General features: G+C 48.3%; 22 protein-coding genes across 22 annotated transcripts; 14 read left to right on the forward strand and 8 right to left on the reverse strand.

The window, feature by feature from the left end:
* Positions 1-484: 484 nt before the first annotated feature.
* LAJ45_09024 (uncharacterized protein) lies at positions 485-2,187 on the reverse strand (the record flags this gene model as incomplete). The annotated part of the gene is made up of 4 exons (XM_046118571.1): positions 485-1,331; positions 1,385-1,604; positions 1,665-1,944; positions 2,008-2,187. 4 exons carry the CDS (start codon positions 2,185-2,187, stop codon positions 485-487), a joined length of 1,527 nt encoding a protein of 508 aa, XP_045968248.1.
* Positions 2,188-4,530: 2,343 nt separating this feature from the next.
* LAJ45_09025 (uncharacterized protein) lies at positions 4,531-5,122 on the forward strand (the record flags this gene model as incomplete). The annotated part of the gene is made up of 3 exons (XM_046118572.1): positions 4,531-4,727; positions 4,797-5,003; positions 5,080-5,122. 3 exons carry the CDS (start codon positions 4,531-4,533, stop codon positions 5,120-5,122), a joined length of 447 nt encoding a protein of 148 aa, XP_045968249.1.
* A 657-nt stretch (positions 5,123-5,779) lies between these two features.
* Positions 5,780-16,085, forward strand: LAJ45_09026 (uncharacterized protein; the record flags this gene model as incomplete). Its single annotated transcript, XM_046118573.1, has 9 exons — positions 5,780-5,817; positions 5,889-6,450; positions 6,521-6,605; positions 6,676-10,062; positions 10,115-11,327; positions 11,436-12,859; positions 12,914-15,528; positions 15,585-15,798; positions 15,871-16,085. The coding sequence occupies 9 exons, from the start codon at positions 5,780-5,782 to the stop codon at positions 16,083-16,085; spliced, it is 9,753 nt and encodes a 3,250-aa protein (XP_045968250.1).
* Positions 16,086-16,485: 400 nt separating this feature from the next.
* Positions 16,486-20,063, reverse strand: LAJ45_09027 (uncharacterized protein; the record flags this gene model as incomplete). Its single annotated transcript, XM_046118574.1, has 6 exons — positions 16,486-16,513; positions 16,576-16,579; positions 16,738-17,030; positions 17,101-17,686; positions 17,742-17,777; positions 18,431-20,063. The coding sequence occupies 6 exons, from the start codon at positions 20,061-20,063 to the stop codon at positions 16,486-16,488; spliced, it is 2,580 nt and encodes an 859-aa protein (XP_045968251.1).
* A 592-nt stretch (positions 20,064-20,655) lies between these two features.
* On the forward strand, positions 20,656-21,403 carry LAJ45_09028 (uncharacterized protein; the record flags this gene model as incomplete). Its single annotated transcript, XM_046118575.1, has 2 exons — positions 20,656-21,201; positions 21,272-21,403. The coding sequence occupies 2 exons, from the start codon at positions 20,656-20,658 to the stop codon at positions 21,401-21,403; spliced, it is 678 nt and encodes a 225-aa protein (XP_045968252.1).
* A 1,694-nt stretch (positions 21,404-23,097) lies between these two features.
* Positions 23,098-24,639, reverse strand: LAJ45_09029 (uncharacterized protein; the record flags this gene model as incomplete). The annotated part of the gene is made up of 5 exons (XM_046118576.1): positions 23,098-24,138; positions 24,208-24,285; positions 24,395-24,396; positions 24,453-24,476; positions 24,621-24,639. 5 exons carry the CDS (start codon positions 24,637-24,639, stop codon positions 23,098-23,100), a joined length of 1,164 nt encoding a protein of 387 aa, XP_045968253.1.
* A 297-nt stretch (positions 24,640-24,936) lies between these two features.
* Positions 24,937-25,779, reverse strand: LAJ45_09030 (uncharacterized protein; the record flags this gene model as incomplete). Its single annotated transcript, XM_046118577.1, has 4 exons — positions 24,937-25,094; positions 25,310-25,437; positions 25,501-25,631; positions 25,732-25,779. The coding sequence occupies 4 exons, from the start codon at positions 25,777-25,779 to the stop codon at positions 24,937-24,939; spliced, it is 465 nt and encodes a 154-aa protein (XP_045968254.1).
* A 2,279-nt stretch (positions 25,780-28,058) lies between these two features.
* LAJ45_09031 (uncharacterized protein) lies at positions 28,059-29,981 on the reverse strand (the record flags this gene model as incomplete). The annotated part of the gene is made up of 4 exons (XM_046118578.1): positions 28,059-29,182; positions 29,240-29,412; positions 29,499-29,696; positions 29,782-29,981. The coding sequence occupies 4 exons, from the start codon at positions 29,979-29,981 to the stop codon at positions 28,059-28,061; spliced, it is 1,695 nt and encodes a 564-aa protein (XP_045968255.1).
* Positions 29,982-34,252: 4,271 nt separating this feature from the next.
* LAJ45_09032 (uncharacterized protein) lies at positions 34,253-36,277 on the reverse strand (the record flags this gene model as incomplete). The annotated part of the gene is made up of 5 exons (XM_046118579.1): positions 34,253-35,052; positions 35,111-35,684; positions 35,739-35,883; positions 35,941-36,028; positions 36,091-36,277. 5 exons carry the CDS (start codon positions 36,275-36,277, stop codon positions 34,253-34,255), a joined length of 1,794 nt encoding a protein of 597 aa, XP_045968256.1.
* Positions 36,278-41,269: 4,992 nt separating this feature from the next.
* Positions 41,270-42,686, forward strand: LAJ45_09033 (uncharacterized protein; the record flags this gene model as incomplete). The annotated part of the gene is made up of 4 exons (XM_046118580.1): positions 41,270-41,443; positions 41,512-41,548; positions 41,626-41,927; positions 42,024-42,686. The coding sequence occupies 4 exons, from the start codon at positions 41,270-41,272 to the stop codon at positions 42,684-42,686; spliced, it is 1,176 nt and encodes a 391-aa protein (XP_045968257.1).
* A 3,121-nt stretch (positions 42,687-45,807) lies between these two features.
* On the forward strand, positions 45,808-46,149 carry LAJ45_09034 (uncharacterized protein; the record flags this gene model as incomplete). Its single annotated transcript, XM_046118581.1, has 2 exons — positions 45,808-45,991; positions 46,103-46,149. The coding sequence occupies 2 exons, from the start codon at positions 45,808-45,810 to the stop codon at positions 46,147-46,149; spliced, it is 231 nt and encodes a 76-aa protein (XP_045968258.1).
* A 1,128-nt stretch (positions 46,150-47,277) lies between these two features.
* On the reverse strand, positions 47,278-52,813 carry LAJ45_09035 (uncharacterized protein; the record flags this gene model as incomplete). The annotated part of the gene is made up of 5 exons (XM_046118582.1): positions 47,278-51,498; positions 51,553-52,046; positions 52,404-52,410; positions 52,497-52,509; positions 52,662-52,813. 5 exons carry the CDS (start codon positions 52,811-52,813, stop codon positions 47,278-47,280), a joined length of 4,887 nt encoding a protein of 1,628 aa, XP_045968259.1.
* A 1,183-nt stretch (positions 52,814-53,996) lies between these two features.
* Positions 53,997-57,318, forward strand: LAJ45_09036 (uncharacterized protein; the record flags this gene model as incomplete). The annotated part of the gene is made up of 4 exons (XM_046118583.1): positions 53,997-54,705; positions 54,778-54,848; positions 54,908-55,188; positions 55,272-57,318. The coding sequence occupies 4 exons, from the start codon at positions 53,997-53,999 to the stop codon at positions 57,316-57,318; spliced, it is 3,108 nt and encodes a 1,035-aa protein (XP_045968260.1).
* Positions 57,319-61,075: 3,757 nt separating this feature from the next.
* Positions 61,076-62,892, reverse strand: LAJ45_09037 (uncharacterized protein; the record flags this gene model as incomplete). The annotated part of the gene is made up of 2 exons (XM_046118584.1): positions 61,076-62,140; positions 62,284-62,892. The coding sequence occupies 2 exons, from the start codon at positions 62,890-62,892 to the stop codon at positions 61,076-61,078; spliced, it is 1,674 nt and encodes a 557-aa protein (XP_045968261.1).
* Positions 62,893-70,827: 7,935 nt separating this feature from the next.
* Positions 70,828-72,277, forward strand: LAJ45_09038 (uncharacterized protein; the record flags this gene model as incomplete). Its single annotated transcript, XM_046118585.1, has 4 exons — positions 70,828-70,850; positions 70,942-70,961; positions 71,041-71,512; positions 71,569-72,277. 4 exons carry the CDS (start codon positions 70,828-70,830, stop codon positions 72,275-72,277), a joined length of 1,224 nt encoding a protein of 407 aa, XP_045968262.1.
* Positions 72,278-75,218: 2,941 nt separating this feature from the next.
* On the forward strand, positions 75,219-75,603 carry LAJ45_09039 (uncharacterized protein; the record flags this gene model as incomplete). Its single annotated transcript, XM_046118586.1, has 2 exons — positions 75,219-75,221; positions 75,283-75,603. The coding sequence occupies 2 exons, from the start codon at positions 75,219-75,221 to the stop codon at positions 75,601-75,603; spliced, it is 324 nt and encodes a 107-aa protein (XP_045968263.1).
* Positions 75,604-77,536: 1,933 nt separating this feature from the next.
* On the forward strand, positions 77,537-78,011 carry LAJ45_09040 (uncharacterized protein; the record flags this gene model as incomplete). The annotated part of the gene is made up of 5 exons (XM_046118587.1): positions 77,537-77,571; positions 77,638-77,705; positions 77,773-77,788; positions 77,874-77,942; positions 77,996-78,011. The coding sequence occupies 5 exons, from the start codon at positions 77,537-77,539 to the stop codon at positions 78,009-78,011; spliced, it is 204 nt and encodes a 67-aa protein (XP_045968264.1).
* An 11,665-nt stretch (positions 78,012-89,676) lies between these two features.
* On the forward strand, positions 89,677-90,319 carry LAJ45_09042 (uncharacterized protein; the record flags this gene model as incomplete). Its single annotated transcript, XM_046118588.1, has 2 exons — positions 89,677-89,939; positions 90,247-90,319. 2 exons carry the CDS (start codon positions 89,677-89,679, stop codon positions 90,317-90,319), a joined length of 336 nt encoding a protein of 111 aa, XP_045968265.1.
* A 56-nt stretch (positions 90,320-90,375) lies between these two features.
* Positions 90,376-91,574, forward strand: LAJ45_09043 (uncharacterized protein; the record flags this gene model as incomplete). Its single annotated transcript, XM_046118589.1, has 5 exons — positions 90,376-90,383; positions 90,534-90,673; positions 90,736-90,868; positions 90,929-91,314; positions 91,405-91,574. 5 exons carry the CDS (start codon positions 90,376-90,378, stop codon positions 91,572-91,574), a joined length of 837 nt encoding a protein of 278 aa, XP_045968266.1.
* Positions 91,575-92,573: 999 nt separating this feature from the next.
* On the forward strand, positions 92,574-93,764 carry LAJ45_09044 (uncharacterized protein; the record flags this gene model as incomplete). Its single annotated transcript, XM_046118590.1, has 2 exons — positions 92,574-92,940; positions 93,034-93,764. The coding sequence occupies 2 exons, from the start codon at positions 92,574-92,576 to the stop codon at positions 93,762-93,764; spliced, it is 1,098 nt and encodes a 365-aa protein (XP_045968267.1).
* A 3,694-nt stretch (positions 93,765-97,458) lies between these two features.
* LAJ45_09045 (uncharacterized protein) lies at positions 97,459-98,551 on the forward strand (the record flags this gene model as incomplete). Its single annotated transcript, XM_046118591.1, has 4 exons — positions 97,459-97,728; positions 97,794-97,838; positions 97,910-97,997; positions 98,067-98,551. 4 exons carry the CDS (start codon positions 97,459-97,461, stop codon positions 98,549-98,551), a joined length of 888 nt encoding a protein of 295 aa, XP_045968268.1.
* Positions 98,552-104,355: 5,804 nt separating this feature from the next.
* LAJ45_09046 (uncharacterized protein) lies at positions 104,356-106,016 on the forward strand (the record flags this gene model as incomplete). Its single annotated transcript, XM_046118592.1, has 5 exons — positions 104,356-104,654; positions 105,006-105,073; positions 105,159-105,228; positions 105,331-105,640; positions 105,717-106,016. The coding sequence occupies 5 exons, from the start codon at positions 104,356-104,358 to the stop codon at positions 106,014-106,016; spliced, it is 1,047 nt and encodes a 348-aa protein (XP_045968269.1).
* Positions 106,017-107,469: the final 1,453 nt, after the last annotated feature.

Below are 107,469 nucleotides of genomic sequence, written 5' to 3' on the forward strand. Positions count from 1 at the left end.
CCATTTTTTATCAGTTGAAATAGAGAGGATACCTTGCTAGCGCGAAAAATAGTACTAAAAGATGGCTTAATGGTGCTTGGTTTGTTTATGAACCGATTAGATCTTTAGGAACGTATAGCATTCATATATTTATGGGAACCTGGTCTATTCGAGGGCCATCCTCTATTGCAACAGGGCACTTTCTATCGCTTACGGGGTCTAGTGTCGCGGTAATACAGAATGTTAAATTGCACATTATTTCGAAAAAGTATTTTTGAAATGCGACATTATCACCTAGACATAGATGTACGCCGGTTGAAATCAATCATTGACTCGTTTACATGAAGATCTCGCCGTTTTCAGAGAAAGTAGAATAGAATGGCATTAAGGCAACAAAAAGAAAGGAAAACCCATATCCCGCTTCCAACGTACATCATTAAGAGTAGAAACACAGTGACAGAATGTACTTCATCCCCATCCTCGCAAACCCACTATATACCTCGCTCTAAGCAAGACTTCCCATTGGATCCCAGATCGGCAATACAACTGGATGTTGTTTGAGTACGTCTAGAATCTCCTTACTAACAAATGCAGGGTCCACCACCGCTTGGTAGCAATACTCAGTCATCCAATCATCGCTCATGACCAAGTAGCCCTTCTCGCCAGAATCTGCACCCCAAGAGTTTTCGATACGCCATTTCACGGGCTTGCCGTCGACGATATGCACACCAGTGAGGGTCATGGCATGGGTCATAGAAGACTCGTGGGTGAGGAGGCGTTGGGCTTTGCTCATACCCAACGTGACATTGAATCCAAGCTCGTAATCGAAAAGATTTGTATCCAAAATGCCTTTTTGGGTATCTGCGAATTTTCCAACATCACAACCAAAAAAGACAGGGCGCTGGGACTTGATCATGGCAATACAGGCGGCCTTCATGACATCCATATCAACGTTGACATATGTCACACCTCGAGCGCCAACAATGTTTCCAAGGCGCTCAACGGTCATGAGCCTATTGTAAGGATTTCTGGGGTCGTTGACAAGGGAGAAACGTTCGCCGATACCCTTGTCACTGCTGCTGAGAACTCCACTGACGGTATCCAACATTCCAGAAGCTCCCATAGAGCAGGCACCCATGTTGTCTTTATAGAAGGCGATTGGAGTGGTCGTAAGGGTATTGCACTTCCCGTCCTTTTCATAGTAGGTCCATGTAAACGTATCTTCTGGCTTCGGTGGGGCGCCAAGTGCTAGCACGAGGATCCCGTAGACTTGTTGGACAATCTTAGCTTTATAGGATTGCAGCTCGTCAGACTTTTTAGTGCCAGCGGTCGAGGAGCCGGCGATATCACGGCTGTGCAAACATTAGCCTTGCATCGTACAAAAAAACAAAGTATTTACACTTACAGCACTAATGTTGCCTCACGCAGCTTTGCAGTTATAAGCCAGTTGATACGGGCCGATGCTTTGGCATTGAAAGAATCGGGATACAAAGCTTGAGGGACCAAGCCGTATTTCTCGACCAAGTTGACCACCATGTCCCATTGGCCACCGTCGCCAACAGGGCTCGTCAACAGGTACTGCATGAGTCTGCCATCGAGTGGCTCATCAAGAGTATCAATAACCTCTACATAAACGTTTTAGCTAGTAATAAAGTTAAGGGGGCCCTGAAGGAATATAAACTTACGCTCGAGGAAGAAGTTTGCCTTCTCGAGTTTGTCCCAGAAAAATAGGTAGCTCTGTGAAAGCTCAAAGCTTGAGAGTTTATACTTCTTGATCAATCCAATACGAAAGACATTGGTCGAAGCAAACAACCAGCATCTGCCGGACGAACGTTGATTTGTGACTGGTGTCCCCTCTAACTCAATCTTATCACTGAATATGTGTGTATCGCTTAACAGAACGGATGGATTTTGGAGAATCGATGTGGCTGCATGTGTACTGAGAGCGGCGAGAGCAAGCCGATTCTAGAGAAGCGTAAACGGCATGAGCAATGGTTTTATCACCGGAGAATATTAAGGGATGTTCACCTTGGGGTCTGAAAGGAGTCGCTCCTCCCACTTGACCACACTTTCTATCCGCACTGAAAGCGAAGGCTCCGCATCAACCTCTTGATCGTTTAGTGTGAGGTCACTAAGTCTTGAATGTAGCTTGGGTTTTTCGGGGTTAGGGTAGGTGGCAGAACGCGACTTGGAATTTGAATTGCCCATTTTGTTTCTATGGTGAGGATATGGAGGATATGGAGGATATGGAGAATGAGCAAAATTCGAAGTAGTAGGAGCGGAAGAGTTGTTGTGGACGAACAGGAGGGAAGAGGGGGGAGCACTGCTTATCAACCTCTCAAGTTACCCAGGATCACTTTTTATGCACAACCACTTGTAGGTACGAAAACAGAGCCTGAGATAGCAGTGTGTGAATCCGGTCTAGCTATCTACATATCCGAGGGTGCTACCTAGAGTAGAGTACATGTATGCGGCTGTAGATTGCGGGGATTGCCAGTCATTTTGCGCCCTCCAGGTCCTCTCTGCCCCTGCGGCGCGCGACATCTTTGATGCGTAGCCAACAAGGTGTTGATGGGCCCTGCAGATATCGGTGGAATCGTCCGATAAGGGAAGAGCTAGGACGGAACCCAGCGTGTCACGAGTCCTTGATTGGTGCCAAGAGAAGGGCTACAGCAACACATACAGAGCTTACTCTACGCCCTGCTTTGGGGATTCATGCGATAGAAAGAGATTTTCAGGAGGGATCAAGTCTACCTATTATATAGATTGCTGAGGTATTAATCCAAACTACTGATCTCACTCGCAAAGGTCGCGGTTATTGACGTAGTAGGAGCTCGGTGAATCCTTGTAATCAATGTCGTGATAGTAGCGGAATCTTGCATCAAGCGCATCTCGAAGCACTCGACTGGAACCCGATCTGGCCAAATCTTACATTTTCCAAATGTTAGAAAACAAGTCCCGTGTGAAACCCGATCACTATCAATCTGGGTGCATCTGCAAAAAGGAGCGATGCGCAGTCATACTATCGCCCAATGGGCGAAGGCACACGTACGATCCTGTTGACGAGTATATATTACATGTAATTACATAGTGTTATACCCGCACCTGGGTTCCATATCATGGATTGGCTTTTTAATGTGGGCTTATCGAAGAGTACATGTACTTAACTGGAGGCTTTTCTAGATCTATGGACACGCTTAAAAACTGGATCCTGGGTTTTGCACGACTATGGATAGCAACATACATGTATAGATGAAATGTTTTTAATTAGTGGCACGGCATGTACTATATATGTACGACATAGAACACAAAATGACCTATATATTATGGGGCTCATGTAAGTAACAGATTCATGCGGTACATGTATGTTGTATGTCAACGGTACATAAAATTCGATGATGGGATGGTTGGATCGATGATGCTTAATTAACAACTCGGTCATCAAATTCTGCAGTCGACTGGTAAGATCGAGATGATCATCAAATAAGATTATGTGTTTTAAAAACTTAGACCTATAAAGCTTCACCTCTCAGCCGTACTGACAGCAACCAATGAGATAATGGATTTATGTCAGCCTTTAACGTCAAGAGCACAAAACATCAGTGGGGGGAGGGAATATAAAAGAAGAAAATAATATATATGCGGGGAATCAGATGAGGATTCACGGTGGTCCCAGTGCTAGTTGGGCCTTTAATTACGTCATGTAGTCATGACTCATCACTCGCCAACCCGCTAACAATGAGATAGAGTGAGAAAACGTGATTCCGTCTTTCTATACCTTAAATGTAGCTGGCTGGCCCTTTGATTTGTCGGGATATTCTCAACCTCAACCTCAACTTAGACCTATTTTCCCTATTTCCCATCCAGGTCACCTCTGACTTACCATCCACTATAAGCAAGTATGGGAGAGGAAGCTCGGCCTAAAGTTTGGGGTTTATTCGAGATTGGCACCTTCACTTAACTCCTTTCTACATAACACGCTCCTAGGCGGATATTAATGATACACGCGCATGTGTATAGCAACTATATCGTTGGAGGTATAGATAGATCTAACTCCAATGTTTTTGGAAAAGTCATTTATATGCCAAATGGCTAACTGATTAACACCAGAGTAATCAAGACTACAGCACAGAAGTAGGCCATTATATGGCTATCAAGCCAGCGAGAGCCCTTGGAGGTTAAAATCAAGATGCAAACTGTATGTGTACTTAGCCCAAGAAAATTCGCGTGGTGGTTAGATCTCTCAAGTCTCTTGGAAGCTGCCGTGCACATACCCACATGTATCTAGGCTGTGAAAAGAAATGGCTTGGCAAAATAGCCAACGAGAATGGGATCTCTCATTATCTACGTTGCGTGTATAAAATCAAGAAAATCTCCTGGGCAGTATTTAAGCTTAATAGTAATGCTTATCAGGCCAGAAAAGTGGACAGCTGCGGGATCTTCGGATAACGGTGCTGTTTCTTCTTTGCGCCATCGGTTTCTGTCTGGGTTGTTGAAACGGGGTTCGGACACCAGGTGAAACGTCGCGTATGAGCACATGCACATTACCCGATGTCCAACTGGGCTGAATCCATCATCGGCGCTTCCAGTCACCAGGACTTCCTCGGCTCGAGGTGCTTGCGCGATGAATCTTCAAAAATCGAGGCACTAACTACAGTACAGAGTCTACATTTTTATCTTCGTTGCGACTGTGAGGATTTGGTTTCACGCATGGACTACGTGTCTTACATATTTTTCGGAGTGTTCTGGTATCTTAGCGGCCGGGCAAATAATCCCATCCTTTACACTCTAGATCACCTCCTGACGTTGAAGAATAGCGGTTACACATCTTATATTGGGTTTGCGAACTTCATTCTCCATAGACACTGTCTCACATATACAGCATCACTCCTGATCTACTCCCACGTACCAAGTTCTCCTCTTTCTCGTTTTGCAAGGTGCACCGATGTCGTACAGTTATACTTTGACGTTTCCATCTGTCATTCCGATACATCTCCAATAGACCCCAAAGATGGGTTCAAATGGTAGGTGGCCCATGCCGCACTTCTTTCCCTTCCTCTCTCTCTTTCTTTCCCCGTTCACGCGTTCCAACGGTGGCAGGCAAGTCATACTACGATTTCCCTTTTTACCTTGCGCAGGCTAGTTCTCTGCTGCACCCATACATTCTACGTTTTAATTTGTAACTTTAGGTCTTTCATTTGGTAAGTAGCTACACTTTTTTTATTTTTAACCATCCGTTTTTGTTTTCCTCTTCTCTTTGGCAGAAGGCTCCACTGCAAATAGACACTACACAATACGGGTCCAACGCGCCGTAGTTAAGTGGATTGAGTACATCAGTTGGATCAAGGGACCGCCTTGCAGTTGAGTTTGTTACCTGTTACCGCTTTCGTCAAGTTGGCCAATGATTTTTGCTTACTCGGGGTAGAAAAAAAGCCCTGGGCGCTTATCGTTATTCATGAGCTTACCACTCTAGGTTCATTGCTAGTAAGGACAGTAAGTGCAATAATTATCAGTGCCCCGTTCTTATCTCGTTCTTTCTTTCCTTCATTCTTCCTTTCGACTTCCATTCTTTTTTCTGATTTTTCTTTCCTTGACGTCGTTGCTAGAGTCAACACATACGACCAATAATTACGACTGGTTCGATTAGTTTACACTACATTCTTCCGAGAAGAAGGTTTTTTAATAATTGTGAATATTGACAATAAGGAGGGTCCGCTCATTTAATATACCTTAAGCTGACTACAAGTGACTGAAATCCAGTAACTTATCGGAGAAAACACGATAACAACAAATAAGCACCATGGAGGCTGCGGGCGTATTATCAACCACTTTTGGACTGTAACTGATCCACTTGATATACGTCCACAATGATTCTGGTACTTAAAGATGCTGACGAAGAATAATTATAGAGGGTTTCTCTTACATGCTTCTCAAGCCGCCTTCTTTACAGCCATCAATGGCCATATAAAGACACTGTTTTTCCACCGCCGAAGGCTGGTCCTTCTTTCATTCCTTTTATGCGTTTCAATATACTCTGTGTTTCAGTTTGCTACTCTGCTACTTCTTGAAGATGTATCCTGCAGCGTTATAGTCCGATTTACACTCTTTTTTGATCAAGCCGCTCGGATATCCGTACTTGCACTTATTGTTTGGAAGGTGTGTGACGAGACGGACAACACAACTGAAAAAATATGCTGGGTAGTGGTCCTTGGGCTACGGGTACTATTGGGTGGAATAATTGTTGGTTTTACGGGATGGACATTTATGCCCGTCTGCTTTCCACAGCCGATGCACTTGGCAACAGGAATTGTCAATGTGGCCTTTGATGGACTATCTTGGGGTTTTTTACTTTTTAGAATCGTTACGATTTGGTCACTTTTCGCAGATCAAGGGAGGGGTGGGAAGGTGGACGGGAAGAGTCAGGGCTATGGGCTCTTCTTGATCGTATTGAGTTTTATTGGGTGGACAGTTGTAAGTCCAGGGTTGTTGGGAAGGTGCTATTTTAAAAAGAAGCCGAGCTAATTGAGTTCAACAATGTTAGGGAAGTTTTCCATATTTGATGAATGTGGGAGAGAGTATTTTCGTTAGGATGATCCCCTATATCATAACTCTCTCCTTAGCTCTTGGTAAGAATATAATCTATATTCTAGGCGTATAGATAAAGAGGATAAAATTAACCTCGAACCTATCATATAGGTGTCCTTGGGTGCTTCCCTTCTATTGTATTCTCTGTCCCCATCTCTAGATCTAACGAATCATATAATCGGAAACTCGGTCGATTTGGCTCTTCGCCGCCCAGCATTTCAAGAGCAGGGCAGTCTATTATCTCACCCAACTCCAACCCTGGAGATATTGAGTCCAACAAAATCAATAGATTCCCGTCTCATGGAGTGGATATCGATAAAAACTTTAACGACGCGCGAACAAGTATGATGTTCCGATCTATCATCGGCGCGCCGATAGTTCACCCTGGTACTGCCATTCCATGGTCACTAGAAACAAATAACGCGGAGAGCATTACAAGGCCTAAACCTACAAAGGCTATGCCAGAAAACAGAAGACCTAGTATTGCGCCATCGCATGGTGCAAAACATAGTGTATCAAATCCAATGGGCTCAAGAGTGACAAACAGTTCTTTTGACGCTGTAGAGCAAATATCTGGGATTCCAACAAGTAATTCTTTTGGAAAGATGAGGACAGTAAGTCTGAAGACAGCAGCAGAGGCGGAACGACAACGTATCGATGCCGCGTTTGAGAGAGAGCAGGAACGAAAAAACTCCGATGCTGGGACAGTCACCACATCAAAATCGGTAGCAGACTGTCTAAACACTGATCGTTCAACAAGCGTCAAGAGAAAACCCTTGTTACCGCAGCTTCCGTCAGGAGCCGCTGCGCTTAGGGTATCTGCTGTCAAAAGGGAGGGAAATGGGCCAGCAAGCTCATCCAGTATACGACAGTCTGAATTCGCAGCAGCAGAAGGGGGGTCGGACTGGGGAACGAGATATAGTGTGGGTAGCCTTGGGACTGAGGATGATGATACCACGCGATATACGGCAGTTTCTCATGCGCCTTATACTCTAGCTGCACCCCCAAGAATTCCAAAGATCGATTTATTGGAAGATGATTCAAGGGTCATGTTTCTCAATGAAATAGTGTATGATGACCCAGCGTTGGTAAAGTCAATAATGGGGAAGACGGATATTGCTTCAACAACCTCCAGATACTCGGGATCTAAAACAGGAGCAGTCAGGAGGAGTCCTTCATCTATTACCAAACGTCTTCCAGGTCTCTCGCCGGCTAAGAACTCGAATGATTCTGTCGTCTCCTCACCGCCATTCATGGATGCGTCGCCGGTTATGGATAGACCTAGGAGCGTGAAGAATATTGCGGAGAGGGGGATTTTCCCTCCGAATAGGGACTCTGACCTGGCGGCACAAATGCAATACAACAAAAAGCAGTCAAACATGCGGAGGGAATCGGAACTTCCACAAGTTGATTCAAAGCCATTACCTGAAGTTCCAGCCCAAAGGATGGGTACAGAAAAGAAGCGGACAAGAGAAATTGTGTTTCCTATCCCTCCTCCTAGAGCCACTACCAGGAAAGGCGCCCCGCCGCCTATTACCGTCACCATTCCGAAGATTTTATCCCCAGAAATAATCCAAGAGATCACAGCTGCCAGTGAAGTTGAAACCGCTCAGTCAATTCCCAGCCCCAAACCAACAATTCCCGAAAAGTCAGAGAAGCGTTTGATGAGCCCAGCTATCAATGATCAAAGAGCTGGTTTTGCTACTTATGAGACCGCGAAAGCGTGGGCTGAAAGCGTATCTGCTGCCAGTGATAAGCCCAGATATGCTGAAAGTATGATTGAACCTCTCCCATCAATTGCATACGACATGTCAGACGACATAACCCCTAGAATAGCCGCTGCTATCTCGGACGGTAATCATAAGCGCAAGAGTTTGATCGCCTTGACAGTGTCCCCCCTCTTTCAAATAGAGGACAATGCGTTCACAGACATCGAAATCGACTCTGGCTCCGAGGATGGAGGTGATCAAGACCCAGAAGCGGCTACTGTGGAATCTGTATCAGATGAACAGACTCAAAGTGAGGCGGATGAAATGATCGCGAACGGAGGAGAGGGATATTCCACAGAGGACGAGTCATATGAAGATTTCTTCACTGATAGCGAAGAAGGTCGCTACCTCGATGATGAGGTTTTGATCTCGGACATGGAGGAAGGAATAAGCTATGACAAGATCGCCGCCGCTGAACGAAAGCTTGATGCTAAGGTTCAAGAAAACACCGAAGTTTTAACAAACGCCACTCCAATCCCCATTCATTTTCATCTTGGAGACAGTATCCCTACATTCTCGGAGAGCAGGCGGAAATACGGGACCAAGAGGAAGCCACCACCATCTCCAATAGGGTTCTTGGTACAGCAGAAACGTATCTCTCAACAGCAGTTGATGGAGGCACGGCTAACAATTTTCGCTGGAACTCAATATCTCGCTCCTCTTGAAGATCTTATGAATAGGCTTCCAGTAAACAAGAAGGGTGAATCCCGTGTGAGTTACGTATCTGACGGTAGAAACTCTCTGTTAGCTCGGCTGGAGATGGAAATGGGACAGCAGGAAAATGAATGGATGGGAATGCATAAGACACTGGAAAGAAGCTCAATGGGATCAATCAAGGAAACCCCAGAGCAGAGAGCTTCCCGGTTATCCCGCGACACTTTAGAGTGCCACTCATCCTTGGAAAAGGTTGATGAGGGTATTTTGATTAATAGACAGTTGAGTACTGTTGACACAGAGTCTGTTCACTCAGATGCTAAGCCGAGTGCGTGGCATGCTCAGATGAGTTACCTTGTTCAAGCACCATTGATGAATCCTGGTGAGATTCTGGCCAGACCGACTTCTATCCTCGAAAGTCAAAATACACCAATCTCGATAGTTTCAGACTCCGAGGCGTATGATTCTAGGGATGAGTCACCGTATGGTACAAATCACAACGAGGTCCACATGGAATCGTGCTATGGAAACGATAATTTAAACTTTATCATTGAAGAAAACGAGGGACTCGAGCACTATGCAGAATACCAAGAGTCATTCGAGGACGACAGTGAGATTCAGTTTCTTGAACCTACAGTGTATTGCCCGAGTACACGCTCTACCAGCATAATTTCTCATCCCAACTTTATATACTCCGTTACTTCGGAGTCATTCTCTCGAAGCGCAAGGTCACCTCCAATTTCATTTCTTTGGAACACCCGTCTCATCCAAGGAAGCTCCTCTCCCATGAGTAACCAGTTATGGTCATACCCTGTATTCCTGCCGAGGACCCCATTAGCACTCCCTGCTGCATTAGACCTTCGCCCAAAACGTCGTATCTCAGCTGCACCCATCACTAAAGCTACCACAAGCCTCTGGGTAAAGGCCCATGGCCCTCAAATCGAACCCAGTACAGGTTTGTGGAGAAACCCGAGGGAACAACAGCCGAAAAGCATCATCGCCTCTTCATTCGGGCACGGTAGAAGCCGCTCACTCAAGCTTAAAAGAGTTACATTTGTGGAGGAAGTAGTGACAGGTATTAACTCATCTTAACCTCTATTAATATCCTCATCTAATCAAGTGTGTAGTCGAGACAACTGGTTTATTCGGAAAACTTAAGAAACTTTGGGGGGGTCATACAAAGTCTCATTCAGTTGACAGTACCGCTGTTCCAAGAGATTTGAGGGATGTAGACACGGCTATAGACTCTGTTATTGTGAGATATGCAAACAAGACGCTCCCGCCTCTTCCGCCTCTTCCTCCAAGGACAGATATTATGAAGCACAAAGAGCCCGAGAATACGACCTGCAACAACCTCTGGTTACATCAACCCAGTCCTCCAGCCATTACTCAACCATCGTTACTGTGGAATCAAACACATGCACAAAAAGTCCAGAATACTCAATTATTCAAAGAGATCCCTTCGCTCCGTAGAAAGGCTCCTCAACAAACATTCTTGCCAAGGCTTACTTCGAACAGACTATGGGGATATGTTGAACAGCGGATGATGCCATCACTTTGGTTAACAAGCTCCGCTAGCGCCATGTATCTCTGGCCCTACGGAGAAGGAACAATAGCTCGTAGTTATCTCTGGCCTTCTGCCCCGGCCGCCAAGAAAATCGAGGTTGTTACAATCAGATCTCGATCACTCGCGATCACTCGCCTCACTCGCCTCACGCGCCTCCAGTCATCTTCGCTCTGGGTAGCTACTGCTGCTTGCAAGAATGGCGGAAACAAAGTTACTGCACTTTGGGAGCCTGCTGAATCTGGAGTAAACGTTGTAGGATCCCAGAAACAAGAGCCTATGCTTTGGATTAAGGGAGAGCATATTGCGCCCGCTGCTTCTAGACATTTATGGCCCAATGCGCCTGAACTTCCTATGTTACCGTCATCGTTGCCAGCTATCCGAGCTCGCGTTGCTTCGACTGAACTCCCGATGCTCGAATCCAACCAACTATGGACCTTTGCCAAAGAAGCGATCGGGCTGTGGTCATTCCCAGAAAGATCGACCGGGCTCTGGCCTCACGGAGGGCGTGAGAAAGTTGTTTCTTTCCTTTGGCCTTCCGCGTCGGCACTAAATTATATTCCTGCGAAAGTTGCCTCGAAACGTTCACGGGTTATGAGAGCTGAACTTGAGAAACTTGAGTCGAAGCAATTATGGTCCTATAGTGACGTCCAATTTGAGTCTGTTGAGGTAAAGGGAATGTGGAAAGCAGCAACTGTTTCGGCCAAGCCAACTATCGTCGAGCAGAATATGGAAACGCTCACAAGTCTACTTTGGACTGCACCTGAAGAAGCTCCGTATGTAGTTACTCCTAGCTATCTTTGGCCATTAGCTCATCCCCTCCCCTCCCCCCTCCCCCTCCCACGCGTTTCGCCTACAAAGAAGTCTCGTAACCCAGCCAAAAGCACAATTGTATCACTCTCCGGAGGGCTTTGGAGCTCAGCACCAGTATTACTTCCACGCCTCTGGTCCGCTCCAGTAACTGAGTCTGGGCTCTGGCCACACGGAAGGCTTCAACATGCACAAACGAGGACTCTGTGGCCGTCTGCACGCCCACTTGCGAGCACAGAGAACCAGAGTCTCCACAACGCCCGTATAATTGTTACCGGCCTGAAAATAGAATCGTCGCGACTCTGGAGCGCAGAATCAGCGATAAAAGCGGAATTATGGGCCCCACCACCTAAGCAAACAGGATTATGGCCCAACGGGCAGGTGGTTAAGAGCAAGTCTGTTGGGTTATGGCCTTCTGACACTGAATTAAGGTTCCCAGCAATTGTGTCGATTCGCCAGTTCAAACAACGCAGCCCCACCAATCTAGAAACTTTGGAATCTCATGAACTTTGGAGTAATTTCAATGTCAAGCAATCACTCTGGAAAAAAGCAAATGGACAAAGTGGTCTGTGGCCCCAGGGCACACACAATTCTGGAAAGCGCCAGCTTTGGAGCGCCAATAGTAATATGCAAACTGTCCTAAGAAGAAATCTCACATTGAAATTAGCAACAATCGAGGGAAGGAAAAGATATGAGAGAAAAGCAATAACAGCCATATTAGAATCCCGCGCCCTGTGGAGTCGGCCGGTACATATCCGACCAAAATCTGCTGGCCGGCTTTGGACAAAAGAGATTGAATATATCGGCGAATTGCCCAAATTCAAGACTGCTGAGCTGCAGGCGAAAGACGATGTCGCTTCAGTATCACCCGGTTTATGGGCCAATCCATCTCCTATTTCCTCTCCATCTCCTGCAAATTTAATGACGCCTGTTGCCGTACTTTGGACGGCATCCCCCCTCAAAACACCCAGGATAGAATTCACAATCTGCCGGGAAACCATCGCAGTCGCAGCAGTTCAACGAAGGAAGTCGGCTGGAGCTGCCAATTTGATGCTGACACCTCTGCAAGGCAATCTCTGGGTCGCAGGGACTCCGTCGCTTTTACCCGGAGGATCAACACCTCGCACCGGGATGAAGCAAGCTCCTCAGGATGGTCTGTGGAACTCGGCCAGAACGCATGCCAAGCTGGAGAAAAAAGTTCCTTTATGGCATAGGTACACTGTCATTGGCAAGGATCGAGGTGCAGTGAAGCAGCAAACATTGAAAACAGACACCACTGGATCGTTCGTCGCCGTGAAACCCGATCAACTAAGGACCCTTATCGCTGCCGAAACAGAAGAGGATGGTGTCAATCATGTCCATCATGACGGGCTGTGGCATCCAGCCATCATGACAAAGCCGGCAAAAGAGAGGCCGCTCACGACAGGCGTAGACACGGTTCCTCGGGAAAGGACATTTGTTACTCCGAGGACTTGCGCTCTCTGGCAAAAGAACAAAAGTGACAAACCCCTAGCACCGATATTTCCGGCATCAGTAATGATAATCCCTGCAGTTCCATCGCGATCGAATAAGCGAGTAGCATCGAATATTCCTCCCCCGCTTTTCTTGGCGCGTGTAGGTGGCCCAATGTGGACGGCTGATAAAACGAGTGAATCCCGTCCGCGTGGACTATGGCGTCAAACGAAAAACGAGCGCATGAAGAAGGGTCTTTGGCAGCCCAACAACATTGATAAGTACAGCACCCTAACCGTAATCAACCAAGCTACCTCGCCGGAGAAAAAATCGAATCTTTGGAGTTTTTCCGGGACAAAACCAGAGCGACAATCAATCTTTCAAAACCTGTCAGTTGAGTCCATTCGCAGGTCTACCTCTACAACCACCAGGAACCACAATTCTATCACAAATCCCATGGAGGGATCACTTTGGGTGAAATCACGCAACACTACTCCAGAAAAACCAAAGCTATGGCGCAAAGCAGAAATCCCACAGAGGCTGTGGGCGGCCGATAATAATTTTAATAGTAGCAACACTGATATGACTATCACCACCAAGGCGGTTCCTACTGTCGCAACTACGCATTTGTGGGGAAAGGACAATGTCACCACCACGCCCATTTTCGGCGACCTTTCGCTTGAGTCTTCCCGGTCTCGCAGAGAGTTCACCCCCAAAGCGTTCTCGGCCCCGCCTGAAGGATTGTGGAAAATGGCACTAACAAGCGAACCGTTGGAGATGACTGCTGAAGTGCCGAGGATTAGTCTTTGGGGAGCAGCAGACGCTGCCCCAATTGTTGTCAAGAATGTCCCTACTAAGACACTTTGGCAGAAGGACAACACAGAAACTCCAATTTTCGCTGACCTACCCCTTGAATCTTTCCGCTCAAAGAAGGATCACTCTACGGCAACGCTTCCTATGTTCTCAGAGGGCATGTGGAAGAAAAAGGTCGCACTCCCGGAACGCCCTCAGTTGTGGAAACCAATTCCCAAGGCAACAGGTTTATGGGACGCAAATGCAAAGACGAAAACGTTGGCCCAGATATCCTTGGAGAGGAAAGCAAAGGGAACGAAGAAGCCATTGTGGTCAAAGGAGAGGGCTTCAAGGACCACTGCAAAAGTTCCTCAACGATCACCGCTCGCCATTGTTCGTATCTCGGATGACCTAACTCTACCTAAAGCTACTGGTGATCTTTGGAAGCCAAAGTCTCCCGTGCGTCAGGCACCAGTGCTTTGGACAGCGCCGAAACCCGTTACACAGTCCGCGAAGCCCGCAAAGCCCGCAAAGCCAACCGCAACACTTCTCTGGGGTCAAGGGTCTGGGTCAAAGACAACAGCTGCAGTTGCAGAGCGAACAAAGGTCCCCTTCATCCCCTCTGATGCTCCACTTGCTCAGGTTTCTGGCTCGCTGTGGAAACCAAAGTCGACAGATGGACCGATTGGTCTCTGGAAGCGCCCCATCAAAGCGGTAGCGGCAACCACAGTTGCTCCATCTGTACCTCTATGGGCAGCAAGGACAGCCTCCAGGACCACCAGTGCCGTGCCTCAACGTTTGCCTGTCCTGAAAAAGAAAGATACAAGGAGTATCATTCTTCCCCCGGCAACAGGCTCGCTCTGGCAGCCGCCTAAGCGCACTCCCGAGAAGGGGCTTTGGAAAGCCCCAGCCCCACCAACCCGCCGACCCCGTAGCGCAAGTCTTCTCTGGGCATCCCACTCAGCAGCGCGCACAACTACTGCAATTCCGGTTCGGACTACAGTGCCAAAACGTCTCGTTGAGGAGCCCCTCAAAACTGTCAGCGGTACCCTGTGGAAGGCGCCATCAAATGAACCTAAGAAGGGTCTCTGGAAACGCACCATCCCAACAGTTGCGACATACCGCAAGACAAGTACAACTTCCCTATGGTCAAAAGAGTCCGCTTCTCGAACAACATCTGCAAAGCCAGAACGTGCTCCCTTCGTTCCGAAGGTTATTGACGAAAAGTCTCTTACACTCTCACCTGCCACTGGAGATCTCTGGATGCCCTCGTCGGCAACACCACAAACAGTTAGCCTCTGGTCCCGTCCAGCCACTCCCTCCAGTGGTAGCGGCATCTGGGATGCTCAAGGTCGTACGCCAACCCTGGCCGAAATTAAGCTTGCGCTTGCAACACAGCGAGACAAAACAGAACTGTGGCAGCGTCGCAGCGTCTTGACTTCAAAGCCCGCTATAGTTGATATCAGCAAAATCACTTCCTCTTCCACCGCCCCACAAAAGAAGGTCAAAACCACCGAACCAGCCCCCGTACCTCAGGTGGATGGTAGTCTCTGGAGACCCTGTGTGGATGGAAAGAATGAACAGGGTATCATGTGGATTACGCGCTCTTCTCGTTCCTCTTCCCTGGAATCTGAGTTTATTTCTCCGGGCGTGAGCCGTGCTTCAACAATCAGCGACATGAGCGACGAGACCGAGTCCCCGCTGACGACAGGTAAGGCGGATGCGTTTGAGCCAGAGGTCATGAGGATTCATAGCACAAAGGTTAGCGTCTCTTCTGCGGCTGGGGAGAATATGTGGAGGCCTATTGAGGCGGCGGAGGGAAAGGGAAAGGGGGTCTCTAGGTCAGATCAGAAGGAGCAAGAGCTTCCTACGTGGGGAGCTTCACACTCGCTTTGGAGCAAACCGTCCACTGATGAAGAAAAGGTAAGAAATCCTCCTTTGTAGTTTGATAAAAGCGGGATGGCTGACTGGATTATTAGGCGGCGTTATGGGAAAACCCCAACTCATACGCATGCTCCTCAGTCTCCGACGAAGACTTCGCATCGGCTGCCTCCGAGCTCAGTGAAGAATCCCACTATCACGATTTCGAAACAAGCCACGAGCCCGACAGTTACTCAAACAACATGTATCCCCCCTCTTCGTCTAACCCCCACGTGTTCGTTGGACAGTTCCATCGTGACAATTATCTTCTTCGTAAGAGCCCCCCCACCCACAATTAGTCATACTTGCATACTTGACAGCAGGCTGACAATCATTCCCAAATAGATCAACAATCAAACACTCAGCTCCCGGAAAACTCTCCATTTGCGTCCAACCTCCGCATCAAGAGTCTTCGTCGGAAGCTAAGGCCTACCAACGGCGCCCCCGGCACCGCTGAAAGGAAGCGCCGCAACACCGAGGGAGAGGAAGAGAGAGAGCGGCTCAGGGTCAATAGTACTCCAATGGAAAGGGCGGTTTCCATGGGCGAGGAACATCTATAGGGAAATTAATCTAGTTTTTTTTTTTTCTCACTAAAAAATATACCAATGTATTTTTCTTGTTATCTTTTTGTTAGTTAGCATGGGATCTACGGAACGGCGGGTTTTACGGAACGGGATGGTTGGCTTTTCAACGGCGCTGGGATGTTTTCTTTTGTGCATGCAGTTGTTTCACTAACTTGTAATCTTTTTTTTTGTTTTCAGGGCTGGGTTAGTAGCTATGAGTTTATGTATATGGATTGCTGCGGATACCAGGGCATCACCGCTCGTTACGGGCTTTCTTTTGTGGATTATTTTTTTACGACCTGTTCTAGGAGTTTTATTTGTATGGTTAAATCTCCGAGATAAAGGTTGTTGCTCCAGTCATTAAGCATATCGCTCACCTAATCTCGGTTCCAAGCTTTCAACTTTGATCTTTGATATCAATGCCCCTAGTTTACGGATTAACCTCTTTCAATATGATCTCCACCTCGCCACTGATGTTTAGACATACCTCACTGTAGTTGGCGAGTAAAACTCAACCTGGCCGGCTTTATGTGTGCGTAGAGAGGATACCCATTAACAGCCCAAAACACAAGAAATGATATAATCACCGACAATCACTCAAGCCCGCACCCACATGCACACCCTATCTAAAGAGCGATACTATTCATACCCTTGACGACATCCTCTACATCTACTTCCACCACCCCACTCACCTTCTTTTTCATATTCCTCCTATTCTTCTTTCTAGCGGTGCCTTCTAGTGCTACCTGCTCTTCTTCCTTTCCCGCCTCCCCCACCGCCTGCACCAGCGGCTTCCCACGCCGCACATACAGCGCCGTATGGTTAAACGCCCGCCCACCACCAATATCCTCGCTCCCATCCACGCCCGTCAAAACAACCGCATCACACTCCCGCAGGCACTCCACAAACTCCGGATACGCCGCCGCTGCCGCGTTCGTCTTCCTATCATCATCTCATCAGCACACACCCACCCCCAACCGGCAAGGCAGAAAAGGGTAAAAAAAAAACTCACAAATCCATAAACGCCGCCACATCGTTCGCCAGCACCACCCCGGGCCTTGCGCGCAACGCGCCCTGCAACACCTCATACTCCAAATGCGGCGCAAACAGCATCGCCTCCGCGCCAATTCTTGCCTGTGCCTCGGGGTCCACGAGCACCGTGGCGCCGAGCTCCTCGGTCAGGAAGCGTGTATCTGCGGCGCTGAACGCGGGGTCCTGGAGGTAGAGTTTTGCGGCGAGGAGCGTTGAGAGTGCTAGTGCCAGAGAGAGCTGCAGGAAGCTGCTGGTGTGGGTGGGGCCGTGGAGGCTCCCGAGGCCGAGGACGACGACGGTGGTGATGCGTGGTGTACGTGTGGAGGTGGTTGTGAGCGCTGCTGTGAGTGTTTGCAGGAGCGGGGAGGAGTGTAGGTCGGTGCTGGCTGCGGCGAGATTTTTGGTCGCGGTGGGGTGCCAGGTGGTGTATTCGGGGGTGGGGGTGTCGGAGAGGGTGTTGTGAGGTTTTGTGAGCTCTGAGGGCTTCCGGAGGGGGGCGCGCCCTTTGCCTATGATGTTGGACCAGCCATCGGCGCTGGGGGCGATTCTGTTATGGCGCCGGGACACTGAGGGGTGTTAGTTTTTGAAGACTGGATTTTGGGGTGGGCATGTGTAACGTACTGGTGATATTGGGACCCGAGTGAAGCTCTCCGTGGGCTGGGAGATGGGATTTTTCGGGAAGGGCCCTTGCTTACTGGTTACCCGGCAATTTCTGGACTGTGCAGGGTCCATCCAGGGAGAAGAAGCTTAACTCGACCTCTCCCCATGAAAGCAGTATGCATGCGGAAGGTAAACATCCATTTGCAGCATTTGTGACTCGTGGTGTCAATGATCGCTTAGCAGGTATTTTTTTACTATGTCACAAAAACCCACAAAAAACGAAAAGGGACAGTTTTCTTTACATCTAATATTGTTTATAATGAACTTCTAAGGAAGCTAAGAATTTTCTTCTGGCTCTGCGAAGTTTATAAACCGTTGCATTTTATAAAAAACCACCCAAACTCCTCTAAACACCACGTTCCCCTGGAGATACACCCAGGCCTAGCTAGCCCCGGGGCCTGAAGGAGGCTGATCTTCAGGCATCAAAAGATTGCCATATGTGCTTTGAAAAGCACCCATCCTATCACCTCCCACCAATATAACCCTCTGCCAAGTAAACCATGCCGTGTCATGCAACATGTCTCCGCAATGTAATACAGCGTCGTAATTGTATACCTCCCCCATACGTACTTGCCCATTAGGTTTGATATTTATTCGATAAAAGTTCAGATCTTGTACGGTTCGCTTTTGAGCTGTGATATTAAACCCACTCTTCGCATAGTAATCTTCGAAAAGAGTAGAGAGTCTCATTTCTCCAGGCGCTGCGATGGTTAGTCTTTCCCACGCCCCACCGATCATCGGTGGATCAAAGGGATCGCCTAGCCAAAAGTCAAACATGGTCACAACACTGTTACTTGGCAACTCGACATAATTATTCATCTGGGGCAGATTATACATGGGAGGATGTATTATTGGGGGGAGATTTTCCTGTCGGGTATGATTCTTGCCAACTTCAGGTAGCATTGGAAATTGTATATTCGCTTGCTGTGGGGTAAAAAACGTCGGAGGTGGTGGTGGTGGTGGCGCTATTGATGGTGGTATCTGTGCCTGTGAACCTACACGGGGTCCAATATGTTGTCTATTTATCATAGCTAACTGGGCTTGACGTGGATCACCCCATCCTTGTGGAGTCTGTGGAGGATATGGCATCTGCTGAGGATACTGAGGATTGGGGACCTGGGGACTGAAAGCCTGAGGATTGGGAACTTGAGGATACGGAGGATACGGAGGATATTGAGTAGGTGAGGGCTGGTGATACTGAGTATACGGAGGAAACTGAGGAGGAGGTGGGGGCTGATGATACGGAGGGCGTGGATTCTGTAAATGTCTTGCGGGCTGGAAAGGCTGTGGGGGACCATATTGGGTGCGCTTCGGAGGGCCACGAAGTTTGTTGTACATCGCTCCTAGTCCCGCTTGTACCTTGGATGACGGTTTAAATTCGACGGGCTCCTTGTGTATAACCAGTTTTGTCCCCTGGGGCTCCTTTTTCACCGGCAAAGTTGGTAGATATCTAGCCTTGTTCGCATCAATCTGAGCCCGACATGTTCCAGAAATCTGTGCAAGCTCCTCTTCAATATCGTCCCAGTCATGAAACGCCCAGAATTCCTCACGATATGTAACAGCGGAGTCATCTGTTTCGGGGTTCTCTATACCATCCATGGGACTCTCAACTGGTATAGGTTCCGTAGCTGCCGTTACTTCTATTGTTTCTACTTTTGGAATCTCCGCCTTGGGGGCCTTTGCTTCTTGAATAGGGAGTCCTACTTTGTTGGTCTCTGTTTCTAGAGTAGGAAGCTCTACCTTAGTGGTCTCTGTCTCTAGAGCTGCAAGCTCTACTTCGGTGGCCTCTGTTCCTTCAGTGGCATCTGTTGCTTCAGTCTCATCTCCTGAAGACTCCGTTCTTGGAGTAATTACTTTCGAAGTCTCTTCTTCCAGAGCAGCTGTTTCCTGAGTAACTACCGTCAGAATAGCTGCCTCGGAGCTCACTGGCTGTGGAGCGACTGCGGGCGGAGTGGCTACGCGCGGAGTAGCTACACGTGGAGTAGCTACACGTGGAGTAGCTACACGTGGAGTGGCTACGTATATGTGTGGTGTGGCTACACGAGTAGTAGCTACACCTGGAGCAGCTACACTTGGAACCACTGGAATTGGAGCCATCCCCGCCATATTTGCTCCTGTCACTGTCGCTACCGGTACCGCTGCACGCCTCCTCCTCCTTGACGAGTCCTGCCTGCTACCAAAGTATCTATAGGTAAAGTTGTTGTGAAATTGTCCCCGTATCGGCGCAGGATCATTCCCCGGGGTAGAGAATCCGCGGGGCCGGTGGTATTGCCTGGGTGGCATGAGTCTGGCTTTGTGAAGGTATCGGGGTTGGGGAAAGAGATGGAGTGCGCTCTATTTATTTCTGGAGAAGATACATGTATATATGGTTTCATTGGTTGGTGTACGTGGTTGAAATAGATGCGTAGAAATGTGTTCTGTTGGGTGTTGTGGAAATGTGGTTGTTTCCCGTACTGATTTATCGAGCGTCGAGAAAAGATGACCATTCAATCATGGTGTTTATTAAGACAATACAAACCCTAATCCTGGAATCGAACAAGTGACTTTTTATGACACAAACCCCTGCTAGGTCCGTCTAGTACACACACTTCCTAATCTACTCCGTCAACGCAAAATTACACGTAGCTTTACCCCCCAAACATCTCGGATGATGCATTCCAATCATTTCTAGTTAGTTCCTCGGTAGGGTTTTACCTAAGAGTATTCGGTCGCTTTCGGTGATCTACGTGCATCAAGCTTCAAAAATGATGGAACTTACCTGGTTAAGGCAGAAACACTTAGAAGCTCCTGCCAATACTCACTATATAACAGGTCGCCACTATAATGACCATGATCTATCCTCTACTATAACCAGGGGCCTTCGATCGCAAATATAATGCATTCTACATTGATCCCACGGTCCTGGCCCTGGTACGACCTAGTATTCAGTTTCGTCTCCCCCCAGAACATACACCGACTCTACCATGTGCACACGCCGCCCACCCCACTCATCGAAACCCTTCCCAACGAGATTCTCCTCATGATCACAAGATGGCTGTACATGGAAGACATCGTCAACGTCATCTGCGCCGCGCCCGGCATCGGCCCCGTCTACTCCCCCGCCCTCACAATATCCACCGAGACTGACCCCGACCTTCCCGAGACGTTTATTGCCACGAAGAACGGGCTCAAGTACTGGCACCAGATCATCCGTTACAAGGGGGGCGAGGTGCGCTGGTGGTCGCCGAAAACACCGGTGGGGGTCGTGAGCTCGGAGACTTTGCAGGGGATTAGGACGATGAAGAGGGCGTGTGGGATGGAGAACGTGGCGGTCATGAGGGTGCTGGGTGTGGTGAAGTGGGTGGTGCTGTCGGAGCCGATTTTTGCGCTTTTGGATGGTAAGGAGGTGGTGGGCTCATACCGTCCTTCCCCGAAGAGTAAGGTGGGTACCGAAAGGGGTAGAAATCATTTGTTCCGGGGTAGTAATAGGTTGAGAGGCGGACTACTAATAGGGCGTGGGCGGCCAGAAGGGCGTGGGCGGCGAGAAGGGCGTGGGCGGCGAGAAGGGCGTGGGCGGCCAGAAGGGCGTGGGCGGCCAGAAGGGCGTGGGCGGCCAGAAGGGCGTGGTTGAAGTCGTCATGTAGATGTAGCTAAAAGAAGATATGGTCATATATGAGGAGAGGGAAATCACAACAGTGTGTACTTCTCCACCGTGAATTATGAAGTCTTTGACATGATTCAGAATGTAGCGAGGGAACCTGCTAGCAATCCCAGGCAATCGCAAGAGTGGAAGTATCGAGACCACCTATGTGCCCACCAGTCTAGAGGTGCACCTCAAGACACAGCGCGTAAAGAGACAATCCCATAGTTGTTGTTCTTGTGTCTCACTGGAGGTGGAGTTGAGCGTTTAGCATGAATTTTAAGTACGCGGTTCCGGGGCGCCCGAGATTCAGCGGACCGCCTGTTAGGGGTTTCTACAGATAGAGCAGTCACCCCACACTACCAGCTCCTCGACCACCATCGCACCTCCACCTTCCTCGCCGTTATCCACACCACCACCACCAACTCCTAAACCACCATCATTCCTACCCCGCCACCCATCAGTTTATCATCTACCATCTACCCTTACATCAACCTTTTATAGCCCTTCACCCCCGCCGCACACACCCGCCGCCTTTATCACACAGCTGGCTCCAGAAAGGTTACTGGCCAAACTAGGAACCTAACGACGTCCCTACAACAAACATCATTTAAGGCTAAACTGAGTCTACCAAAGCTAAAAGCTCTATAAGACCGAAGAAGGAAACCTTGATCAAGAACCATAACTGACTGGCCATGGGCTATTATAACAACCCTCGTCACGTACGGCGCGTGTTGGAAGAGAGGAGCGCCTGTCAAAGCCTTATTCTAACCAAGCATGGCTACTCTTGGTACCGTTGTGCTGGTACGGCCCAGGTTTTCTCAGAGCAGGCTCTGATTGAATATTAAAACCGAAGCCCCTAGACTTACCAAGACTATAAAAATGCCTAATTGGTCTGGTTCGAGACCACTAGTATCAGCAGGTGTTCACCAGTCTTATGAGGGATTGTCATGACCATGCAGGCTGACCCCGCGAAAGATCGCTAGAACTCAAAATTATCATTAATACTACACAACACAAATAAAACCTCAATTGGGTGCATAGGACAAATCCTACGAGCGAAATCGGGAATACACATCGCTCGAGTGATACCCTGTGATTAACAATCACCGATCATCACTCGCCTATTCAAGGAGTACTACATGGCTGGCCAGAATCAAGACCAATCATAGGCGAGATCATAAAGTCACTGTCATATAGATATTAGGTCATTGGAGGTACTTAAATATTATAAGCCCGTTTTAGGATCCATGCAAGATAACCTTGCATTGAACCTGATCGTTCCTGCATACTATATATACTCTGGGACAGCGGAAAACTTGCCTTTCATAGTAACTCAAACAACACACAGAACTTAAAGTATTTTATTTATTTCTCTCACAATATCAACCCAACTACAAAAAAAATCAGAACCCAGACGCCCTTCAATAAAACAGGAAATTATCATAAAGAAATTAAAAAGTAGGAGAGTGAGCGGCCGTTATGCGTTACGCGTCAATAAAAAGGAGCGGGGGTACTGTCATTCACGGGGTATTGGTGGATACTGTGTATTGGCGAATGGCAGGTAAAAGTTGGCTTGGCTGCCTCTTTTTTGCCCTGTCCGCCATCACCCAGTATCCGCCAATACCCCGTGAACGACAGTAATCATCAGCAAAGCTATTATCGAAACGACGAGAATCAAGAGATTCTCGAATCCACTCAAACCGCTGCCGCATTTCTCCTTACAGCCAGATCCGCCATTCCTCCGCCTAACCGATTCTTATTCACAAATCCACCTTCCTTCGCACCCCCCGAATTCGACCACGTAAGGTTGCCGCTCCAGTCCCAAGTCTCTAAGGCCTCTTTCTGAATCCTCCACAGCTCCGTCCCCATATCAATCAGCTTCTCACCAAACTCTTTCAAAACAATATCCACATCTAGGTCTGCATCGATGTCAATATGCTCGCCTAGTCCAGCCTCACCACCAAAGGTGGCCCGGTACCAGCAATCCTTCAAATGATCGACCCACGGCGCCGCTAGTTCCGGCTTGATGTTATTTGCGACCAAGTAGAAACTTGAACGGTTTCTGTGCGCAGCCTTGGGCTTGAACAAGTTGATATCGGAGAACTTGTTAAACTGGTACAACATCGCTACTGTATCCCAGTGATCTGCCCCATGAAGCAGCACAATCATTGACCCCCCGGGACGCACGTGGGTTAGTCCCAGGATCAGTTGGGATAAAGTTAATCTCAGCGGCTCCCACTTTCTGAGCATCCCATGCTCATGGCCTCTCAGCCTGTTTCCATCACAAATAACAAGCCCATAGCTCCATAGCTTTGGCAACGGCCTCAGGCTATTCTTACTAAATTCGTCCCTATCAGGGGAATCTGCGGGGATGCTCGCACCGGCTGGGAGGAATACGGTGTGCATGGTAATGTCCGTATATGTGATGGCCACATTGCTTCTTCCCTGGGTTCGGAGCAGCATTTGATGCCCGCCCTGGGAGGTAGGCAGGCTAGTTCCGTCAACTACACACCGGAAATTCTGGCGGAGTGCGTAATCGGCAAAGCCGCCCGGGGCAATACAGAGGTCGAGCACTGATTGGCAATTTTCCTGGCTGAAGGCGTGGGTGGCATCGTTGATTTGGGCAGCGATCTTGATCATCATGTTATAGAATCCCCTCTGTTTCTGCAAGTTTGCGGTGTCGGCGGCAAACTGTCGATTCTTGAAAAATATGTCTGCCTCTTCTGATTTCCAGCCCTGGATACCATAATTCGGTAAGTTATAGACCTGGTGGAATGCAGATGAAATTTGGCGTCAAATACGTACTTCTCCACGGAAAACTTGCAGCTCTCTGTATACATCTACATTTTTCTCGAGGTATGCCTTTACAGCTGACCATTTAGGCTGCGATGGGCGAGTGTGAAACTTTGTTCTCGGCCATGGTCTCTCGGAATTACTAGAACTGGTTGGATCGCCAACTTTATCCTCAAGGACTGAAAATCGATTGGATGACATCTGTTCGAATTAGTATTATATAAGCCAAAAAAGCTCGAGAAGACCGGGTTTTATACAATTAACAATTAACTTGAATTCAGCTAGCGCTTATTATTGGAATCCAGTACCGGTATACCACAACTAAATAAGCGTCGCTTATTCGTAAAAGGATTCTGGATGAGAGCTCGCGGATAGTGGAGAAGAAAAGACTATTCTCAACTGCACATTTCGACTTCAATATATACAAGTTTTAAGGCCTCCCATTTTTGGTCTGAGCGAGAAGCCTGCAACAATATGAATCATTAGGCAAGCAGCATAGCCTTGTCCGAGTGATTCCACATGAGTACGATTGGCCGCCTTATTTTTATGGTGGATGTGATTGGCCGCATTGATCTAACAACCAGATTTCCAGAGTCAGAAATGGAAGCATCTAGAGTGATAGGCGGTTAATACAATTAATTATATACATATGTATCGGGTCGCTGCAATTCACCCAACTAGTGTAAGACTTGTCGCGTTGGTTAAAAAGAAATCTTACGATCTACTCTAGAACCTCAGGAATCAGGCGGACGGGCGAGATTGCGATTCGTCGGGAATAGGCAGTTTCGCGGTGACGATCCTCAAAAGCGACCAGGCTATCTCTTCCTCAAAAACGTTTCCTGACCTGAGAGCGCTAAGTTGAAACAACTTCCCTAATTCGCCAAGTGCCTCCTCGGTGCCTAACTTCTGACGTCGCATTAAGTAAACTGAGCACACAGCCAGGGCCTGGGGGAAGGAGTGTACTCGCGTCAAGGAAAAAGAACCAGAACATGCAAGTGAGAAAGCAGGGATTATTTGTACGGAGTGGCGCTGAGCTGCCATACAAACTAGGCATTTGCATGTTCTGGTTCTTTATCCTGGACGCGAGTAGTTAAAAGTTGTAAAGGCCACTCACATCCTTTAAGCTCATCCCAGTTTCCGCGGTTGATTGGCTGGTAAACGTCCTTCCCGAGCTGAGATTGGACAGCCTCGATCCTCAAAACAAACATGTGCATGCACGTGTTTATCTTTGCAGGTCGGTGGCTATATCTGGTGACAGCTTTATCAGCTTCTATATTAGGGTATTGCTCCAACAGAGGTAAAGACATCACTAAGATCAGACGGTAGTGGTTGTTAGGTGGGTTCCACTCATGTTTATATAGAAGAGGTACTTGGTAACATGTATTTCTCGAGCCACGTATTCTATACAAGACACAGATAGGAAGAGCACAGCTCGTCTGTCATGAAAAAAACAATAGCGTAGTTAGCCTCAGTGAGATTTGGCTACTACATGGAGCTTGGGCCACCACCACTGCGAAACGGTAGGTTGAGATATACTTGAGATGCAGCCTTGTTCCAGTTTGAGCTTAGATAGCGATCTCTCATTTGCTATCGAACCGCAGCGCCGTGTAAGCCTTATCTAAACCTCACGGGCCCTTTATCCGAATCGCAGGCTGTTCAGGAACTTTATCTAGCTCCATGGCGATATATATAGAGAGACCTTTAACAAGTTAGATATCAGCATCCTCCCCACAAGGCTACGATAAATGATCATGATCATGCAGCACTTTAGATAAGAGCATCAGTAGATCTTCACTTTCCCCGCCGGGCCTTAGCAGTAATGTGTATTTATTGAAAAGCCAACCAGACTGGGCTATCCAACGATCGACAGGACTCCGCCAAAAGTGAAGGTTTACACGCTGCACAGCCCCGCCCCCGGGCCCACGAGGTGGGAATCAAGTTCGATCCCAGGTTTCCCTCAGTCTCGAAACCCGTCAAGGTACCTGCAACAAGTGAGGCGAGAACGCTCCCGCATCCTAGCAAATGCGCAACACCGTATTTATATTGGGCTGATGGTCTGAGACTAGGCCGGTTTTATACTGGGGTTAGAATCGTTAGATATATACTGGAATATCCTGGCGCCGGCCTGATCATGACGAGATAGGAAGCTAGAGGTCTGAGCACTATCTTCCCTGAAAATCGCTCCTTACAAGTATCAACATCGTCCCCCATTATGCATACTCAAAAGCCTAATCATGATCCATGTATATATAACAGCTCGTTATACTCTATACAGGGTCTCATAACTACTAGGTCAGGGTTAGGGTTTTCGTATTCACTTGGACTTGATATTATTGTCCCATTACTTCGCACAATCTACTACTCGTAGTTTTCTTGCGTTTCCAGACTGGACTGGGTCTGTATATATATAGGCGCAAATTGTGCATGACAACCATATTTTAGTGGTATGCAGACCCAGTCCAGTCCGGAAACGCAAGAAAACTACGAGTACAATCACACAATAGATACAAATACGGAAAAATACGAGCGAATATGAAAGCCCTTAATATCAGGGCTATTTTGTTACTAGTAGAAGAATTCTAGAACTGCCAATGCCTGGCTTGAATATTTTACCATGCTCGAGACCTTCCTAGGTCTAGTAGCTACAGACTACAGTACAAAAAAGGGTACGTGTACTTTAGTAATACGGAATTGTGCAGAAGTTTTGAACTGAATTGGAATTATAACCATTATACTGCAGAAACACCGCAAATTCGCGGTATTCTGCCAGATAATGCACTAAATCCACCCGCTTTGGGGGGCCTGTAGGTAGCTACATGTATGGATAGCTCTCCAGCATGCCGACCTACAATGATTACTGATGACGCGCCCGAGGGTTTGTTTATCAGCTAGTGGTTCATCTAGCGTCTCACTAGAGATCGGACTCAACTCAGTTAAGAACCACTGCCCAGATCTAAACCACCCACCCGCAGATCCAATCTTCAACTGGTCCATCGAAAAGAATGAAGAAAAAGATAGAGACTCAGGCAGGGGAGCTTTGGAGAACGCCTAGAGATATCGATATTGGTATATAACTCGATCTTGAGAATCTTCCAGGACTTGGATACATTGCAATTGCATTACTCGGACCTTGACCCCCATGGCCACATTAGGGTCCACTAGTGGTCTTGGCTCACAGCCACTCACTCGTTCCACACTAAAAACCCAACTCCATACAGATTTCTTCTAATGGCGCATTTAGAAAAACTACACTTTTAGGGATTCTTTATACAACTCTATAGACCAGCTTGTCCATCAACGAGCGCTGCCCATCAGCGAGCGTCCACCAAACTTTGGTGGGTGGCAACCGTTGCATCCTGGGGGTAGCGGGCAAAATAGCGGGCAAAATAGCGGGCAGCGCTCGCTGATGGGCAAGCTGGTCTATCAGGCCTGGGCGAATATTCACCGATATATCTATTATCTCTTGCTAATGTCATGACCCATTAGCACCCCACATCGCGAACAGGAGCCACACACCCCGCCACCGACAGAGAGGAATCCGGCTCCCGGCACAGATGAATTCATTATCAACGATATCATAGTTTCCGGATTACAGGTGTGTCTATAAAGATAAATTTATATTTCTACTATAGCCAAGTGCGTACATACATAAGTCCGTTTCTCTCTCCCCTCATTATCCCACCCATCCCGCAGCCATAACCATAACCATAGCCAACCGTAAGGAAAGATTTCATCACAACAAAAGAAAGCAAAGCCCACCTCATCATCGGAAGCAGCAGCAGCGCATCTCAAAACCAGACATAGAGCAAAAAAAGAACAAGAAAACGAAACAATAAACGAAAGGCCATTTACATCTAGCTCTTCTAAAACAGCCAAGACACAAATGTTCTATAAAACCATCCACCGCGATTTTCGGTCCCCTTCTCTGCCTGGCTGGCCAAGAATGCTTCCTCCTCTCTGTCGATCCTGTCCTTGCCGGTAAACAAGTCCGCATCCTCCGGCGCCAGCCCTGTGCCCTTGTACAAGAACTTGTACCCAAATATCATAATCAAGTACAGCGGAATACCGATGTAACCTGTTATAAACGACTTGTAATCCCACTTGCCATAGGATCCAGCCACAAACACATTCCAGTTCTTAAACACCGCAATCAGGATGCACATCACCAGGGCGGCATAAGATCCCGCCACTCCGAGGGGCGCCGTATACGCCAGCTGGTCGTCCGTGACGTTCTGAGCGCGGCGCGCGCGCACAAAGTAGATGTGGGTGACCAAGATCGAGATCCACGTCAGGATACCGAAGATGGTGACGAGGTTGACAAAGTACGTGAACACCGTTTTGGAGTCCTCAGCAACGTTCATGAATGCCAGCAGGGCGAAAGATGCCGATAGGCCGAGGGCGTTGTAGGGGACACCGCGGGAGTCAGTCTTGGCCAGGAAGGCCGGGGCCTTTCCTTCTTTCGCGAGACCGTAAATGGTTCGTGAAGCGATGTAGAGGTCCGAGTTCGAGGCCGAGAAGACGAAGATGAGGATGCACGCGTTGAGGATTCCGGGGAGGTGCGGGATGCCGCTGAGCTGGATGGCGACGACGAAGGGACTCGCGGTGGCGCCGGTGGACGCCTTGGTAGCGTCCATGAGTTTTTGGGAGTCGTAGGGGACGAGCATGCCGAGGAGGAAGACGGAGAAGACGTAGAAGAAGACGATACGGTAGAATGTCAACTTAATTGCGCGGGGGATAGTCTTTCGCGGGTTCTGGGCCTCGCCGACAGTCACACCGACGAGCTCGGTGCCGAGATAGGCGAAGGTTGCGCTGACGAAGGTCGACCAGAGACCGAGGAAGCGGCCAGTGTCGCCGGTGTCCACGTAGGTTCTGAAGGCGCCGGGGCTCTTCCAGTAGCGGAAACCTTTGCGGTCGTGGTCGGGGCCGCCGCCGAGGACGAGGACGGCGGAGAGAATGATGAGGGCGACGATGGTCACGACTTTGATACCTGCGGGGGGTTAGAGGGTATTCATGGATTACTTGGGGGATGAGGGGGATTTCGTACTGGATAGCCAGAATTCAAACTCTCCGAAAAAGCGGATTCCAAAGTAGTTGATGCAGATGATAGTAACCAGAAAGATAGCAATCCAGACTCCCGGATTGACTCTGTCTCGGTCTACCCAATACTGTAACACCAGCGCCGCAGCCGTCAATTGATTTGGCGTGACAATGATGTATCTATTCACGCACCAGAGCTATCAGCACTTGATATCCCAGGGAGAAGTACTAATAATAAAGAAGAGAGCAATAGAAAAAGCACATACTTAAACCAATATGTATACCCCAACGCAAACCCTAGAGCCGGATCACAAAACCTCGCCGCATACCCTGTAAACCCCGAAGACATTGGCAGCCATGCCGCCATCTCTCCCAGCGCACACATTACCAGATACACCAAAAAACCCACAATCGTATACGAGATCAATATAGACGCAGGTCCCGCACGGGCCAGCGCCGATCCACTAGCACACACATCGAGTTAGAACCTTTCCATCCATCACCCTACACATAACGATAAAGCTTAACGCCAGGCGCATTGACACTCACGTTCCAATAATTAACCCTGTCCCGATAGCACCACCGATAGCAATCATGGTGATGTGTCTCGCCTTGAGCCCACGATGCAGCTCCATTTCACCCTCGTTGGGCAACTCTGTGACTGGCTCATCGATCTTCTCGTTGCTGCGGGTGCCCCGCTGCTCCGATGAGGAGGAGGAGATACTGGTGCCGTTTCCTCTGCGGTTCATGGTGGTGGTTGGCGAGAGAAAAAAAGCTGGATTGCTCTGTCTGTTTGGTCTGGTCGCGTATATTTATAAGTATATGTTATTTTTCCAGTGGAGAGGGTGCAGTGCCGTCATGCAGTGGTAATATGATGGAGTAGAGAGGAAACTAACCAGGCAAGTGAAGAACGACAATCCCAGGTGAGCTACTCTAGAGAATGGAAAACGCTCCTATGCGGGGGGAGGGGAGGTAAGATATAGTCAGTCCAGTTCTAGGGACGTGATACAAAGAAGAAAAAACACAAGGCAGGGAGAGGTAGGCAGGTAAGCGGGTGCTGACAGGGAAATAATTTTAATTTGCCTCTCTGGTGAATCTCTGCTGCTGCTTCTACGAGGCGCCCTCTTTCTCCTTCCCAAAATGTGCATACAGTTGAGAATACCTAGCTACCACAGCTGCGCCCAGAAAATAACCATGAAGCTAAACTATCAACTTACCTACTCCACCAACATACATACTCCTATGCCCAGGCTAGCTTCCAAGTCTTCCAAGTACCTAACTTCTCGAAAGCCTTGGGAAGTTGCCTCTTCACCCAAAGCAACCAAAAAGCAAAATACATGTATCCCGGAGATATATCTCGATCCAGTAACGTTCTCCCCAACCCTAATTTCAACAATCAAATAAGCTCCCGACGAAAAGCGAACCTCCTTCCCTCGCAACCAATCGCACTGTCTCTCTCTCGTATTATCACCACCACCACTGGTAGTGGTAGCAGTGGTAGAAGCAGCTAATTCAGTAATAGAAAATCAGAATAGATTTCAAAACAGCACTTCTTTCCTTCCTATCATCAACAGCAGGATGAAACCACCAGCCTGTGTAACCAAATCCCTCCACAAATCAGCACCGCCGCCGGGAATGTTGCACAAATATCACCGACCGGAATGCCCCCGCAGTTGCAGCGAGATCTGGTGGTTGGTGGTGGGGGTGGGCGTCCGTTTGTCCGTGCGCCAGCCAGCCATCAAGCCTCCCCCCTGCCCCCAAGAAAGCCGTTGCCAACTCTTCTTTTTCTTATCAGGCCAACCGACATATGATGCCAGCGGCCAACTGAGCGAGAAATAGGGAAACATACGGTCATATCTCTTGACCGATAGAGGTCGTATGTAAGAGAATTTACTTTACTTTTTCAAAACGCATTTTATCCGACTGGGCTCGCGAAGCTCCTTCTCATCCTCCTCACCAGCTCCTCTTGGCGGGCGGTAAACAAGATTCCTCAGCTTTCAACATCGGGAAGGTCCCGCTGCCACATTGCCCAGAGATCTCTGGGCTTTTCCTGGGCTGACGAGTTCTCTTCGTCGCGTGTTCGGTTTACTATTCAGGATGGACTAGACAGCCGTACTCTATCGTACCTACCCGTAGAGATTAGACGAAACTAGCTAGTTAGTAATCTATCTCGAAACTACTACCGCGGTCCCTGCACGCTGATACTGCGGTACGCCATCCTTGGAGACGACAACCCGCGCCCTCTACTCTGCTTGAACCCTAGCCCCGGCTTCAGGGGAGATAGGAACTGTATCGCGAGGAAACATGTAGATGTTGACTACATCTTACTAACAAGTACTCTACCGATTTCTGCGCGCCTATCGTGAACGAAATCCTCTAACTAACCTCATAACCTATCCCTACCGCCCCACTTCACGCGCGGCCATTGAATAGGATAATCCCTGCCACGAGATCCACCTCCCTATCATAAATGATAAGTACCTACCATCTTGACAGTTAGAAATGTGATAAATCATCAGATACACGTTCGAAACCGTGCCTTCCAGAACGCCTTGGGAGAGCGGGAATCGGTGTTGTACAACGTTGGACGAGGAGATCCAGCCACTAGATAGATAGGTGCCTCGCCTGATAGTGAGGCTCAACTTCATAGGTACCTGATGCATACAAGGTATGAGCAATCGAGACAGGTACCTTGTGACACTGGCCCTTGAGTCAAGTATCCAACCACTCACCCTTCACTCTAGAGGGAGGCATTGTTATGCCCAACCGATAAAGATCTGCTTTGTGCGACCTGTGTGTGTACCACGCCTGTACCACCCCCGCTGGTGGTACGAGTCTAAGCCACGGCGCACATGTACCACTGACTTGTACAATGCTCTCAGTATCCCCGTATGTATATTTACATGTACATATTTGTAAAAGTCGCGCAATATAACATGTATATCAATTGGGAGATCCCGAGAGTTTGCAGCCTTGTTCGTGGCGCGAGTGACGTGCTATGAAGATATGTAGGCAGGAGCAGCCTTGGTTGAAGCTAAAGCTAAAGACCGGTATAATGATCTCTCGAGAAAGCCTTGGTGGAAGCTAGTGGGACGGTAGGTGCCAGTATGGGCTTTCGAGAAAGCCTTGTCGAATAACATGCACTAGTCAACACCAACAAACATAACATGTATATGTAGCCATGCATCAATAAGGATTGTAACATGCCGTAATGAGTACTTCTGGAAATAACGTTCACACGTTTGATACTATTCGACGATAGTCGAAAGTCCCCGCACATGATGATCCGGATTGAACTCGAATTGTGACACCATGCTAGCTACATGTTAGCACACCTTGATTCTTGAACACGTATGTACGAGATAGATACTAAAATAACAACTATATCAAATACCATTCGACGATAGTCGAAAGCCCCCTCAGAATTGAAGCCGGTCCGATCGAGAATATAATACGAGACGTAGACCGAACAGCCCCACGCATCGATACGAACCCAACCGCACTTCCATTCGACTGGAAACACACCATCCTCTAACGATCAGGTGCCGGTATGCCACGGATCCGGTTCTCTGCGAGAGACTCTGAAAGTGGGGTGTTCGAATGTGGGGTCTGAAACAGCGATATCCGACGGGTAGAGAGAAAAGGATCGAGGGGATTGAGGTATACGTATGAGATTCTTTCACGGGTCAAAGAATAGATATCACGTTACGTGTCACCCCAGGAGAAGCCCACCAGAAACGAACGTGTACACGAAAAACAAACCTTAAACTTTACAATGTCACTCGATCTCTACGTCCTTTCCACAACTCCCCACAAGAATAATCCGAGTATCAGTACCGTGGATGAATTGAATTCGAGGAAAGCACCCGCACAGGGAAGAGAGGAAGAGACTACGAAATATATAAGTATTATTCCCTCCCCTCTATCCGCCAGAAAAGCCATTTAATTGCATTTTCTTCGCCGAAAATATACTGGTTTTGTTATAGGGTTTTTACAATATATATGCAGATCGGTTCAACGGCCAGCTAGATAAACCTATAGCTCTGGTATCTCTCCAAATCCATCAATATCCTTCACACCCCGTCTAGGTCAATGCCACACACCATTCAAGAACATAAACAACCTCACCCGCAAACGCAGGTCCTGGCATAACCACGCACTAATCCTCTATAAACGCAACGCATTATCCAAGTACATTGTCCATGCCAGATAGAAACACAACACAGGAGGCCAAATCCCCAAATTCCAAACCCAATATCCAGGCCGCGCGCGCATATGGACCTGTCCGTACTTGCAAGTAGTCTCTTTCAACGTACAAAGTGAGTATCGCCAGCATATACAGCAATTATAGAAGGTCCATGAATCTACATGTAGTTCTCCATATACAGACTGTGTCTGGCATATCGTAGGAAGATACTGTGAGTGAATACGATATTAGTGACTACATGTAGCTTAAAATGAATTAGCCCCAAATCATGAAACTTTTCACTGGCTATAGTCCTTTCTTCCTCGCCCCTGTATATATACAAAAAGTATGACCTTATATATACACAGGCCCCAGATGAAACAAAAATACAAAATCAAAACAGTTTCATTTCCTTCGCGTATGTAGCTATATTTATACGGAGGGAAGCCTGATTGATTCGGCGTAGGGACTCGTACTCGAACGCGTGATCTTAAATCCCAATGGTAACACACTATGTGTGCTAGAAATTCATCTCCGAGTATAGGAGTAGGAGACCCTAGAGAAGCATTTATAGCGCAAATTTGCATGTAGGTACCCTCAAGGTGATAACTGAGCGCCAAGACCCGAGTGATATGTCATGATTTCAATTCTGGGCACGAGCATGCATATTGGCAACAAGTTTTTCTTCGCATTTGACGCGATGGGGATAACTGGATCGTATTATTTAATCTATTATTATAAAGAAGAAGTCCTACTTAAACTAGATGGTACATATTGTTACATGATAAAAGTACACCGCCCCAACTTCATCCCCCCATCCCCACTCATGACCACTCACTGCCTACTCTTGATGATATCTGCCGCCTTCTCCGCCACAGCATACACGGTACTCTGAATATGTGTCGCAGGAGTCATTGGAATAAGTGAAGCATCCACAATACTCAGATTCTTCATTCCATAAACCTTCAACGTGCTATCCACCACACCTCCGTACTCCCTCCTCATCATCGAGCACGTCGAACTCGGGTGCGCAAACGTCGGGGTCAGGGTTGCCCTAATCGCTGCCTTGATTGCCTCATCCGAGTCATTCGCTGGGTCTGGTGTGAGCGCCTTCGCACCTAGCGCCTGGAGGGCTGGAGTATCATAGAGCCTCCACACAAAGCGGATGAGCTGCACCATCATGTCCATATCCACCGGGTTACTCATGACACCATAGTCAACGACGGGAGCAGCCCATGGGTCGGTAGAGTTGATGTTGATGCTACCACGTGAGAACGGCTTCTCGAGGCCATTTCCACCGCCGGCGGAGCCACCAAAGGCGATTTCTTGGATGGCGACACGGCCGCTGGAGATGTAGTTTGCGAGGAGCTCTGTTTGGCGCTTGTGGCCCTCGAGGATGGTGGAGTCGGTGCCGGCGGGGTAGAAGTCGGCGGGGTTCTGAGAGAGGGCTTTTTGCATAAGGTTGTTGGCGATCGACTGGGAGCTGAGCTGGGGGAGAGTGTTGAAGGCGACCGAGTTACCACGGGAGATAGTGTATGGGCCCTCACGCTTTGTACGGTATAAAGCTAGTTGCTCGGCGGCATAGGTAGCGTTTGAGGTAAGGAGTGCAGGATTGATCGGGTAGTCGTTTGAGACTAGGGTTAAGGTTAGAACCTATCTCTCCAAGAGAGTGATATGGTGAAGGGTACTTACATGATCCCGAGAAGTAGAGCACAGGATGGTCTTGGAAGTTGCTTCCTACACCGGGAAGATCAACCACCACCTTGATCCCTAGGCTCTCCAACAGCTTCTTCGGCCCAATTCCGGCCAACTGAAGAAGCTGTGGCGTATGTGCTGTTCCGGCCGCCAATACAACCTCCTTCTTCGCAGAAACCTTAGTAGCGGTTTCAGTTGCGCTTCCGGCAAACTCAACACCTGTAACAGTAGTACCGGACAGAACAAGTTTTGTCACTGTCTTTCCGGTAATAAGATGGTAGTTCGATCTCTTCTTGGCCTCCTCGTAATAGCGTCTTGCATAAGAGCGTGTTTGGTTGTCGTTGTCTAGGGAGTTGGAGACCCAGAATGCACCGATAGCATCACCGTTGGCGCCGTCCTTAGGAATGGGAATACCAATCTGCTTGAAAGCTTTGAACCAGTCCTTGACAGCCTGGTACTGGAACTTTGGGAAACTAGACTTGATAACGCCCTGGTAGCCGTGGGCGCTCGGATCGTAGGTGATATTGAACTCGTCTGCTAGCGCCTTATCCGGGGGAGAGAACGTTTCACTCTGAAGAACTGTCAGCTAGAGCTTCCATCACAATCGCATTAAAAAAAAACCTACCTTCTTGAAATACGGGTATATCCCGTTCCAGCCCCAACCAGGATTACCCAGCGCCTCCCACAGGTCATAATCACCCCTTGAACCTCGATCAAAGAACATCCCGTTCACGACGGTCCCTCCGCCAACAACATGCGCAGCCAGAAGACTGTAAGTGCGGTTATTAATATTTTTCTGGGGGATACAGGTCATGTTGTACATGTACTTCTTTCCTGTACCACCCGCCATGCCAGGAACAAGAACTCCATCTTCCTGGTCGTCCAGATTACCGGATTCAATCACGAGCACGGTTTCTAGAAGATTTAAAAGTCAGCAAAAAAAAGAAGAGAGTTGAAGTTAGGGAGCAAAAACTGACTGGATGAGTTCTCAGTAAGTCTGTCGGCGACAATCAGACCACTGGTCCCACCACCAACAATAACATAGTCGTAGGATGCTAGGAGCGAGGTATCTCGTCCCACAAGCTGCGCCTTTGCAATTGGAGATGCTAGGGCAACTGATGCCAGTGATAGTGCGGAAACTAGGTAGGAGGATAAACCAGGCATTATGAATGAACGAATGTGAGAATGCGAAGAACGAGTGTCTGTATATTCTGAGAGATGCTTAGAATTGATGAGGGAGAAAGAAGGAAGATCTAGAAGAGAACTTATATACAAAGACTATACTCGTACTCACGATACCATATCATACAATATAGCTATTAGTGGGGTACGCCACGTTTTTTCGGCGACCGGGTATCGCGGTTCCCTCGTGGCCAAAGAAGTGAGAGTACATGCACTGATGAGGGCATCTTCGGTTTGAAGCGAGTGTAGAGTTTCACAGAGGCTCTGTGTGCTCTGAGGAAGTACCTATTAGTAGGGTATGCAGGGGAAAATTATTAGATGTGCCCACTGCCGAGTAAGATGAATGTTACCTGGGGATCGTATTAACAACTCTGCCCAGACCTGGGAACGCCTATCTCTACTGGAATGAGTCTCCCTAGAAATTACAGCAGTGTCATGTTGAACGGTGAGGGATCAGAGACAATTCTGACTACCCATGTCGTGCGTATATTTTTTACCCCACTGTCTTTCCCGAGTTTTTATTTTTTTTATATTTTTATTTTTTGGGCCTTTGCAAAGGGAAACTCATTGATCAGACGAACTGACTTACATGGAGGAGGTTCATAAAGAGTCCCTCGTAAACTTGGAAAAGGTATCCTCTTCTCCATGTACCTGATAGTGAAAACCTCCACTCAAAGAAAAGAATATTAACACGCTCCTCAGAGTACTTTATGTGTATGTACGTATAGTCTTTGATCGTTATATTCCGTGTACATGTAGTTCTAGTAGTCTTTTCGACCTAGGATAGAGCTAGAGACATAGACAGACTAGCGGAAAGAGCTAAAGGAGAAGACTGACATCTCATGTTTAAATATATGCAGATTAAGGGAATACTTTAACTTTACATGTACAAGTAGTTACGGGCTCGAGGGGCTGGGGGTGGCTGAGAAAGGGGTACGTCTATTTGATTTGACATACTATATGCATGGGAGTCACTAGATCCATGGTATTTGAGAACTATATGTAGTACTTGAGATATGATTGGCTAACAAAACACCGTAGGCTAAAGTGAATAGCAAGTCACATCGAGGTTTGTGCACGGAATACCGTACTTTACTACAATTATTTGCCACTAAAGCATCTCTATTTGAAGATTAGTATTAATATTCTGATACATAACTAGGATCTCTATCTAAAGATTAGTAATAATATTCTAATACCCAACCAGGGTATACCCAACTGGAAGGAGACTCTGATACAAGAACTTCAGAGGGCATGATCAACGTCCTGGCGATAAATTTTGCAAATGAAAAAAACTAAACTGACATGCTTCTTGAGCCAAGCTCGTTCCACCGGGTGATTTTGGGCCGATTGACGTCAATAACCTATATATCTAGAACGGTTCCTACCGTGAACTCTCCTTTCCATCGCGATATCAGATTAAGCCCCTATAGAAAGGCCTTCTATGAGTCTTAATCCCCGTACCGTCTCGTTACGCTCGGCCGGCATCCGACACTCATCCTAACACCATCAGCACCGGCCACGACCGCCATCACCATCACGTCGGAACCCGGTACGACCCAGTCCCGTCGGTAAAGAAATTTCAGCGCATTGCAGTAGCAAAATACGCCTCCCCGCCTAGCTTTGTGTATGAATTATTTATCAAGTTAGGGACCTTTTGTTCCTGCGCCGGCTTGAGATTTCGGAGATCGTCCTGAAGAGGGCATCGAGGTCGAGGGGGTCTCGACTTTATATTAGGCCGAGTTTGAGAGATTTTTATGTAGGCACCCTCCAATGTACTCGTATTTCTCTGACGTTTGTGGACGCGACTGATATTGCATGCCATACAAAAATACGCCAAGCTCATGGTTTTGGATGTATGCAATAATGGCCCAGTTCAAAAACGTCAGCGAAATACTAGTATGTTGTACTGCCTAGCTGCGCGCGCCCTGCATGTCCTTAGAGACCTAGTGCCTCCATGTAGAAGCAAAGTCTCTCCAAGCAGAGGATCTCGACAAAGAGGGAGGATCGAACCTCTCCTACGGCCCGTTCTTCCTATGAGAAGGTCCATTTAGACTATCCTGGTCTAGTAGCTAGTGTGAACGCATAAACCTAGAGTACCTCCTCTAGATGGTCTCATTAAACGAGCCTAGCTAGAGTAAAGAATCTGGAGTTTAACCCCAAAGAACTTTAGCTACTCTGCCCAATCCCTGATCCCAGTACATATTAGAGTAAGGTGTCTTGCCGTCGTGGGGTTGAAAGCTGTCACTAGGAAGGGCGCACACAAGCATTAATGCCCAGTACCGCCTTCTTTTGAACATTTCGGGGTTTAGGGGGCGCTTGGCGAGGCGGCCGCCACACTTTATTCCGACGTCTCTATGGACCAATCGAATGCCACTAGTGTGTACTCAATTATGACAAGGGAAGAAATAAAAGTAATTCAATCGCGAGATTCACGGCGGTGAGGCTGGTGCTCAGTATTTCCCTCTGTCCTGTAATCTCGTATGTGAACTTTTGAGGCTGGCTGAAAGGTAGCTTGCGCTTGTTTACTGATCTATTCTGCGTTTAGGGTAAGATTAGCCGGAATGGCGCTTGTGATACGTATAGTGCGGGTTGATATTGGTAAGAACTAGTGGTGACGCGTTTAAGTAATTGAGTGAAGATTCACCGCCCATCATGCCATGGCCATGGATGATTTGGGATGCACGCATGCAATGCACTGGCCAGCTGGACCCCATTACTAGAAGAATCTATCAAGAGACAGGTATCATCGAGCAGTGTATTTGCTACCCACGGATACTTGTAGCTAGAGTACTGATCACCTACGTACTTCTCAATTACGCAGCTTGGACTAGTAGTAGGTCAGTACTCACAGGTTGTATTTATTTCGAAATTTCTGTTTCTATTTGTTTATTTGTGTTTCATTTTCAAATGTGTCCTGCTAAACCCACTATTTTAAGGACTCTCGTCAACGTGCCAGCACAAGTGTTATCACCTTTGGGCTGACTGAAAGCACATATATGTGGTCTAATCAGACAAAGTGCCACTCAAGCCACGATTCATGAGGTGTCTCATTTTACACCACGTACGACACCAAATATCAGCTGAGGGACCTATGAATCTCTCCTCTGTTGAGCGGTCCGGGTGCGGTAAACCGATCTTACCGTGCCGCCTACTATCGTTCCAGGACAACGGTTTCTCCATATGATCTAGAATTCCTATGTATCCTAATTCAAAGACATCATCGATAGAGCCACAAATTCTCCGCCCCTTCGCTTTCCGCTGGCTTTCCTTTTGTCTGCCCCCAGCTACCTAAATGGCATGGGTTTTTTTTCGATTCTTTATATGGTTACCGCAAGGCTATTCCAGCAAATTGCACGCCTTGCATTTCCTACAGTATAACAAGCTTTCCCAGGGCACTGTTCTTGGGAAGCTATGGGTATTCTAGGTGCGCTCTAGATCTATCTACATATTGTGCCCGCGGTTCAATGATTACTTAGGCATGCTTCGCCTATGTATATGTACTCAAGAACTGGGACAACTTGTAGAGAATTATCGGTTACCTATCAGCCATGATCAGATGAATCAGGTTTCATCCAGCTCAGGACTTAGCACCTTCCCTGGCGTTACATCTCCTCGCTAATTTATGTGACGAGACTAGCTGCCAATATCACGGACCGCTTCCAGCAGAGGAAAAAAATAACCCGAGCCATTGCACCCCCCAGCTAGAATCTTCCTGGGCAGCTGGGGTAAAAGACATGAGACATTACATCGTGGGCGGTGTGAATAAACCCGCACCTGCACATGAAAAAAAATAGGATTCTTTGGCGTAATATGGGGCAATCGAATCATTTACGTGCTTTTTGGCCATATGAACAGACGCAAAAGTATATGAAGATACCTAGATAACTATACTCATAAAGTATGTACTACTGTTCTACTCTATTCTACATATCTACGTGTATAATTCATTTCCCACGACTATTATTTTGGTCATTAAAGTGCCGACTTAACCAACTAGGTACTAGGTACTATCTGCGGATTAATGTGGTGAGCTCCAGGGCTCTAGCTAGATGACCCGGCTCCGCGGCCGCGAGACATATATTTGTTTTTTACTGGATTTGGCTCAGGAGCAGAGACATACCCGTTTTGCCTACCTGCCTGGTCGGTTACCAAGTAAGTGAGATAAAACCAGAGCAGGCAGTGGTCTGCGTAGCTATTGTCAACTGAAGCATCTGCCGAAGCGAGTATGTATTTACTAAGCCTACCAAGTGTCTCTAGCGAAGGTCGCGCAAGTCTCTACATGGATCTACCGATGAATCGACATCTCTCATGAAGCAGTGAAGATTATTTTCCACAATGGTATGTTTCCTTTGTAGATCGATTTACGCCAGAATAGCTCCGTATGCTTCGCAATTCACACGCGGTCGTGCACGAGCAGAATCAATGAAAAATTTGATCCTATTGAAGAAAAAGGGCGACTGTCTCGGATTACATACATGTAAAATACTTTAAGGTGAAGGTCTGAGAGTTGAGTAGGATAGCAAATCTTACCTACCTGGGATCGGAGCACTACTACTATGTATGCTGCTCAAGCAGTGCATACTTTAAAGTACAGCACCAGCTGCAGGGGTACAGATAAAAACCAGGGCTAAAAACAGCCAGAGGTAGGGATATTGCTACCCAGGAAGACAATTCATCCAGAAGGTGGGGACCAAATCGATCAGAAGGTTCTTGTGTGCTTCATTTGCTACTTTTCTGCGGAAGAATCTATCGTTTCTTTATTTTCACTCTTCCTTCTCGATTCCCTGCACTGGCGGCGGTACGGTGTTGGGTACTAATACATATTCGATACCAAGATCCAAGATCTAGAAATTCGATCACATATTCCTCAATCCCACTGGTCTTCAGTTCTTCCATTTATTTTCCCGCCATATAAACCTTAATTCCTTCTTCACTAGGCCTCTGAGCCTTCCATCTCGACTCTAGCCAGCCATGGCGACAACCCCTACCCCAAACTACATTGACCCGCCCTCGCGCGCAGTGATGGTGGTGGGCACAAACACGAGCATGATATGTCTTGCTGGTTTCTTTGTGGGGTTGAGAGTTTTTACGAGGTACAAACTTACGAATCTGGGGAATGATGATATTTTGATATGTGTGGCTTGGGTATGTATGTCTTCTCTAAGAAATATGGGTTGCACCGATAGTTACTGACATACAACTTGAATTAACAGGTTCTCTCATTTGGCATGACAATGGCCATAGCTTTCTGTATGTTCTTTCCATCTTTGTTATATTCACACCAACAGTAAATACTACGAACTATTATACTAACAGGCCTCATCTAGCGACTAAATATGGTCTCGGCCGGCACTACTGGGATATACCCCCCGAATGGCACGCAACGTCGTGGAAACTGGCATACACATTCACGGCCCTTTACAATCCAACCCTAATGATGACCAAGACGTCTATCCTCACCTTCTATCTCAACAAGCTGGGCAGCGAAAAAACCTTCCGCAAGGTGTGCTGGGTCACAATGGGATATGTTATTTGCAGCAGCACAAGTATATTTTTCTCGAATATATTCCAGTGCCGGCCAATACGAGGCGGATGGGACTTTACGGTTCCAGGGCGGAAGTGTATCAACGTAAGATCCCAATATGCATGGTAGAAATGAAGAAACCAAGGAGGTCAGTCAATATATCGTGAAGCAAAGAAGCTAACTTGAAGGTTTGGCAATTAGACTACCCCTCTGTACTATTTCTCAGGCGCAAATAACCTCGTAACGGACCTCGTCCTCCTCTTCCTCCCCATGCCCGTAATCTGGAAGCTGCGTCTCCCTCTCCGCCAGAAGCTCGGCCTCGTATTGGTCTTCTCCATGGGCGCCTTTGTCACCGGCGTCAGCATAGTCCGCCTCCACATGGTCAGCGTCGCAATGGGGAGCAAAGATCTCTCGTGGACTGGCGCCGTATCGAGTACCTGGTCCGCCGTCGAGCTCAACGTTGCTATTATCTGCGCGTGCACACCCGCTTTCAAGCAGTTCCTCTCATGGGTTGCACCGGGTATTATGGGCAGTAGCATCAAGAAAAGTGCGTATTATGGTAGCGGCGGGTTGAAATACCATACGAATGACGGCACTGGTGGAGTGGCGGTCGCGACGAGAAAGAGTCACTTGGGAGGGCTTGGGAGAACGACGGGAGGCGGTGCGACATGCACCATCACCGCCACGCATAACAACGACAGCGAGGAGTATATCATGCATGATTTGGCGGGGGAGCCGCACCAAGGGATGGGCATCAGCGTCAATAAGACGGTTGAGGTTATGGTGCAGAGTGAGTCTGTGAAGGACGATTCGACGAGTTCCCAAGGAAGAGGAAGAGATGTTGCGAGAGTGGGGAGTTGGTAGGCTTCTCTCTATCTCTCACACTACTTATTTATTTTTGTATTATAGGCGCAGGTGATTTTTTGTGAATGTGTTGATGTCTCTCTGTAGGCCAAGTGAAGTGCGGCGTTAGTGTTTTTGCACGGTTTTTTGACGGCGCAGGCGTGGGTCTACCCAGTCTAGTCGGGGGAGCTACCTCTCCCTCTCCCTCTCATTATTACTACATATTTTTTTCTTTTCCCTTTGTATCTCTCTCTTCTCTGTATGTACACGATATTTTAGTCCCTAATCCCGACGAGGCCGCCCAGAGATGTATATAACGATTCATCAAACAAATACAAATAAACACACAAAATAAAGTAATCAAACATTGACAGCGGGTCGGCTCGCCCGAACCAAAGACTACATGCATAAAAGCCAAGATGCCCAGCCCAGCCCACCTCCATCTCCATCTCCATCTCCATCTATGAATGGATGTAGTATGTAGGAGCCTCCCGGAAATGGCTCAGAGTTTAAACTCCAAGCCAAGCTGATTAAGAGCTTCTAAGTTCTCGGACATGCTCCCGTAGACCGTAGCGGTAACTCGGCAGCCCCGTTAGATGTGTCAACATCAAACGGAACCCCCAACCTTGGCGCGACATCCGCCGCAGTACGTACCCTTACCATCTTGCCGGTCATCCCCGCAAAGTACAGTAGATATAAGCGTGGGGGTGTCATAAGATAAACTCTTGGAAACTTGCTCTACTCGCCTGCCTGAAGCGGATGTGATGCACTGGGCCTGTAACTATAGAGTAGATAACGTAATGCCGCATCCTTGTAGCTGGCTGTATGGAGATGGGGCGCTGAGGTGTCTTTTTGAAACTACATACTCTAGATGGGCGGGGCGGGGGGTCCCGATCATTTGGCGCGGTAGTGGTGTATGTGTGGGGAAAGGGGGGGGAAACTGAAGGGGTGGTTACGATTGCGTTACGTTGATGCGATTTCGCGGAGCGAGTGAGATCTTGTGATCTCCAACTCCTCTGGGGGTGGGTCGAGATACAAGGGTGTGTGGAGGCGAGAAGATATTCCTGCATAGCTAAAATACATGTATGAATGGGTATTGTTATATGGTTTACCAAAAACAATGCTATACGCCATTATTTTTGAAAGTAGTGGTTGCTCTTGTAATCTCGCTTCAAACCTACATACAGTAGCTGCAGCCTCAGCATTGCCTCTGGCTCCTACTAGTAGTAGACGCAATGGTCCTTTATTAGTCGCTGTTGGCGTATTCTGCGAGCTAGTTCAAGCTAAGACCTACATGTACGTACATGTATGTCGAGACCTGGGTCGTAATGTGCAGGGTTGGGATCGACTCGCTCGTTAAAGCTCGGGCGGGGGCCTTTTGGGTCACCAAGATGGCATAGAAGCCTGTTATTTATGGCATGAAATGAAATAATCATTTCCATTGCTGAAAACCAGTGCCAAGACGAGTAGGCTCAATCCGAGCAAAATTTCAGACTCGGGCCTATAAGGGCTTGAGACTAAATCCCGAGCCGAAGCTCGGTTCGGCTTATCTCGTGAGCCCGGCCCCGACCCCCAGCCTCGGCCTCGGCCCGACTCCGACTCTGACATGACGTTGGAATGGCCAACCTTTGGCGTAATCCCCGAGTCATATGGTGTCTACATGTAGTACCTAGAGCTTGACGGTTATGGTAGGCCAGGAGTCACCCAATATAACTATATAAGTCTGACGTCACAGGCACATAGTATGCTATTACAGCAGTCTGGTTCGTACGGCTTCAGGATGATATGGTCAGCCCCCTGTGGAATCTTTTTCTTCAACTCTGTTATGAGCAGGGCAGCTTCGGTATCTGCTCAATAGTCCGATGGTATAGTGGAACAGTGAGCTCGGACATGGAGAGCTTATTGCGTTATAAGCTCGAGCTGAAGAACTAGACTTTTGTAACCAGGTGTTCTTAGGATAGAGACGGTAGCGCTTCTGTGCTGCCTTTTAAGCCATCGAAACGCTGTGTGCAGGTTATGCACATAGATGTTGTAACACGATCCAGTGGTTCATGGCTGGATTTGATAATGTAGGTATATCTGTTAGTTTCTCACTCAGACTCTATAAAACGAGGCCGCGGCACCGACTGAATACAAGCATCATCACTCCTTCATACTCATATCTGAGCAGGGCCTCTGATAGCGAGATCCCGATCACGAAAAGCCTGAAAATGCCCGTCTTGGAAAACCTTGTGTGGAGTCAAGCTCACACAATCTCTGTGACCTAAAACCAATTTGAGTCGACAAGGCTAGACGGCGAGTTTAGTACCAGGTCTTGAGCTGTTTACATCCTAGAGCCATCGGTTGGGAATCAGTCTCCTATGCTCTTTTGTATAGGGAAGCAAGAACCGGAATTCTCCCCGTAGGAAATCCAGTAAGTTCGTAAAGTGTCAGGACCCTAACTAAGACTAACTTATTAATCTAGCTATGGTACGTTGCACTAACATAGCCACTTGTCTTATGGCAGAGTGTTTGTTTTTCCTTTAAAACAGGTTGAGTTTTGTTGTCCGGAGAGGTCTAAGAGAATCTAGAGACCAAGGTCCCATCATATCTTCCTTTTTTCTCCTTTTCTCTTTTTTCTCTTTTCTCTCTCTTCTCTCTCTCTCTTTTTTTTTTTTTTTTTTTTTTTGACGATTAATGCTTAACTTAGGCAAGCTTAATCTAGAATTTTCCTTTTATGCTTTGTGGCCCTGTATCTGGGGCGTTGTGTTTGTTGCCATGTGAACGGAAAGAGTGAATGCGAGCTGCAGCGGTTGGCGTTGATGATAGACCGTGGGGTGAATTGAGATGATCATGAGTTGATGATGATGATGAGGGCAAGAGAAGAGAGTTGGTAGATGGGGAAAATATAGGACTTTTATCTGCCCGGGACCACATACATACACATACATACACCCACCGTAATCCCGCCGGCACCACCAGGACGGACGCATCACACCCCATCACTCGCCCTTATCGCGATAACCCCACCCATAGTTACCACCAGCAGTTACCCTGCCATCCCTCCCCCCAATCAACCAACCGCCTCATCCGCACCCGCACCTACCAATTCCGCACCCCCCGATACCATACATACATACAAACACACACCACACACGCAGCCATGTCAACCCCCTACTTCTGGAACCAGCCGCTGCGCTACATGCGCTACGCCTCGCACACCAGCCCCGCCCTCTTCTGGTCCGTCATCCTTGGCGCCGCGGGCCCCGTCGTGTTCCTTGCGAGTATCCCGTTGAAGCGCAAGTTGGGCATTGCGGATAAGGAGATGGTGCCGCAGACGTATCCTAGTAGGTTTCTTCTTTCCCGGGGAGAGAAGGGGGGTTACGGGAGGTGGGGGGATAGTGGAAGAGGGGGTGGGGGTGGGAGAGGAGAGGGCTAACAGGGTGGGGGTGGTGTAGTTCCGAATCGCGCTAGAAAGATACCGGCGGGCTTTGATGATGAGTAGGAGGAGGGGTTGGATTGAGTGGGGATTGTGGGGGTTGTAATGGAGAGAGTGAGGGAGGAGGGAGGGGATGCGTTACTGTATATTGTGAGAGCCGGCGATGGAGATGGAGAATAGATGGACCTATGGATGGGCCTACCTCTACCTACCTACCTACTGATTGTCGTTGCAATTGCTCCTCCAGACACCGCGGATCACTCGGTGCTGTCTCAGATCGCTGAGCTGTGCTGCTTATGTGAACATCCGGTAGCTAGCTCCGGACTATCACGTACCCAGAGATATTGTGCCTTAAAGACCGTGGTTGTAAAGACATCAATGACATTTTATGTGGTCCCATAACTATGTCCCAGATCGATAAGATACATACAAAGCATGCCATCATCGCACATCGCACATCGCACATCCCATCCCATCCCATCCCCCGCCACCGTCGGTATATATAGCCCCGAAGCGTAGAAATACAAACCTCCATCCTTCCTTCCCTTAACCTCCATCGCAGCAAAAAAAAAAAAAAAAAATACAGATATGTAGGTATATATATATATCCACAGCAATTGCAAGCAAGCAAAGCAAATAATAATAATAAAGAAAAGAAAAAAAAAAAGAAAGAAAAAAAACAGAATGATATCGTGCACCACAACCAGAAAAAAAAAACAAAATAATAATAGAAATAGAAATAGAAAAAGAAAAAGAAAGAAAATGATTATGGATATCTCTGTTTTTTTGTCTGGTCCCCCCCCCCCCCCCTTCCCTTCCCCAAACCTCAACCCGGTTTCTTGACGTACTGCCCGAAAGAACTCCGCCCCGGTGGGCGGACAGATTAGTGGGGGGGGGGGGGGGGCTGCCACAACGAACACAGACGCAACAGTGGGTAATAATAGCAGAAAGAAAAAAGAAGAAACAGAACAGAACAGAATAAAGGTACCGATATAATATCAGACATGGCCCTAAAAAGCTACAAAGGATATGGCAACGTCTCCCCCCCCCCCCAAACCGCACCGCACCAAACCAAACCAATCAAATCAAATCAAAGAAAAAAAACCCATCCCAACACCAATAAGTAAAAAGTAACCCCAAAAACAAAAACACCCCCCCTCCCCTCCACCTCCCCAAACCATACCACACACCACACTACGTCGGCGGCGGCCCACCCGCCAAACACTCCTCATCCACCCCCAACAACGGCGCCACATACTCCGCCAGCCTCTCCACGGCCCTCCTCAGCCCGCCAGGCGCCTCATACCGATACTGGTCATTGCGGCAGCTCATATAGCACGAATCATACCAGTTTGGCCGGTGCGTATACACGCCCAATCCTTCCTCCCACCCCCGCTGGTGCACCTTGAGACGCGCGTACATGTACACGTTGAACATTGTTAGGCTCACGAGACCGCTGATCAGGATGAAGGAGAGGATGCTCCAGGCTGCGGATGGCCGCGGGCCGGCGCGGAGAAGGTCGGCGGAGCGGCCTAGTGGGATGCGGCGCGCGTGCGGGCGACGGATGCGTAGGCCGGTCATGGGGTCGACGAGGTAGGTGGGTGTTTGGGGCTCGGCAGCGGCAGCGGGGCCGTCTCCAGCGGCGGCGGGGACAGGGCCGTCTCCGGCAGCGGCAGGAACGGGGGCTGGGGCTGGGGCTGGACCGTCTGGTGGGACGGCGACGGTAGGGAACTCGTCGAGGCCGATCATGCCGTTATTCTTCATCACCAGCATGATATTATCGTTGCTCGCCAGCGCCTGATAGTCCGCCCAATCCATCGACCTCAATATATGCCACAACATCCTCCACGGCCACGCCAGCACGCCCAGCGGGCTCTGATACGGCACCAACGTCTCCAGTCTATCCTCCCTCGGCCACTCTGCCTGCCTCACCGCGCGCCGCGACGCCCGCTCCACCCGCCCCGCCAGCAGCCAGATCGTCTTCAGCAGCACGTTCTCCGGCGGGTTAAACTGGCTCTCGACGAACCGCGCCACCTCGTGCGCCTCGTCGATCGTCAGCCGCGCCTGCTCGTTCAGCTGCTGCAGCCGCACCCGCGTCTCGAGCGTCGTGCAGATGCGCTCCACGTACTCGCCGTCCGGAGCGGGGATGCGGAATTTGCCAATGTAGGCGCCGTCGCCCATGGCTGCGGCGCGCTCGCGGCCCGCCATGAAGGCGCGGCGACGCGGGTCGCGCTCGCCGGCTTGGCCGGGGGCGGCGCGGTCCGCGGGAGTGCGCATGTAGGCGCCGAAGTAGTATTGGCGGTAGGCTTCGTAGTTGCGGCCGGCGGCGCCGCGCGGGATGCGTTGGTCGACGGTGAGGTAGTTGCCGTAGTAGTACTGCATGTAGTCGGCGTAGGGCTCGTTCTGGCCGCGGTCGCCGGGAGGGAAGAGTTGTGGGTCGCGCGGGAGGGCGCCGGCGACGACGGGGGCACGGCCGGCTGGGATTCCCATGCCGTAGTCGTGCGGGTGCGGCCATTGGGAGCGCGGAATGTCGCGGAATGAACGGCGTTTGGCTCGGCGGTTGCGGGCTTCGTCTGATGAGACGCCGCTGGAATAATCCCCACCGCCGCCACCTCCACCACCACCACCACCTCCTCCTCCTCCACCGTCACCGTCACCTCCACCTCCGCCAGCATCTCCACCTCCACCAGCATCACCATCACCGCCTGGAGCTGGAGCCGGGACTGGGACTGGGGCCGGGACTGGGGCCGGGATTGGAGCCGGAACTAAGGCCGGGGCTGGTGGCGGAGCTGGAACGCCCGCACCACCTCCTCCTCCACCACCACCTCCTCCACCAGCATCACCGCCAGCATCTCCTCCGCCAGCAACACCCGGCGCTCCATGCCCCGCCCATCCTCCCCTAAGATTCCCACTAACCAGACTCGGCGCCGGATCCGTCTGCGACGCGCTATCCACGCTGTTCGGCGACCCGCCTGACGACCTCGCCTTACTCTCCGGCGTCGGTGCCCGTGATGGCGGCAGTGCCGTTTCCGACGGCGTTGGTGGTGGTGCTTCGACGGCTGTTTTGCCTCCATCCCCAGTTTCGGTTTCGGTTTCTAGCTCCTGTTCATCGTCCTCTTCTAGGTATTCCTCCTCCTCCTCCTCCTCCTCCTCCTCCTCATCCTCTTCCTCTACAAAGTCCACATCCTCATCCTCCGAGAACCTCACATCACCACCTTCACTCGACCCGCTCAGCTCACCCAGATCCTCCGGCTCCGACAGCCTCTCATCGTCCTTCCCTATTGGCGGCAGCGGCGTCAGCAGCGCCGGATACTCATCTGCCAGGTCCGAGATCAGCTGCGCGAACGGGTAGTCGCGCGCCATGTCGAGCACAAGCTCACGGTACGGATAGTCCTTCGCCATCTCCTTGACCGCCTCGAGCCTCAGCAGCCTCGTCTGCGTCACGCCGTCCTGTCCCGCCGCTGCACCCCCCAACGCTTCCAGCAGCGTCCTCTCGCCGCCCGACGTCTCTTGTGTCGGCGTTGTCACGTCGTCGCGGAGCTTCCCGAGCTGCTGCTGCTCCTGGAGCCCGGAGTCTTCCTCTTCGGAGACGGCTTTGTCTGTTGTTTTAGCTTCTTGTTCTTCTTCTTCTTGTTCGTCTTCGTTTTCTTCTTCTTTATCACCACTGTTCTCGGGGGGCGCCGGTGGCGGCACATAGCCCTCCCAGTCCTTTTCGCGGAAGCCGTGCGGGTACTCACCGATTGTTGTATCATAGCCCACACTCCCCAAGCTGCCAAAGCGTCCACCGCCACTGCCACTGCCATTCCCATCGCTCACCGACGGCTCCGAACTGTACCCCCACCGGTTCTCGTCATCGCTCGGCCCATCCAGCTTCACGCCGCCCAGCATCTTGCCCAGCGATGTCCGCGTGCGCCGGAACGTGCCCTTACTCGGCGACATGCCCGGGGTCAGGTGCTCCACGTCGGCCTTGCAGGCTGCCAGCTCCGTGTTCAGCACGCTGATCTGCTCCGCGGACGCCGCGAGCGCGGTCTTGACGCCGCGGATGACCTCGTCGCGCTGCTCGACCGCCTCCTTGAGGCTATTAATCCTTGCCACATATTTCGCCGCCTCGTCCTTATTCCTCTCCAGCACGCGCAGCGAGTCGAGCCCATCCTCCTCCACGCGCCCAAGGTGCTTCTGCAACCTCGCCATCTTCTCCCCCACCCTCCCCCTCTCCGCGCGCTCCCGCTCCACCGCACGAACAGCGTCATCCCGCTCCTCACACACCCGCTCCATGTCCTTCTCAAGCGCCACATACAGCGCCTCCACCCGTCCCAGGTCCCGGATCAGCACAGCGTTATGCTCATACACCACCCCGACCGCGCCTTCCGCCTCCTCGCACCGCCGCACAAGCTCCCCCATCCGCCCCTCCTCGTACTCAGCGCTCTCCACCCCGCGCCGCTCAAGCGCCTCCATCTGCACACGCAGCTCCCCCAGCTCGCGCCCCCGCGCCTCGGCGAGCGCCCATGCATACCGGAAGTCCGTCAGCACGGTCATGACCTCGAGCGCCGTCAGCGCCTGCAGACTCTCGATCGTCGTCGGCGTCTCAAGCGAGAGAAGGTTCGGCCGGAACAGCGCGAGCTCCATGTCTACTTCGAATGGTGCGAGCCCCGTGAGGCTGCGCCTGCGGCGTGAGCGGCTGCCGCTGGAGCCGCCGCGCGACCGGCCGCGCGAGGCGGGCCGGGAGGAGGGACGGTCGTCGCCCGCGGGGCGGAGCGGCGCCATTCGTGGCGGGCCTGGGAAGATGCTCCGTTCTGTGGGTCCGCCGCCGCGGGAGAGGGGGCGCGGGGAGCCGGAGCGGAGGGTTGGGTTTGTGCCGGGGCGGTTGGGGCTTGAGAAGCGGCGGGGCGTGGTGACGCCGGGGAGGGAGCGGCGGTTGGGGGTTGTGGCTGCGGCTGCGGCGGCGGCGCCGAGGGGGGTGGAGGTGTTGAGTGGGCTGGAGAGAATGCCGGTTGTGTCGTCGGCGTCGTTGTAGATGTAGCTGCGCGGGGAGGGGGGCACGGGGCCCACGAGCGCGTGCCAGAGGGAGGTGCCGGAGGCGTCTTCGTGGAAGCAGGGGGAGAGGGGGGGCGAGCCGGCGCTGAACGGCGGGCCGTCGCGGGAGATCATGGTGGGGGAGCCGGTGGCTTCGAAGACTTCTTCTTCTTCTTCTTCCCCGGTGCGCTGGTGCTCCATGAGCTCGAGGATGCCCTGGTCCTTGTTGATGTCGTCGAAGGCGCGGATGAACTCGTCTTCGGTGAGGAGGAGGTCGGGCGCTTTGTCGATTGTCTGGTGGATGGTGGCCTCTGAGGTTTGTTGGAGGATGCCGTATTTGGGGCAGCCCGGGAGGGAGGCTTCGATGGAACGGATGAGGGGGATGAAGTCGCGGATGGAGATCTGGTCATGGGTTAGCACTCGTGCTGGTTTTGCGGGGGGGGGGGGGGGGCGTACACTCCCGGTGTTGTTGGGGTCGTAGCGCTTGAAGATTGCGGAGAACATCGCCATGGCGCTCCAATTGCTCTTCTGGTCTTTGCTGGATGTGTTTCTTATTCTTCTTCTAGCCTCCTCCTCACTGCTCTCGCTGCTGCTCCCTGCTTCCACGTCCTTCTCGCGCGCTGTCTCTTTCTCTTTCTTCCTCTTGCGCTCCCGATCCCTGATGCGCGTGCGGCCCCTGTCTCTCTCTCGATCCGGCGACCCGCTGCTTCCTCCTCCAGACACAAACCCGTTTCGCGGCAGCCGCGAGGGCGGCGAGGGACGTGGGGAGAGGATGTAGCCGTTGAAGCTGGGGTTGGTGCCGAGGCCGGTGCCGTGCGTTTCGTCGCTGCGCCGCTGGTGGTAGAGGTTGTGCGTTTTGAGCGGCGTGAGAGTGTGCGATGCCGTGCGGCGCGAGGGCGAGGGCGAGAGGGGGGGTTTTGTGGTGTCGGGGGGAGAGGGAGTGTTAGGCCCTGTGGGCGGTGTGGGGGTGGGGGGGACATTGTGGTGGTGGGGGAGGGTGAGGGTTCTTTGTTGGATAAAGGATTGTGGGCTTTGTTTGTGGTGGTGGTGGTGGTGGTGGTGGTGGTGGTGAGAGGTGGGAGAAGGTGGTGGTGGAGTGTGGTGTGGAGGAGGTGTGTGGTGTGTGTGGTGGAGGAGTGTGAGAGTTAGATCTATAGAGAGTGGGTGAGAGTGAGAGAGTGAGAGTGAGAGAGAGTGAGTGAGAGTGAGAGTGAGAGAGAGTGTGTGAGTGTGGATGTTGTAGAAGAGTGTCGATGTGTCGATGCTCGATGCTCGATGGATGTTGAGCTATTCCAGCGTGAAACGACCTAAACTCTACGCCCACCCCCCATTTCAGCACACCTCCTCTCGCAGCACAAAGCCATTACCCTCGCCGCAAAAACAAGACAAGGGGGACAAACAATCGCCGTGTTTCTTTGAACCTCGCCTCAAGCCAGCTCTACTCCACCAATCGCAGCACGTCTATTGTCCCTCTAATCACCTCCCCTTGTTCTCTTCTTCCTGTCGCTGTTCCAATTCCAATTCCAATTCCAATTCCTGTTTCCGTCGGCCGACCAGTCGCGCACACATCGTCGGGGGTGGTGCGGGGCGTGTGCGTGTGTCGATCGAGGATGGGGGAATTTAATGAAAGTTGCGTTGGGATGGGACGACGTGTTTGCGCGAGCTGGCTGGGGCTCTGCGGAGGTACGGCGCGGTGGTGGAAACCTAACCCTGGCATTGCACTGGGGATCTTATCTTATCGAGGGGGATCGAGGTGCTGTTGGGAGGGAGGGAGGGAGTGACGGAGGGAGGGAGTAACGGAGGGAGGGAGTGACGGAGGGAGGAGAGGGCGCTGGGGAGAGCTGGGGAGTGATGGGTGGGATGTGTGGTTTTTCAATCTGTTTTTCTTCTGCTGGTGGGCTGTGGATTGGAAGTCGTCCACTTTAACCCGTGAGATGAGCTTTTAATTCGTGGGGCCGTGAGCGAGGTTTTCAAATTACTTCTTTGAACAGCCTCACGTGTGCAGCTTTTGTTTTTTGGTCAGTAGACTCCACGATATCACCATGGCCAGAGAGAGCTTTACTACTGCTTTGGACGGCAGCTGTCTGTCAGTCTGTCTCTAATCAGAGAAAGACCCTCTGAATTAATGACATTGAACAGAGTAGAGTAGGATTGCCACCACTGCATATCCCTATCCGTGCCCGTCTAAGAATAAGCAGCACGGGCAGTAACACAAAGTACACACACAGCAGTACCCCCCATCCCTGCCCTGCCCGCCCCGGCATAGTTGACTGTCTGGATGACTAAGCGATGAGCCGAGTCAGCTCTCGACTCGTCCGTCCGTCTGCTTACTTGCTCTACTTACTCCCGGAGAAACACCTACCTACATCATCCACCACCACCACAAGAAGGACGAGAGACACCGACAGGACCGTCGAATCGACTCGAAATACTGAGTATCTCCTAGCTGTTGCTGACTGCTGCTGCTGCTGAGGCCGGTGGTGTGCATTGCGTTCGTTCACTTAGTTGCAGAGCAGAGCAGAGCAGAGCAGAGGGCAGCTTGAACCTCTCTGTCTAGATCTACCTACAGAGGATAATCCCCGAGAGTCTTGAGCGAGTGAGGGACTGCTACACTGCATTACATTATCCTACACTACACTATACACTACACTGCGTAGCTATACATACACATCATACATTATACATACAGACATACAGATAGATACCGGAGCGGAGCAGCGTTCATCGGACCTCTGCTGTTTCACAGGATAGGGTGCTTGGGGCTCTCTCCCGCTTCAACTACACCACAGCACTTTGACCAACCGGGGAACGAACCCTCACTCTCCACAACAGCACACCATCCAAAACTGTGACCTGAACCACCACCATCCCCGAGCCCCAGCTCACCACCACACACCACAATGCTAACCTCCCTCCTCGCCAAGGCCAGCTCCCTCCTCAGCGAGCCCCCCACGCCGCCCCCCTCCTCCCGTCCCACAAAGACCGTCCTCTTCCGCACGCACTTCCGCCTCCCAGACACCCAATCACCGCTGCAGGAGATCACCTGCGAGCTCACGCTCCCCTCGGGCGAGCACTACACCGGGAAGCTCTACCTCTCCGAGTCCTTCCTCTGCTTCTCCCCCAACCCGCCCACCGCCACCTCCGCCGCCGCCGCAACCGCCGGCGTCGGCTTCACGCTGCCGCTGTGCGCCGTGCGCCGCGTCGAGCGACTGCATAGTCGCAGCTACATGTTTGCGCTTGCCATCACCACGTGGCATGGTGTTGGTGCCGGGGCGGGGGCGGCGGGGGGGAAGGAGGAGAGGATCACGCTGCAGTTTGTGGGTATGCGGAATGCGTGTGAGGCGTTCTGTGACCGGCTGAAGAAGGGGCTGCGGGCGCAGATGGCGGAGGTGAGGAATCTGAGGACGCTGGTGGAGAGCTGCTATAGTGAGTTTTTGCTGGGGGAGGGGAGGGGCGGCGGCGGGGAGGAGGGGGGGTTGGGCGAGGGGGGGAAGAGGAGGGAGAGGGTGGTGCCCGATGCGGGGTTGGGGCTGCTGTTCAAGTATCCCGGGGATGCGAGGAAGTTGAGGGATAAGAGTAAGATGAGGCTGTGGGCGGAGTATCTTAGAGGTGTGTATTATTGTGGTGGTGGTGGTGTGGGGTGTGTGTGGGGGAGGGATTGTGGCTGACTTGGGGGTGCAGAGAATGGTAGGAATGTCACGCTGGTAAGACAGCCGACGTTTCATAAGTTGATACGTGTGGGGCTTCCGAATGTGCGTATATTTCCCCCCAACTCTACAGCTTGAAGCATTCGCTGATAGTCCTTTCACAGCGGCTGCGGGGCGAGATGTGGGAGCTGTCGTCGGGGTCGATCTACCTCCGCCTGTTTTCACCAACACTGTACACCGACATCCTCGCCGAGTACGAGGGCCGGCATTCCCACAGCATCGAGGAGATCGAGAAGGACCTCAACCGGTCGCTCCCGGAGTACCGCGGCTTCCAGAACGACGAGGGTATCGGCAGGCTGCGGCGGGTGCTTGGGGCGTACAGCTGGCGGAACGAGGAGGTGGGCTACTGCCAGGCTATGAACATTGTCACGGCCGCGCTGTTGATGTAGGGTTCCCCATCCCTCCCAGTGCAATGATCGGTTTTGCAGGAAAGTTGTGTGAGTGGCTAAGACTAAACGCCGGGAACAGATATATGTCGGAGGCACAGGCGTTTTTCCTCCTCTCGACACTGTGCGACCGATTGGTGCCGGGGTACTACAGCAAGACCATGTACGGCACCCTCCTCGACCAGCGCGTGTTCGAATCCCTCGTCGAAAAGACCATGCCCATCCTCTGGGAGCACCTCGTCAAATCCGACGTGCAGCTCTCCGTCGTCTCCCTCCCCTGGTTCCTCTCCCTCTACATCAACTCCATGCCGCTCGTCTTCGCCTTCCGCGTCCTCGACGTCTTCTTCCTCGAGGGCCCCAAAGTCCTCTTCCAAATCGGCCTCGCCATCCTACGCATCAACGGCGAAGAGCTCCTCGACGCCACCGACGACGGCGCCTTCATCTCAATCCTCAAGGGCTACTTTGGCCGCCTCGACGAAAGCGCACACCCCCGCAGCGACAACGAAAAGCTCCGCGCCGTCACGCGCTTCCAGGAGCTCATGGTCGTCGCCTTCAAGGAGTTTGCGGGAATCACGCAATCAACAATCATGGAGCAGCGCGCCCGCCACAAGGACGCGGTCCTCTCGTCAATCGAGTCCTTTGCAAAACGCACACAGCTGCGCAACCTCGGGCCAGAGTCGAAGCGCCTCACGCCGCCGGAGCTCAGCGTCGTCTACGACCGCTACTACGGCGTGCTGTATGAGCGCCAAGCACGGCTGCAGAACATTGCCGAGGAGCTCGAGAAGATTGCGGCCGCGCGAAAGAGCTCGTCGGCTGGGCTGCCGGGTGCCGGTGGCGCCGGCGCGGGGAATGGAGAGCGTGGGCGAGTGGGGCTGGGGCCGACGCCGGGCGAGACGGGAATGGACTATGACTGCTTCCGCGAGTTCATGACGGGGATCGCGCCGTGGGCGGTTGCAACGCCGCATAGCAGTGCAGCGTCGCCGGCGGCGGGGGCGGTGGCGGAGGGAGGAGGAGGGTTCTTTGGGTATGGGATTACGACGAGCGCGGCTGCTGCGGCGGCGGCGAGGAAGAACCTGTTGAACCCGTGGGGGGCGGGGAATCCGGAGCCTGCGGATCATGATTTTTTGAAGCGGCTGTTTAGGCGGTGGGACACGGGGATGCGCGGGCAGTTGACGCTGGCGAATGTGGTGACGGGGCTGGCCAGTGTGGTGGGAGGGAAGAGGGATATCATGGGCATGATTAATTACTGGTTTGAGCTGTATGATGATGATGGGGATGGGAAGGTTGACCGCGAGGGGATCCTGAGGATCACGGAGGCGCTGCTGTTCGTCACACGGCGCGGGTACGGCGGGCGCGGTGATGAGTTTGGCGGTGGTGGTGGCAGCAGCGAGGCGGACGGTGAGTTCGATGAAGGCCGCGTCTTGAGCGCCGTCAGCGGCTTCACGCGCATGTGCTTCGAGTACGCCGACCCCGACCGCCCACAGCGCGACCACCACCACCACAACTCCTCAAAGCCGCGCACCTTCAACGAGAAGCTCGCCCCCCCAGACACCTCCGAAGAAGAAGAAGAAGAAGACCTCCTCGGCCCCCTCGACCCAGCAGACATCGACCGGCCCCCGCCCACACCCAGCGAAAAGGCAAACCTCGCCCTCGACCCCAGCAACCCACTGCACATCACGCTCCCCACCTTCCGCATGGTCGTCCTCGCAGACGAGGTCCTCGAGCGCTTCTTCGAGCGCGCATTCGCAGAGACATTCACGCTCCTCCGCCACGACGGCAGCGCGCCAGTCCTGCAGCCCACCACGGCCGGCCCGAACCAGCGGCCTGGCATCGCCGTGCAGACCACGGCGGCGGCGAGGGTGCTGCCGGTGCTGCCGGCGTCGCCGGCGATTGTGACGGGGACGGCGAAGGGGCTGAGGGGCGTGCTGGATAATATGGTGAATGATAGTATACATAGGGTGACGACGGAGCTGAAGAAGAGGATGGAGGATATGGGGGCGGGCGGTGAGGAGGAGGAGGAGGAGGTGGGGGGCGCGGCGGATGCGAAGAGTGTGGTGGAGATGGATAGGGATTTGTTGAAGGGGGCGGAGGCGGAGGTGGGGGGTGAGAAGGAGGGGGGGAGGAGATAGAGGAGGGGAAGGAGGGGGGGGAGGCGGGGGGGTTGGTGGTGGGGAAGAGGGGGGGGTTGGGGTTGCCGGTGCAGGGGGAGGGGGAGGGGGCGGGGGGAGGAGGAGTGTTAGTGAGGGGAGGACTGTGGAGTTTGAGAGTTAGCTGCGGGTGTGGGAGGTGTATATTTAGTTTTTCTCTTTAGTGTTTCTTTTTTCATAGTTATATTTTTTTTTTGTTTCTTTTATTGGTGGATTTTTTTCTCTTCTCTTTTCTTTTCTCTCTAACTTTTCTCTCGTTCTTTGCAAACAATGACTACCGGTGTGCTTCTTGAATTTCCCTGTCCTCTGTCCTGTTGTGTGTTGTGCTGTGCGTTTGAGTTTATGGTCGTCGATTGCTTGCAAGTTGCTAGCTGTTAGTACGGTACGTAGTGTAGTAATGTGAATGCGGTCGAATGCGAATGCGAATGCGAATGGGACCTAGTAATTACGGTATGGTATGGGATGGTTTGGTTGAGGGGGTAGAGGTGTGGGGTATGGGGGTATGGGGTGTGGGGTGTGGGGTATAGCGGTAGGGGGGCATGTAGGGTAGGTATTGGGTATGGGGGTAGGTATGTAGGGTAGGCAGGGTAGGTAGGGTACGCAATGAAACCGAAAGCAGAGCTACAAGAGAGAAAAAGTATCCATGTTATCACGTAGCTAGCTAGCTAGCTGTAGGATCAGATAAGAATTGGTTTTTTTGGAACACGGGGTGGTGTGCAGGTGGTCCCGTTAACCAGTACAGAATGTCAATTAATCTGAAGGAAGATCTAGAAGAAGGACTGGAGTGAGTGCTAGTACTACGAAGTATTGGAACGGTGCAATCAATGAGGTGTTACTTCACTGTAGGCGCTTTCACGAGCTAGCTAGGTTTGGGGGGGGGGGGGGTACGTATAGCTAGTTAATCTCAAATATGTATACGCCGGAGTGACAGAGGCCTATTTTTATTTTTTTTTCTCTTCTTTTTTTTGGGGGGGAGGGCCGGAATCACACACACATCCAGTGCTGGCCCTGACCCGAGGACTTTACATCTTTGCTAGTAACGAACCTCTTATCCTCTGATTAGGAGGGAGGCCGGGGGGGGGGGGGGGGGGAAGCTAGTGGGGAGATGATATCCTGACCCATAAATGCAGGAGCCCGGATATCCGGGAAGACATACCATGCATCACAGCACTCTATGTCTAGATCTAAATTCCAAAATCTACATGTGAGTTATTCAGCTCCCGTAACTGGATCCGGGAGCGTACAGATCCCCACCCCACTCCAGAAGATCTGCCAAGAGATTTGTATATATATATGTACAATGTACCCTACTCGTGATCACGGGAGATAAGGTAGAGTACATGTACCCCCTATGTAGCTCGATGTTCCCGGATACGAGTGAGATACTGTGATTGCTATAACGTAGATCGCTTCCTGGTGGGTTATGGATTTATGGGGCGTGTGTGGTGTCAATGATCAAAAAGGGCATTCTCCCGTTCTACCACCTAGCTTATTATACATACCTTCCAGATGTAGCTACGGCGTGATAATTACCTAAGCGCGTAAACACGCCATGCGTCCTCGCGCGAATTTACGTCATGGTGTATCACTCGATATCTATGAGGTCAGCAAACTGGCGGATACCCGTTTTTTTTTTTTTCTCGTATACGTTTTTAAAAACCGTCTAAACGTGTCATATCGACACCTGTCACTACGATGCTGATACTTGCCCAATCCGCGACTGTATATATATATATATATATATCGCTCATTAGGCTCTTTGTCGATAACTGAATCGTGCAACTCACTTAACTCTACCTTTACAACACTTTGGCGGGGTCATGATCGACTGTTACTTTTTCCCTTTCCCCTCCCAACTCAAGCGTTTACTCGGTTTCTGTCAATCGACCTTATCCTACCCATTCAGGAATACTTTTACTTAACTTCCCCCGCTCTAGGCAGCACACAACCCTGAGATGTGCATACATCCAAAGCGCCGGGGCTGATATCCTCACTGAGCACCTAACTTGTCAGGTGTTCACGATAGCTACATGTATATAGCAGCCACAGGCTCAGTCAGCGCATGCGGGAACAGTCATCGCCGGCGACAGAAAAGGAAATATACCAATCCAACCAATCAAGACACACTTTTTCTGCTGCGGCCAGACGCACCGAATTTCGCGAACAGAACCACACCTAGCTAGGCAACCACACCCATCTGGCCCCAACCCAGCCCTCTGCACCACCAACCCTATCCCTAGTGCAACCAGCAGCTAGCAGTAGCACCTGGACAATGTTAACCACAACCACAACCACAACCACTCCGGCCTGAGGATCCCCCCCTCCACCACCTCCCCGCACTGATTAGATGCCCAGCACTCAGGCAAAACAAGACGAGTCAGCACCCCTCATCTAACCCCCAAAACCGAAGTTACACACTGATGACTACGTAATTTCAGATCTCGAAGACATCGTGAACGACACGTCCGTCACAGAGTATCACTCGCCACCAATCCAACCCCAACCCGCCGTTATCAGACCGCACCGCACGGACTGGCACATCGTGTGTATTGCGTCGCATGAATACATGTGTCATTTCCAGGCCATGATCGATATCTACATACACCTCTCCACAACCAATGCTATCTCTACCCTGAAGCCCCCGTGATGAACCGCAAAGATAAGAAAGAGGGAAAGGAAAAGAATAAAAAAGAAACCTCCAGGGTATAATCAATCCCGCCAAAGAGAAAAAAAAGGAAGAAAAAAACACCCAACCAGAAAACCAAAAAGAAACAACCAGAAACCAAACAAGAACTGGGGGAGGCGAAGAAAAAAACGGTTTATAATATATCGAGCAAAAAAAAGTAAAAAAAAGCGACTGGTAGATATGGATGAATGATTGCCAGACCAAAAAAGAACAGACAAAAACAGCAGCCCATTGAATAAACACAAAAAGCAAAAAAATAGAAACAATAAAACTCCGTTTTTTTTTTTTAACCCCCCTTCCCTGCTCCCCCCGGTTCCCGCGCGCGTGGTTCCCGCAAAACGAACTTTTTTTTTGTTATAGCTTTTTTCCGGATTTTTCCCCCCGCCCAAAAAATGCCATGCCATGCCAATGCCAATGATCATATGAATGCACCCAACCAATTTTCCCTATATTTTTCCCCCCCCTTCATCGATCTCTGCCCACCCCCCCCCCCCACCTTCCTTCCCCCATGAGTTTTTTTTTTCTTCCCCCGTCGTCAGACCTGACCAAACAGAAATGAAATTTTGTGGAACGAGCGTGAAAGGAGAAAGAAATTCCAAAAAAGACTATATATATGTAGAGAGATATATGGCGATCTGCAAAAAAAAAAAAAAAAGGATCCAGCGGGCTATGAAAAAGAGTTGAGGGTAGGACAGGACAGGAAAACGAAGGAAAGGAGATGATGAAGCCGATGTATATAGTAAAGTAGTAGGGCTAGCTAGACTCGCCTCGACTCAATCTTAGTTGGGGAAACAAAAAACAATCAAAAACGATAGATACTCCCAACACACGCTGGTTGCAAAATGGCACCAACAATAACCAATAACCACAAACCATAAACCATAAACCACAAACCATGTCCAAGCCGAAACAAAAGAAGAGGGGAGAAAGAAAAAAAAAAGAGAAAAAACGCCGCAGAGGAAAAGAGAAAATAGAAAAAAAAGCACCGTCACAAACACCTAGAACACCACTTCACCAAAGTCCGTTTCCTCACCCCACCCCATCCTACCCAACCTACCCACCATACCGCACCCCAAATTCTGCCAACCCCTCATCCTCATCTTCCTCCTCCTGCGCCCCCTGCCCCTGCGGCGCACCATTGCGCCCCCCCCGCCCGCGCCCGCCCTGCCCGCCGCCGCCCACGGCGTTCTTCCGCCGCTCCACAATCATCTTACTCAGCCCATCGAGGCTCTTCCCGCCGCGGACCTCCTCAACCTCCTCCACCGCGCGCCACGCCTCCAAGCCCGAGCTGATACGCTTCGTGATCTCCTCGATGATGACCTTCCTCCTGCTGTAGAACTTTCGCTCCGCCTGCGACGTGCGCCATTTGGGCCCGTAGCGGGCCTCGAGGCTCTCGACGGAGGGCTCGGTGCCGAGTCCTTGCTTCCACTCCTGCCAGAGCCCCGCGACGGTCGAGAGGGAGCGCGACATCTTGTACATTGGTATCTGTGTCGGTGCGGGCGCGGGGGCTGGGAATGAGAGGCCGGCGGAGATGGAGGTTAGTGGTGACGAGGACTGGGTTGATGGTGTGGACGAGGTGTGGAGCGGCGGGGAGTAGGGTGTTGGTGGGTTCTGGGCGGGGGGGAGTGGTTGTGAGGTGAATGTTGGGGAGGGGATTATGCCGTTTGTGTTGCCGCCGCCGCCGTTGTTGTTGTTGTTGCTGTTGTTGTTATTGTTGTTGCCGCCGCCGCCGGGGCCGTTGACGCCGTTGACGTTGCCGTTGGTGTTGGAGGCGCTGATGCCGGGGTTGAGGTTGCTGGCGGTGATTGTGAGTGGGGGCGGCACGGGGGATGGATGGTGGGATTGTTGCTGCTGCTGCTGCTGCTGTTGTTGTTGCAGCTGCGGGGGTGCCGGGACGTGGGTCTGTTGCGGCGCTTGCACTACCGGTTGAGGCACGATCACGGTCTGCTGCTGCGGGTGCGGGGGTGCGTGGTCGTCGAATGCGACCGAGAGGTGGACGCCGTCTTTGAGGAAGTGCTTGATCAGCGGCTTGATTATTGTGTCGCCGCGGTGCGTCTTCAGCTTCGGCGTCGAGTGCGGGGGCTTTGCGAACAGCTCCCGGAGAACGGTTACGAGCGTCTGTGCGGCGCACGTGTTAGATGACGGTTTCTTTCTTGGTGGGGGGGACAAAAAAAGCATAGCTTTTGAATCTTCAACAATACGGGCAGTATGGCTGAGACATATGATCGGACAGGACAGGAGAAGAAGAAGGGTCTACAAACATCCCAATTCGACACCGCCGCGAGGGGGAGCGCAAATGTCTCACTGGACCCCTGCTCCTGGACGCGCAAGAACGGCACGCTCGAACTCGACGTCGCACTCACAGGCGATGTGACCGCCGGCGGGGCCGCCGGAGGGGGTGGCGGCGGCGGTGGTGGGGGCTGCACAATGGTCGGCTGGGGCGGTGGGTCCGTCTTTGGCTGTTGGTGGTGTCGCTGGTGGATCTGCTGCTGTTGCTGTGGGTGCGCGACATTGACCGTCTGGGGCGGGAATTTTGCTACCGACATGTTCGAGGCGTTGGTCCGCTGTCGCTTCACTGGGCGCTCATGGTCCTGGGGCTCCGATGCGTGTGCGGCGGGAGACGATGAGCTGCTGGATGGATTTGAGGGCGCGGCAGCAGCAGCGAGATAGGGCATTACGGGGGATGGGGAGGGATTTATGGGATGGTTGGGTTGTTTTGTGGAGGGACGCTGCTGCTGGTGGTGTACGGCGTGGTGTTGCTGTTGCTGCTGTTGCTGCTGTTGCTGTTGGTGCTGTTGGTGTTGTTGGAGCAGCAGCTGATGGTGTTGCGCCGCCGGGTGAAGATGATGGTTATGGGAAGAAGACGCCATGGTGGGTCTGGTGTATGTGGATGGGGGGGTTCCGATGGTGGTAGGAGAAGGTAGGAAAGGATTCCTTTCTGCTAACTATATTGCAGGACCTTAGTATCGACCGGGGGGGAGGAGTATCGTCGTTCACGGTCACTGCACTACTGCCTGCCTGCCTGCCTGCCTGCCTGCCTGCCTGCCTGCCTGCCTGCCTGCCTGCCTGCCTGCCTGCTGCCTGCTGCCTGCTGCCTGTGGGCCTGTCCTGTCTACCTGTGGATGACCAGACGAGGGAAGGATAAGGAAAGAGAGGAGGGGATGTGAGGGGATGTGAGGGGAAAGGAAGGACACAGGTACTCTATGTGGGAGGTCCGTGTTTGCAGGTGAGTGGACCCCGAGCAGATCAGTGAATGGATGAATGGGCGAGTGGTAAGATTGTGATTATTGAGGTGGTGGTGGTGGTTCGTGATGGTGTTCGTGGTCGTGGTCGCGGTGGTCGTGGCCGTTGTCGTTGTCGTCGTTGTGAGGGAGTGACGGTATTGTCTACTAAAAAAAAAAAAAAAAAAAAAAAAAAAAACTGACAAGGCGGCGGGAAAAGGGTTGTGGGAAGAGAGAGTGGGTGGGTTGTGATTGTGGAGGGACGCTGTGGTGGTGGTGGTGGTGGTGGTGGTGGTGGTGGTGGTGGTGGTGGTGGTGTCGTGGAAAAGGTCTCCAGACTTCTTCTTCCTCCCCCCAACAGCTACTACTACTATGTACTAGGTAAGGAAAGGTAGGATGTATGTATGGGTGTATGGATGTGTGGATGTATGGATATATGGATGGTAGGGAAGCAACGTTGTTCGGGTTCAGAGATCAAGCAACAGTGGGTAGTGGGTAGTGGGTAAGATGTAGGTAGTATGTAGGTAGAGTATGTAGTAGTATGTATGCGAGTGGATTGTGGGATTCGGCGCAACTGATCAGATCTAAGGACAGACAGACACGCAGAAGCAGAGCGGGGCACAAAGACAGACAGAGGCAGCGACACCTAGACCCAGACAGCGAAAAGAAAAAAAGCCAAAAAAGACACACCGGATAGAAATGGTAGTATCGATCGGTGTTTTTGAGGAGCTAGAACTGTAGTGAGCGGAGCGGAGTAGTCTTCAGTCGGTCGCCTTTCCAACGAGTCGACTACCTAATTCTCTTCTGCTTCTGCTTCTTCTTCTTCTTGTTCTTCTTCTACCTATGAAACGACCTAACTTTTTACCAAGTGCTTCTTCTTCTTCTCGTTCACAGGAATATGAGGAACGAGAGGAGGGCAAGTAAATAAAACAAAAAAACGTAGAGAGTAGGTACAGTACAGTACAGCAGGGTGTTGTTGTTGGTTGTGGAGTGCTCAAGCGAAACGGAGTAGAGTGGAGGAAGCGGCGGGTGTGTGAGTGAGAGCGAGAAATCGTGCGAGTGACTTTTTCCTTGACTCTGACTGGACTCACTTGACGGACTCCGCTTTTCCCATGGATCTAATCGACGATTCGAACCCCTCCCTTCCGGTCCTTGGCGAACAAGAAGCAGCAGAAGTGAGCCGCCTACATACATTTGCAGGGTTATGTAAGAACCCTCCCACTCCCACGCTGCAGTCACTTGACCCTACCTTTCCCTTTGCGAATTGGACTCGCTCTCTTCTCTCTTTCTCACTACGAGTCTCTCTTTCTCGAAAAAAGAAACCATTTTTTTCGCCCATTATTTTTTTTCTCTCCCACTCGCCCAACTGGAACAAGGAAATGAAATGAAATGAACCCCGACTGTAGGCATACAAACCTTTTTCCAAGCGGGGAGAGAGGGAACAAAAAAAGGTTTCATACAGAACTTACGAATGACCCCACAGGGCAGTCACACCCGTCGCGCCAAGAATAGCAAGGCTCGTTGACGGACGGTCGTCGTTCACTCGGACCCTACCGGACAACGCAACCCCCCCCCCCCCCCGGGTCTTTGCTTTCTCCCCTCTTCCTTGACCCAAAGCTTGATACCTAGTGGAGAATTAGTGTATTACCCACTGCCATCCCTACGAGGTTGGAGTCGTCTTAGCAACCTTAACAACCGAACGAGTGATCACTTATGAGCCTGCGCGGCGGGCGGGCGGCGGTCCGTATTGAGGACGCTTCTCTCTTCTTCCATTTAAAATTGGGAAAAAAAAAACTCTGCTTTTTCCCGACGTCAGTCTGATGTCACCCGCCCATTCAGCCGCTTGTGAGTTGTTTTGCTCGACCTGCTCTTCCTCTTGGATCTACAGACCTGCAGCGAGTAACAGAAAATATCTACACCACGCAACCGTGAAGGAAGAAGAAAAAAAGGTCCCTTCTTCTATCTGACCATGCCATCGTAATTAACGGTAGACAGCAAGCAAGACCTCCACGATTTCCCCGGTATCGAATAATAAACACCACACTCTTCGATGAGAACAAAAAATCTTCCGAGCACTCTGCATGCATACCATGCACGCCTTTCTAACCTAAGCAGATATCAGTAATTTACCCTCCTCTCGTCACAAAAAGGTTCTTCAGGATCACAGAGCTGCACTTTTATGGGGGGGCACATTCATCGTACTTCACCAAGAACCCCCCATACGATACCCGCCCACCGGAGACGGGAGAGGCTTGAACTAGTAGAGTACAACTACATGTATGTAATCTACTAAATTCGCCCTCCAGCCAGTAGCAGTACTGCTTATGATTTCGCTTTCGAGTTGACGCCTTAACTGCACTGACGCTGTCGTTTTATCCAACTCTACGAGCCTCATAACTAAAAATAAATAAATAAATAATAATAATAATAAAATAAGCAGATCACGTGGATCGCTCAGGTACGAGAGATTTGAATTGTGGCGTCCTCAGGGTCTCAACTCTGAAATGGGCCTATGTAGTGAAATTAAAGACGGCAGATCAGCTAATTGCACCCTAAAGAGATAGACTTTAGGCGTAGAGCTGACCTAGCGCCTAATAGCGGACAAATAGGTGAATGTCTAAACATGTAAGATTCAACGTCGTGCAAATCCCCGTGAATCTCAACGTACATAAATTCTCTAAGTGTTCTTACTCGCCGACGCGTGGTCGCGTGAGATAAGTTTCCGGGTATGTGAACAATGATACACAAATATGCACTCAGTGTGCCTTTTTGAGGATCAAGTGCTTTTTCATTAGTATAACGAATTTGATGTCAATAACAAACAATTTCGTTTCGAGAATTCGTTTCGAGAATAAAAGGTTAATCACATCGTGAATCTCTATCTTGAAAGCCTTCGCACTGCCAGCGGCTCAGTATTAAGATAACCAATCGCTATGCAGCATATGAACAGAGTGCATGTTTCTTTCTGTTTACGTTGAATTGCAGCCATTGGATCTAGTTTAACATATTGTTCTAGAGCCCACGTTGTGTTGAGTTGAGTTCGCACATGTGCGAAGCACGTTATTCAGATACATGTGCATATATATATATATATATATATATATATCGTGGCATATATGAGCCGTAGCTTCAATTTCATTGAACGATATACGGTGATTGTAGATACTGTTAATAGACTATCGCAAAAAGATGTCAGTTGCCAAAACATGTGCATTTTGTAGGGTCTATTACCAATCCCTGGAGTATTCCTTCTTTTCTTCTTCTCAACGTTAATACAGCTGTCCTTGACTAGAACCCACCAATACACCGGCTTCTGCGCACAACATCTGCTTGAGGGTGATGAAAAAAAATGAGAATAAGACGAAGACGAAGACGAAGAGGATAATGATGATGATGATGATGATGATGATGATGATGATGAAAGTGTGCATGTTTAACAGACTTCGATCCATGCATACTCGCCAGGAGATATTGACTGCTTGATTCGCACAATAACGAATTTTATGTGCATTTCCAATACAACTGGTTCGCCTATTCTGCCTTGAGAGATCTTTTTATAGAGATAGGCGATAAGCTTAAGTACTGTGCGCACTGCGCAATAGAGCGTTCATAGTCTGTAATAGTAATGTCCAGCCGGTGGTAAATCTCGTTTTATGAGGATCTTTTTTCTTTTTATCTATTCTTCGATAGCTCATGCCTCGCGAACGTTAGGAGAGCTTCTAGATGCGCCTTACCTGAGAATATATCCGTCGTCGGGCTGCGGCTATGCCGTGTCATATTTCGGCAGGCCTTCATTAATGGTAAAAATGACATCACTACCGGCGCCATTCCAATTGCCCACCACGTGAATCATTGCCGGACTCTCCAGCCCCGGTTGCGCCATGGGGAGAATTGAAGATGTATACCCTGTTTACTGGGATATCATCGGAAGTAAAGTACCTACACTGGCCGACGCACAGGTGATAGGTTAGCAGCGGTAGAATATATCCTAAATTGCCAGCCTACCTGGGAAAACTCACTTTCCCCGTCATATCAATGACCGTTTTTACGCAGCTACTTCCCACGTAAGGCAAATTAACTACAAACTTAGGGAAACATGAATATATACCTTCGAGCCTTGATAACCTTCAAATCCGAAATAGGGATGTCCATACTGGTTCCTCAAAGCCTTCTACGCTTCCATCTTTGCTTTTAGTTTCCATCGGATTTGTGTAGCTATAGTAAGATGCATGAAAGTTGTTTAGATTTTTAACCTATGCGTATCTACATGTAGATTAGTATCATAGTAATTCTCACAAAATTCGTAGGGGATGTAAGGTAGGCATTCCTTCTCCTTCTCTCTCTCCTTCTCGTCCTACCCATTATGGTCAGACTACCCGGAAGTGACATGTAACCTTCGTATATCATTTGATCCCAAAGGGAGAATTCAAAGTTTGTGTAAAAACCACCACTGCGATGCGATATCTGTACATACTATCAACGTGATGATGTATGTAGTTCGTTGTGTTTTCACGAGATATCTATGTGAGCGCAAGGCTAGTGTGAAAGACATCCTCTAGAAACCCGAGCCAGCTAGAGGCTTTCGCAATGTTAGAATGGCTCTCATTGAGGTAAATACTAGAGTTTTAATCAGAACATATCGTGCGTTCTGTTCACTAAAACATCTATATCAAGTAGTAGACTGGTAGCTTACAGAGCAGGTGTAAAATATACCAGGAGTCCATAACAACTGAAACGAAAGCTTAAGGGGACTTGGGTGGTAGAGATAATGAGCGTGGACAAGTGTTGAATTCGATCCCGATGTTGATGTCGAGAGAAGAAGTACATGTAGTTAAGTAACAATGCTCTTCATCAGATCATGGTATAAAGTCAAGCTCAGATGTTGATGACGTTGCACGGTTAAGGGGGTTTCCTAGATTTGCGACCCACGTCCCAGAAACTTCCCCGCCCAAGGCTGCCGATACAACGTAAGCTAACGCTACTTACACGTACCTGGGATTAATTTTCTTAGTAGTAGCTACATGTTATTTTCGGATAAATTTCAGTTCTCAATTACGTACATGTAGTAACGCACTTGTAGTACACTCATACTTAGTACACTTAAGCACGTGTAGCGAGTTGTTTTAGGGCGGAATCAAAAAGAACCCCCAACTACTTTCTATCCTCATTTACCATTACTAGAAAAGCCTATTGAATGAGAAATATCAACCTGTGGCTTTGTTTCTGTGATATCTAGGGTTATATAGGGAGTCTGTGGAAATCGAGTGAGAGGCTGTGATTGGATACATCAAAACCTCGATATATTTCATCCCATTAACTTTAAGAACACTATAGCTACTATATACTCACAAGACAACTCGGTAGTTAGAGTATTAATTGATCTGTTTGGAATTCAATGGACCGCGATAAGTAGGTTTCCACTCCTTCATGCATTTAGTTAAGAGAGTATGGAACGCTACATGTAGGCAGCCCTTCCCTATATACGTACTACGCACTGCACTGTAGAACATTACTTTACAATCCTCGTTACAGTAATCGGTATTGTGTATCTAGAATTACTAATTTATTGGGGGCTCTACTACATACACATAATGTCAGTTGATCAGATCGTTCTTGAAATCACTACTGATACAGTCTATCATATCAGAGAGGAGAAAACCGAGTGATATAATATGAACAAATCGACATCACCCTTGTCGACTTATTACATCATTAACCAATATGTCATCAGCCAGTTCGGTGGCTTCAGTGTCTTCAGCCAGAATTTCCGCATGACAAGCATTCATTTCTCGGGTAGTGAAATGTGATCTATTTCCATCACTTCGCCTGGTGAGGCTCTTAAACGCTTGGCCCTAGGCTGCCGCGCGCTTGGTCAGAACCCGACCGCTCACCCACAAATTAAAGTAACCTCAGGTTTCCTCCTTTTTTAATGGATGATCTTCGCAACTGGCGCGCGGGGAGCTGATTTCATGGGTAGCTCTTGTATTACGTTACATAAACTGGGATTTTGAGGCAAGTGGTTTGCACCTCAACGTCCTGATGTGGAGAAGAAACGCATACTGAGTTGCATAGGAGTGCATGTTTGGCGGTTGAAATTACATCACGTGTGTTAAACGATATATGCATAGAAATGCCCAGTACTACTCACTGGTTCCGTGGGATCCAAGCAGTAGCACTTTCAGTGGGATTGACACAATCTACGAACTATAGGAGCTGAATATGTTGTGCCCACATCACTCGACTGGTGAAGAGAAGTTTAAAGAATAATCCCCGAGATGTTCGACTCGGCACCAGCATGCCCGAGGTGCTGAAGAAATAAAACAACCTGGTTCCACTACTACTGTGAGGAAGCTGGTTGGATGTGCCAGTGATAAGGACTAAAGCTGCCATCTCAAGGTTTCACTATGTGACTACATACGTATGTACCTCCACTATATTTTCAACTGGGCTGAACCGAGGCCTAGATCCGGTTTTCACCCGTGATTTGGCAATCTTGGAGTACACTTGAGGACTATCTGATGCGGAGATTAAAAAAAGTGCAGTATTGTGGTAACGCTAATCATATCCCTAGCAGTCAGTATACGTATACGTCGCTTTTTGCATGAGGCATACTACATACTGATACCAGAGTGCGATGTCTCCCAGATTGGAGAGGAAGGAAACAGTAATTACTTGGTAGGGAGTTAGAACCCTTGATAAATACATGTACTTGTATCGCTTAAGTAGACCTTTGGCGTTATGTGAAATAGAGGTGATATTTGTGTGTGCGCACATGTGCTAGATAGAATGCACCGCAATTTAATCTTAGAGTTGCGTACAAGAGCTTGGATTGGGAAGCTATTGGTCTTTTCAAATCCCTCTCCATCGTGATGATTATGAGACTCTTCAACTTTGAGTACTTTATGATGCGGGGTAAGGTGAGCCATTTGTATTGCTTAACCTTTCTTATGTAGTCATTTCCGGGCCACTCAGTTCGCCGTTGGCCCAGAAGATCCATAGAATACATGCAAGTTCCTATCCGTCGGTACGTACTGCAATGCCAAAGCTTCTGTGGTTGCTAATTATAACTGATTAGGTACTCATATGCGCTCTTTGCTTGACTAATCGTGAATGATCATGATCTGAAGAGCTTGAGAGCCTGGGCTCCATGGGTTCGTCCACTCAGTCAATCAACTATAGCTACTCTAGTTCCGTACCTACAATTTACCCGTACTGGAAATCAAAATCCAAAGTACGAACATCAGCTACATGTACATACTGGACTTATGAAAAATGCCTTGTTATTCAGCCCATATTTTATGTAAGGCGCGGTCAACCGGGGGGTTACGTTCTGCCTACTAGTAGATTCAGCTCCAGATGGATATCGATTGGCAGAAGACCTATCGTGGCTTGTACTCGCCGCAGTAGTATAAGCCTCATTGATAATTCTAGAAAATAAGAATTAAAAACAATTGTACAACAGAAATGAATTATCTCTTTATCGTTCATTGCTCATGGGAATATGCTTGGATAGAACGTCTTTTATGCAATTTTCATAGGGGGTGAGACTCTCGCTTAACATATACTTTTAACTTCCTCATCAACATGCTATTGATCTGCCAACCTAAGTAATTCGCTCCCCTGCCGATACAACAACAACCAACCTCTCGTCGACGACTGACAGAATTAAGATACGGGTCTCTATTATTGTCGATTAAGCCGCACAAACAAAAAAAAAAGTACTCTTCCTTTTTGGCACTTAAAAAATTTGGGAGCATAAGTGATTAATTTGTTTCTAACATGTTCTTCCAATTATAGACATTATAAACAAGATGCCGCGCCCCTTCAAATGGGCCGAATACTTCAATAAAGACGCCGCACTCCAGAATCGCTCCAACAAATATCAAGTGTCATGTGTACGCTGTCATAAAAAGATCCCAAAGGGCCGTTCGGAAGAGCGGACTCGTCATCTCGTCGATGAGTGCACAGGTCTGACACCAGAGGAACGGGAGCAAATAATCCGGGTTGAAGCGAAAGAAGCCGAAGCCGCCGCGGCGGGAACTCCGAAGCCAAGGACTGGGAAGACCTCCAAAGGCGGGGGAGTAGGAGGTGGAGGGGGAGGAACAGGGCTTGGGGAGACCGAGATTGAGGAACTCCTTAGGCTCGCGAGATTGCATTCAGTAGAAGGCGGGAGCCAAGAGGGGTGGCAAGGCATCACAGAAGAGTATAACAACTGGGCTGAAAGTAACGGCTTTAAAACCCGTACAAGTGACGCGTTACAGAAACAATGGTATGCAAAATATATCATAGATAACCAAAAGAAAAACTGCGACTGATGTAGCACAGGGATTCACGCGTCGCCAGTAATAGTAATAGTAACAACCGCCTCCAAGGGCCAGCAAACTTCTCATGGGACGTTACAGAGACCCGGGTCATCCCTTGGGAAATCGGTGCGCTCGGCGCCTTTGATGAGGACGAAGGCGGCGATACCACCACTGACCACGACGCCCTTGCAACAGACCTCGGTGGAGATGGCGGTGGTCCATCATCAGGCTATAATATTCCCCCCCCTCCTCCACGCTTTGACCCCGAACTATCTGCACTTCGCGATACCACTCCGCCGGCAAATCTGTCGCCGCCGCAATCCACAAACTCTAGCCAAAGGCGGCAGTATCGCCAAACAGAATATTCATCACGCCCTCCTCCTCCACCACCGCCACCCCAACCCCAACCCACAGCTAAGGAGCCAATGATGAGTATCACTGACCCGCGGTCATCGTCATCATTGATCGAGCTACTGCAATATGAGAACACGCAGAAGGAGAAACGGATCGAAAGGCTGGAGGTACGGGAAGATAGGCTGCAGGAGAAGATTGATAGGCTGGAAGGCAGGAACAGGAAGTTAGAGGAACAAAATAGGAAGCTTGAAAGTCAAAACCAGGTGCTGAAGATGCGGTTTATGATTGCCGAAGGCAGCGGTGCTGCAGGTGCGAAGAGAAAGAGGGGGGACTTCCTGATGACAGATCTTCAGGACGTTGTGGAGAGTCAAGTGTAGACATAGAGGTCGAGGGTGATGGAGATGACTAGCGTGTAAAAGATTTAGAGACACTGAGGTTTCACCATAATTGATTATTGAAAATGTCGCTTGTGGTCCAGTTTTCTTCTTGTCATATTATTGTTTTGATTTTTGCATTCACAGCTCCCTTCTCGGACGGGGTAATGATTTTGAGAGTGTATAAGTTTCTTATTATAACGTCGCATTACCAGATATCGTAAACATAAGCGAGGATATTTCAGGGCTGCAATTATTGGCAATACGTTAAATAATAAACAACTGTCATAATAGACTAGTTAGGCAGATACACATTCCAACAAGGGTCAATTCAACTGTTTTGCCGCTGGCCATGGCTATGAAATATCATATGATATATATACGAAACGCGCGCAAGAAGCCGATATAAGCACAGATAGCATGCACATCGCAATCATAGCCAACGAGTAAAAGGTAATGATGTGCACTGCTGAGGAGTTTTACCAGGTACAAATAAACAAGCATGTGTGGTAATTCCAAATGATCACATAGGATGTAGGTACGTACGTGCAGCTGATCTATTTTATTGGCAGTATAGTTAATTCCGGCTACGTATATTCAATTGGCCGACGCACACGCCCGACCAGGGTGATCTTTAGCCCCCAGAGCTGATCTGAAAGAAGCGAGATTGATCGGCCTTTAGCTACATGTAGACCTTGCAATTGAACTAGTACATATTAGATAAAACGTTGGTATTGTACTTAGATGACAGCTACGAACCCCAATTGAAGGGGTGGAATTTTCCCTAACCACATGTACATGTAGACCCTGAGATAGGTACCAGCTAGGTTTAATTGTCAATATTAAGTTATTGTGATGCCTGTTTAGTCACATCATCACCACCGATATCGTCATGATGGTTAACTTAATAGCTGGTATATACGTATACAAAATAAACGCACCTGAGTAGAATATTCTATCATTCATCACCGTGCACGGATGTAGAAAGAGTCAATAATCATTGCTGCAAGGCTGGTGTTTTCTATATAGTCACGAGATATGCCTTAATTATAACTTTAGGTTAATTTCTACAGCCGTGTTATGGTGTATTTTCATTTTGTGGTAAGTATTGATTCATGCTAGCTCAATGGAGTTGATTCGTACAGTACGTTGATGATCATGGTCGAAGCTTCATAGAACACTTTGAGAGAGATAGGCCGCGGCTGACAATCAAGACGATTGCACAGTTGAATCCAAGGGCGCCCGGACCACTCCAGCCAGCCGGTGAGTGTTCCGGCGTTGTCAGTCAGAATCGATAGCCTCTCTACCAATATTGCATACTATACTATACAATCACTCAGCTTGCAGCTCATGCTCGTAATTAAGGTCTGTGTTTATCCGGTTTAATCATCTACATATTATCTTTATGCAGGGTATACAGCGTCTAGTACTTCCATACCAATGCCAGCTACGATAAATGGATTGGTGCCCCCGGGGGGGGGGGGGGGGGTTGCCGCTACTTTGAGGGTTCTACCAGGACCTGGTCCGGCTCCTGGAAAGTGCAAGCCTGGAATTCTTTGAGAACTCTTTCTCCGGATAGCTAGCTGACTGATGTAGTTGTTTTCCACAGCAGACTAAAGGGAGACCGGCTAACCAGTGATGGAGAATTACACTCCTCCCTAGGTGTCAAGCATGAATTCGAAACCTTAGCCAATGATCATACGTTACCGTTTAACTTTCTTGTCTCTCAGATGTATACGTGCACGTATCGCGTTTACAATTTATCGGTGATTTAAATTTGTTCTATCGTATTTTTCGCCGTTTCACCCCACCTGTGAAGACATGAACCGAGCGCCTCTATGTGGATCATGGATACATTGTACTACGGCGTTAATTTTACGCTACACGCGCGCAGCTGATCTACATGCGTGTGTCTAAGTCTGCCGCGGGAAAACTGATGATTCTAGTTCTACGTACAATTGTATAGACAACATAACACAAGTGCTCATCTTGCTGTTCGTCTTCTTTTACCTTCATTTCCCGAAAACACGCACATCATGCATATGTCTAAGCTCTTCTCGCTCCCATGCTCTTGTACCTACATATGCGATCGCAATAGCTGCATATAAGCTTAGAGCCTCTTAGCTTATGATCAGTCTGCCCTACACGAGCTAGTTCTAAGCTGGACGAATTACTGAGGGTCACGATTAAGCTTTCGGGGCTGAAAGGTAACAGCCACCACCTGAGGAGGTACTCGGCTAGTTATGTTTAAGTAAAGTATGTACATGCTCAAGGATACCCTAACCCAGTGCGCAGTGCAACGAGTACTTCGCGTGTTACATCTCTAGATCACTTCCTCTCTTCACAATTCCTACTAGGAATTTCCTCGCAGACAACTGGAATTAACAACCATTTTTCAGCACGTTTCCGCTCAAAAATATCTATTCACAGCTTTGTTCTAACCTTCTAGTCTCTATTTCACTGAGAGTCGACTAGTCAGTAGTGTCATAGACTTTAAGGGACCCAGGGGCATGATTTACCTTATCATTTCATTACTCTTAATTTGTCCTATGCCTTATGATTCTAGGGAGAGGTTAGCAGATATGGCTAGTGGTAGGTGCGCACAAAGCCCTTTTCCTTTTCCTCCCTGAATACGCTAATTTTTGCGTTTCTTTCGAACCTTAGGAGTTGATAGTTCATGTGCGCTATATCCTTAGTCCTATCATGATGAGTACGGTTGGGAACATCAATATACTTTTAACAGATGGCGATGACTATTATATTCAGATGATAGCGCTCGAGATCTCTCTATATCTTCTCTCAGCGTCCCCCTCGACGGAACCCACCATCCTCAGCTCACTATCAGCGTCTTCCACAAGCACCATTCAATTACTATCATCATATCTCTCCAGAACGAAACCAAGCTTTGCTTATAAACTGTAAATTTCCAAACATACTCATAAATATGGTAGTAGACCTGATTGAAGAACTCAACATTCAAGAACCCTGCTAACACTCAATTCTTCTAGCTCAACACAAGAATTACCCGTTTTCAAGATGTCCAGAACGTCTCTGGCAGCGTCACACCCCGTAGCCAGCGTGAGCAGACCGCAGACTCCCCAAACACAATTCGAAGCAGAAGCAACACCCCTCAGGCAGCACGGGCACCTGTACAACCAAGTGACTCGGATTCGTTTTGGGTATGCTGTGGTGGGAACGGCGGCGGCTGTCCTGCAAATGGCACCTACTTAGCCGCCCTCCACGAAGAGTGTTTGGAGTGCCAGCATCGCAGATGCGGTGGCTGCATGATTCTCGACGTTCAAGCGCAAGCTGGCGACATGGTCCTTTAAGACCTACCTTCGTTTTTAGAGTCTATATATACATACATACCACACTTGGCAATATATACACACGGATTGGAGTGGTTTGGAGCAAGGGTATAAGGACTAAATTGTTTGATCGGGTGGGTAGTTTGGGATATACGCATTATAGAGATTTTTGATAGATTGTTAGGGCTAGGCAGGGTAAGCCCTAGAAAGACGCATATTTGGGCCCCTGTATTATCATTTTCTTTTCATACGCGTACAACAATTTGGGGGCTTTTGTTTTAGACTTCTTTTAGAGACTGAGCAGGTTGGGTTTATGTTCTGGCGCGCGATGGGGGGGGGAGGAGCTTTTGTTTTTGAAGAACGTTTGTTGCGAGTTTTGAGCTTAGCTATGGGGTGGGATAGCACATGCATGGTTACAATATAATGTTATATCGATTTATCAAGAAAAGGGAAATAATAATCCTGTACTAGTGGTGTGGCATAAACTGAACATCATTTAACAGATTTCTCGCACTTTGTAATCACTCTACACTAGATGTAGTGAATGGTATAAGAAAAACTCAATATGCCTTGATCTACAGGGTGGCTATGCTATTTTCAAAGCGGGGAAAATAAGACCGGGCGATGCGGACATGTGATCTTTTTTTACATATAATAAAAGGTTGATAATCCCTACAACATACGTAGTTAAAGATGCCGTCCTACAGCGCCTATAGAATCTACTAGTTTACAACACAATTATTGATAAGTCTCCAGTAGATAGTGTGGATCTAACTGTAAACACTGACAACAGTCAAGTAATTAGACAGCTTTAGAATCAAACTGAATTTGTGAGGGCACGATACTCCACTACCCTTGCGGTCGATCGTGGATCGAGGCTCTGTACTTTTGAGCCAGTTGGTGTCGAGCATCCAATTGCATGTAATACATATCGTCCCAAGCCTGAGAACGTTTGAACGTCTTACTCACTTGACCTGAGAACAGAGTGTTATAAAACTGACATTGGTTAGCTATAGGAAGACAGCCCAGTTAGATCCATATTACACGTTTAGCTTATAGCGCCGGGGACCAAGCCGGTGTCCGGGCAGCTCCTTAGCCACGAATTCATCGTCTCTCCTCGCTTTGACCCTCCTCACTTCAACCATCGGCCAGATAGCGGTGATGCTTGGAGGATATATGGGGTGTATAACGTGAATATACGCTGGGAACCAAACGGAGTCTTGCCGTGGAGTACTCAGTATATATATAACTGTATATACCAACCTATGAAAGCACGAGGCGCTTCATAATAGCCATGTACCAGTGTCGACGGGGAGACGTCTCGTGTAGTATCAAAAGGTCCTTTGAAACGTGTTCCTTTTTTGCACATTGTCATCGATAAATATAAAGAAAAATATAGCTCAAAGGCTTTAGAACACCTAGTCGAATGTCCATGCTACCTCACGAGGCTGAAAGACAGAGCCAGTTTGTTGAGATAGACATTGGAAGGGTACTTATCATACAGTATCGTTCCCAGCCTTTCTCGAGGTGACTTTTAGTTACATCCTAATAAAATAAGATCTTCGGATGAGTTGCACGGGCCTGAATATTGTACCCGCCATCTGTTTATCCACTCGCTACTGCTCCGTTGGTCGATCTCTAAGAGTCATTGATAGATTCGAAGGTTTAGATGCATGCTATTAGATGGTCTAGGATTGAGGCGATACGGTTTCCCAAAGCGACAATGGAATTTATCGTGCCATTTTTCCAAAACGTGTTCATGTAAGTTTGGAAGCATTGCCAAACAAATCTTGCAGTATATATCTCGCGAGGATATATGTTGTTGTTGCGACTTTTATGTCAGCTAGCCTAGTCTTAATCACGAGTTTTATATCCCACGTTGCTCATATGCATGACGTTGTATTAGCCAGGGTCGGATGGGAGGGACCAGGCATCTCTGATTAAGATCCCGTCCATGGCCATAGAAAAACACTCTCTTTCAAAACAAAGGTTAGCATCAACCCCATACCCAACCATATCTCATCTCTTTAAACGTGTCCTCACCTGTTATTCTAGTCTTCTTATAGCTTTCATTCAATCGGAAACAATATCGAACCTTCAAGTACTTTCAACCCAGCGCCAAAGTACCTATCTCGAGGCTATGCCAGTCATAATATCCGCATGGTACTTTTCTCGGGGGTTGAAATATAGTGAGCCTTGGAATAGGGTATGAGGCCTAGATTTGTATGTCAATGCCGTGCAATCACAATGATAGGGCCATGGTCTATATTATTAACGCTGCATGCCAAAAGGTTATTACCGTACGCGCGTGAACAGTCAACAACTCTCAACACTGAAAACTCTTCTGTGGATGGATATATGTGATTAGCAGCCGTTGCGTGCTTTAAATAAAAGTCTTTTCTGACTTACCTAGTCTAATTAAGGCTTAGACCATTTCGCTGGATCCCGTATATATGCATAATTCAACGTCAACGTACGCCCTAGGTCCATGGAGGTGTGAAGGACATGGGCGGTGAGCGGAGATCAGTCTGCATCAAGGGTTTAACCCTTTCTCCGCCTTCATTCCTGGTCATTCTCGCGTTTAGCTCATTGATAGTGCGAACACTACCGAGAATCAAGGGAGATACATAATTAAGGAGTAAAAATGCTCGCCTCGGAGATACGAACTTGGGGAACTTCTAGATGTACGTCTGGAAGTCCTGCCACCACGGACTAGAACGACACTTGCTCGTACGTGTGGGCACAGAAGTTCTTCTGGACCTGTGGCGATTTACACCCCCAATTGATTACCGCAAAAAGTGGAAATGGCAGCCCGGGCTCGATGATTCGGGGGGTGGCTTAGTATTAGGGGGCTGCAAGATAAAATCTTGGGGGAGGTTTAGTCAGCAACCAGTATAGACTAGTATGATGTTCAAGTTTGACAAGTTACAAGGAGGCCGGGCCATATATATGGTGGGCAGGATAATCCAGGAGGCAGTCATTTCCAATTATTCAGTACTACCTGTACAGATAACGATATACACCCAAAGTACTCACATCCAAATCTGGCGGTGTTTCTGGTTTGAGCCGGCGCGGTTAACTTCGTAAAGTTAATATCTCTAGCTGGCTGTACTGCATATATGTGAAAAATACAGTACTCAGATGACTTTATTCTCCCTCTTTTATCAACCATGTCTGAGAAGTAAGTATGAACTCTCAGCTCAGTACAGATAATCCGTTTATCTTCTCGAGCTCATGATGTAATATATATATGGTCTCTTAAATTCGATAACTCGAGAAGCTCGAAGATAAATTAATAAAATCTCACTAGACCATCGGGACTTTTATGATTAATATAATTATATCTGCCATCATATAGGTTAGCTTTTCACAACAAGGAGGATAGGTCCTTACTACGTTGATCTCTTGGAATAAGTCCATAGCGATAGTATCAATGGAAATTTGTTGTAACGAAGCGCCCAATTGCAAGGCTTGAATATCAAGTTGTCGCCTCGCAAAATGATGTGAGAGTAGCACAGATGAATACTGTTGGTATCTAAAGTATGATGACCTCCCAAAGTCCTTGGAAGTAGCTTAACTCCTTGTTGGCTTAGTGTTCAAACGTACATCAGTGCAGCCTTGACATATGATCCCGTAAGCAAGAAAAGCTGCTGCGGCCTCAAGCTTGTGAGATCGACGGTGAAGTAAGAAGGAAAAAAAAGGGGGGGTGTATAGTAATAAGTTCGCCTCATATAACCACTGGTCCTGAGCCTTATATGCGCGCTTTTCTCAATAACGCTCTAGATAATTGTTCGTAAGATTGTGCGTAGAAATGACTGAACGCCGTCCCCCAAAGCGGCCGGCGTTGAAACATTTTAAGGCTTTACCACATGATTTCCAACGCCGAAGCCAAACAGTCTTCAAATATATATAGGAGATGGAACGTCCTTGGAAGTATTTTGATACTCCATCTCAATCATACCATATCATCTAAGTTAAAAAGAAGCTGCTACTTTAGTCAATTATATCGTTTTCATCCACCATTACTCAAGTCCCTCAAAATTCAACCTAAAGCCACAATCGAAAACAATTCAAGGGTTACCACTCAGCTTATTCCTCTAAAGAATACTCCAGTCCAACTCCTTCAAAGAAAAGAACAAGAAAATCGTCATCTACCCAAATCTTCGAAGATGTGCCAAAACAACCTTCCATCAGGATCAACGATTGTTCCTGCGCACGTCGACGAACAGTTTCATGACGAAACGCAATTCCAAAATCCTTCTACCACGAGCCCTTCGAGGCTGTCTCTCTCCTGGAGTTTGGGACAGGGGATAATACAAGTTCCCGCCTGGAGAATATGGTATTGTCATGAGTGCGCTCCTGAGGAGGGTGCGGGTCCATACCTTATAGCCCACACGGTTTCTTGCCTAGTATGCGGCCATCGTCCTTGTCCTGATTGCCCAAAAGAGTACTAGTAGTGTTGTGATGATATATTATATTAAGTACTGTTTGGGGGAATTGAAACGTTTAAAATGGATTGTGGCGCTGGGGAGAAATGTTGAAAATGGATTGTGGCGCTAGAGAAAAAATGTTTCCTTTCTTTAAATTACTTGTATCATCTTATCTGTCTCTTTCTTTTCCTTGTTAGTTAATTAAGACGGTTCTCAAAGAAATTTACCTACTTTCCCCTCCAATCCAAGACATATGACCGATACCAGAAGCTAAAACCACCATATCATTATATTGAGTCGACGATCTTTATATTTGGATATATAGTGCCTTGCAATTGGCTAAAGTATTGTTGCATTGCGTTTTTTCTAAAAGTGACAATGATAGTACAGTCGCACCCCGCTATGCCGGATGCCAAGAATCAGACAATTCCCATACGGGATAGCAAATTGGTTTTGCAGTAAGAGAATTAAAATCCCAGAAGACTTCGTACGGGACAGCAAGGGATCCGGGATATTGAGATCCGGTATAGTGAGATGCGACTGTACCATATCCGAAAGGTCGCACATATATGTGCATTTGATGAATCATGCGCGATCAGCCAGCCAATCAAGTTAATGGAATTGACCAGCCAAAGCTTAACCTCTATACATAGACGTCCGCGATAGACCAGAAGAGGGAAGATAATGCCATTCTGTAGCACAAGAATAATGTGGGTTTTCTGTTCACCCAGAGTCTATTAACTGCGTTTTCTAGAATTCAGCTTAATCATATATACACTGATATATTGGTCATTATCGCGCGCACACAGCCGCGCGCTACTTATTGTCAGTTGCGCACCGTCCGAATATACTAGATGCACTGGGTTGGCCGGTCCTCGGAGTCCTCATAGATTCCCTTTATTAGTTAGTTGATATTGGGAGGAAGGCTGGGCGTACCTCAGCTGTGCTTATCGGAGAAGCTGAAGGGGGAACTGGGACGCTCGCGAAGTCTACGCTATCGTGATGATTATTTTTTTGACAGCATACATATAAGGCTAACCGTTACCCTAGTGACAGACATATACCCCTGGGTAAGCCCCAAAACCAATTAAATTCTTATAAATAATCGGATATCGATATATATCAGAAGTAAATCTTCGCACGGCTTACCGAAAAGCCAGTTCAGGCACTAAGCCTCAGGTTACAACGAGCTTAAGAGTAACCATATAATATGGCAGTTGTCGACCTATTGGGCAGGACTTTGCGTCTCTTTAGATACATTAGTTCGTCGCGCGCTAGCTTTGGTAAATATACAGCCCCAATTTTGTCCTACCAAGTTCGGTTTCCTACATACAGAATATACGTGAGCTTGAACCCCCAGTTTACACAAAGCCAGCTTCTAGAAGCCGTATATGTGTATATCGCACTTATTCTCGCCGAGATAGACATCCGTGCTGTGACAGTGCACTCGATATCGATTTGTACCCCATATATTGTGGTCGATGACTATACACTCGTTTGAACATGTTGAGGTTCACCTTTCCATGGGATATCACTCACCTAGTATAGACCGAGCCTACTCATCCTTATACACCGATCTTACTTTTATTATAGATAGGGTTAATTAACTTTACCTACACTCCAAATCACTACCTGTCTTGCTAATTATAAAACGATCCTTCTATAGTACGCACTGGGTACTGTTTATCGAGTGAGACCAAAGATATCATGGCCTGCGAGATAGGGGACCACTCAAGATGATAATTTCTTGATGGATGTCGTCTTCATGATTTGTGAAGCTCTGAGATTCTTTTTTTTTTGGATGCGTAGCGCCAAGACATAGATATTATAATATGAGGATTATGTATGCCTTCGAAACAAATCTCTAGGACGGCCATCTAGAACAAGCAGAAACCGGGATCATGTAACCCTGATCTTCTTCCCCGAACCCAAAATATTGATATCGACAATCGTCCTACTTGCCTGGTGATAGCTCACAATGAGCTTTATAATTTAGCCTTGTTTAACTGTATATATATATATATATATGGGATGCCGGGAAACTTCGAAGGTAAAGGGGATATCAACGAATCACGAACCCAGCCCTCTAAGGGATCCAAGTATTCTGGAATTTGGGCGTATTCTTTTCCTATCGAAAGATGTCTAGACGTTAGGCTTGTGCGATGACGGAACCCTTCCGAGTGGTAGTCGTAATTGCACGCCAAAAGTGCAGCCTTATAATACGACAATCGTACCGTCGAGAAACAGTGTCTTACAGTCACCAGTACCATGGTTTACCCAGGCTAGATCGTGCAAGCCCTACATGTTCCTGGTGTGAAGGCTTTTTGGCATCTCACTGAGACATAAGTTCGGCCTGGCGATAGGTGTGTAATCTGACATCTGAAGTCCTCAGGTCCTGTTCGCGCAGCAAATATTCAACCAAAGATTGGTCCTGTTATCCTTCTATTAGTTGATCATGAACTTGTGAGCCCAGATCAAGAACTTTCGCTCGCGAGAACTGGATAATTTCTTCCTCCCGTGCGCAACAGGCAGTGCAGCAGTTCTGCTGCCTTAATGTCGGAGCGAAATTTGATGCTCACAACACTCCGTGTACTGAGAATTCTTACGCCGAAATGCATAGCTAATTGTTAGCCTTCGAAGAAGAATTAATATATATTCAATCGTAAAGGACTTGGGAGAACACATCAACAGGCCCTCCCACTGGGATCACCCTATATATATCCAAAATCATTTTTTGGGCTATCACCCATCGACTAGGACATCAAAAACACTCCTTTCCGTATTATATTAGTTTCAGTATCAATAATTTCGAAGATAATTCAAGATACCTTTGGGCTTCCCATTCATTAATCTCTGCCAAAGATTTTGAGCTCTGCAGGCTATGTCTTCAGTCGTCCGCAATATTGCTATTACCTCCCCCGGCTCGTTTGCGAATGTGACCCTCAATGAGGATTGTCACGGCTCCCCCGGCTCGTTTGCGAATGTGACCCTCAATGAGGATTGTCACGGCTCCCGCGGGAGTATGAATCTTCCTTCTTCTTCTTCTTCTTCTTTCGCCGGAGAGCTAGAGGTCAATGCTTGCTCACCCTCTGTTTCACCAACGAGTACACCCGCCCACGGCATCCCTTACCAACAGGGACCACCACGAACACATCTATCTCAAGAATCTATCTGGTTTTGCCATATATGCATATCCAATGGTCGCTATACTAGCCCAATGCTTCTTTCCGTTCATGTTGCGTGCTACGAATGTGATCATGTTCGTTGTCGTGCCTGTACTGTCGAAAGATGCAGTGCCGATCAGGCCGACCTGGCTGTCGTTTCCAACATTTCCCCTTGATAAAACTTTCTCTCTAGGTCCATATGGCCATGGGATGGTAGTTTAAATTTTAGTTACTTGATTCGGTTGTATTTTGATCATCGGTGTTGGTTGGCTAGGTCTAGATTGGGTTAAAAAAAGTTTTATGGGAGGCGTTCTTTACCAGCCTTCCCGTCGAAGCTTGAGATTTGGTACTTTTAGTGTTTTCTAATTATCAATAGTTGCGGGTTGCGGTTGCGATATTGTTTTGGCTTTCTTTTCACTCTGTTGGTTGGTTGTTAACTTTTATTTATTTGGTTGTGATGGAGTGCGGTACCTCTAGTGTCCAACCCACATAAATTATCCCGGTCAGAGATAGAGGATGACATCAAGTAATCCATAGTTTCAAAATAGTAAAGCTGTTACGTTAGAATGTTGAACATGATCAATGTATGAGATCGGGAGCTGTACTCGAGGAATCTGAGTTAGTCTTTTATATAATTGTGTGTACCTGCAGCTAGCGCTGATATCTAGTGATATTAATATCACAACCTGGCCTTTGCTTCACTGGTGAGCGAATGAAACCTCGGAGAGATAACGGCCTTCTTAGTAGGTGTTCTAAAGGACAATAATTTGTTCTGATAATGGTTGTGGTGTACGTGTTTCTAGCTTAGCTTAGCTCTCGTTAATTTAGCTCGGATCGATATTTGGTAAAACTTATGTACTGCAGGTACTACATGTCTAGTAGCATTAATTCACAGTTTCGGGATACCCGGTTTCTCTTCTTTTCTTTTCTCAGAGGCGTCATTCAATTGATCAGATATCAAGACAATTAATTCTTATGCCTTTCATCGATATCGGTATATATCTGCAGTGCTTGAATATGAGTCATAGTCTTCAAATATATACCAGAGTGACTTTATTCGAAACCCAATACTTCCCTTAGCTAGCTGCGCTACAGCTACTATAGGCCGCACGCATCAGGTCTGGATCAGGGCCATAATAATTGGCCGTACTGGCGACCCTCATACGATAGCTCTTGTAGGATGTACGTGTTTTAAATCCCCGATCTAACTAGGTATGTAATTATGCATGTTCAACCTTGGTACTGGGTACGAAGAACGGCGCACCATGACATCACAGATTTTTAGGTATGTACGTACCTACATAATATCTCTGAATGGACCGGATCTGCGTGCATAACATAGTGGTGGAGTAGTAGTACTTAGGTACGTTGATATGCACATATTATATATGCAGCTCCTGTGCCCGAAATCGGGGTGGATAGCCTAGGACCATGGCCAGGGTTGTATGCCCGAAAGCTTAAGTCAATATTGAAATGCTTTAGAAGCTATTACTCGTAAGTCATGTTGCCTCCGTTGATCATGAACGAGTACTTCTTAGGTCAGGTTTTCGGAGTATGCCTGTACATGTCGAGTCTTACTATGCCCCTAATCAATCTCTCCTTCACCACAAACATGTACAATACTCGCATAAATATTGATGAATAGATGCAGACTACCTAACCGATTAGCTGATCATCCCCAGTGCCTGGCCGGTCATAAATGGGAACAGTGTAGGTCTAACGTATACACTGCTAGTTACGTACCGATGCATATGGGCGCGCGGATGGTCGCATGCGAATAAATACATATATATACATGTATCTGATATCATTGATAAGTAGATCTATACATGTAGATAGTATACCTCCAGGCCTTATATTGATCCATGGTGGTATCATGTCAATTATCAATGATGTACCTATAGAGTAGGTGTATGTGTATAAAGTACCGGATTATTTAGTTGCATACGCAAGTGCATGTAGTATATTATAGATTCATATCTGCGACGATAGGGAAGAAGCATGGGTATAGTTATATATTAAGGCGTGTATACATAGAGTGAACAAGGTGTATTTCTGCTAGAACCCAACGTAAATGTAGCAGATATATATATTCCCAATTGAAAAGGTACAACGTAAGCTTGATTATGAATAAAACGAGCAATCTAAGTGAGATGCCGTTATAAGTGTTACAATCGAGGCACATACGTAGCTTCACAAGGTTTAAACAAATCACCGAATAGAGATTTACTATACTCAAAATAAGCCTTCGAGTCGTATCTGTATATAATAGCTATATATGTGATAGGAAAATCTAGGAAGATGAAACACCACTTATTGACCGCCGGGATAAGAGTAACTGCACTCCGGTAGTTGAATTCTCCAATCATGCCTCATTCAGAACCGGGGAGGGGGTTTTTCCGGAATAAGGTTTGATATCGTTCTTTAACATCTATAAGATCATTGATGGTGTGTATTATTCCTGTGAGTAAATATATGTATATATATCAAAAGTTCGGCTTAGAACATCAATATTCAATATATCTTTTATCGAACCTTTCGGTGTTTATTACTTATAAACAAACATACATGTATTTAATGACCCGGACAATATTTGTAGGTTCGCTGGAATTAAACCTAATTAATTATTTCAAAATACGATTCCATATGTACCGATAAAAGGTGTATTCACATGAAACGCCATCATAACGCCATCTAGATACACTGCCTTGCATATGATCACATGTGTAATAACCCCCCTGGCGAGGTGTCGGAACGCCATTGGACGTGTATGAACCAGGCTGCCAGAAAATCTCAGCCTCGCGCCTAAGACAACAGATGGCATGCGCTGTTGCAGTCCCCCATCTTAATGACGTTTTATCTCCGTAACATCATAGTGGAGAGGTGCTCCTTGCTGTCTCTTGTGCATGTTTCCTTTTCCGGCATATTAATCATTTCCGGCGCTGCGGCCGCGTTGCCCACCAATATGGGGAGATCGAAGCACGATGAATGTTCTAAAAGAGACCAAAATTCTTCGCCGTTACTTCCAGGCTGGGCTCTGTGCACATGTGGTCCCACTCCCTACTCGTTGGGTATGCATCTTGCTAGGGATGAACCGCTTGCGCCATATAAATGCCTGCAGAACTCCGCCGCACGGAGAAATTCCTCTGGGTTGGACGGAGACAAGCCGTATCACTGCATAGTATTTTGTTCTCGTGGGGTCCAATTCGTCGCATCTGTGCCTTTAAGTAAATGTATGACACAAACGTACAATTAAATTTCATGACTGTTTGTGTTGTACATTGTGCCTGCGTAAACGGGGGTTAGGACGTTGATTCTAACGTTTATTTGAAGGCTATAATGACGTACGCGTACCTTAACTTCTGTTTGCCTAGTTCGATCTCTAGGTAGAGTTTCGGGCCATTTTTCAGGCTAGGCCGAATGTCGGCCGTCTCTTCATTCCTATGTAAGATATTCAAAGGTACATGTAGACAGGCTCTGGCCGGAGCACTCGATCGTGATAATGCAAGTGTCACAACTCCGACGTTTCGAAGTTCCGTTATAATCTAGCTTGCCCCGAACGAGCTCTGACTACAAGTACTAAAGCAGATACAAATTAGCGTTAGCAACGGAAACCCAGACTGAGAGACTTGGATAACCTTGCAATTAGTATCAGAAAGATGCACTCACTAGTATTAAATTTCTTCTTCGAATATCCTAGAAAGTATATCAGCAAGTGATATGGTAACGTGTATGCGTACATGTGCGGGTCAGGAATTGGTCGTTTGATCATCAATCACAATACTTTATCAAATCGGTATCGTAGTATAGATCGGTGTTGATTCATCTAGTAGTATTAAGAGAGAGGCTCGAAGAACCCTCTATAGATCTAGGGATTAGAACTCTCACATCTTGCCATCGTCTATGATCTCTTCTGTACCCCCAAAACATTCATTGGATAATTAGTGACTGAGAAGATAATTTTCCAGACCATAATAGTATAACACTCCTTATCCTATATTACTAATCTATCTCTCTTCTCCATGAATGTAAGGTAAGGGACTTGGTACCTTTTTTTTTCCGGGTTGCAAAACCACCCTGCTCGATATGGCTCGTCTCGTCATCTAAAAGCATCAGAGCTTGAGATCGCGTTGGATAGTATCAATACAGCCCGACTCAGCGTGTCTCGGCATCCTTTTTTCCCGAGGATAAGCTTGAGATATCTAGTGTGGCGAAGGTCCTGTGAGTACTTCCATCTCTGCAATATATTAGGGCATATACTAGTCTAGTCAGCTACTCGTCTGCATATGGGCAAAAATTGTGCATAACCATATTGTGGTGGTATGTAGACCCAGTCCAGTCCGGAAACGCCAAAAAATAACGAGTAATCAGGTACAATATATCGTCCTGATCTATATTGATAATAAAATTCATAGGTAGAATTATGAAACCGCTATCCTGAGATGTGCGATGACAAAATAACATAGCTTCCATATTCGAATCTATCTCCAAAGTTAAATAGACTCTTGTCGACAACATTGCGGCCTCTATTGTTGCGGTTGCGGTGAGTGATTGTGTTGCATTCATCATTGACTCTCGAATCTCAGGCCTTGGACTACCCAGGTAATGTGTGGCCCCCTTCCTTTAGCTTTACCGATAAGTAATACAGCAGCTTTGAACCCCACCTCACTAGTCCTAAGCCGAAACCAAGTCATCACACACTCATCTGATTCTGTCCAAATCCCATAGCTAGCATCGATGACTCTAGCGCTCTTATCACCACTAGTACTGCAGTGCCCACACAGAATTCTTCAGAATCAAAAATCTTGTCGCAGGTGATATGTACCTTTCTCATAATCCCCATCTGCACTCTTCTCTATCTCGTGTGACAGTCGACATCCCATCATGCGTATGTACTGGTACTCAAATGGAACACTCAAGCTGAGGGGTAGTAGAGTAGAACTGCAAATTCATAGCGGTGTCGTTTAAAATGATGTGGAGAGGTATAGTGGTGGGATAGATTAGAGTCAAAGGAACAGAGAAGAGAAAACAGAGCTCGTATCTCATCTGCACTGTACCGCGCATTGGCCAACACGACTCATTCGACTCTCACCTGAGAGGAAACGCCCAACCGAAAATTCGAAAAAAAGTTCAAATTAAAAAGTGATCCTCACGGCACTCATCACACTAAAGTACCTCCTCTCTCTCTCATATTCCTCATCAATATTGGTACCCCTCCAGCGGAAAGTTGGCTTTCACTAATATATGACGTACCCCCGCATATCGGATTTTCACGAATATCACCCACCCTGAGAGCTTTGACTTCACAAACCGGTTCTGCCATAAGATCCCACGAGCTCGATTAAATCGGTGGATGTGTGAAATGTTCATCTGCCGCAGAGATCTACAGGTTACGCTGGATGCGCTGTTCTGTTTCTAACCCCTTTGCTTTTGGTAATGGAGCAGGAAGGGTAAAGACGCTCAGGCACGGACTGAAAGAACGGACAGAGGATATCCTGGACTATCGGTCATGAGTTCCTACTACCGACTCTAAGGATTTGACTCAGATAAATGGACCCCGTGGTCTTTTATTAACCATATTCACTTAACTAAGCGGGGCTGCATTCCAAATAAATCCACAGTGAGGCGGCCTGGGAACTTCATGATGATTCTCTAACTTCCAAAACAATAGACACAAGAAGCAGGTTCTAATTTTCTATATAACTATGATATCAGTGAGAGAGAGAGAGGTCAAAATGATTCGCTTGCCAGCTTTAAGATTTAAGAAGAGGTAGATTTATGAGTAGAGTATCTCCATGATACCGAGATCTACTGTTTCCGTAGCGATAAACATCATATCACTGTCACTGTCAAACGGGATCTAAGAATTCAAACAAGGCTGGGTAAGAACGTCAGTAAACATCTGCTACGTGTCAAAAAAAAAAATGATAATAAGCTTTTAGGTAGAGATGTTCCTTGTCTGGCTTGTGGATTTACAGGGGTGCGTGGGAGCGGTATATATTTCGTCACAGTAAAATTCCTAGTGGGAAGACTTGGCGGCGGTAAAGTAGAAACTCAAATGAATTAAGACCGTGAAGAGAAAATTCTTGGAAACAGCTTCAGAGCTATGATACATCTAGCAGCTGCTCTACTCGAGTCTAGAGTATTCTGTCAATTTTGTTTTGGGTTAGGTTCATCCAGGGATCAAGGGCCGGTCCCGGGAGGGGAAAGAAAACAGATTTGGCGGGGATTCTGCTATCCTTCCATCGTGACGACATAAATGATGTTACGTTCTTCCACCTTGTCCAGACTAGTTCGAAGAACCAAGGCGGGTAGACACAAGTGGTTACGCGTTCTTATTGGAGTATTTGATAGCGCGCTAGTCCTCTTCCAAGGAAAATAACAAAACAACAACTCAAATAAACCACAAACCCATGCAAAATTGCATCAGTTCTACTGCAACCCTACTTTACGACCTACCCCACCACCACCTAAGAAAAGAATTATTATTACTTCCCTCCATGCAGGTTTCAGCTATCAAGGAAATAATCCGCCGACATCATCATCATCATGCTCCAAGAAATTCAAAGAACACAGAGAAAAAAATACCACGGAACAGACATATAAGTGCCCTGCCCTTTGATGTTGATGGGCTTTTACTTTTCTCTATCATCCATCACACAGTAACGCTTTTGTCTACTTTGTCTCTTTTGAGAATTTCAATAATTATCCTCTCCGCTGCCAACACCTGCCGCTCTACCACACTAATAGAAATCCCCTTGATGTGAGTAAACACCTTATCCGCCTGGATGAAGCTTGGGTTTCTACTGCCTATTAGCTGTCCCACTTATTATTCATACTACTTATTATTCCCATCACATTACATGCCCACACACACACATACATAATCCGCACCTATCTATTCCCTGCCTGCTTCTACATGCTTTAAATCCGTACTGCTACTTATACCCCACTGTCCACCGCCCACTCATAAACCCATAACCCCTCAACAGTCTATTTCCAAACCCCCCCCAAAAAATCCCACCTCTCACCCCATAAAAGAAAGTTTTGAAACTAATCAACAAGACCAGAACATCTCCTGCTCCACTGCGTGATATATCATTCGTCAGTACAGTAATACTCATAGTGCCGACAAGACCATAAAACCCCTATCTCTTCCACTCGTATTTTCGAATAAACACAGAACTTAAACGACAACAATGGCAAGGTACACTTCTCCTCTTACTTCCACCTATAGTTCTCCTCCTCCCCTTTATTACAACGACCGAGAAAGAGACCGAGTTCGCGAGAAGAAATACAATAGTAGTGGAGGCTATGACAATCAATTACAGAGATACTCATATGATGATAATAATAGTTTAACTTCGATCGCACCTGGATATGGGTTTGGAAGCCCTCATTCCCAGCAAGGAGCTATGATTCGTGGAGGTCAATCAGTGATTGAGGAGCCAGTGGTGGAGCATGAACACCACCATGTGCACCATCATATCGACCATGGTAGGCCTTTTGTTGTTTTTCTGGTCTTAGATTGCCGAGCTAACAGGGCGGTAAACTATCAGGCAATGTGAATGTTGCCGCCCAGGTAGCGGTGCGCCCCCGAGCTGTCCAACGTGAATACTCCTACGACGACCTATACGACCGTGACCGTCGTTATGGGTCTGGTGCCTCTCTTGGTTCTCTTGGTCGTGTTGGGCATGAACAACACCGTCACGGACACCATCACGGCCACCGATCTAACGGATCCCGGAGCAGTATCAACTCACGTTTTGCCCGCAGTGACATTGACCTCAACCTCGACTCATCCTTCCGAACAGGCCGCAGAGGAAGTGTCTACGATGAACGTGAATCTGAATACGCCATTATCGATGTCCCGGCCGGGACCAGAAGAGTAACCGTAGACATGGCGAGGGAAAGGGAACAGGAAGCCCCCAGCTGGAGACGCGATAATGGAGTGAGACGTTCAAGAGGACTCGGAAACGAGCTGTGGACTGAGATCACGAAAGATTTGGTGACGAGGGAGGCAATCGAGGATTGCGGGTACCAGTATGAGGAGACAGAGTTCTTCTACTACATCTTCGAGTACTTGCACCGTGATCAGATCGCGGAACTGACAGATCTCACTACCGATATCAGACGACGTAAGTTATTCACTACAGGGAGCAAGAAGCCGATTTTCGTATTTCATCGTCCTAAGAATGATATGGCTGATTCGACGTCTGCACGTATAGAGAGGGTTAGGGATATCGAATATGAATCGATCGCCGGCCGGGAACGCGACAGGGAACGGGAGAGGAGGACTCTCGACTGGGATCGTGAGGACTCCCGCACTGAAATTATTATCGAGAGTGGTAGGAGCAATGCCAATGCGGGTGGGCGCCGCCGCCGGTACTACTATTAATCGACCCATAGAGGATGGGGAGGTATTGTAACGATGTGACGACTACTTAGACTTTTTCGGAGTTGAATCCGAGGGTTTTTCTTTCTTTCCTTTTTCACTATCTCCAATCCCTTGTTCGATTCTCTCATGAGGTTGAATTTTTATGTTGAGCGATATATTTTCTTGTGATGGAAAATTTTCGGTGGGGTGTGGGTGCATCATCAGCATGTTTTCAGATGTTTCTTATTGACTGCTATTATTACGAGTTTTCTTTTTCACCTGTATCTTTTTTTTCTTTCTTTGGGAGCGTATGCGCGACTAATATCAAACAAACTACTGTACTAAACTAAATTCCGAATATTTGAACTCATTCATTCATGTACCTACATACAACGAAAGATTGGGCGTTGGAGGGAGATAAACTGTGTGTATTCGATATATGGCCGGACGAGCAAATTGTTTATTTACATCAGGACTAGAAGGGGGGGGGTGGGTTGTAGAGGATTTCATATGACAGCAAGTTTGATTCAAAACATGAACCTTCGTTGTCTTTCGTGGATCAGGTGTGTGTGTCTGAGCCGACAGTCAGCACCCTAGAGTAGAGTATGCGGAGGTGGGTGGTGGTGGTGAGTGAGCTGTCCCTATCGATAAGTAAACCCTGTTCGCATCGTATCGGGACGCACACCAGCGTCATGATCGGCACGGACCTTGTCGGTTTCTTTTCTTTTCTGGGAAGTTGCATTTTGTATGTAGGATCCCTAAAGCCAAGACGTTAGGGTTGCATCAAGATCATTGGCTCCTAACCATGTGTGTGTAACTGTGTAACCCAGCAACAACGTGTTGAGCTCCTAATTGGACAGGGCAACCTAACATTTGCGTCATGATGCAAACAAACACCAAGGCTCACATCTTCAGCTTCACCAACCCTCACTCACCCCCCCCCCCCCCCTCGACACTACATGTACCTGTAGCTAACATCTGGGTATCCTCAAATCTACACACACTTCTGTACCCACCATCATGCCTATCTCGCTGTACCTTACCACCTACAACTGCGCCCGACTCCCTCACCCTCCTTCATCTCTGTCCCCCCACTTCCTCTCCGCACTAAGTCCCCTCTCCTCCGAGCCTCCCTCTCTAATAGTCATCTCTCTCCAGGAGATCGCCCCTCTCGCTGCCTCATTTCTCGGAGGATCACAGTTGACATCCTACTACGCAACATTTACCACAGCTGTCCGCACTGCCACCAGGTCAGCATTCAATGAGGACTATGCCCTTACCGCCTATAACAACGTCGGCCTAACCGCCATAATGGTATTCGCACGTAAACCCGCTCTCATAAAGTCGGTAACCTATGCAGCCGTCGGCCTCGGTTTCCTGTCCATGGGTAATAAAGGCGCCGTTGGTGTTCGCCTAATCCATAGTCTCCCATCGGACCCCAGTAGCACCGTGACACTCACGTTCGTCTCCGCTCATCTAGCACCCCATGAGCACAATATTATCGCGCGGAATGCAAACTGGGAATCCCTCGTTAAGAATCTAGTTTTTGCCGACCCGGCAGGCGACGAACAGAGTGTCTATTCCCCATCATCCCACCTCTTTATCTGCGGTGACCTCAACTATCGTACCTCTTCATCCCGACCGGGAGAGCTTGACTATCTCGTGTATCCGCAGCCCCAGGACAGGATCAATGACAACACGCACTATCTACAGTTGTTCCTACAGGATCAGTTGAGCATCGAGCGAGAGGCTGGGAGGGCTTTCCAAGGGCTTGAGGAGGAGAAGGTTGATTTCCCACCCACGTACAAGTACGTAATTTCGCGGCAGGACAATGAAGGAGAGTACTGGGGATGGAGTAGGAACCGCTGGCCTAGTTGGACGGACCGGATCTTATATCTACCAGCCGACGGAGTGGTAGTGCGGAATTATACGTCGATTCCGCAAATTCTAGGGTCGGATCATCAGGTCGTCGCCATGCATGTAGAGGTTCCTGAAGCACCGGTTGAGGTGGAACTGGCGGCCCCGTGGGGCATTCAGGAGGGGTGGAGGGGTAGAAGGGCTATAGCTAGGAAATTGGAAGTGTTTGTAGGAGTATTGGCATGGCTATTGGGAGGAACTGGACGGGGTATATTATTTGCCTTGTTGGTGGGTGCAGCTGGTGGATGGTGGGCAGTGAGGGTGTGGATCCAAGGATATAGGAGGTTAGAGTAGATACATGTAATAAGTCTGTTTAGATTTGGTTATTAATGATACGAGAAGCCATGCCGTCTTCTTAATCCACATCATGTACTCTGTTGGCATATATTAACGTCTCGCACTTGACACGATCAACTGGTCACGGCACTGACAGAGCCAATGATTTCTTGGTAGGATTTTGCCCCCGTACCTCGGGAAGCCAAGAACCCCGGAGTAAGAAGTTCTGAGAAATAATGTACTTTAATAATTCGAAGGAAACTTTTATGAAGGAGATGTATGAAGCTAGTAATACCCACGCTCTAAGGGCGGCATGTTCAGCTACAACATACTCTGTGTATGTAGCTGGAAGGTCGGGGGTAATGGGTTAGGGCTATTGGCTACCAAGGCGACCATATATGGTAAGGAAGCCAAGACAGGGCTCTAAGCACTCATGAAAACGGCAGAGCGTTAGGGAGCTTACTGGTCATGTCCTTACATGTAGTTGGCGGGCTTTGGGTGTGTTTGATTGGCTCCGATATGGAAAGACTAAGTAGGGATTCTGTAGAGTAAACAATACAAGCTAGTATCCAGCTTAAGATATCCGTTCCTATGTATGATATTGTCTCGTTCCTCGAAAATCTCCTCATCGATGAGGTGGCGTCTTTCAACACGCGTATCACACATGATTTCCTCTGCTACTCACCCCACTATAAATTATATGCCGAAAAATTGAATCGAAGTACAGCGATGGGTAATAAGTCATCAGACGGAACGCCACCAAAATACGCGTTTGCAGGCAAAATTGTGGCTAGGTCGTCCGATGACTTATTACCCACCGCTGTAGAATAGAGATGTTCCCCTTGTTTGGATTGGTCAAATTGGCGTTGAGCCTCAATCCTTCATATCTAAACTCAGGGCATAAATTTCAAGCACCTTTCTACCAGTGGGAGTTACGTACAGCTCTCCAGTCAGATCAATTCGATATTTCCGAAATTATAACGGTATAGGGAGGTGCGGTCACGAAATCCGGCTCTCCTTTACCGCCTCAAACGTTCTACAGCTATCCACCACATTACTTAGACTATGTTAGCGGAACTTCGGGTTAGAATAAATGCTGGAATGAATGAGCCTAAGGTTTTAAACTGACCCTAGGGCCCTGCCTATCTGCCACATGGCGATGTGCTGCTGTACTGTAATTACTTTATGCACTTACCTAAGTATCAAGTGAAGTACCGCAAAATCTCAGGAATAACGAATCGAACTGGACTGGAATATTTTGCTTCGGATTGGTCAAATGCTTGTTGAGCCTCAATCCGACAAACCCAAAGCGTAACTTTTGGTCGTCTTGACCAATGGGTAAGTGGTATTCCAGCCCAGTTCGATTCGTTATTCCTGAGATTCTGCGGTATTGGTTTCACAGAAAATCCGATCAAGGGATGTTACACGATACGTATTTCTTTAACTTACTTGTAATTATGAAGATATGGCTCTGTTTATCTCCCGGCTCCATATTGTGACTTTCGGTGCGACATACCAACGTGCAACCGCGTGCATACTACACGGTGATTGGCTTACAGACGACCCAACATGTGATGTTGATTTCGATATGGTTGGTAGTTGAGTTCTGGGTGGTACCACCCAAACCGATATTCATCCCCAGCTTAATTAGTTTACCAGACATATCAAATTGAACTATTGAACTGGCAATGAACTGGAAAGCTGTACTCTCACTGGTCAAGGCAGTTGAGAGTTCAATTCGGGCCGGTGTAATTGAGCCTCATTTCAACACGCATTTGACCAATTGTAAGTAGAATATATATCTTCAATCCAGATATTGCGTTCGTTATTCTGAATTTTGTGCAACATATGAGTCTAATATGACCAGTAAAGTCGTCGATTGTAATGGCGTGTTAACTCGACAAGTTGTAAATCCATCTATAAATTGGGTAAGGAACAAGCCAGGTGGAGCACAGCCAGCACAAATTTCAATCTATTGTGGCCAGGCCCAACCGAAATCGGCGCAAAAACCTCTTCCAATGTCCCTTCCACCAATATATGTATACGACCTTATTTCTCGATCTTCTCGTCAACTAGGTATATACGTATAGGTAAACGTTATGTCTGGGCCAAAGAAATTTGGTAGTATACGTCGTATCAGTGTCAAACGTATCCGTATTAAATTAATTCTATTACCAGCGAGAGTTCTTCACACGCCAGCCTTTCAAACCTCAATCCACTGAAAACAGTTATCCTCTTGTTGCAATGTACCTACGTACTCTCATTCCACCTGGCTCCACACTCATGTAGTCCTACACCCAAGGTCAATGTCAACTATCCTAGACAGTCGGGTTCGCCAGACGAATCGTTTTTTTTTTTTTTGAGTGTTTTCACGTGAGAGTTAATAACCACGTGTAATCAAACCACATCTTACTGGCTTCTGCTTAAATGGCACGTGGCACAGTTGGCAATCAGTCAGGGCTAGGGCTTGTTACTAGATGATTTCAGATAGTTATGCAGAGATGACTTCAGATAACTTAGACTTTATGATAGTCTTTCATCGCTTCCCGAACGTCGAGCTATCAATTCGACTGGTTAAAACTCGCGAGAAAACCAAATGCGACTTTCCGTAGTGAAACGATAGCTACCTTGATGCATATACATGCGCGATGCCTCCCGGATGCTTCCATTACCATCACTTTTCGTTAGTGACTGACGAATTGGATCGCTCCCTCGGAAAATAAAATGGCCGCATATAACCTTCTTTCGGGATTCGGGATGATCTGCTGTGTCCATTGTTTCCGAGTTAATTGTCACCGCCAGTTCTGTGGCATGTGAGTATGTATGGTAATTGGTCTGCATAAGCCATTGAAGTTAAGGATCGAGGTTGCGGGGGAAAATGCGGGGAAGGTCTTGCATGGATGAAAGACCTGGGAGCCCTTTTGTCTTGAATAAAGGTTTAGGTCGAGCTGACTGCGATCATACAGTACTGTTTCTTACCAACGAGATGTTGCTGCCACTTATCTACTAGCGCCACTGTTGTTTCTAATTCGCGATGATGTTACAGGGATGCTGGTATCAGATTCATCATATCTGAGCGCCATCCAGAAAGACGTCACGAGAACTCTAATATCGTGGGACAAGTCTTACTCCAAGTTTAACCTTATTGCTCTTTTCAGCTTGCCAATTGTTTATCAATCCCTTTACGCCATATCAATCACAGTTACAAAGTAGGATCAATACTTAGTAATTAATAGATTATACTTATACAGCCAATTCCCGGTAGTATTTATGATCATGATTAATTGGCCAGCGCTGCAGCTTGGTGAATAAAACAGAACCCTCTCCGGATGAGAGCTATGTATACGAAAGGCGTAAGTGATACTTGTACTCCCGTCATATTCGTCCGATCGTGGCTTGTGGAGAGCAGTTACGCAGTCTTACATACATTCATCCCTTCGATATTCTCAGCCTTGTTTTTAGCTCAGGATAGCTAGATAAGTTTCCCCCGTTCCATCCTAGATCCTGCCACTCTCTCTCTGGCTTCCTAGATTAATATTTTGAAGGCATCCCCAAGCAATAAATAGCTACATTCTATACGTTCTCTCAGGTCTACCAGCTAGACTATATTAGAAACAACGTCACTCTACTCCTATCTCCTATCCTTCTGTCAATTTTACATATAAATATTTCAATTTATCTCATTTTTTTCTTCTCATTTTGCAACAACAACATGGCCAGTAACTACGGCTTCTACGAGTCTCGTGGCGAATATGGTCGAGATAACCATATCCACAGATACGGAAACCCTGGAAATCCACCGGATGATCAGGAAAGAAACAGAAACGGAGGGCATCCATATTCTGGGCCACCGCCGGTTAACTCCTCCTCCGACAACTATCCTTTTTTTTTAGCAGGTGATGGAATTGCCCGTGAAGTAATACAGACGGATATCCCTCGATACCTTGGGAATAATGCAGTATGCAAGCCAGGAAATAGACAAGTATGTCCTGAATCCTTTTCCTGGTTGATAACCCCATCGGTAGCTAATCAATTATGCACATCTAGGGACAATCTGGGTTCTTGTATAAGGGCTATCGGCCATTGACTGATGTATTAAACCTTTAAATTTTAATGATCAGGTCTTGGTAAATACATAAGTATGCTTGCTAATAATTCTCCAGGCTCAAATCCAGTCTTTAAAAGAAGACTCTGTAAAGTACACGAAAGAAAAGCAACAGCATTCTCTTAGATATGGACGCGACGGTCCCGGTATGGAAATAATTCTTTCTACGATTCCAATTAGGTAAAATGCATGCTAATATAACCTTTGAATTATAGATTACTTGGATTCGTTGACGTTTAACCATAGCCACCAAAACAACCCAGATGGCTATAATCCACTTGGTACGACCTCTCTGAGACCTGCTGAAGGATATGTTCATCCGATCTCCATACCAGCATCTTTACAAGCGCTAGAGCCACATAGGGATCCACGTTATCGCTATTTGGCTGATGGAAGACCATGGTACGACAATTTGGAAAGAAAATATGTTAAACCTTTCCGGGATCCTGGTACCATCTCTCCGGAACCTATCCCTCCCGTGCACATTCCACCGATGGTCCCTCCACCAACGGCCCAAAGCAACTATGGAAATCCGAACCATGGAGAAGCTGGCAATATTCTGCCGTCGGAGAATTCGGGTCGCCCGCCCACACCGCGCGATAGTTCCGGCGCACCTCTACCTGGTCGTTTCGTACGACAAAACGATGGCAGATGGTATTACGAATTCCACCAGGACATACCAAGGACACCACACCGATAAGGTCTCCCCGATGCTTATTTCTTTTTTTTCTACTTTTTCTCCCCTGGAACCCGGATTAATATTTTGCCGGACTTTATATTCCATGGTTTCCCTTTACAGATCGTTTCCCTTATTTCCATGGATAGGATCCATTGGAGGCTAGGACCCACTTCTGGCTACTACTGCTCTAAGTCCTTGATGTCTATTTTACCAATTTTCCACACACACCCAAAGTACATCCAAGAGTTCCATACTCTACTTCAGGTTTCCAGGTTTGAAACACGTTTCACGTTATCCACACAATTACGGGCCGCTTGCAGGTACCAAAATTCAGGAGAAACATTTCCACACTAGTACTCCTTACAGTCGCTGGATTCATACCACATAAATAATCACCAGATCTAGCCCACAGGACCACATTAGTTATCAAGATGTTTACACCTTTAAGTCCCTCTACTTTGTATTGACACTTTTCTTTGTGGCCAGGGATGATTTATGAGTTCAGGACCTTGATAATGCCAGGAAAGGGTTTCCAGCGGGAATAAATAACTGCCATTTGTTTTTTTCAAGGCTCCCAGGGTTTTCAAATTTTCTGTCTTCTCTCTGTTACAACAATCTCAGCTCAATATTTTTCCTGTTTTGGGGCCTTTCTTCAACCCTCACGATATACAATAAGGGACAGGGCTCTCTCATTTAATCATTCACTTCGAACCATCACATACTAAATTTACTAGAGGATTATGGAGGTATTGTTGTATAACGTAGTATGGGCGATTTGTAAAGCTTGTTTCAATGCCTGGTGAAGCTTCTTCAAGTGACAATAAGGTCCTTACTCTAGTTTTCTTTTCTTTGTTCCTTCCTTTTTGTCGTTTTTAGTATCATCTGTTTCTTGCGAGTGATTTGTTCATGCCAAATTTATAGTTGCACTTAGGTTGTTTATATTACATGTAGTTACCAGCACGAAGATTATTTCGTTTCTTCCCATGTTTCTTCTCACATTGGTTTTATATGCGTATACAGATAAGCCGGTTTCCTAAGGATTCTTTACGGGCACGGCGCATAGTTGTTCTGTCCCTCTGACCCTATGGAAAACGTTCACACGCAATAGGCACCTAGCCATTCCCGCTTTCTAAACAACCAAGAGCCATAATTCCATATTAGAGCTCCGAAGAGATGAAGGAAGCCCATCCACGTGAACGGAATTCTATTTAATATGCGTAGATTCTACACTACTCGTAGAGTGACTCTATCTGTGTTTCCACGAGACGTGGCTTGGAGACTTACTACTTATCTTACAAGATCGTAGACACGGCTACCGCAGTAAACCCCCGCGCTCTGGGATGAAAGATAAACTGCAAGAGTTGGTTTTTCACGTTCTGTGGCCTGAGCCCTCTACTAGTTGGAACATAAATTCCAAGTAGTAGGCAGCAGGTTTCGCCATGAATTAGGACTATAAACAGCAAATAAGTTATAATTAGCCCGTCAGTCAAAACCAAAAGATCCCAAAATGTTGATAACGAGCTCTCCTAACATAATTCCCGCAAGCTTAGGCATACCCTCTATCATATCACCACGACCCCATATGCGTCACGTCACACCAGCGTCCTCTTGCTATCATGAACGTCCCGCTAATCACAAGCAAATCCTCCGCTAGCACTCAAACCAAGCACCGGGTGCAGCCTCATTCGCCGTGTACATTTATTAGACAGTGTACCGGGTGTTGAGGGTAAGTGATCAGAATCTGATAAGTGAATGTTGCGGTGAATACGTTTATTTTTCTTATCAGATTCTGATCACTTTTCGCTATACCCTAGTACACTCTCTGGATCCAGGTCGCAAACACTTACCCAGTCGGGCAATATTTACTCATACTGAGGGCGTACCAGACGTACGCCGCGGGAAAAAAGGCTGTGGAGAAAGGAAACGAAAGGCTGCATGCACGTGTATACTGGGCCATATGTGCAATTTGTGTACCCGGGCTAATGCCTAGGACTGCATGCGCAGCTTACTATTGGTTGCAATCGTGCTGGGGACGCGCACTCATGTGTTTAGTCCAGGGTATCAAGTCGATCTTATGTACACTTTGGAAGTCTCTTTTTCTTCGACATATGGCGCGAGAAGGCATGGGGGTGGGTGTGTCAACTTCAGAGGAACTTTTTTTGTATGGGAATTAGAGAAAATTCCACCGTCAGGCTAGGCGCTAGTACCATTATGGGGGTAGATCTCCCAATTCCTATAGATTGATTGGCTGCAAACGCCGAAGTTTACACACCTACCCACCATAGCTTCTCGAGCCATAGAAGGTAGATACATACATGTATCTGCCTGAGCTAGCTGCCGCTAATTATTGGTGCTGGATCGCCGTGTCAGTTGCGAATTGCGGTTGGCGTCCCTGCTCAGCGTACCTGCCGGTATCGATAGTCACGCAGTGATGTGCCCAGTCGGCCGCATTCCTGCTGGGGCGTGCTACCTGACGGCCAGGCTGAGCGGGACACTGGGGTATAATGTCTGTGCGGTATGCCGAGTGTGAGTCGATTGTGGGTTGGGGCGTGCTAGGGAGCTGTGCGTGCAGCCCTGGACTTTCGAGTCATGTTGGGATCATATGCGGAGGGTGATGACTCGGGATGGTGGTGCCTAGGGCTGGGTGGGGACGCCGTGGGCTGTGTTTCTTTAGTTTTTGTTTAAGGCTTGAAGAGGAAGCGGGCCGTGATAGTTGGGGGAGTGGAGAAATTCGAGTGATTTTTTATGATTGTAATTTTGGGTGTTGGGGTGTTGCTGTGTGCGCAGATGTAGTAGTTTAGTGGTGGCTTTATGTTGGTTTCTGTTTCGTTTTGTTTGTCTTTCGATGGCTTTTAGGTGCGCAGTACTTGGGGGGTACTGCTAGGTTGGTGGATTTTAGAGTGTAGAGCTTAATTTCTTCATGCGCAATTGCGCAATTGAGCTTAGAGAACGACATATATATTTACCACCATCACGAAGAATACCTCAGAGTGTCCAACAAGTCTCTAAAATATATCTTGGTGACTCTCAAACTATTCAATTACAATGTCACAGCTCTCAACAGACAAATACTAAGAATCACCATACAATAAATGAATCAACAGCGATACAAAAAATCACAAAACATCACTCGTTCCACAACCTCACTTAAACCCCAACCAACCGCCTCCAACTCCGAGAGCAGACAAGAGAAGCTTAACTAATCTAAAAAGGTAAGAAATCTATTACGAGACATTTAAAGACCCTACATGCGCTAGTTTTAGTTTTATGCGTCATGAGTTATCAATCGTGTTTATGCGCAGTTGACGAAACCTCTAATAGAGCCCACCCGGCCGGGCCTCGACACTATTTCTTTCACTCCGGAATCTTAGGCTTTACTGCTTGAGAAGACAATGTTCTTTATCTCTTCGATAGCTGGAATTACAGCACGACAGTATATAGCACTGCCGTAGTGTTGGCTCCGAATGGTTAGAATAATAGAAATCGGCCCACCCATGGGCGGGACACGTCACCTGAGACCTCAGTTGAGACATAAAGCTGAGTCTAAAGACAGTACAACACAGCGGAGAGCTTCTCTGTTTTCCGGTCCGCTGGCTCCCGCCCAGGAAAGAAACACTTATCACGGAGGAGAATGCCAAACCGCACACCCGGAACACTCCCTGCGGTGCCGCAATCATCCACCGGAGGAAATGTGGCGGTCTATGGAGTCAGGCAGCTGCAGTGAATCAACTGATTTACTCTACTATTAACCAATCAACTGAATGAATCATCATCAAACCAAGCAAAAGAAAATATAAGTACGTTTGAACCGAGTGATATTTCATGACGGTTCGGCGAATAGCCTTCCAAACGGACAATTTTGGTCATCTAACTCTAGAGATTTCAGCCATACTGCCAACCCGATACGCTCCGCTATTCAAGGGTCAGTTGGCGAGTCGGTAATAATAATCAGGTACACATGTGCTCGAATGGTGTCCTCGACCGTGAGGGGACATATAAGACAATTCCACGTAGTTAGCTACGACTATAGCCACTGTGGCTAAGGACATGTAACCAACAAATACGTAGACAATAAGGCTCTGAGGAGAGGACAACATACTACTTAGCTATATATATAGGATCGGATGGACTGTTCTTCAAACTCCTCACTCAACCACTTAAGTCTATCACACTTGCTATCCAGGAACCTACTGCACTACTATTACTATGGCCAATAGGTTGCGATATATTTTTCTTCTGGGTCGAGAAATGGGCCGGACCGGAGCACATTTGGGGTACTCACTATTGCTACGTATGCTGGATGACATGAGTCTGTGACGTCTACATGTAAGTACCAAGTACAGTGAAAGATTGGTATAGACGTCTTCCCCGCTCACGCTCATCAGGACATCCCTTGATCAGGGTAGTTTATATAGTAATGAAAGGATCCACATTGTACCATAATCGACATCTATGCCTCCTCTCAACCAATCATCATTAACAATCCGGATCATCAGAGGGGGCCCTGGTGAGTGGTGTAGACGTCTAAGGTGGCTCCCATAGGGATAACCTCCTTACAAGGTACCGCCTTTCGGTCCCATACTCATTCCGTTGGGTTTTCACATTGATACTCTCTCTATATACGGGTAATCCTCTTGTAAGGGCCCAAATTCCTGTAGCCAGCGTATCTTCATATAGCGAGCGAGCTTTCGCTGTACATGCCAATGCATTCGAGCCACTCAATTCGTCATCATTCCGGGCCCAAGTTCTTTCCCGGTCACCACAAAAGCTATATATCACCACTGCGTTAACCCCCGACACGATACGCTTCGTCCTTCGACCAAACACCAACGAGTGAGCCCCCATGATGCGCGGCAGCGGAACCAGCGCCAGAGATCCGCACCAGGCGCCGATAACCTTTTCTTCTCCCGTGCAGATCCTCGATTTAGATTTATCCGAAGGAGGATCAGCAATGTTTCATGTTTATCATTAGGGCTAGGGTTGTTGATCTCCGGGGATTCAATTCAAGATTCGCGGGTTCGGGAGAGAGTTCCTGTTCCAGAAGGCGCAGAAGAACATCAGATGGAACTCTTGCAATTGGGTTGGCTATATAACATAACTTAGGCACTCTCTATTTTGCCGTACCGCACCCGTCAGGATTGGGATTGGGTCGACGGTAGTTGAAGAGCAGAGTAGCTGGAGAGAGCAGGTATGTTGTGCACAAAAGACGGACTGACTGACACCGAGGATCGCAGAGAATGGGGGCGGCAGATCAGGCTTTCAGTGGCAAAACAAGAGACTGAATTTCTATTTCCGACTCCGGTAAAGGTTCGCCCAGCATCCATCTCGACGTGCCCAATGAATGAGGCTCTAGCCAGCTACCTAGCTATCTAAACAGTAAGGCGGAATTCCTAAATCGCTCTTCCGGTTTTTTTGTTTTGTTTAAAAGCCGATCCGTGTTGTCGGATATTTGGTGTTGGGAGCAGGAGAGACGGAATAAGCAAGTTGAAGTGGGGTAGCATGGCGGGGTTGCTGGCTGGTTGGGGGAGGTGCGATGGACGGGATGAATGGGGAAACAAACATCAAGCTTTAGCTAGCAGCGAACTACTTGCTTACCTTTTCACCTACCTGCTCTGGTTTGGTGGTTGAGGAACACTTGGACAGGCACGGTGATAGATACAGACTAACTACTATCACTCTCCTCCAAAATACGTACTCAGAAACATCTCATACACATCGATTCTCTTTAAATATTTCATTACACCCATCGCTCTAAGAATCGGTCCTCCCAATCGCCTCAGGAACCAATCTCTCTCTCTCTTTCTCTAATTGCCACATTTGCCATCATGTTTCGCCGTCCCACCACCAGCGCCCTCTTACGGCTACGATTATGCCCTCTCCGCAGCGGCGCTCTACTTCCCAAGGCATCTCCAGCCCGTATTGCAGTAGCACCATTCTCCATCTCCGTGCCCCAATGCAACGAATCAAAGCCCGGCCAGTTTGCACGTACGGACCCTTCAATCACGGTCGAGTATCCGGAGGAGAAGGATATGCCTTCTAGTGCGCCGGTCCGCAGGGTGAAGAGGACACTGGGCAGCTTCTCGCTGGAGGGTAAAGTCGCGGTAGTGACCGGGGGCGCAAGAGGGTGAGTCTTGCTAGTTCCTTTTCTTCACCTCCTTAATTAATCTCCGACCTTTCTTTCCTCTTTTTTTTGCTTTTGCTGGTGCTGGTGCCAGTTATCTGGGTGTGGTATTTGCATATTGGGAGTCAATGGGAGTGAGGAGATTGAGAGCAACTGGCTGGCTAGCTAGCTAGCTGTATTTGGTCTCCGCGTGCGATTGCAGTTTATCGCATCGGACGAAGATGTTGTTGCATGCAGCGAGAGAAGAAAGAAAAAACCTTATCTATCAAAAAATCCATTACTACTACATCTCTATATATTTTCTTTTCTTTATATTGGTTGGGTCAGCGAGTAATCTTTATTGACCACACATAGTCTCGGATATGTGATGACCCAGGCCCTCGTCGAGTCGGGTGCTGATGCTGCGATTGTAGACCTAAATGGTATGTTATTATTCTGTCGGGATGGTTAGGGATGGTTCAATTAGCTAGGGAGACTGATATATTGCCGCCGGCGGTGATAATGCAGGCGAGGAGGCTATCAAAGCTGCCGCGATGCTGCTTAAGCACTTTAGAGATACCAATCCTGATGCAGACCGGTAAGTGAAGTTTTTCCCACCATCTCGAGTGCCGCGCGCAATCCACCACCCTCCCACAAAGGCAAAAAAGGAATCAAAAAAATCGCTAACACCACCATGCAGAGTGCCCACAATAACCGCACACTCAGCCGATGTCTCCTCGCCGGGCTCGGTCAAGGCCGTGATGGAAGAGGTGCTTTCCCAACACAACAACCACATCGACGTCCTCGTCACCTCCGCCGGTTTCACAGAGAACTTTAAGGCGGAGGACTACCCCCATGATCGCATGCAGAAACTCTGGGGCGTCAATGTAGACGGAACATATCTATGCGCTGTCGAGGTCGCCAAACACCTCATTGCCAGCAAGAAGCCAGGCTCAATGGTGTTTATTGGCAGCATGAGCGGGAGCATCGTCAACATTCCCCAACCACAGGTCCCCCCCCCCCCCCCCCCTCTCTTTCTCCTCGCGCACGCCATAGGGAATAAAGTGCTGAAATGAAACTACTTAGGCACCGTACAACGCGGCCAAGGCGGCCGTGCGCCATCTTGCGTCCTCGATGGCGGTTGAATGGTCAACGCATGGTATCCGTGTGAATTGCATTTCGCCGGGCTATATGCTCACGGCGCTGACAAAGAAGATCCTCGATGATAACCCAGAGCTGAAGGCGAAGTGGACATCGCTGATTCCGCAGGGGCGCATGGGGAATCCGGAGGATTTGATGGGCGCGGTGGTGTTTTTGGCGTCGGATGCCAGCCTCTATGTTACCGGGGCGGATCTGAGGGTTGATGGAGGGTACACCGTTACCTAGAACGCAGCTTCTGGAAAAGTAAATTGGAGGTTTTGTTTATTTCTTTGCTTGGTTTTGGCCTTGTAGTGGGGATAGTGTGGTTGCATATAGATTGGTTTATGGGAAGAATTTATATTTTTATAACATGACGTCACAGGGGAGCTCTTTTGTGCGATGTTTGTGGGTGTCTGTCGTCGTGCGGTTGAAATTGGGTTCCACCCAAAAGCTCTTGGCCCCCGCCTGGGCCTAGCTACTCATACGACACCACTTCTCATATCACATCTCTACTCACATCTCTGCTCACCGTACTGGACCAAAAAAAGATATTTCATCTCCACAAATCATCTCATCCCTTCCGTTCACGTAGTCTGTTTAAATTAATATCTACGGAACGGAGCGGCAACCCCGAGAACACAACATACGGGCCGGGCGGTAACAGCACAGTACGTACAATACGTACGTCGGCGGGTGTGTGGGTGGTGCTGCCGGACGGCCACGCACGCCGGGTGCGGGTGCAGGCTCTTGTTTAGTTTGTTTTATATTGAACCCGCAGTGCAGCTGTCAACTTGTTTATATTAAAACCCGCATTTGTTTATATTGCAATGGACATGTAGATCTTGGTAGATCTGTGCCCATCTGTGGTACCGCACAGTGGAGGGAGCATATATCTAGCTATCTAGCCTGGGGGGATCTGCTGGGTTTGAGATGATTGTCGCTTTGAAGTATGGAGGTGAGTGGAGGGAGAGGTATGGTAAGTGTTTATTCACCCGTAAGTAGGTGGGCACGTGAGCAGGCGAGCGTCTCGAATAAACGGTTATAGCCCGGGCGATCGATAGGTACAGACGCGGATCCGGAGAGTATTGTTTATTCATTTGTTTATTTGTTTATTTGCATGCAAGGCCGGACGCCAATGCTTGGTGTTTCGCCCCACAACGCCCCCGCCCCCGCCCGCCGGCTCTAACCGACAAGCTTGGCTTAGTGTTCTGTGGGGAAGATACATTGTGGGGAAGTGAGTGTTTGGGCCTGCGGTTTGCGCGCGAAATGCTGTGCGCATGCAGGGTTCCGGGTTTGTTTCATTAAAGGTTCGGTTGGTGGTTGTGGTTCGCCTCGTAGTTGTAAAGCTGAAACTACTTTGTGGAGCTAGGTAGATGCTCGAAAACAACCAGGGTGGAGGGGCGGAGATGATCAACGTCAATACCGACATACATAGCCTATGCAGCTACATACGACAGCAACGACAACAACGATGACGGGGAGGAAGCTAGAAGGAAGGTTATTTCACATGGAAGCTTTGAGACCCCTAACCAAGTCATCCAGTCGAGCCCGCGTGATTCGTGTTTTTAGTCTTCCGGCGGGTATTGTATAGGAATGTTATCCGTCAATTCATTTCATTTCATTGCTCCGATCCACATGATCCACCTTGATCACTCTGGATTGCTCGGGTGAGTGTTGAGGGCACATAGTGAAATACCTA

This window comes from Morchella importuna, assembly GCF_003444635.1.
Source record: "Morchella importuna strain M04M26 chromosome Unknown Morimp01GS033, whole genome shotgun sequence".
Taxonomy (NCBI): Eukaryota; Fungi; Ascomycota; class Pezizomycetes; order Pezizales; family Morchellaceae; genus Morchella; species Morchella importuna.